The sequence below is a fragment of the Pseudophryne corroboree genome (genome assembly GCF_028390025.1).
Source record: "Pseudophryne corroboree isolate aPseCor3 chromosome 3 unlocalized genomic scaffold, aPseCor3.hap2 SUPER_3_unloc_13, whole genome shotgun sequence".
NCBI classification, from domain to species: domain Eukaryota; kingdom Metazoa; phylum Chordata; class Amphibia; order Anura; family Myobatrachidae; genus Pseudophryne; species Pseudophryne corroboree.
In genome coordinates, this window is record NW_026967501.1 from 202317 (window position 1) to 346495 (window position 144179).

Sequence of the window (144179 nt, forward strand, 5' to 3'; positions counted from 1 at the left end):
AGGTAATGACTGGAGAGGTGACTGCTGGGAATGGGGCATTATACAGTAACACCAGGGAATGTGTCTGGGTGATGACTGGAGATGTGACTGCTGGGAATGGGACATTATACAGTAACACCAGGGGATGTGTCTGGGTGATGACTGGAGATGTGACTGCTGGGAATGGGACATTATACAGTAACACCAGGGGATGTGTCTGGGTGATGACTGGAGAGGTGACTGCTGGGAATGGGACATTATACAGTAACACCAGGGGACGTGTCTGGGTGATGACTGGAGAGGTGACTGCTGGGAATGGGACATTATACAGTAACACCAGGGGACGTGTCTGGGTGATGACTGGAGAGGTGACTGCTGGGAATGGGACATTATACAGTAACACCAGGGGATGTGTCTGGGTGAGGACTGGAGAGGTGACTGCTGGGAATGGGGCATTATACAGTAACACCAGGGAACATGTCTGGGTGATGACAGGAGAGGTGACTGCTGGGAATGGGGCATTATACAGTAACACCGGGGGATGTTCTGGGTGATGACTGGAGATGTGACTGCCGGAAATGGGGCATTATACAGAAACACCAGGGTACGTGTCTGGGTGATGACTGGAGAGGTGACTGCTGGGAATGGAGCATTAGACAGTAACATCAGGGGATGTGTCTGGGTGATGATTGGAGAGGTGACTGCTGGGAATGGGGCATTATACAGTAACACCAGGGAACATGTCTGGGTGATGACAGGAGAGGTGACTGCTGGGAATGGGGCATTATACAGTAACACCAGGGGATGTGTCTGGGTGATGACTGGAGAGGTGATTGCTGGGAATGGGACATTATACAGTAACACCAGGGGACGTGTCTGGGTGATGACTGGAGAGGTGATTGCTGGGAATGGGACATTATACAGTAACACCGGGGGACGTGTCTGTGTGATGACTGGAGAGGTGGCTGCTGGGAATGGGACATTATACAGTAACACCAGGGGACGTGTCTGGGTGATGACTGGAGAGGTGACTGCTGGGAATGGGACATTATACAGTAACACCAAAGGATGTGTCTGGGTGATGACTGGAGAGGTGACAGCTGGGAATGGGACATTATACAGTAACACCAGGGGATGTGTCTGGGTGATGACTGGAGATGTGACTGCTGGGAATGGGGCATTATACAGTAACACCAGGGGATGTGTCTAGGTAATGACTGGAGAGGTGACTGCTGGGAATGGGGCATTATACAGTAACACTAGGGGATGTGTCTGGGTGATGACTGGAGATGTGACTGCTGGGAATGGGACATTATACAGTAACACCAGTGGATGTGTCTGGGTGATGACTGGAGAGGTGACTGCTGGGAATGGGACATTATACAGTAACACCAGGGGACGTGTCTGGGTGATGACTGGAGAGGTGACTGCTGGGAATGGGACATTACACAGTAACACCAGGGGACGTGTCTGGGTGATGACTGGAGAGGTGACTGCTGGGAATGGGGTATTATACAGTAACACCAGGGGATGTGTCTGGGTGATGACTGGAGAGGTGACTGCTGGGAATGGGACATTATACAGTAACACCAGGGGATGTGTCTGGGTGAAGACTGGAGAGGTGACTGCTGGGAATGGGGCATTATACAGTAACACCAGGGGATGTGTCTGGGTGATGACTGGAGAGGTGACTGCCGGGAATGGAGCATTATACAATAACACCAGGGACGTGTCTGGGTGAGGACTGGAGAGGTGACTTCTGGGAATGGGACATTATACAGTAACACCAGGGGATGTGTCTGGGTGATGACTGGAGAGGTGACTGCTGGGAATGGGACATTATACAGAAACACCAGGGAACGTGTCTGGGTGATGACTGGAGATGTGACTGCCGGGAATGGGGCATTATACAGTAACACCAGGGGACGTGTCTGGGTGATGACTGGAGAGGTGACTGCTGGGAATGGGACATTATACAGTAACACCGGGGGATGTGTCTGGGTAATGACTGGAAAGGTGACTGCTGGGAATGGGACATTATACAGTAACACCAGGGGAAGTGTCTGGGTGATGACTGGAGAGGTGACTGCTGGGAATGGGACATTATACAGTAACACCAGGGGACGTGTCTGGGTGATGACTGGAGAGGTGACTGCTGGGAATGGGGCATTATACAGTAACACCAGGGGATGTGTCTGGGTGATGACTGGAGAGGTGACTGCTGGGAATGGGACATTATACAGTAACACCGGGGGATGTGTCTGGGCGATGACTGGAGAGGTAACTGCTGGGAATGGGACATTATACAGTAACACCAGGGAATGTGTCTGGGTGGGTGATAACTGGAGAGGTGACTGCTGGGAATGGGACATTATACAGTAACACCAGGGGACGTGTCTGGGCGATGACTGGAGAGGTGACTGCTGGGAATGGGACATTATACAGTAACATCGGGGGATGTGTCTGGGTAATGACTGGAAAGGTGACTGCTGGGAATGGGGCATTATACAGTAACACCAGGGGATGTGTCTGGGCGATGACTGGAGAGGTGACTGCTGGGAATGGGACATTATACAGTAACACCAGGGGATGTGTCTGGGTGATGACTGGAGAGGTAACTGCTGGGAATGGGGCATTATACAGTAACACCAGGGGATGTGTCTGGGTGATGACTGGAGAGGTGACTGCTGGGAATGGGACATTATACAGTAACACCAGGGGATGTGTCTGGGTGATGACTGGAGAGGTGACTGCTGGGAAGGGGGCATTATACAGTAACACCAGGGGATGTGTCTGGTGATGACTGTATCACTGTGTGTGTCAGGTTCCTATAAGGTGTCAGGATGTCACTGTCTATGTCTCCATGCAGGAGGGGGAGTATATAGAGGAACACAGGGGTCTGTACAAGGACGTGATGATGGAGAATCACCGGCCCCTCACATCACTGGGTAAGAGGAGACTGTCATGTATTGTACAGGGGAGAGCAGGTATGGGGCCCCCTATAAACACACACCTGATAATCACATCACTATGTGTCTCCTACAGATGGGCCCAGTAACAGAGATACCACAGAGAGATGTCCCCGTCCTCTGTATTCCCAGGATTGTACAGAGGAGAATCACAGAATCCCACAGGAGGATCAGGTAGGTGGGATTTAGGGTCTCCCCAATATACCAAAGTGACTGTCACTATATGATCTGTAGAGAAGCTGTGTATTATACACTGATATTATACTGTTTCACCCTTAGTTTAAGCTAACACTATGCAAATGCCATTGTATTATTTTCTCATACGTCCTAGAGGATGCTGGGGTCACATCAAGAACCTTGGGGTATAGATGGGATCCACAGGAAACATGGGCACTTTAAGACTTTCAAAGGTGTGTGAACTGGCTCCTCCCTCTATGCCCCTCCTCCAGACTCCAGTTTAGAATCTGTGCCCAGGCAGACTGGATGCACACTGAGGAGCTCTACTGAGTTTCTCTGAAAATACTTTATGTTAGGTTTTTTATTTTCAGGGAGCACTGCTGGCAGCAGTCTCCCTGCTTCGTGGGACTGAGGAGAGAGAAGTCAGATCTACTTCTGTGAGTTTAAAGGCTCTGCTTCTTTGGCTACAGGACATCATTAGCTCCTGAGAGTCTGATCGCTAGGTACGCCTAGATGCTCGTTCCCAGAGCCCGCCGTCACCCCCCTTGCAGAGTCAGAAGACAGGCGAGTAGAAGAAGATCAGAAGACTTCAGTGATGGCTTTGAGGTAGCGCACAGCGGCCGCGCTGCGCGCCATGCTCCCACACTCAGGGGCACTGCAAGCTGCAGGGTGCGGGGAAGGGGGGGGCAGCAATTTAACCACAAAATAACTGACTGGCAGGAGCGGACATAGTGCCAGGGCACTGTCCGGACCCCCGCCAGTATAAAAAGTTTAAAAAAAGAGCGGGTCTGAAGCGCGCCATTATGGGGGCGGGGCTTAGCCCTCACAGCACACAGCCCAGCGCCATTTTCTCTACACAGGCTGCAGAGACGTTGGTCCTTCCTCACACTGCTGTACAAGTAACAGGGTGCAAAACGGGGAGGGGGGGGGCACAGTGATTTTGATGCATTGTATGTAATTTATAAAAGCGCTGCAGGCCTGTGACATTTTCTGTAGTATTTTCAGACCGGGTTTGGGCGCTGGTGTGTGAGTTGGCAATATCTCCCTCTGTGTCTCTCTGACACGCTTTACTGTGGGTCTGTCCCCTATATGCCCGGTGTGTCTGTGGGCGGCGGGTGCACGTGTGTCGGTATGTCTGAGGCGGAGTGCTCTTCCCAGGAGGAGACTATGTTAGGGACACAAACGGCTGTGGGAGTGACCCTATCGGCGCCGCCGACACCTGATTGGGTGAATGTTTTGAGTGCTTTAAATGATAAATAAAAGATTGGATAAATCTGAGTCCCAGAACCAGTCTTGGAAGAAATCCGTAGAGGATGTGTTGTTTCAAGTCCAGACCCCCTCGGGGTCACAAAAACGTTCATTTGCCCAGCTGGCAGACAGGGATACCGACACGGACACTGACTCAAGTGTCGACTATAGTGATGCCAGATTAGATCCAAAACTGGTAAAGAGCATTCAGTACATGGTTGTGGCTATAAAAGACTTATTACATATCACTGAGGACCCTACAGTTCCTGATACTAGGGTCACACGCTTTGTGAAAAGGTTTGGGAAAGTCCTGACAACAAGTTTCAGATTCCCAAAAGGATTGTAGTGGCGTATCCGTTTCCCTCTGGGGATAGGGAAAAATGGGAGTCACCCCCCATTGTGGACAGAGCTCTGTCAAGAGCATTGTGGATTCATCAATGGAATGCTGATGCTGACTCTAAGAAAGCTATGGAGTCTCTACCGTATAAAGGTGGTGTATTGTTTGATGATGGCTGAGTTGGTATCTACGGCTACCGCGGGTAAGTCATCATTTTAAACTTATGTGCCTGCACCACAAAAGAAAGCACACCACTATCAGATGCAGTCCTTTCAGCCCAATAAATACAGAAAGGGCCTAGGGCCTTCCTTCCTTGCTACTAGAGGAAAGGGAAAAGGTAAACGATCACCGGCCGTGACCGGTTCCCAGGAGCAGAAGTCCTCCCCGGCTTTTGCCAAGTCCCCGCATGACGCTGGGGCTCCTCTGCGAGATTCTGCACCGGTGGGGGCACGTCTCAAGCTCTTCAGTCAGTTCTGGGCTCGTTCGGCCCTGGACCCATGGGTTTTAGAAATAGTGTCCCAAGGGTGCAAACTGGAGTATGAAGACGTACCCCCTCACTGATTTTTCAAATCAGCCTTACCTGCTTCTGTTCCAGACAGGGAGGTGGTATGCGCCGCAATACAAAAATTGTGTCACACTCAAGTCATTGTCAGGGTTCCCCCGTCACAACAGGGAGAAGGTTTTTATTCGAGCCTGTTCATGGTCCCGAAGCCAGACGACTCAGTCAGACCAATCCTGAACTCGGTTGCTGGGAAAGATGGTGGCTGCCTACGAGGCCATTCAGTTTGGCAGATTCCATGCCAGAGTGTTTCATTGTGACCTGTTGGACAAGTGGTCCGGGTCCCATCTGCACATGCACCGATGGATAAACCTGTCTTCCAAGACCAGAATCTAACTCCTGTGGTGGCTGCACAGCTCTCACCTCCTAGAGGGACGCATATTCGGGATCCAGGACTGGATCTTAGTGACCACGGATGTGAGTCTCCGAGGCTGGGGAGAAGTCACGCAGGGGAAAAGCTTCCAGGGAAGATGGTCAAACTGGAAATGTGTCTACACATAAACGTTCTGGAGTTAAGGGCCATTCACAGCGGCCTTCTGCAAGCGGAACATTTTGCAATCGGCCCGTCTTGATTCAGTCGGACAACATAACAGCAGTAGCGTATTTAAACCACCAGGGCGGAATAAAGAGCAGAGCGGCAATGACAGAGGCCACAAAGGTGCTCCGTTGGCCGGAAAGTTATACAAGCGCTCTGTCAGCGATCTTCATTCCAGGAGTGGACAACTGGGAAGCAGACTTCCTCATCCATCCAGGAGAGTGGGGTCTTCATCAGGAGGTCTTTGCAGAAGTGACAAGTCTTTGGGGAATTCCTCAAATAGACATGATGGCGTCTCGCCTCAACAAGAAACTTCAGGATATTGTTCCAGGTCGGATGACCCTCAAGCAATAGCAGTGGACGCCCTAGTGACACTGTGGGTGTTTCAGTCGGTGTACGTGTTTCCTCCGCTTCCACTCATTCCAAAAGTGATAAAGATCATAAGAAGAACAAAGGTGTAACGACACAGCCGGCGCGTCGTGTCGCACAGTTGTAAAATACCCGCGGTTACTTTCCTAGCCCTGGTCCTCCCCATGGACTCCACTAATTGCCGATATGTTATTAGTTATATGCTAGGCAATATTGTATTGTAGTTATTATATTGTACAGTTATATTTATCTGTTATAATTGGAACATGTATTTTATTTGGTTATACTGTGTGCAATGTGCGTAATTATTAACAGGAATTAGTCTATGCCAGAGTGTTATTTAACATGGTAAACACTTCATTGTAATGTAAGTCCCCTAGCTGTACAATCAGATGTGATTAGGAGGAGTAGGTTCAGTAGTAAACAGGTTATGTATGGAGCTGCAGGTAATCTGATCCTATACACCCCATTGTGTACAGGAGCCCAGATACCTCGTCTCCTCTGACCTCCTGACTGACCAGCTTGTGTGATGAATAGACAGGGGAGGGTATAACAAGAGTGAGCTCTTCTGGTGAGGGAGAGAGATCTGGACAGAAGGTCAGAGAGTGAATGTACCTCTGAAGTACAGGCGCTGACGAGGCATTGCGGTGCCGTAGGTGGTGAGAATCCGTGACGCAGGACGCTGTGTGAGCTGGTATCCTAGACCAGGGGACACAGAACCACGGCCAGTGTGTAACAGCAGGAGATCGCAGGGATCTGTAATTCTAAACTACTGTGGGGACTTAGTAAGTAAGATACCATCCTGGCTTACAATTGTTAATGTTATTGGGTACTGTGTGTTTATATTTACAATAAAGGGCATTTGCCACTTTACTAAACTGTTTACCTGAGTGATCAGAGAATCTGTATCCTCATAAAAGGTTCAAGCGATCCTCATTGTTTCAGACAGGCCAAGAAGGGCTTTGTATCCAGATCTTCAGGAATTACTCATAGGAGATCCCTGGCCTCTTTCTCTGAGGGAGGATCTGTTACAGCAGGGGCCGTGCGTGTTCCAAGACTTACCGCAACTTCGTTTGACGGCCTAGAGGTTGAACGCCGGATCCTAGCCCGAAAGGGTATTCCCGAGGAAGTGATCCTCACTCTTATTCAGGCCAGGAAGGGAGTAATGTCTAAACATTACCACCGTATTTGGAGAAAATACGTGTCTTGGTGTGAATCCAAGAAGGCTCCTATGGAAGATTTTCAGTTAGGACGTTTTCTCCATTTTCTACAAGCCGATGTGGTTTCGGGCCTAAAGTTGGGCTCAATTAAAGTTCAAATTTCAGCTTTTTCAGTTTTCTGCCAAAAACAATTGGCCTCCCTTCCAGAAGTTCAGACCTTCGTGAAAGGCGCGTTGCACATCCAACCTCCATTTGTGCCCCTGTAGCACCATGGGATCTTAACGTGGTGTTGCAATTCCTTCAATCTCATTTGTTTGAACCTTTACAGAAGGTAGAGTTGAAATTCCTTACTTGGAAAGTGGTCATGCTGATGGCCTTGGCATCCGCCAGGCGGGTGTCTGAATTAGCGGCCTTGCCTCACAAGAGCCCTTATTTGATCTTCCATGAAGATAGAGCAGAGTTGAGGACTCGTCAGCAGTTTCTGCCAAAAGTGGTTTCGTCGTTACACTTGAACCAACCTATTGTGGTGCCAGTGGCTACTGACGCCTTGCTGGAATCGAAGTTTCTCGATGTAGTAAGAGCTTTGAAAATTTATGTCGCCAGAGCGGTTCAGTTTAGGAAACAGAGGCTCTGTTTGTCCTGTATGCTCACAATAAAATTGGGGCTCCTGCTTCCAAGCAGACTATTGTGCTCTGGATCTGTCATACGATTCAGCAGGCTCATGCTACGGCTGGATTGCCGTTACCGAAATCGGTGAAGGCCCAGTCTACCAGAAAGGTGGGTTCGTCCTGGGCGGCTGCCCGGGGGGTCTCGGCATTACAACTCTGCCAAGCAGCTACTTGGTCGGGTTCAAACACCTTTGCGAAGTTCTACAAGTTAGATACCCTGGCTAATGAGGACCTCATATTTGGTCAAACAGTGCTGCAGAGTCATCCACACTCTCCCGCCCATTCTAGAACTTTGGTTCTTGATGTGACCCCAGCATCCTCTAGGACGTATGAGAAAATAGGATTTTAATATCTATCGGTAAATCCTTTTCTCTTAGTCCATAGAGGATGCTGGGCGCCCGTCCCAGTGCATACTGTATCTGCAGTTATTAGTTATGGTTACATACATACTGTGTTACGTTTATAGTCAGTCTGTTGGTGATGTTGTTCATGCCGTTGACTTGCGTTGTATTAAAAGCCATGTTGTACGGCGTGCTTGAGGTTTGAGCTGGTATGTATCTCACCTTAGTTTAACTATAAATCCTTTTCCTCGAAATGTCCGTCTCCCTGGGCACAGTTCCTATAACTGAAGTCTGGAGGAGGGGCATAGAGGGAGGAGCCAGTTCACACCCCTTTGAAAGTCTTAAAGTGCCCATGTCTCCTGTGGATCCCGTCTATTCCCCATGGTTCTTGATGTGACCCCAGCATCCTCTACAGACTAAGAGAAAAAGATTTACCGGTAGGTATTAAAATCCTTTTTATAGTGTTGTTGTTTTTTTTTAGGTAGAACGTCTGTCTGATATTAAAACAGAAGATATAGAGGGAGAAGGAGAGACGTATGTGACTGATATGAAGGCAGCAGATACAGAAGGAGAAGAAGAGACGTATGTGACTGATATGAAGGCAGAAGATATAGAGAAAGAAGAAGAGACGTGTGTGACTGATATAAAGGCAGAATATACAGAGGGAGAAGAAGAGACGTATGTGACTGATATGAAGGCAGAAGATATAGAGGGAGAAGAAGAGACGTATGTGACTGATATAAAGGCAGAAGATCTAGAGGGAGAAGAAGAGACGTATGTGACTGATATGAAGGCAGAAGATATAGAGAAAGAAGAAGAGACGTATGTGACTGATATAAAGGCAGAAGATATAGGGGGAGAAGAAGAGACGTATGTGACTGATATAGAGGGAAAAGAAGAGACGTACGTGACTGATCTAAATGCAGAAGATAGAGAGGGAGAAGAAGAGACGTATGTAACTGATATGAAGGCAGAATATATAGAGGGAGAAGAAGAGACATATGTGACTGATATAACGGCAGAAGATACAGAGAGAGAAGAAGAGACGTATGTGACTGATATAACGGCAGAAGATACAGAGGGAGAAGAAGAGACGTATGTGACTGATATAAAGACAGAAGATACAGAGGGAGAAGAAGAGACGTATGTGGGTGATATAAAGGCAGAAGATATAAAGGGAGAAGAAGAGACGTATGTGACTGATATAAAAGCAGAAGATCTAGAGGGAGAAGAAGAGACGTATGTGACTGATATAAAGGCAGAAGATATAGAGGAAGAAGAAGAGACGTATGTGACTGATATAAAGGCAGAAGATACAGAGGGAGAAGAAGAGACGTATGTGACTGATATAAAGGCAGAAGATATAGAGGGAGAAGAAGAGACTTATGTGACTGATATAAAGGCAGAAGATATAGAGGAAGAAGAAGAGACGTATGTGACTGATATAAAGGCAGAAGATATAGAGGGAGAAGTAGAGACGTATGTGACTGATATAAAGGCAGAAGATATAAAGGGAGAAGAAGAGACGTATGTGACTGATATAAAGGCAGAAGATATAGAGGGAGAAGAAGAGACGTATGTGACTGATATAAAGGCAGAAGATATAGATGGAGAAGAAGAGACGTATGTGACTGATATAAAGGCAGAAGATACAGAGGGAGAAGAAGAGACGTATGTGACTGATATAAAGGCAGAAGTTATAGAGGGAGAAGTAGAGACGTATGTGACTGATATAAAGGCAGAAGATATAGAGGGAGAAGAGACGTATGTGACTGATATAAAGGCAGAAGATATAGATGGAGAAGAAGAGACGTATGTGACTGATATAAAGGCAGAAGATACAGAGGGAGAAGAAGAGACGTATGTGACTGATATAAAGGCAGAAGATACAGAGGGAGAAGAAGAGACGGATGTGAGGGGTGATCAGCAGTGTAAGGAGGAGGAGATCCCTACAGATATCAGCACAGGTGAGTAATAAACACTTATTACAGAAGTCACATATTCTCATTGCTCAGTCACTACAGCAATCTCTTATCCTACACCCTCCTCCGCCATCAGCCCTGTTCTCAGTTGGGTGTTTATAACAGAAGTTTATCCATGACAAATATCACATGGAGAGTTATTACAAACAACACTATAATGTTATTAAAAATAACAAGCAGAAGTTTATTATTATTATTAAGGATTATATATAGCAGTGGATGCAGAGGTGCATAGGTAACTGTGTAACACACGTGTAGAGAAATATATATAAGAAGACAATCTCTTATAATAATGGCTATATGACACTCATTTCGTATGTGAATCGCAGCTTCTTAGTCAGTGATCACATGAAACAATATAGGTAGTGGAGAGGAACAGAGCGCTGTGACCAGACGCTTCCTAAGGCCGCGCGTCCCACGGTCACGGAATGGATTTCGGTCACATGGGACCTGGCCAATTAGAGGATTCATGGTTACAATCGCCTGTTACTGACTCCACACACTGGACAGTGGGCGGGAACAATGCTGCCACCACCAGACTCCTGGTTCCCGTGGCTCGGTTCTGCTCCGTATACGTTGAAACGCTGTCTTACCACACCTGTGTGGTGATGACTGATCCCCACTGGTCACCTGACCAGGGCTCTTCATGGTAGCTGGCTGAAGGCGGAGCTTGGAGATGCCAGGGTTACCCTGGACAGCAGAACGGGGCTACGTTTGGCATACCCCTGCTGGTCACAAGATGAAGTGGTTGTCTTGAGGAAAAAGATGTTTATTCGCTGAAATCAAGTCCTGAAAAGGCCCCTCCCTTTTCCCAGGGGATATCATACAGCCAGATGTTTACACAGAAAGAAGATGGTATAAAACCTACACAGGGCTCACAGCACTCTATACAGTAATAACACTATCTCCGGGGGTAAGCCCTCCATGTCTTTTCTATCCCGTCTGGATAATAAATAAATGACATTGTAAAAGGAGATAACTGCATGAATCAGTTTGTTTTGTGCAGCTTGTTACATTCCACCTACCTCAGTTTCTGGGTACCAGCCAGCTCCTTCAGTCTCTGGGCAGGAACCCCCATGGGCTTCCTTTTTCTCAGTTACTGGGTCATATAACTGACCACCTGGCTGCTGCTACAGTTATTCCCCCTGTGGGAGTTCCTCAGCAGGTATATACTGCTATATCAGTCCCCAATGTCTCTGGCTATGCCAGTCACAGCCATTAATCCCCTTCGGTGGACGTGCTCTCTACCTCAGTACAGAGCCTGACACAAACCTATGTGGCCTTCCAGCAGATGTTACTGAATGACAGGCCTTTACCCTCTAGGGCCACTAGGCGTACTGTCTCATCCTCTCATCTGCACAAATTACATATTCAGAGGCATCATCTGGTGAAGAAGAAGAGGCAGATTTCTCTCTCAAATGGTCCCCCTCAGAAGGGTAGGAGGTTCACTTGCCCTGGATGTGGCTGCACTGAGTACTGGTCAAATCCATCCTGAAAGTGGAGGATGATGAGCCTGCTCCTGAACCGAAAAACTTGCACCGTTTTATGCTCCAAGGAGGAGTTTCCTCAGCCTGAACACCTTATGGAACTGCCTAAGCAATTAACTTCTTTCTACACTGTTCCAGCTACTGACTGTACAAAGTGAGAGATTCTCCCACTGGTGGATTCTCATTGTGCACGTTTGGTGAAATCACCCACCTTGCCTATTCCTTCAACGTCTTCCTTAAAGAAAACTGTGGATAGCAGAATGGCCTCCAAAGCGTCGGCTACCTCTGTCCTTGCTAGACGCATCTCCTCACTCTGCTTAAGGAAAGAGGATATGGATTCTAAGAAGGCATTGGGATTCTTACCCTTCATGGGGGATATCTTATATGGAGCGGAATTGGATAAAATAATGGCTACACTAGCGGCTGCCAAGACGGCTTTCCTGCCCTTGGCTCATTCGCCAAGGGCTCGGACATCCACTTTTCGTGCCTTTTGCCCACAAGGGAAAGCCAGACCTTCCTTGGACAAAAAAGTCTACTGAGACTACAAACCTAGGTCCAAGCAGGCCACCAGCCAAATGTGATGACAGGCTTGTAGCATGACAGGGTGGGCTTCCTCCTGAGGGACCCCAGGGTGGTAGGCCAATTTCTTTTGTTTGTGCACGCCTGGTGCCTAACTACAACAGACGCCTGAGTGCAAGAAGTGGTCTCTCATGGGTACGCTGGCTACTTCAAGAGACGACCCCCTCAACAGTTCTTTTGTACAGGCCTCCCTTCAGACCCCAGCAAGGTTTTGGCCCTACAAAAGGTTATTCAATCCCTCCTGCAATCAGGAGTGAAGATACCAGTCCCTTGCTCCACGGGACCGGGTTTTATTCAACACTATTCCTGATGCAGAAACCGAATGGATCTCATCGACCTATGGTAAACCTTAGTCTCTCAAATTTGTCAGAGTACCCAAGTTCCATATGGAAACGCTATGCTCCATTGTTCTAGCAATGGATCGGGGGATTTCATGGTGACTAGACATATAGGATGTTTACTTGCATGTTTCTATAGTACCTTCCCACCAATAATTCCTACGGTTTGCTATTATTCACCAAAATTACCAATTTCAGGCATTGCCTTTTTGGACTCTCCACTGCGCCCAGGGTCTTCAAGAAAATTATGGCAGTACATATACGTTGTCAGGGAGTCAGAATTCTTCTTTATCTGGATGACCTGGAGGTACTAAACAACTGTCTCCAGCTGACTATTTCCTTCCTACAACAAATATGGCTCATCAACTGGAAGAAGTCATCCCTCACGCCTTCACAGTGTATGATACATCAGAGAGAACTTTTGTAATCTCGAGTCCAGAGGCTCTTCCTGACCACTTTTTCCGAGGGGTCTTTGGAAGTTCAAACAAGAAGGAGGTACCATCAAAGTGGTAGTCCCGACATGGCCCATATGTCATTGGTTCTTCGATCTACAGAACCTATCCATAGACGCTCCCTTTCCACTTCCCCAGCTACCAGACTTGTAGTCTGAGGGTCCCTGTCTACCTCCAGACCTAGCTCATCTAAATTTGATGGCGTGGCTCTTGAGTCATCCATCCTAAGAGCAAAAGGATTCTCAGTCGGTTGTCCAAACCATGCTTAAAGCGAGAAAGCTGGAATTTGCCCGTATCTATTATCGGGTGTGGCATATATACCTTCAGTGGTGCGCTACAATGTGCTATAACCAACAGTTTTATAGAGTATCTAGGATTCTCACCTTCCTCCAAGCTGGACTTCGCTTAACAACGTTGAAAGTGCACATCTCGGCGCTTTCCATCTGGTTCCAACAGTAAATTACTTCACTACCGGATGTTCGTACCTTTCTCCAAGGTGTACTCCATGTTCAACCTCCATATGTAACTCAGGTAGTGCCATGGGATTTATCAGTGGTCCTCAAAGCTTTTCAGAAGCCTCCGTTTGAACCTCTGGAATCAGTGGATCTACAGTGGTTAACGAAAACAAAAGCCGTATTCCTGCTAGCTTTTGCTTCCGCAGGGTATCAGATTTGGGAGTGCTGTCCTCTCGCTCCCCCTTTCTTATTTTTCATAGGGACAGGATTCTACGTACCAGGCCCAATTTCCTTCCTAAGGTAATGTCCCAGTCACATATTAATGAGGTAATTGTGGTAGTGGCCTTCCTCTCTCCAAACTTTTGACTGGGGAGCCCTCCCTTGATGTGGTCATTGCTCTAAGGAGTTATGTGGATCGTTCCAGTTCCCTTTGGAAATCAGACTCCCTCTTTGTCCTTTGTGGCCTCAACAAGAGGGGGTGACCAGCAGACAAACAGACTCTGACCAGATGGATTTGTATGACTATATCAGAAGTGTAGAGTCAGGCTGACCTTCCTGTACCCGATACAGTTTCAGCTTATTCTATTCACTCTGTGGGTCCCTTGTGGGCAGCACACCGTGGCGTGTCTGCAGGACAATTGTGCAAGGTGGGTACATGGTCTTCTATCATTTCTTAGGTTGTATGCCTTTGATACATTCACTTCCCAAGATGCTTCATTTGGATGCTGGATTCTTTTATCCACTCAAGAGCATCCCTTCCCTTAAATAACTGCTTTGGGATATCCCCATGATAATCCCTGTGGAGCCATATGGAACCCAAAGAAGAAAATGAGAGTTATGGTAAAACTTTCTATGACCGGAAGGTCCCGTATGACAGCCCTCTCCGCTTTGTGTCCCGTCCCCAGTCACAGAATGGAGTTTTAGGTCACACGGGACCTGGCCACATAGGGGATTCCCACTTATCGTCAGTAGCCGCCTGTTACTGACTCCACCCACTGCGCAGTGGGCCGATACTATGCTGCCACCACCAGACTCATCATAGCCATGGTGTCTGGAACCACGGTTCTGCTCTGTATGCGTCAACACACTGTCTTACCACACCTGTGTGGTGTTGACGAATCCTCACTAGTCACTTGACTAGGCCTCTAACCGGTAGCTGGCTGGAAGCAGAGATGAAGACACTGGGTGCTCCCAGGACAGACGCAAAATGGAGCTAGGTTTGGCCTAGCTCTGCAGGTCACAAGATGAAGCAGTCATCTTGAGCCAGATGTTTATTTACTCAAATAGCCTTCAAAAAGACTTCCCTATTGCTAGGGGCAACAGCAATACAGCAAGATGTTACAGCAGAAAGTAGTTGTTATAATAGAGCTCACAGGCCTCCTCGTTTTATACAGTGAAACCACACTGCATCTCAGGAGTAGCCCCCCCCCCCCCCGAGTCCTTTCCATCCAATCAGGATATCTTACAAAATATTAATAAATTAAATTTTAAAAGGATGTATGTACATGAAGCAATTTCCTCCTTTCTGTCACACACACAGTTTGGTGTCCTTTAAAGTCCAGTCCTTACCACCAGGGAGTTTACAATTCGCCTATGATACATTTATCACATAGCTTCAAGATACGGTTTGTATTTGATTTCCCAAACAAATGTTCCTCATCCTTCCTGCATATACCATTCAGGATTCATATATCAATCAAACCAGCTACATAAATAAATACAGGTTCCAAACCCATACCAATCCATACCACTTTACATATTCACACAGTCTCAGCATTTACCTGCCGGGCACTGTCCAACATCAAAAAGGTTTTTCTGCTGCGGGGTACACTGGGCTCCACAAGGATAGACATTGGGGTGTAGAGTAGGATCTTGATCCGAAGCACCAACAGGCTCAAAAGCTTTGACCTTCTTCCCATGATGCATAGCGCCGCCTCCTATATCACCCCGCCTCCATGCACAGGAGCTCAGTTTGTAGTTGGTGCTTGCAGTGCAAGCATGTAACAGGAGGGGCTGCTCAGCAGCTCTAGAAAAAGCTTTTTCTGAGGAAAAAAGAAGACTACAAGGGCTGCAGCAGAGGCACAGATTGTGCTGGATGTCAGTAGACATTGCCTGCTGCAGCTCCATCTCTCCCCCAGCGGCGCTGTACACTCCCGAGCCCTGGTGGCCGGGTACCTACAGCGGAGGCTCCGGTTTTCTTCACGTTAGACACACACGGCTGGGGCTCTCCGGGATCGCGTGGCCGCGCTTCGGGAGGTGGTAAGTGGGTCCCACTTGCGGGACCCGGTCTTTATCGCGATCTGGCGCGGTCAGTGGGAGGCGGGCCGCGCGCGCACGCTGGCGGTGGACACTGTGGCAGTACAGGCGATCCCACTAGATCACCAGGGCATGGGCGCAGGTCAGGTTTTCTCTCTAAACCAATTCTTATATCGCCCACAGTACCCAGTGGTTTTGCCAGCAGGGGGATAGAGCTTAGACCTGAAGCCCCTCCCCCAGCCCCAGGGCGCCATTTCCAGCAAGTGTTCCCGCCCTGGAGCTGCATATCTGTCTCTCCCTCACTCCCTGGCAGTGTCTGTGGCGCCATTATCCCTCAGCTCACTGTTCCTGGTACTGCTTGGGCAAATCCTCCTATGTGAAGCCGCCTGGTTGTCAGCGCTGTGACCTTTACATGACACTTAAGTATTCTACCTGCCTTTTTAGTCAGTGTTAGTAAGAAAGTGTGCATTTAGTCAGGGTTTTATAGTACAATTACCCTGTGATATACATCCAGTTCTTACTGTGTACTGTTATATCTATTGTTATATAGCTGTGTAAGCTAGTCCAGTGCAGTATTATTGTCAGTAATAACCTCTGCATTGTACAGACTGTGACTATCTGTGTGTGCATTTGATAGCTGAGTGGTGTTCATTTTGTGTCTTTCACTCAACCTGCTATCCCTATATTCTATAACCTGAGGGGGCTTGGTGCGTCAGGTGTTATCTAATATAGGATTTTCACAAAGATATACTGTATTACATATTTTCTCTGTGATTTAGTCACCATATCTCTCCTTTATCTCTGCTGGTGCTGACTACACTGCGCAGGGGTTTGGGTTTAGAGGTATAGTGCTGCTGATAATTGTACTGTGTTACCTGATACTGCAAGTTATATCATGTCTGCTTCTGAGGGTAACGGTTCTGGGGCTGAACACACTGCTGGTGTTGCTGAAGCCACAGGGCCATATGAGGAGAATATAGCAGCTGTGGGCTCTGGTTCTGGGGGCTCCTTGCCCCCCAGTGGGACTGTGGCAGCGGAGGCACATACTGACCCACCGTGGGCCGCTTTTTCCACGCTTCTGCATATGCTAGTTCATAAACTAACTCCCCCTAGGGGACCCCCAATGCTGGTACAACCGTATGTGGTCCCTGCAGCTAACCCGCCGTGGGCGGACGATTTATCTGCTCATTTAAAGAAGTTGAACCAGTCCTTGACTACTAAAAAGTCTGACCAACGCTCGCCTAAGTCCAAGAGGTCCTCTAAGCGAGCGCTTATCTCCTCACAATCCACTGCTGTCACTGACACCTCGTCTGATGAAGACGGCACATATACTGACCCCTCAGGTTCTGACTCAGATATGGCTATCCCCTCGCGCCAGAGCTGTCTAAAAATTGGGAAACACCTCCAGTGGACTCACATGTGGCTAGGATGGGGGTTTCCTTAGCTCTACCTGTCACTACCGTCACGTCTCTAAAAGAGCCTACGGATAAACGTGTGGAGGGTTGTCTGAAAGCAATTTACACCCTCACGGATGCTGCACAAAGGCCCACTATTGCAGTTACATGGGCTGCAGAGGCTATTGAAGCATGGGCCTTGGAGTTAGAAGCTGAAATCTCTTCTGACCATGCTAGACAATGTTATATATTGTCACAGCTTCTTGATATATTAAAGAGGCGGCTTCTGATGCCGGTGTTCTGGCAGCCATGGCTTCTACTACGTCAGTCCTGGCTCGCCGACTATTGTGGCTGAGATCCTGGTCTGTGGATCTGGATTCTAGAAAAACCCTGGAGGTACTCCCTTTCAAGGGAGATATTCTGTTTGGGGAGGACTTAAATAAGATAGTGGCTGACTTGGCTACTACCAAAACTGTCTGTCTGCCTAATACCGCTCCTTCTGTGTCGAAGGCTAAAGGTACGTCCTTTCGCCCCTTTCGTCCTTCAGGTAAAGCAAAAGGTCAGGCGTACCATAAGCAGGCCCGCACTTCCAAACCTGGTAAGCCGAAGCCCAAAAGAGCCTGGGCTGCCCGTCAGCCAGTCACCAAGACCGATAAGCCTGCCGCATGACGGGGCGGGCCTCCCCCTGGGGATCCCAGGGTGGGGGGCCGGCTTCTAGGGTATACCCAGGAATGGTTGAAGACCACTTCAGATGCCTGGGTACGGGAAGTCGTCACTCGGGGTTACACCATAGCCTTCAAATACCGACCCCCTCATCGATTTTTCCAGACAGACGTCCGTTTGGACCAGACAAAGGCAAAAACTCTACACTTGGTGGTACAGACCCTCCTGGATACAGGAGTCGTAGTATAGGTGCCTCTTGCTCAGAGGGGCCGGGGGTACTATTCTCTGCTGTTTCTAGTCCCGAAACAGAATGGGTCCTCCCGGCCCATTCTCAACCTCAAGGCATTGAACAGGTTTGTGAAGGTTTCCAATTTCCGTATGGAAACCCTTCACTCTATAGTTCTGGCCTTGGAACCTGGGGACTACATGGTCTCCCTGGACATACAGGATGCTTACCTGCATATTCCTATAGCAGTGTCACATCAACAATACCTGAGGTTCGCTATTGGCAACCTCCATACCAGTTTCGGGCGTTACCTTTTGGTTTAACAACGGCTCCGCGAGTCTTCACCAAAGTCATGGCGGTGATGACGGTGGTACTCCGCCGTCAAGGGGTCAGGATACTGCCGTATCTGGACGACTTGTTAATCCTGGCAAATTCCCCAGATCTTCTCCTACGTCATCTGGATATGCCGGTCCGGTTTCTACAAGCCCACGGGTGGCTCATCAACTGGAAGAAATCCTCCCTGGTCCCTGCTCAGAGCATGATGCACCTGGGAGCGTTATTGGACAGTCACAACCAGAGGTTTTTCTTGTCTCAGGAGAAAGTCCTGAAGCTTCAGGACAGGATTTGTTGCTTCCTTTCTCGTCCGAAAGTGTCGATACATTCGGCAAGGCGGGTGCTGAACCTAATGGTATCCGCATTTGACATGGTGGAGTATGCTCGATTCCATTCTCGCCCCAACCAGAGGCTGATTCTAGCCAAGTGGGACGGCCTGCCTCACCAGATCAGATCTCAAATGATCTTATTGACTCTGGAGGTCCGTCTGTCGCTACACTGGTGGCTCCGGGACCTACAATTGTGCAGGGGTCGTCCCTTCTGGATATCCAACTGGGTCCTGTTGACGACAGATGCCAGTCTAAGAGGTTGGAGCATGGTGCTGGAGCAACACTCCCTTCAGGGTCGGTGGACCAAGGAGGAATCTCTCCTCTCGATCAACATTCTGGAATTGCAGGTGGTCTTCAATGCGTTGAACCTGGCCCAGCATTTAATTCAGAACCATCCTGTTCAAGTACAGTCGGACAATGCCACCACGGTGGCTTACATAAATCATCAAGGCGGCACTCAAAGCCGTTTGGCAATGAAGGAAGTCTCACGGATTCTACGTTGGGCGGAACCCCATTTACCGGCCATATCGGCAATCTTCATTCCGGGAGTCCTGAATTGGGAAGTGGACTTTCTCAGTCGTCAGGACGTGCATGCCGGCGAGTGGGGCCTCCATCCAGAAGTGTTTCAACTCCTCGTGGAAAAGTGGGGTCTTCCAGACATGGATCTGATGGCGTCTCAACACTATCACAAGGTTCCGGTCTTCGGAGCAAGGACATGGGATCCTCAAGCAGCATTCCTGGATGCGCCTGCGGTGCCGTGGAGGTTTCGGCTGCCATATGTGTTCCCTCCGGTGTCACTCCTGCCCAGGGTAATTCGGAAGTTCAAGCAAGAAAAAGGAAATCTGCTTCTCATAGCTCAGGCGTGGCCCAGACAGCACTGGTTCTCAGACCTTCAGGGTCTATCGTCAGAGCGTCCTATTCTACTTCCACAACGCCCAGACCTCCTTGTTCAGGGCCCCTGTGTCTACCAGGACCTAGCCCGGCTGTCTTTGACGGCGTGGCTCTTGAAGCTTCCGTCTTGAGGGCTAAGGGTTTTTCTGAAGAGGTCATTAAAACTATGTTGCGGGCCCGGAAACCAGCTTCTGCTCGGATTTACCATAGGGTCTGGCATTCCTACTTTGGTTCGCATCTAACAATTATGACGCTTCCAAGTTTAGTACAGCCAAGCTTTTGGCTTTTTTTGCAGCAAGGCCTAGAGTTTTGGCCTGCGTCTGGCCTCCCTAAAGGTTCATATTTCTGCCTTGTCGGTGTGGTTTCAGAGAAAAATTGTGACTTTGCCTGATGTTCATACTTTCACTCAGGGTGTGTTGTGTATCCAACCTTCCTATGTCCCGCCTGTGGCTCCTTGGGACTTGTCAGTGGTTTTGGAGGCGTTGCAGGAGCCTCCATTTGAACCTCTTGGTTCAGCTGACCTTAAGTGGCTTTCCCTTAAGGTGGTGTTCTTGCTGGATATTGCCTCTGCTAGAAGAGTGTCGGATTTGGTTGCCTTGTCTTGTAGTTCCCCATATCTGATTTTTCACCGTGACAGGACGGTTCTTAGGATTCGTCCCGGATATTTACCTAAGGTGGTTTCTTCGTTCCACCTTAATCAGGAGATTGAAGTTCCGGCCTTTGTGTCTCCTGATTTGTCTCCCAAAGAGTGGTCTTTGGATGTGGTACGGGCTCTCCGTATCTATGTAAAGAGAACTGCTTCTGTTAGGAAATCTGATTCTCTCTTTATTCTGTTTGTATTTCACAAATGGGGCTGGCCTGCTCACAAGCAGACTTTGGCCAGATGGATTAGAATGGTGATTGCACATGCTTATGTGAGGGCTGGTCTGTCAGCTCCTGCTCACATTACTGCCCATTCTACTCGGTCTGTTGGACCTTCTTGGGCGGCCCGCCGTGGTGCGACCCTTGTACAATTGTGCATGGCGGCTACGTGGTCCTTAGTGAACATGTTCATTAGGTTCTATGCCTTCGATACCACCGCTTTCTAGGATGCTTCCTTTGGACGCCGGGTTCTTGTGCCCGCTACTGTGAGTCCCCTCCCATTTAGGACATCCCCAATGTCTATCCTTGTGGAGCCCAGTGTACCACGCATCAGAAAACGAGTTTTATGGTAAGAACTCACCTTTGTTAAAACTCTTTCTGCGAGGTACACTGGGCTCCACAAGGCGCCCACCCTGACGCACTGAGCTTCTTTGGGTTGGTATGGCATTAGCCGCTGACACTTCTCCTGTTGGGAGAGTGTGTTTGTTGCAATTGGCAGTTGTCGTCTCTTTTACTTGCTACTACATTGGGCTGGTAACAAAACTGAGCTCCTGTGCACGGGGGCGGGGTGATATAGGAGGCGGCGCTATGCATTTTGGGAAGAAGGTCAAAGCTTTTGAGCCTGTTGGTGCTTCAGATCAAGATCCTACTCTACACCCCAATGTCTATCCTTGTGGAGCCCAGTGTACCTCTCAGAAAGAGTTTTAACAAAGGTAAGTTCTTACCATAAAACTCGTTTTTCATTCACAAGATCTGCTAGGAGAGGGCAATTATCAGCCCATTTCCTGGTCACAGAAGGTAGGGGATCATTATTCAGTCCTACATAGTAAGTGCATTTTTCCCTTTAAAATACATGTGACCACATCTTACATATAAATACATGTAAACATGCAATCCTACAGCTGTGCACAGAGCACTACATATAACATGGTAAAACACATCATTAAACATATTTTTAAGCAGTCCGCGCCCGCCGCTCTAAGTACATTTCAAATATGGTGCCTAGCACCAGTTGTCCTTAAAATGGCGCTGGGCACTTAAGGTTTAACCCCTTATGTGCCGTGGCCGCCATTAACCATGTGGCCCCCAGGGTCTCCGGCCACACTTACCTTTTGTTAATTCTTTCTTCGAGGTCGATAGGGTCCACAGGTTGCCCACCCTGACACACCTGGATTCTGTGGGTGACTCTTCGTAGTCACCGGTTCCCTACTCTTATCAGAAAGTGTGTGTTCTTCTGTGTGCCACAATCTCCCTTCTCTCCTGTCCTGCTCCTGCCTTGGGCTTGTTGGCAAAACTGAGCATGCCTGAGTATGGAGGTGTGGTATAGGGGGGAAGGACCAATGCTTCTTGAGATACCAGAAACGTAACTGCTTGTTGCCCAGGTCCTTCACCACCTGCATCCCCCATGGTAATCCCTGTGGACCCTATGGACCTCAAAGAGAGTAAACAAAGGTAAGTTTTACCATCACTCTCGTTTTTCTGTAGCTTACTTGTTGGTTCTCTGCCACATGAAGGCAAACCGAGAACTGAGTTCACTACCAGAGATCACCAGTCCGATCTTTGTATCAGTCCTGGATGTCGCCAATGGTATTCTGCGCATGCATGCACAATGCACCATGGGAGGTCGCTGGCTTCAGGGGACCATGCCGTAGATAGGACCCAGAACTGCTTCATAGTTCCCAATTTCTAAAGCAGAGTAATGGGACCTGTATGTAACATCTGTATACATTAAAGGATGAAGAAATACAAAATTGGTCCGTAAGGTACTGGCATTGCTAGTATAGAGACCTCATAGGTAGAGATTTGCTTCATAATTCATGAGGAAACCAATGATTATGGGGATTCTGTACGGATGTCCTGGAGAAGGTATCCAGACCATCCCTGTGTACAGAGTGGGGATCATGTAAAGAGGGAGAGAATTCCTGTTGGTGGTTTATTTGAGCACCTTGTATTTTCAGGTCTACAGCATCAGCTAGAGTGGCTACTGGAAGGGCCTGGCTATAGGGCCTTGTGCTAGGGGAAGGACCTGGCTATAGGCCTCTGGGCTAGGGGAAGGGACTGGCTATAGGCGTCTGGGCTAGGGGAAGGGACTGGCTATAGGCCTCTGGGCTAGGGGAAGGGCCTGGCTATAGGGCCTTGTGCTAGGGGAAGGACCTGGCTATAGGCCTCTGGGCTAGGGGAAGGGACTGGCTATAGGCGTCTGGGCTAGGGGAAGGGACTGGCTATAGGCCTCTGGGCTAGGGGAAGGGCCTGGCTATAGGCGTCTGGGCTAGGGGAAGGGACTGGCTATAGGCCACTGGGCTAGGGGAATGGCCTGGCTATAGGCCTCTGGGCTAGGGGAAGGGCCTGGCTATAGGCCTCTGGGTTAGGGGAAGGGACTGGCTATAGGCGTCTGGGCTAGGGGAAGGGCCTGGCTATAGGCCACTGGGCTAGGGAAATTAACTGGATATAGGCCCCTGGGCTAGGGGAAGGGCCTGGCTATAAGCCCCTGGGCTAGGGAAAGGGCCTGGCTATAGGCCCTTTGGGCTAGGGAAACAACCTGGATATAGGCACCTGGGCAGCAGATGCTTGGTCAACCATTTATAGGGGCCCTGTCTTCTGGAGACAAATTAGGTGATACTAAACTTCTCTGGCAAAAGTGACGGTGTAATTATTCTTATTCTCCATCACGTCAGCATTCTAAAGACTTAAGAAACTATAGGTCAGTAAGACAATATAGTACGAACTATAGGTCAGTAAGACAATACAGTAGGAAACTATAGGTCAGTAAGACAATACAGAAGGAAACTATAGGTCAGTAAGACAATACAGAAGAAAGCTATAGGTCCGTAAGACAATACAGAAGGAAACTATAGGTCAGTAAGACAATACAGTAAGCAACTATATGTCAGTAAGACAATACAGTATGCAACTATAGGTCAGTAATACTACAGTAGGAAACTATAGGTCAGTAAGACGATACAGTAAGCAACTATAGGTCAGTAAGACAATACAGTAGGAAACTATAGGTCAGTAAGACAATACAGTAGGAAACAATCTAATAAACCCAATATTTGGAAATAAATGAGAGCGCAATTGCAATTAAAAATATAGTAAATACTTTAATACATGCACAACATATATTAGACAAAATTAAAAACAAAGTTATTCTAAAAAGTCAAATTGATTATTGGTGCTTGACACCCCCCCCCCCCAGAGGGTTCCACAACCTGTAACTGATCCGGTAATTGCCTGTAAATCAATCACTGTCTCAAATGTTGGTAGCTTTTTCTACTATGTTTGAATAGAGTTCCACAGAATGATGGTTTTTTAGAAGTAAATCTGATGCTCACCGCTGCTGGAGTTCAATAGCAATAAACTTCCCAATATCTGGTGCAGCAGAGGGAGAAGGAGCATACACCTCTCTGGATCCAAATGCCGTATGAAGAGAGGAAAGAGTGGCTGTCAGCAGCGCCGCTCACAGATTGTTGTAGATAATTGTGGAGTACGGAGCACGGGCTGACAGGGACACTGTGACAGCCACTCTTTCCTCTCTTCATACGGCATTTGGATCCAGAGAGGTGTATGCTCCTTCTCCCTCCGCTGCACCAGATATTGGGAAGTTTATTGCTATTGAACTCCAGCAGCGGTGAGCATCAGATTTACTTCTAAAAAACTATCATTCTGTGGAACTCTATTCAAACATAGTAGAAAAAGCTACCAACATTTGAGACAGTGATTGATTTACAGGCAATTACCGGATCAGTTACAGGTTGTGGAACCCTCTGGGGGGGTGTCAAGCACCAATAATCAATTTGACTTTTTAGAATAACCTTTTAGAATAACTTTGTTTTTAATTTTGTCTAATATATGTTGTGCATGTATTAAAGTATTTACTATATTTTTAATTGCAATTGCGCTCTCATTTATTTCCAAATATTGTCTTTAATTAGGTGATAATCCAAATCACCAGTTGGGAGCAGCAACTACAATTATTTATTTACAAGTGTTCAATTAGACTTAAGGGAAACTTGCGCCTGATAAACAAGTGTTATTGTTTATTATTGTTTTTTATAATCTAATAAACCCTTTCACATGAGTTCTAACACTGCACAACTGCACAGTACTGCGACAATTGCATGAGAAAATTAAACATTTGCACTAAAACCTTTGGCGAATTATCACTTTTTGCGGATAATTGGATAGTGTTAGGATCTCCTGCTCTGTGCTGCCACGTCGCCATGGCAACCGGGAGGCAAGTGTTAGCGAAGTAACCTGAGCGCAGCTGATACTCCGGTCCGGGTTTTTACTGTGTAGTGGTTACAGGCTCCGTGCACGGCAGGGAATCCGGCGCTGGTTTTGTGCTGACTGTGAGGTCTGAGTGGGGTGTGGACAGCATCTGCTATATAAACCATCCTCTCAGGCTAGGCAAATGCTGCTGAATCTTTGTTTGTTAGTCAGTTCCAGAGAGTTAGCTAGTACTGTGTGACTTTGTATTTACTTGTTGCTTACTGCGAATAGGCCTTGGGATTCGGTACTTCATTCTGCCAATCCGGACCTAGCAGTAAGACTGGAGTCAGTTGTTTTACCTGCTGGGGTTCTTTTGCTATTCTGTGAACCCAGCAGGTTTGCGGCTGTACTCTCAGACCTGCCTGCTTAATCCTCCCTCACTGTGCAGGGCGTCCAGGTGTCAGTTTAGTGGCAGTAAGCTGAACCTGTGCCCTGCAAGTGGGGGTTAGGATTGTGGATACTCTCCTTGTGTCTATATTTCTATCTCTGACCAAGGAGTTTATTCCCACACCCGTTGGTAACCCTTTGGGGTTTTTTCTGTTGCTCTTAGCAACATCATTTCGGGTGGTCCACATGTTAAATCACTACATCTCGCTTCATTGTCCGCTCTATTCCATCTGAGCATTCCTGACACTAGGGAGACACCCAGTTCCTGAGCCTTTGGGCTTCTCCATTCACTTTGTGTTTATTAGTTATTCCATCACCTCATGTGTATGTTATGTTATACTGTCTGTGAGTTAGTTTGCTTCGCATCCCTCTCTGTTCATACACCGGTATACTCCTGTTAGCACTGGTGTGCGTAACATATTCAGCAGCCCTACTCCTGTTGAAATTTTGTGAGCATACCCCTCAAAATACTTTGCAACAGGTGGTCGATCAGGTGCAGGTCCTGACTCGACAATTTAATGAGATGTCCATTAAAATGAACACCCCGGACTTCCGGTCCTGCAGCAGCGCGGCTCTCTCTCCCTGCCAGACGCGGACTCTTGGTGAGGTGGCAGTCTCCCCTCCAGTCTCCTCTCTGCAGTCTCCTCTCTATACCCTTCTCCCCCTGACAATATAAGCTGCTGCAGTTAGTGGGGATTGCAGGGATCTGTGCAATTGGGGAGCCCTATACACCCCACAGTTAAAGGGGAGGGCTGGAGGAGATCAACTGGCACACTAACATTACAGACCTACTAAGCCTCACTTCCCTCCATCCCCAGCTGGTCAAATCCTTCCACCGAGCTGGCCAACTTCCAGATTACACTGCGGAGAAAAGGGAATATAACATCACTATTGATTCTCAGAAGCGGTGCTGTTTCTCCAGTCTGCTGCCACAAAGTGAATTACATCCACTACCCCCCTCTTGTCGCCACGTATGTGAGAGGTGAGAACGACTAATCCATTACTTACTGATTACTCTTTCGTGGGCGTGCTCATACGGCGATGCCGCTGGCCGGATTGCCATTATAATTGATATATTACACCACTGAGTATATTTGCCACGCTCTCTAAATCAACCTGCTCGCCCTCCTGCATAGATTGGCGACATCAAATTTATACCCGGTTGACACAATTACATCCCGTTGACAACTTGGCGAACTGCGCCCATCCTCAGTTTGCCTGTAGTCGACACATTTCGCAGCGTTATGTGAACTTGCACCACCAGCAGTTGTGATGTAGAATTCTGCACTCTTGCATGACCAAAGGCATACCATCCCACCTATCCGACCCTCAGGAGCTCATAATTACTACTATGGACAAATTTTTAAGTTCTTCTGCACCAAAACCACAAAGAAATAGAAGTGGAAATAAACGCAGGGAGCCGAGCCCCGTCTCTCCGCCGCTGTCTTTCAACCCTGTCGGTTTCAACCACGAAGTTGAATCATCATCTACCATGGCCCCAAAAGCTCCCCCCCGCCCCTCCTTCATATTTGGAAATGAAAGCAATCAAGGAAACCGTGGAACCGTTACTACAAGCACAGGCGGACAAATTTATGACTGCGGTATCAGACCTTAAATCAGAGCTTGGGTCTATGACTCGCAGAATCTCCGTGAATGAGAATAGGATTGGAGCCAATTTCAAAGAAATCGAAGATCTCAAGGAACAGGTCGTATCTTTAACATCTTCACACCAACATATGATGATGAAGATAGACGACCTGGAAAAGCGCTCGAGTCGTAACAATCTGAGAATTGTGGGCCTTAAAGAGTCACTGAAAGGCCCTGATCTCCTAAAGTTTTTACTCTCCGACCTCCTAGGCATCCCGGAAGACCTGTCTTCGATGGAGATTGAGCGAGCTCATAGACTGGGTCCGCCACGCGACTCTAACCAAACCAGACCCCGCCCGGTTATCTTTAAATGCTTAAACTTTAAACATAAAGAACTGATGTGGTCTGCGGCGCGAAGCCGGGGCCCACTTCACTGGGATGGACAACGGCTGTTTCTCTTCCAGGATTATTCCGCAGAAGTCTCTAGAGCCAGAAGAGAAATGTCTCCATTATGCTCTCACCTAGTGAAAAGCGGTATACGATTTGCCCTACTTTATCCTGCGCGGCTGCGCATTTTCACCCCGCAAGGTCCGAAAGATTTCACTTCAGTGGACTCAGCTAAGGAATTTATGACGGAGCTGGAAGGATCCATGCGGTCACCCTCAGCCTCACACTCGTCTCCTCCAAGCAGAGACGACGATAACAGTTGAACTTGATTTCAGGTCTTAGTTCAAATTATTCGGTAGATCGATATAGTTGATGTTTCTCTTCTATTGCGGGGTGGATTTGATTTGATTTAACTGCTACCGGGTTAATTTAGTTATCACTCCATTCTCTTTATATAAGGGTCATAAAGATGTTTCTAAAGTTCATTCTAGGTATTGCCTGTTGGTTATGCTGTTATTCTCTTTTTTTTTTATTGATGTTCTACATTGCAGCGAGCCCATGCAGACAGTATATACTGATGTATACTGGTGGGAACGCTCCCATATGTTGTTCTTGTCTTAACCTCTATGTTTACTTTCTTCTCTACTTTCTGACTATTTCTTTTTTCTTCTCTGCTCCTCCTTCCCTGAAGATGCTTAGCTGGTGGGGGTGGGAACAGTCTGTGTCCATGATATTCTGGATTACTTATATAAGGAGGCTTATTGTCTCAGGACCTGATAAGGCCCTTATGTGTTCTCCTACTGGTGGTATAAATGTCACAACTTAACATAATATCGTGGAATGTCAGGGGTATTAATTCTCCTATTAAACGGAGACGTATCCTTACCTACTTAAATAAAATAAAAGCGGATGTCTCTATGCTTCAGGAGACACATCTGACCCCCGCTGAACACGCTAAACTCACCATGCTTAGACAAGAAGTCGTAGCTTTTTCTTCATTCACCTCTAAGGCGAGAGGGGTTGCGATCCTCATTCGTAAGGGGGTGGCCTTTGACGTACACCATCAGATTATTGACTCTCTGGGTAGATACATTGTCCTAGATATAACTTTGGAGGGCACCAGACTGACCTTGTGCAACGTTTATGCCCCAGCTGTCTATGATAAATCATTCTATCTAGATATAACAAATATTCTACGCCCATATTCGCATACCTCCCTTATTATTGGAGGAGATATGAATATGGTGTCCTCTCTGGTCTTGGACAAGAAGAGTGCCTCGTCTCAGAGGACCCGACTTCCCAAGATCAACCTAAGTTACATGTCTGCACAACTGGGACTGATTGATATATGGCGTCTTCATAATCCCGTAGAATTGGAATATACTTACTACTCTTCAACCCATAATTCCTTTTCACGTATTGATTATTTTTTCATTTCCACTGATCTGTCCACCAGGATCATTGAGGCAACTATCAAGCCCATATCCATCTCAGACCATGCCCCTATATCGATAGTACTACAGGGTAGACTCACTTTAGGTACTAATTCCCATTGGAGATTCCCTGCTAAGATGGCGGCTTCTCCAGACTTTAAAACTATGCTGACGACATCCTGGGAATCTTACGCACTTAATAACTCAACCCACGCGTCTGATCCTGCATTGTTTTGGCAGACAGCCAAAGCTGTCTTACGAGGAGACATAATAGCATACATGGCGAAATATAGACGAGAACAAGACGCCGCATACAGGACGGCACAGTCCGAACTCACTTCCTCATTTCAAAAGTTTAAATCCTCACCCACGCTATCTAACAAACAGAAATATAGAGACGCTAAGACTCAATTTGATCACACTCTGACACAAATGGATAATAAATTCCTTATTGCAGGGAAATATACATTTTTTCAATATGGAGATAAGCCTAGCCGAATGCTTTCCAATCTGCTTAAATCTGATAAGGGGCCCAAACATGTAACTGCTCTGAAAGACCCATCCTCTGGTATACAATCTGAAGGAAAGGCGATCACAGATATTTTTCACTCCTTTTATACCGATCTCTACTCACACAGTGACATCGAACAACCTACTAAAAACTCCTTTTGGGAAAAAATACAACTGCCTCAGATCTCCCCAGATCAGTCAGACTCTCTCATGGCCCCTGTCACTGTCACTGAAGTGACAGAGGCTATTAAAAACCTTAAACCACTGAAAACCCCGGGCCCAGATGGTTTATCCGGAGAATTCTTTAAATTGCTCTCTCCTAAAATAGTGGACTCTCTAACGGCCTTTTTTAATTCTATTTTTTCCAACCTTACTATCCCACAGTATTTCAACTCGGCCTTGCTTCGAGTTATACCCAAACCTGGTAGAGACCCGTTACTCTCGTCCTCTTATCGCCCTATCTCCTTGCTTAATGTAGACTACAAACTGTTTACTAAACTGTTGGCAGATCGCCTAAAATTTATCCTGCCTGAAATGATTCATGAAGACCAAACCGGTTTTATCTCAGGCAGACATTCTGTAACCAATATCCGTAAGGTTCTGACAGTTATACAGTCCCTGAGCGAGGTGGAGACGGGTGATCCCAACTTCCTATTGTCTTTAGACGCCGAAAAGGCGTTTGATCTGGCGTGGGACCATCTGTTTGAGACACTCCAACGCTTCGGATTTCCTGACAGATTTATAGCCGTTATACGCACTATCTATCATAATGCATCTACACAAATTTTCACAAACAGATATCTATCACGGCCCCTAATGATCCATAGGGGGACTAGACAGGGATGCCCCTTATCCCCTCTGCTTTTTGTGGCTGCATTGGAACCACTGGCCATAGCACTGAGACAATTACCAACCTTTTCGGGGATCTCGGTAGGAGAAAGAGAAGTTAAACTTGGATTATTTGCAGATGATATGATTTTATTTGTTTCCAACCCCCGTACTTCGATACCAGCTATTTTCGACACCATACACTGTTTTAGTACCTTTGCTGGCTACCGTATAAACACACATAAATCTGAATTACTCCCACTGACTAACATAAAAGACCCCCACATCTATACTGATTTCGCTTCTCAATTTACGCTGACCCCTACTAAACTAAAATACTTGGGTATTTATATCCCTTCAGAACTCTCCCGGCTGTATACATTCAATTACACTCCCATTATCCAACAAATCAAAACACGACTAGAAACCTGGAAAGATCTTAAACTTTCTCTACTAGGCAGAATAGTCGTGATAAAATCCGTTATATTCCCTAAACTGGCATATTTGCTCCAAATGCTCCCTGTCACGATTACTAAACAAGACTCCCTACTCTGCTCGCAAATATTTTCAAAATTTATATGGAAAAACGCTAAGCCTCGCATGCCCAAAGCCCGAACTTATATTAACAAACGTAAAGGTGGTCTGAGTATGCCCAATGTGACGATGTTTGCTAGAGCAGCACTATTTAAATTTGCCTCAGACTGGCTGCTCCGATCAGCTCTATCTACGAACCTGGAATTGGAAGAAGCATTGTTTTTCCCTTACTCCCCAGCAGCGTTGCTTCACACACCACTCTCCAAAATACCCCAAAAACTAAAGACTAATATTCTGTTTTGGGACACTTATAGGGCCTGGATCTCCATTCATAAATTGTTCCATACTAACCCCTTTGAGTCACCGTATATTCCCTTATGGGGCAACCCTAATTTCCCCTCTTCCTTAGACAATCGACACTTTTACACGTGGAAAGGTAAAGGAATTTGTTCTATCAGGGATGTCTTTGATCCTGGTGGCCAGATGCTCTCCTTTCAGCAACTACGTGACAGATTTTCTTTGCCCCACACTAATTTCTTTATGTATCTCCAAGCGCGCCACTACATTACCTCCCTAGGTGACCCCCTGGGTAAAAAGGCCTCTCCTCAAACAATACTCGATACTCTCACGTTTTGTAGACATAACCCATTCAAAATTCGCTATCTATATAGTGACCTGATTGAGGTGTCAGCCCCCTCTTGGTCCCCTCTCTCTGCTTCATGGCGGCGGGAACTCCCGGAGGCACCCGCGATGGACGAGATGTCTAAGAACACTGAACTGGTCCTCAAAGCTCTAAAATCCGCCACACTACAGGAAATACATTTAAGAACTTTAAACAGGATGTATATAGCCCCCTCTCAAAGACAACACTTCCGCCCTGGTGAGACGGGTAGTTGCCCTAAATGTGGAGAGAGTGGAGCATCCCTCACGCACAATTTTTGGTTATGTAGGAAAATCAAACGGTTCTGGCGTAAGTTTCTCCAATATCTATCCCGTTTACTTAAATTACCCCTTCCAGAAGAGGTGGGCCCGTTGCTGTTCGCGGACTCCTCATCCTGGTTGTCGCAGTTTGACCTTGCCTCTATGATCCCGCTACTGACTGTGATGGTCACGGTGGCGAGACAGGTGATACTGAGACACTGGATATATAAAACTGCTCCATCAATGGGAGAATGGGAATCTGCCTTACTAGATATACTGTTTTGTGAGAGGCGAATGGCCACTTTTCAAATTGAAAATGGAGTGAAGCTTTTCCACAAAAAATGGGGAACCTATATAGAGACTTTGCCCCTAGACAGGCGTGAATGTATCTGGAAGGTATTCCGCGACACTACATGGTATTGGACTAGTCGGATAGTGGGAACCATTACTTGACCACAGGTGGGATGAAAGATGAATTTAAATGAGATGCCTAGTTTACAGCGTAGACACTCCTCATTAGGGATTAACATGGTATAATATTCACTCCAAACCCATGAGCTACTCTCCTTGCCCAGAATAAGGATTTGACCCCCCCCCCCCCACCCGGCAACGAACGCTAACCATTTATGGTACCTCGGTACTAATGCTTTCTCTTTGCTCTCTAACATATCCTTTTCTCCTTTATTTCCTTTCTTTTTTCTTTCTTCCTTTCTCTTTCCTATCCCTACTTTCCCTCAACTGATGTGATATTTAACTCATTTGTTTGGTATGTTTCTTATTATTGGAGGAGGGGGTGCACGCGTGTTAAACGCCCTCCCACCCCCCCACCCCCCTCCTGGTACTACTACTACCATTATTACTAGACAGCTGAGTTTGCATTATTTGATGTGAATTGCATCTATTTTTCTTCTCTTACAAAGAAAAACAAAAAACTGTACAGCCTTCAATCCTCTGTATTTTATTCATACTGGAATTTGACTGTATGTCACTGCTGAATAACCTTGTACTTTAAAATCTGACAATGTATGTTGTGACTTTGTGGCTGTCTAATAAAGAAATATATTTAAAAAAAAAAAAAAATGAACACCCCGCAGGCGGAGCTCCCACAGCAACAGCGGCAAGTTCAGGGGTTAAGGAGCCGAAAGTAAATTTCCTGGATTGTTTTTCTGGAGATCGCACGCAGTTCTTCTGTTGCAAGGAGAGCTGTAAGCTATATTTCAGGCTTAGGCCGCAGTCTTCTGGGTCGGAGATTCAGCGGGTGGGCATGGTGATTTCCTTGCTACAAGGAGACCCACAGGTCTGGGCATATGGGTTGCAGCCTGACTGTCCGTCGCTTAAAAATGTGGATGCTTTTTTTACGGCACTGGGCATTTTGTATGATGACCCTGACAAGATGGCTTCAGCCGAGGCTCAGATTACGGTCCTTAAGCAAGGGCGACGGCCAGCTGAGGTTTATAGTACGGAGTTTCGGAGGTTGGCTCATGATACCCAGTGGAATGACCCAGCCCTGAGAAACCAGTACCGAAGGGGCCTTTCTGACCAGATAAAGGACCAACTGGTACAATATCCCTCGCCTGATAGCTTGGATCAGCTCATGCAGTTATCCATCCGGGTGGATAGACGGCTGAGAGAGCATAGGCTTGAAAGGGAGACGTCAGTTTCCTTTTTTCCCAAGGGAACCTCAGACTCTGAGGAATATTCCGAGGAGCCTATGCAGATTGGGGCGTGAGAAGACGCGGAGGAGACAGCAGGGTTTGTGTTTGTACTGTGGGAATAAAGGTCATGTTGTAGTATCATGCCCAGAAAAGCCGGAAAACTTCAGGGCCTGAGGGTGATGGGAAATATCCTGTCAGGCCAGAAGTCAGAATTTCCCAAAAAGACTTTTCTCATTCCGGTGACTTTGGAGATCCTCGGTCAAACTGTCAAGACTGAGGCCTTTGTTGACAGTGGGGCCGATGGGGTTTTCATGGACCGTCAATTCGCCCTGGAACACTCTGTTCCCTCAGTACCTTTGGCATCAGAGATTGAGATCTGTGGGTTAAACGGGGAACCATTATCCCAGGGTAAAATTACCTCCTGCACCAGCCAAATTCCTTTGTTTATTGGAGCCACACACTCTGAAAAATTGTCTTTCTATGTGACTGTCTGTTCTTTTGCCCCATTGGTTTTGGGGTTACCCTGGTTAAGGGCCCATAACCCTCAATTTGACTGGGTCTCTGGGGAGATTCTTAGTTGGGGTAGTGATTGTTTCAGGAGTTGCTCGAGCCTTCCAATCAGGCTCTCGCAGCTAAGATTGCCAGGATGTTATGCAGATTTTGCGGATGTGTTCTCCAAAAAAGTTGCGGAGGTACTACCTCCCCATCGCCCCTATGACTGTGCCATTGCTTTATTGCCGGATGCTAAGCTTCCCAAGAGCAGGTTGTACTCCCTGTCACGTCCTGAGACTCAGGCTATGGCAGAGTAATTTCAGGAGAACCTGGCTAAGGGATTTATCAGACCCTCACAGTCCCCAGTTGGGTCGGGGTTCTTCTTTGTGGGTAAAAAGGACGGTTCATTGCGACCCTGCATCGACTTCAGGGAATTGAACCGTATTACGATTAAAAACTCGTACCCACTGCCTCTCATTTCGGTTTTGTTTGACCAGCTTCGTACTGCCACCATTTTTTCTAAGATTGACCTATGCGGTGCTTACAATCTAATCCGAATAAGAGAGGGGGATGAATGGAAGACTGCCTTTAATACCCACTCAGGGCATTATGAATATTTGGTGATGCCTTTTGGGCTCTCTAATGCCCCGGCAGTCTTCCAGGAATTCATGAACGATGTGCTCAGGGAATATTTGGATAGATTCTTAGTTGCTTATCTAGATGACATCCTAATCTTCTCCCATTCCCTGGAGGAACATTGGAAGCATGTACGCTTAGTCGTCCAGAAACTCAGAGACCACCAGCTTGGGGCGAAGCTGGAGAAGTGCGAATTTGAAGTCCAGCAAATCGCATTTCTAGGGTATATTATCTCCTCAGAAGGTTTCCAAATGGAGGGTTCTAAGGTATAGGCAGTCCTGGATTGGGTCAGCCCACTAGTTTGAAGGCGCTTCAGCGTTTTCTGGGCTTTGCGAATTTTTATAGACGGTTTATCGCTGGATTTTCGTCTATACTGGCCCCCTTGGTGGCACTCACTAAGAAAGGGGCGTATGTTGCTCACTGGTCTTGTGAGGCCAAAGCGGCCTTTGCCCGTCTCAAAAGGGCATTTCTCTCGGCCAAGGTGCTGCGACACCCAGATCCAGAGCATCCTTTTGTGGTGGAAGTGGATGCCTCTGAGATAGGTATTGGGGCAGTGCTCTCTCAGATGGGGGTGTCTGATAATCACCTTCATCCCTGTGCTTACTTTTCCCGTAAATTTTCGTCTGCCGAGATCAATTATGATGTGGGTAACCGGGAATTGTTGGCTATAAAGGATGCACTCGGGGAGTGGAGACACTGACTTGAGGGGGCTAAGTTTATGGTCTCAATTCTCACCGACCATAAGAATCTGGCATATTTAGAGTCAGCGAAGCGGCTCAATGCCAGGCAGGCACGATGGGCTTTGTTTTTTGCTTGCTTTAATTTTTTTATAACATATCGCCCTGGGTCAAAAAACATCAAGACTGATGCGCTCTCGCAGAGTTTTGCTCCATTCCAAGAGACCACCGAGGAGCCATTGCCCATTGTGTCTCCATCATGTATTAAAGTGGGTATTACCCAGGACCTCTTGTCATTAGTCCTTAGAGCACAGGAGCAGGCTCCTCCAGACCTTCCGGTAGGTCTCTTGTTTGTGCCTCCTAGGTTAAGACAGCGAGTGTTCCTGGAATTCCATGCCAAGAGGTCGGCAGGGCATCCGGGTATTGCCAGAACTCGGGAGTTGCTGTCTAGGGCGGTGTGGTGGCCCTCGGTGGCTAGGGATGTGGATCAGTGGGTTCGGGCATGTGACGTTTGTGCCCGAAATAAAACTCCTAGAGGGGTTCCTGTCGGCCCATTACATCCACTCTCTATTCCATCTAAGCCATGGACCCACATTTCCATGGATTTTGTGGTGGACTTGCCCAAATCCTCGGGGATGACAGCCATTTGGGTTGTCGCTGACAGGTTTTCGAAGATGGCGCATTTCGTTCTACTGGTTGGGTTGCCATCGGCCAGACGCCTGTCTGAGTTATTTATGCAGCATGTTGTGCGCCTCCACGGGTTGCCACTTGATGTGGTCTCTGACCGTGGATCCCAGTTTGTGGCAAAATTCTGGAGGACATTTTGTTCTGATCTCCAGATTTCTGTGAGCTTGTCGTCAGGCTACCATCCACCGTCTAATGGGCAGACTGAGAGGGTGAACCAGTCCTTGGATCAGTTCCTCAGATGTTATGTCTCCAAGTGTCATACTGACTGGGTTGCTCATCTGTCCATGGCGGAGTTTGCCTATAACAACGCGGCTCACTCTGCTACAGGGATCTCTCCCTTCCTTTGTGTGTGGGCATCATCCTAAGGCCAATTCTTTTGACCCCCTGGATTCCACGCCTGGTGGTTCCTCTGTGGTTTCGGCCCTTAGGGTTATTTGGAGGAAAGTGAAGAAAGCCCTTGTGTCTGTGTCATTAGTGACCAAAAGGGTTTTTTGATAAGCGGAGAAGACCCTGGAGCTTCAAATTAGGAGACTTCGTCTGGTTGTCCACCAAGAATTTGAAGTTAAGACAGCCATCTCGTAAGTTAGGCCCCCGGTTCATCGGCCCTTATAAGATCACCAGGGTTATCAATCCGGTGGCATTTCAGTTAGATCTGCCCCGTTCATTGGGTATCAATAAAACATTTCATTGTTCCCTTTTAAAACTGGCGGTTAGTAATCCTTCTTCCAGTGGAAGACCTTCTCCTCTTCTGATACGGGGTCAGAGGGAGTTTGTGGTTGAAAGGGTTCTTGACTCCAAGATGGTTCGGGGTCGGCTGTCATTTTTGGTGCACTGGAAGGGGTATGGCCCGGAGGAGCGGTCGTGGGTGCGCAGTTGTGATCTTCATGCCCCCAGACTGATACGCTCTTTCTTCTCGCAGTTCCCCGATAAACCTGGTGGTAGGTGTTCTTTGACCCCTCGTCAGAGGGGGGGTACTGTTAGGATCTCCTGCTCTGTGCTGCCACGTCGCCATGGCAACCGGGAGGCAAGTGTTAGCGAAGTAACCTGAGCGCACCTGATACTCTGGTCCGGGTTTTTACTGTGTAGTGGTTACAGGCTCTGTGCACGGCAGGGAATCCGGCGCTGGTTTTGTGCTCACAGTCTGTGAGGTCTGAGTGGGGCGTGGACAGCACCTGCTATATAAACCATCCTCTCAGGCTAGGCAAATGCTGCTGAATCTTTGTTTGTTAGTCAGTTCCAGAGAGTTAGCTAGTACTGTGTGACTTTGTATTTACTTGTTGCTTACTGCGAATAGGCCTTGGGATTCGGTACTTCATTCTGCCAATCCGGACCTAACAGTAAGACTGGAGTCAGTTGTTTAACCTGCTGGGGTTCTCTTGCTATTCTGTGAACCTAGCAGGTTTGCGGCTGTACTCTCAGACCTGCTTGCTTAATCCTCCCTCACTGTGCAGGGCGTCCAGGTGTCAGCTTAGTGGCAGTAAGCTGAACCTGTGCCCTGCAAGTGGGGGTTAGGATTGTGGATACTCTCATTGTGTCTATATTTCTATCTCTGACCAAGGAGTTTATTCCCACACCCGTTGGTAACCCTTTGGGGTTTTTTCTGTTGCTCTTAGCAACATCATTTCGGGTGCTCCACATGTTAAATCACTACATCTCGCTTCATTGTCCGCTCTATTCCATCTGAGCATTCCTGACACTAGGGAGACACCCAGTTCCTGAGCCTTTGGGCTTCTCCATTCACTTTGTGTTTATTAGTTATTCCATCACCTCCTGTGTATGTTATGTTATACTGTCTGTGAGTTCGTTTGCTTCGCATCCCTCTCTGTTCATACACCGGTATACTCCTGTTAGCACTGGTGTGCGTAACAGATAGGGAGTTTTTATGATCAACTGAAATCCCCCCATGAAGTGTTTATACATATGACGTTACATTGCGATTACAGCTGGAGGAAACTCTGCCACAATAGAATATAACGTGTAATTTAGCCAGCCCTGGTATGAATAAGATTTATTGAGTGTAATTTATTACTGAACAGGATTACCAACACTGAATCAATTAACACCCAATATAATATACATGCTGATTTCTAACAACAAACACACTTGGATTTTTTTTTATTACTTTATTCACCTCTTTATATACTTATCTTTCTGTTTAATGTATCACTGATTTATCTTACATACTTTACTGTACTAAATAAAGGTTATATATTATTTATTAGTGCGCAAACAGCAGAACACTTTCTCTTTGGTGTTTTATTATAGCAATGTCCATGTCACCTCTAGTAATTCCACATGAGCGTCCATGTCACCACTAGTAATCCCACATGAGCGCTCATGTCACCTCTAGTAATCCCACATGAGCGCCCATGTCACCTCTAGTAATCCCACATGAGCATCCATGTCACCTCTAGTAATCCCACATGAGCATCCGTGTCACCTCTAGTAATCCCACACGAGCATCCGTGTCACCTCTAGTAATCCCACATGAGCATCCGTGTCACCTCTAGTAATCCCACATGAGCATCCGTGTCACCTCTAGTAATCCCACACGAGCGTCCATGTCACCTCTAGTAATTCCACATGAAAGTCCGTGTCACCTCTAGTAATCCCACATGAGCGTCCGTGTCACCTCTAGTAATCCCACATGAGCGTCCATGTCACCTCTAGTAATCCCACATGAGCGTCCATTTCACCTCTAGTAATCCCACATCAGCGTCCATGTCACCTCTAGTAATCCCACATGAGCGTCCATGTCACCTCTAGTAATCCCACATGAGCTTTCAGCGTTGATCAAGCTCCAGTCCAAGCATTTTAGTCTTTTTTTTTTTTTAAACATTAAAGCAAACCCAGCACTATAGTACGAGTTACAGTGTTATCAATTGTACCCTATGACATCCTGGGTCTTGTCTACTCATTTTATAATTATTTGCCAATTTGAGTTTCCATAATGTATTTTATTTCCAGCAGATGGACACACAAGCAGGAATATCTCAGAAGGACATCTAATGTTATCCCCGGATTGTGACATAAAAGATAATGACAGAATACAGGATTCTCCAGGAGATAACCCCTTTACCCCAATTATACATCCAGCTCTATCAGCTGGTCCCTCTGATCCTGGGAAATGTTCTCCTGATCACTCTGATGTTGGTGCATCTGTTACAGCTCTGACAGTAGATTCAGTATTTACCTGTTCAATAGATTCCAAATGTTTTACGCAGCCCACAAAGCTTATTACCCATCAGCCTGCTAAGACAGGTGAGAGGCAATTTCCATGTTCTGAGTGTGAGAAATGTTTTACATGCAAATCAGCTCTTGTTTCACATCAGAGAAGTCACACAGGTGAGAAGCCATTTCCATGTTCTGAGTGTGGCAAATTTTTTACACGGAAATCAAATCTTGTTACACATCAGAGAAGTCACACAGGTGAGAAGCCATTTCCATGTTCTGAGTGTGAGGAATGTTTTACATGCAAATCAGCTCTTGTTTCACATCAGAGAAGTCACACAGGTGAGAAGCCATTTCCATGTTCTGAGTGTGGCAAATTTTTTACACGGAAATCAAATCTTGTTACACATCAGAGAAGTCACACAGGTGAGAAGCCATTTCCATGTTCTGAGTGTGAGGAATGTTTTACACTGAAATCAAATCTTGTTAAACATCAGAGAAGTCACACAGGTGAGAGACCATTTGCATGCTCAGAGTGTGGGAAATGTTTTTTAAATAAATCAAATCTTGTTGCGCATCAGAGAACTCACACAGGTGAGAGGCCATTTGCATGCTCAGAGTGTGAGAAATGTTTTTCAAGTAAATCACATCTTGTTAGACATCAGAGAACTCACACAGTTGAGATGCCATTTGCATGCTCAGAGTGTGGGAAATGTTTTACACAGAGCTCAAATATGATTAAACATCAGAGAACTCATACAGGTGAGAAGCCATTTTCCTGTTCTGAGTGTGGAAAATGTTTTTTACGTAAAGTCTGTTTTGTTAAACATCAGAGAAGTCACACAGGTGAAAAGCTGTTTTCATGCACTGAATGTGGGAAATGTTTTTTAAATAAATCGAATCTTATTACACATCAGAGAAGTCACACAGGTGAGAAGCCATTTTCCTGTTCTGAGTGTGGGAAATATTTTTTTAGTAAAGCACATCTAGTTTCACATCAGAGAAGTCACACAGGTGAGAAGCCATTTTTCTGTTCTGAGTGTGGGAAATATTTTTTTCGTAAAGCACATCTAGTTACACATCAGAGAAGTCACACAGGTGAGAAGCCATTTTCATGTTCTGAGTGTGAGAAATGTTTTACACTGAAATCAAATCTTGTTAAACATCAGAGAAGTCACACAGGTGAGAAGCCATTTCCATGTTCGGAGTGTCAGAAATGTTTTACACAGAAATCACAACTTGTTACACACCAGAGAAGACACACAGGTGAGAAGCCATTTTAATCTTCTGGAGTATACTTATCATTGCCATGCATTGTTTTTCAAGGTTCTTATCCTAGTGTGGGAAATGTTTTTTAAATAAATTAAATCTTGTTACACATCAGAGAACTCACACAGGTGAGAGGCCTTTTGCATGCTCAGAGTGTGGGAAATGTTTTTCAAGTAAATCACATCTTGTTAGACATCAGAGAACTCACACAGTTTAAATGCCATTTGCATGCTCATGAGTGTGGGAAATGTTTTACACAGAGCTCAAATATGATTAAAAATCAGAGAACTCATACAGGTGAGAAGCCATTTCCATGTTCTGAGTGTGGGAAATGTTTTTTAAGTAAAGCCCATCTTGTTAAACATCAGAGAACTCACAGGTGAGAAGCCGTTTCCATTCCCTGAGTGTGGGAAATAAATCAGATCTTGTTAAACACATTAGACATTACCCAAGTGAGGAACCATTTTAATCTTCTTGAGTATAATCATCATTGCCATGCATTGTTCCTCAAGGATCAATCCTATCTCCTATACTTTTTGCAATATACATGCTACCACTTGTAGAAATAATCAGACGTCATGACCTGGCCTACCACTTCTATGCAGATGACTTGTCTTTTGCTCCATGTACTGAGAACCCAACACCAATACTAAATGGGATGGTAATGCTATCCCGGTGGACAGAATGCTGGCTGTCAATATACCAACAGTGGAATACCAGCAGTTGGGTGAGTGCAAAGAGTTCCCTTGCGGGCTCCCTGTTCTCGCTATGCTGCAGGCGCAGTGGCTCATTGTGTTCACCACAGGTATTATTCCCACTCTATGGGTGTCATAGACACCCACGAGTGAGAATAGCTGTGGTGAGTGCTGTTGGCATTCCCGGCTGTCGGGAATTCTGAATGTCGGGATATTAACTACATCCCATCCTAAATGGTTGTCTAGCTGAGCTCCAGGGGTGGATGATGCCAGTTGGCTGTGACTCAGTCTTAGTGATACGTAATAGAAGTTCACAAACAAAGGACAAGACTACAGCTTTACCAACCATCATGACTTATGCTTTGGGGTTCAGAGTGACAAAATGCTGACTGCGGAAACTTTGTGTGGTCCTGGATTGTGGCTGACACAGACATCGGGTATCCGCCACATTCAAATCTTCGTTCTTCCATCTGAGGACCATAGCCAGAATCGAGCTCTTGATTCCCTCAGAAGACCTGCCTACAGCCATACATGCATTTGTATCCTCTCACACAGACTACTGCAATGTCCTCTACCTGGGTCTCCCAGCAAAAGAATTACACCGCTTGTAGCTTGTACAGAATGCAGCAGCCAGTCTGTTACCTAACACCCATTCTCTACTCCCTCCACCGGCTGCCTGTAAGATGGAAAATCTATTTAATAATCGGCTAACTGACCTTCCCAGCCCAACATTACATGGTCCAAGGTACCAGAACCTCCTTACTGCCTCACTTGTTTATTTCTGCAGAGAAAGGACTGTTACCAGCAGTACCAGGAAACTCCCATAATGCATTTGGGGGTCAAAATTTTATCTTTGTAGCCCTGGCCATGGAACTTGCTGCCTCGCACAGTCCAAGAGGCCTCCACCCTAGAGCCCTTCACAAGCAGGCTGATGACTGACCTGTTACTCATTTCATTAATGCTCCTGTAGTTCTTACATATATCCCACATGCTTAGTTCTTTGTTCTGTTGTTTATTTTGTAACTTGTGCTTTGTGTGATTGTGTAATGCCAGTTTGTGCTATCTATATTGCTGCACGACAATATGGCGGCCATAGGAATGTGTTTCCACTTCTAGTTTCCCATTCTTATCTCATCTGATCATCTTAATCAGGAGTGTTGTGGGATACAAGATCCTATATATATATATGTATATATATATACATTACCATGTGCATTAGAGTCACCCGGGTTCCATCTGCGGTGGTTTGTTGTATGTTACATCTATATGGTGCGGATACTCTGTATGATTTCATAATAAAAGCTTTTGTTTGCAGCTAATTATTGCATTATAGCTTTTTTTGTCTGTTTTATATTCCCGTTTGAGTAATTCCGCCCTTATATGTCTAATCCCGGAGTGGACCCCAGAAGATTATAAGTAACATCTATGAGTTTCCATCATTCTGTTTTGTATAAGCATACGTGTAAGAGCTTGTATGGCGGTCACTGTCCGTCACATTCAGGTGGTAGAATGGAAGTGGGACTATCTGGACTGTGAGAGGGACGTGGACACTATCCTGCTATTACTGTTTGGACACGTGGGGTGTGAATCCTCCCTACAATATTACACTATTGTGTTCTTTATCTGTGTATGAAATACAAATTGCTCCCACGTCTGCATCTTGCAGGCTATTATATAAGCCCCTATAGCTGTTATAGATACATATAATTATGTGTAAGACTGAATACTGTATCTGCACTGTGTGTGACGCCCAAGCTATACGCCATATGTAATTATGGAAAGATAATAATCATTAGAGGCTATTACAGATGTGTTCTCATACAGCCAGCCTCAATATACCACACAGTGGGAGAAGCCTGGCGTGAGTGAGATGACAGGTCTCGTACAACTCTGCTGGTATCAGGTGACTTATGCAGAGTAGAGCCGCACCAGGAGACTCTGCTGAGTAATGTGACACTTGTATATCTGTGTGCGACTGAGTCTCTAGGGGAATCAGATTAGCTGCAGGATGGATTTGCTCTGTGACTCCGCTGCACTTTATGGAGGCGGGGATCTTGCTGAAAAAAAGTGCTCTCTGGCCGACAGGTATTGGGCACTTTTAGGCGAATTCGGCATGCCGGGTGAAGGGGGTGAATCAGGCTAATTGGATCCCCCTATATACGTAGCACAGCAGAAGTCGCACACAGATATACATGTCAGCACAGTCCCCTATGGGGTCCTGGCCGCGTCACGTTCATGTTGGTGCAGCAATCGGATATAAGAGGTGCACAATCCTCTCAGGTGTAAAGAACTCAGAGACCGGCTTCACTCTCACTTCCAAATAAAGCTACAAAGTCTAAATCCCCAAATCCCAGTATATAGAAAGGACAGTTCTATAATCTAGTATGTGTATCAGCCACAGTCACTATAATATGGTCGGTACACGGGGGCTTATTGGGATAATCATTACACCCACTTACATATCACATGACCTACTGCTTACATGTCACATGACCTACTGCTTACATGGCTGCTGCTGATGTGTACTAGAGATGGAGCCTCCATTATCTTGGCTCTTTGTGTGACTAAGCGCACCTAGTCACTGTGAGCGTCTCCGTCTGGATGGGATATGCACCTGGACGGAGATGCGCCACATTCACTTGAATGGAGAGTGCCTCCATCCGCGCTCCTGGGCAGAGTCAGTCTGAATGGGAGCGTCTCTGTGTACTCCTGGCGTGACTAGGTGGATGGATCGCGTAGTCACGCCTGGGCCAGCTAAGATAACACTGGCTCCATCTGTATGTTACTATTCTAACCCAGGATATCTAATTCCTAATTTGGGTTTAGATTTGTTTTCCTTTCCAGGAAGGGAGATTCAAAAATATTGCAGTGTTTAAATATTGCAACTTCTTTACACTCTAAGCCTAAAGAACTACTTTTATCTCAAAATAACCATGTACCAAAAATTGATTTTCTTCATTGCACTCCATAGTTATTTCACTAAAACAATAACATCCTTCATTCTCCCTGAAAATTAGCCCTCTGAACACATTGCCACCTCAATTATCCACTCCCCTCATATTAACACTCCTGAGATTTTAACTTATCTTTCTACTTTGACAACAACATCCACAACCGGTCACCATAAAAAAAAATCATAAATCTCCAACAACTGTATTTATCTCTCCTACTTCTTTTAGCTGGTGACATTTTACCAAATCTGGGACCCAACCACTTGTCCCACTCTCATTCACCTGATTCACAGCAATTTGCAAACCCAGCCAACCTCATAAACACATGTCTCCCAATACCCTCCAAATCACTAAAATGTGCCTTATGGAATGCCTGCTCTGTAAGTAACATTAACATCCATACATGACCATTTCATAATTTATCAATTTCAACCTGATGGCTATAACAGAAACGTGGCTTATACAATCAGACATGGCCTCCCCTGCAGCACTGTCACATGGTGGTCTCTACTTCACACACCTCCAGGCCTGATAACAGTAAAGGAGGCGGGGATGGATTATTACTTTCCCAATCTTTCACATACACAGTTCTATCACAGGTTCCATCACTCACTTTCACATCATTTGAAGTGCATTCCTTCAAAATTTACACTCCTTTTTCTCTGTATGATGCAGCTATCTGTCATCCACCTGGGCAGCCCAAACTATTTCTGTAAGATTTTTCTGCCTGGCCCCCTCACTTCCTATCCTCTAACATCTCCACTATCATCATGGGTGATTTCAATATTGCTATTGATAATATGAAATCTGCCTCTCATGCCTCCAAACTACTCTCTAACCTCCTCTCTTGGCTCTTCCCAATGGACTGACTCCACTACTCATCAGAAGGGCATTGTCTTGATCCAGTATTCACCAGACTGCTCACTTTCTGAATTCACCAACACTCCTTTCCCTCTCTCAGATTACATCCCTGGGCCTGAGTCAGATCCTGATGCAGATGTACTAAAATCGCTATGAAGTGATATTAGTACATCTGCGCATGCGCCAGTACACGCAATTGTAAAGTCCTTAATGGCTTTCTCTTCAGAATGCAGTTTAATACCTGGAGGGGGTGAGAATAGGGCATTGACACCCCATTTAAGAGGGTGCAGTCCAGATAACGGAGGCATTTCTGGACCATTGCTGGGGCGGGTCGCGGTGGTAGCGTGACATCACGCAGCAGCTGTGACCCTTAACATGGCAGGTAGCCATCTGCCTTTGCAGCTAGGCTGCATAGGCAGAGGGCTACTTGAAACACGCAAAAACACTGCCACCATGCAATGCTTTCGCATGTCTGCGGGGGGGGGGGGGGGTGCTAGATCTGGCATGTGTGGCAAGAACTGTCCACCTCTCTGCAACAACTGCTCTCACTTTTTTCTGTATTTACTTCTCCTGAGACTGCTGTATCACACCTGAACCAGACTCTAGAAATAGCCCTTAGCCAAGTGGCTCCAGCAACCCATCACACTGCACATAGGCCTAGATGTCGATTGTGGCACTCTAAATTAACAAGACACCTACAAAAACTCTCACGGAAAGCTGAACGTCAGTGGTGTAAATATCGTATTCCTAGCGACTTTCTCACATAGAAGACTGTCTACCACTCTTATCGTAAGTGCCCTGGACTCTGCCAAACAAACATATTTCCAAACTTTCATCTCTGCTCAAGCCTCTAACCCCAAATGACTTTTAAAAACAATTATATCACTTCTGAAACCTCCCTCACTCAACCCACCAGACACTATCAAGGTGCAAGATCTTGCTCCTACTTCAAGGACTAGATTGATAAGATCCAATATGAAATGGTATGCTTTTCCTAATACAGTGACCTGCTCAATTCTCTATCTGGCAACTCTGGCACTCTCCTTATTTGATCCCACAAATGAAGGTGAAGTGTTAACACTCTTCTCATCCTGCTTCTCTACTACCTCTCCTCTTGAGCCTATACCCTAACAAGTAAGTAAATCTCTGTCTCCTGTTCTCATCCCAACCTTAACTAACATCTGTAATCTCTCTCTCTCTCTCTCTCTCTACTGGTATCTTTCATTCACTGTTCAAGCATGCACTGATTACTCCCATTCTAAAAAAACAAAATTCTGACCCTAACTCTCTCTCAAACTACCGTCCCATCTCTCAGCTCCCATGCCTCTCTCTACTTGAGAGACTTGCCTACACTCGCCTCACACTTTCTTAAATCACACAATTTATTTGACCCACTTCAGTCAGGCTTTCGTTCCCAACACTCCACAGAGACAGCACTGAGGAAAGTAGTGAATGATCTGGTCACTGCGAAGTCCAAAGGTCATTACTCACTTCTTATTCTTCTAGATCTCTCTGCTGTTTTTGACACTGTTGACCATTTTTTTCTCATACAAACACTACAATCCCTAGGTCTTCAAGACACTCTCCTCTTTTGGTTCCTATCCTACCTATTTAATCGCTTCTTCAGTGTTTGCTTCTCTGAATCCACCATCTCTTTGTTACCTCTTTCAGTTGGAGTACCAACTGAATCTCAATCTATACCTCATCTCTTGGGAAACTAATCAGCTCTTTTGAATTTCAGTATCATCTGTATGCAGGTGATACTCAAATCTACCTATCCTCCCCAGATTTGTCACCATCTGTATTGGGCCGTGTCACTGAGTGCCTTTCTGCTGTTTCATCTTGGATGTAATCTCGCACCTCAAACTTAATATTTCCAAAACAGAATTACTTTTACTTCCACCGGCCAATAGTATTTACCAACCTGATATCTTTTTTTTTTTTATAAACTTTTTATTGAGACATCATTGAAATCGCATTATACATTGTAGATGTACAAAGTGTGCACAATACAATATTATAAGAGGATTACAGTTAGAGGTTATATAGCAATTTCACATATAGCATACCACAGGGACTTTTGCATTAAAAGCAAGTGATCTGTATCTATAGGGGGAGCCGCCACAGTTGTCCATTCCTAAACCAAAGATAGAGGCTGATCCTGCGCAGCCATTCTAGTTAAATACCACGTAGTGTTCTTGAGGCTGTTATGAACGTGTAGCCGTGTAGTGGGGGGCAGAGTGGATATATAAGATTCCCAGAGATTGAAGAACTTGGCTACCTGGTTACCTCTGTCAACAATAGGCTCCACCCAGTCCATCCTGAATATATGGTGAAGTTTACTCAAAAATAATGGTATCTGTGGTGGCGTGCTATCCAACCACCCTTGTAAAATAGTTTTTTTCCTGGCCGCACTAAGGGCTATCAGTAGTTTTTTACATTCCGGTGGCATGCGAAGAGTGGGATCAATGATACCCAGAACTGCCCATTCAGGAGTAAAGGGCACATAGGTTATTAAATTAGCCTCCGCATACCTCCTAATGAGATGCCAAAAATATTGTACAATCCCACAAACAATGATATGTGTCAGCCTCGCTCTGGTGGCATCTTGGGCAAGAGTGTGTTTCCGACGTTCCCATATGGTAACGACGTAGCAGGGATAGATAAGTGTTATGATACACATTAAGAAATAATTCAGTGTACATGCTTGCTGGGAGGACCTTTAGGGAGTATAGTAGTGCTTTTTCCATTGTTGGTATGGTCAATCCAGGAAAATGAGCCAACAATTTGGACATGCCACCCGTCACAGTAGCGTGATCTAATATTGTCCTCAAAAAAGTGTAATGTATTGATATGGACTTGTGTTTCAGTACTGGGTGCTGTAGGCGGCTGTCTAGAGGGTTAGTCGAATCCCCCTCCGCAAAATGTGTAAGGATATGCCTAACGTAAAATTGTGTTTGCATAAATGGAAGGGGGGACGAGACCACCACATCATGTTTCGTTGAAACCTCTGAGAAGGTGAGCAGACGGTGGTCCTCCACCGATACCAATGACCGAATCGATATTATACCAGCCTCCCCCCATGTTATAAAGGGCTGGGCAGCCATGCCATCCAGAAACTCTGGGTTTTTAATTACGGCAAGTGTAGGGAGTAGTATTGATTCAATTTCGCGTTGTGGCGCAATATATGCCACATTTTCCTAGTAGACCACAGAAGTGGGTTAGACAGTCCGGGATCTCCCAATCGTGTTGATGAAGAAAACAAGTCAGACCCACATGTGCCAAAAAATTCTGTTCGAAGGATGTGTTTGTATATACAGAGCTATTTTGCAGCCAATCTCTCAAGTGTCTCAGAAGCGCAGCATGGTTATAAACAACAACATCCTTTAAAGTTAATACCGCCATTGGATTTGGGTTGAGCAAGTTTATGCAAAGCAATACGTGCCCGGCCACCCTTCCAAATAAAGGTTCTGATTAGCTTGTTAATCGTTTGGACGTCCAGTTTGGTCAGCAGTACGGGAAGTGTTTGCAGTGGATATAATATGCGCGGTATAGCCATTTTTACCAGGTTAGCCCTGCCTAGATATGACAGTGGAAGACGTTCCCATCCCTTGATATCGTCAGTTAGAGTATGTATGGCCTTACTGACATTGAGTTTGTAAAGTTCAGACAGATAGCGTGGCACCATAACCCCCAAATATTTAATATGAGTGGACACCCAATGCAAGGGAAAGTGTGAGGACCAACTCGGACATGTCACTACCATATAACAATAGCGCTTTAGATTTGTCCATATTGATACTAAAACCTGAAATGCGGCCAAATGATTGGATCATGTCAAGGATCAAGTCAAGGGAAGGCTCAGGGTCAGATATATACAGAAGGATATCGTCCGCAAAAGTGGACAGCCTAATTTCCTGTCCACCCACCTTTATACCCCGAAAATCTGACCAATATTGCAGTGTCCTAAGCAATGGATCGAGGGCCAGATTAAATAGCAGCGGCAACAGAGGGCATCCCTGACGGGTACCCCTTTCCAACAGGAACCGTTGGCCCCTGATTCCATTTATCAATAAAGAGGCAGATGGTCTGTCGTAGATGTATAGTACATAATTAATAAAGCCCGTATCAAAGCCTCTTTTCTCCAACACAGTAAACAAATGGGGCCACAAGACCATGTCAAAGGCCTTATTGGCATCAAGGCTAAAGAGCATGTTCGAGTCTGCACATGGAAACTGGGATGCCGCCGCCAGCGCAATACGTATTGCTTTAACCGCATGTATACCAGTTACAAAACCCATTTGTGTTGTGGTGAGTATATCAGGAAGAATGGACTGGAGCCGCGTCACCATTATCTTGGCCAGTAGTTTGTAATCAACATTTAATAGACTGATTGGTCTGTATGAGGAGAGAAAATTGGTGTCCCTAGCCGGTTTGGGGATAAGTGTAATAAATGCCTCATTAAATAAAGGTCCTTTCATGTATAGCTTAAAACAATTCCAATAGGGCAGGGACAATCTGGGCCTGTAACATGCGGTAGTAATCTCCCGACAGACCATCTGGACCCGGAGATTTACCATGAGGTAACTTGGAGATAACAGTGTTCATTTCCTCCGTCGTTATTTTTCCTACAAGAGCTTCTCTCTGGTCTCGAGTAAGAGGGGGCAATTCCTCATCTGTTAGCAGCTGGGATTGTATATCAGTATCTGTTTGTGTCGAGCTAAACAAGGATTGGAAATAGGATTGAAATTGTTCCACTATTTCCTGAGATTTGGTGATAATACAACCAGACCTGGGGTGGTGTATAGTGGTAATAACATGTCGTTTTTTGGGAGGCCAGGAAATGACCGCCAGTAATCTACCAGCCTTATTGCCCCATCTATAAAATGTATTCTTGGTAAAGTCTAAGGAGTGTTTTGCCTGGGTGGCTAAATAAGCTTCAAGCATGCACCTAGCCTGCTTGTACTCAGTAAGAGTAAGCCCTGTTGGAGTGGAAGTGTATGTTTGAAAAGCCGTGGACATTGCCTCTTTTAACGCAGTGTATTCCAATTTGGATTCCCTTTTTTTCCAGGAGACATAACTAATAATATGACCCCTTATCACTTCCTTAGAGGCGTTCCAAAAGGTATCAGGTCTAACCCAGTAATCTATATTTTCATCTACATAATTAGTCCAATGGTAGGTGAGGTACAATTTAAAATCCTCCGAGTCTGCCAAGTATTGTGGGTATCTCCAAATACGATCAGTCGAGTGCATATGGGGGGGGGGGGGTTAATGCCAGCGTGACAGGGGCATGATCAGAGATCAATATGTCAAGTATATCCACCACAGCAACCTGGGATATTAAGTTATCAGCAATTAAGAACCTGTCAATACGAGACAACGGTCCATGTGCCAGTGACAAATGGGTATGTGTTTTGTCGGTTGGATGTAACAATTGACCGAAAGTGACCTCACCGCTGAGCAGAAAGTTCCCACCATTGGTTACAATGGAGCGCATAGGCGCTACATTGTAACACTGCCGCGTGCTGCCTGTCAGTCAGTACAGGAGAACACAGCCGATCAGAAGGGTGCCACAACGTGGCGCTCCCTGATTGGCTGATGGAACCCACTTAGACAGAAGTCAGAGTGGGTTTCTGGCAGTCGGGGAAAGGGGACCCATGTGAAAACATGGGTCCCCTTTCAGTGCGTGGCTCGGGTCTCCGTTTTTTAATTTTAATCAAGTACCTGGATTACAAATGGATTCTACGAGGAGCCTGGTACCCTGGATCTGGTGAGTATAATTTATTCAACAGGTACCCCAAGGATTCTACTGGACAAGAGGACCGACCTGCGTGGGGGCATAGGTAAGTATGTATGTATGTTTGTGTGGATGTATGTAATAAAACTTTACTTTCAAGGTGTGTGTGTCTTGTCTTTTTTGGGGTATTTTTTTAGTAATAGTACTACAGGTACCAGCGGGCCCGTTTTTCCGCCGCATGCTGGTACTTGTGGTTCTCCAAGTACCAGCATGTGGGGGAGGCTTGCTGGGACTTGTAGTACTGCTACTAAAAACAATATCTTTACATTTTAAACAAAGGCTATCAGCCCCCCATCCGCAGCCCATTGGATGGGGGGCACAGCCTCGGGCTTCACCCCTGGCCCTTGGGTGGCTGGGGGGGACGCCTTGATTGAAGGGGTCCCCACTCCCCCAGGGTACCCCGGCCAGGGGTGACTAGTTGGGTAGTTAATGCCATGGCCGCAGGGCACTATATAAAAGTGACCCCCGGCTGTGGCATTATCTGTCCAGCTAGTGGAGCCCGGTGCTGGTTTTAAAAATACGGGGGACCCCTACTCTTTTTGTCCCCTGTATTTTTGAAACCAGGACCAGGCGCAGAGCCCGATGCTGGTTGCTTAAATATGGGGGAACCCCTGTAATTTCCCCCCCCATATTTCTGCAACCGGGATCGGTTCAAAGAGCCCGAGGCTGGTTATGCTTAGGAGGGGGGACCCTACGCAATTTTTAAAAAAAAAATTAACAGTTTCCCACCCCTTCCCACTGATATACAGGCACGGATCTCATGGATCCGTGCATGCCTATCCAATCACGGCTCAAAAAAGCAGGTTTGTTTTTTTTAGCACTTTTTTACGAGTTGTAATTTTTCACGGCAGTGTTTTTTTTTTTTTTGCTTTGCACTTCTTAGTAAATGACCGAGATTCATACTTAAACAGCCGCGTTTTGACCGATGGTGTATTCATTCGTAATTTTTTTCTTGGACTTCCCAAAAAATACGAATGCCCTCATCACTGCCGTGATTTGAGTTTAGTAAATTACCGAGATGACACTTTGAAGAAAAAACGGCATCTCGGTTAAAAATCGGGACCTTAGTAAATATACCCCCCTGTTTCCATAGCCTCTGTTCTCCTCAAACCTTTGTCTGTCCTACCATAAGGCGACACCTTCTGGCTCTGTATTGGGTGGGTTACATTAAAGGGGCTGACTACAGAACACTTTCAGATAGACCTACTTTAACATGTCCAGGCATGTCCTCTAGCACACAATAGATGTTAACTAAATGAACCTTAATTAATCTGATTGTGTGGCCTGGAATCCATTGTGTGGGGAAGAATGAGGGGGGTGTATGGACTGACATCTGAGAATGGCTGTATCTCCAACAGCAAACAAACAGGTTATCAAAGCAGTCACATGGGGGGGGGGACGACGACATTATTTTACAAACTATAATACAATAACCAGTACATTCATATATACAGGTATACATCTTCATATGCATTCTGAACAAAACATCAGGCTAGACATATTATTCCCTGATAAACACAAACACATATAACAGAGGGATAATGTTTCACAATAGTATGTGATGTCCAGTTCTATTGGGAATCCAGGCAGCATGCTGTATAGGTGATAACCAAGTTCTGTCTTGTCTCTTTACACTAACGCACTGAATCCAGAAACAGGCTGGCAAAAAGTACTCAAGAGCCAGCTGGGGCTGCGTACGTTACACTGTCTTCCATCCTCTTGGAATGCCGGAACTTCGGGACTCAGGACTGGATCCTCCTCACAACAGATACGAGTCTACGAGGATGGGGAGCTCTCACCCAAGGTGCGCAGTTCCAGGGAAGGTGGTCTGCCCAGGAGGCCCTTCTTCCATTCAACATTCTGGAACTTCGGGCTATCCACAATGCTCTGCTTCAGGCGTCTCCTCTACTAAGGGATCGGGCAATTCAGGTGCAGTCAGACAATGCCACGGCGGTGGCATATATCAATCGACAAAGAGGGACAAAAAGCAGGGCCTGCATGCGAGAAGTGTCAAGAATACTCCTTTGGGCAGAAAAGCGTTGTCCACAATCTTCATTCCGGGAGTGGACAACTGAGAGGTGATCCTCCTAAGCCGCCACGACCTCCACCCGGGGGAGTGGGGATTATACCCTCAGATGTTCCAACTGATCGACAGGTCGGATTGCCCACAGATCGACTTGATGGCCTCTCATCTCAACAATATAGCAATTAATGTTCTATTAAAAAACATTAAAGGAGCGCTGTTTACTGATCAAAAATCATTTAATAATACATAATAAAAATTATTTTTTATCTGTAAACAGCGCTCCTTTAATGTTTTTTAATAGAACATTAATTGCTATATTCTTGTATCAGGCATCCAGGTGCCCTTTAGGAGCTGCTATTATATTGCTTAATTGTCAATCAGGTGTGCTTTTTAAAGTTTACATTTTTTAAAAATTCCAGCGCCCGATATAAAGGAGTATATACTCCTTATCCTTTTCTTTCTCATCTCAACAAGAAGCTTCGCTGCTATTGCGCACGGAGTAGGGACCCTCAGGCGAACGCAGTGGATGGACTGACTTATCTTTGGCCTTACCAGCTGGTCTACCCGTTTTCTCCGATCCCTCTGATCCCGAGGGTGCTCAAGCGGATCAGACATCAAAGAGTGGAAGCAATCTTGATTGATCTGGATTGGCCCCGAAGGGCGTGGTACACGGCTATTCTGGACATGACTGTACAGGACCCTTGGCCTCTACCACTAAGGGATCTTCTTCAATAAGGACCCTTCGTCTACCTGGACTTACGGCTGCTTAGTTTGATGAAATGGAAGTTGAGCGGAACAGCCTAGCTCACAAAGGGCTTTCCAAAAAGGTCATTGCCACTATGGTACAAGCCAGAAAACCTGTGACGTCAAAACACTATCATAATATCTTGCGGAGATATGTCTCTTGGTGCGAAGAACGCACATATCCCTCTTCGAAATTCCACTTAGGAAGGTTCCTGTTTCCTGCAGCCTGGAGTAGATAAGGGCTTACGTCTGGGATCCATTAAGGTCCAGATTTCAGCTCTTTCCATCTTCTTCCAGAAGAAGTTGTCTCTCTTGACGGAAGTTCAGACCTTCTTGCAAGGGGTGCTTTATATACAACCTCCCTTTGTGCCCCCTATGACACCTTGGGATCTAGATGTTATGTTACGTTTTCTACAGTCTTCCAGGTTTGAACCTCTGGTGATGGTAGAAGACAAGTACCTCACGTGGAAGACGGTGATGTTACTGGCCCTGGCTTCTGCTAAGCATGTCTCAGAATTGGGGGCCTTGTCGTGCAAAAGTCCATACTCATACTCGACAGCAGTTCAACCTATTGTGATTCTGTCAAGTTCTGGCACTGCTTCTATTCCAGATGCATTGGATGCTGTATGAGCCTTACAGGTCTATGTCAAAAGGACGGCTCACATCAGAAAGATGGATTCCTTGTTGTTGCTGTATGATGCACGTAAAATGGGTTGCCCTGCTTCAAAGCAGGCCATTGCTCATTGGATTAACTTACTATCCAACAGGTTTATGTGTCGGCAGCCTTACCGGTTCCACAGTCTCTGAAGGCCCACTCTAATAGATTGGTGGGTTCTTCCTGGGCGGCTGCCCGTGGAGTCTCGGCCCTACAACTATGCCGAGCTGCTACCTGGTCGGGGACTAACACCTTTGTGAAGTTCTACAAATTTGATACCCCGACCAAAGAGGATACCCAGTTTGGGCAGGCGGTGTTGCAGTTGTCTCTGCACGTTCCCGCCCGTTCTGGAAACTTTGGGACATTCCCATCATACTAATTCTGTCCACAATATCCCTTATGGACTACAAGAAAAGGATTTACCGTTAGGTATATTAAAATCCTATTTACTCCCTTGGTCTGCGCGATACTGCCCTATCCTGGCTGTCCTCCTACGTTTCTGACGGTTCCTTCCGTCCCCCCGTCCCCCACTTCCTCTAGCAGTCAGTGTCCCCAAGGTTCTGTTCTGGGCCTCTCCTTTTCTCTATCTAAACATCCTCTTTATCTCTTCCTGAATGTCCCAGCGCTTTCTTAAACTTATGTGTAACGCTGAGCTGATCATCTTCCCTGCCTCCCGCATAAATTCTCCTCCCATAATTATCTATTGATGGCACTACTATCGCCTCTAGCCCCCAAGTGCGCTGTCTTGGAGTAATCCTCGTCTCCTACATCTCCTTCACACCACACATTCAGCACCTTTCACAGTACTGTCATTTCCATCTCAAAAATATTTCAGACCCATTCTCATCCAGAATGCTACTAAAACCCTCATCCACTCACTGGTCATCTCCAGATTGGACGACTGTAATCTCCTTTATGGCATCTCTGACATACGCCTCTCTCCACTCCAATCTATCCTCAGTGCTGCCGCCCATCTCATCTTCCTCACCAAACGTACAACATCCACCTCCCCTCTCATGCAGGACCTTCACTGGCTCCCCTTCCCTTTCAGAATACAAATCAAGCTTCTCACATTCAAAGTCCTCACCCACTCTTCTCCCTCTTGCATGTGACCTCATCTCTCTGTACACTACCACCCATCCTCTTCTCTCTGCTAATGCTCGCCGCCTCTCCTGCCAACTGATTACCTCCTCCCAGTCCTACCTATTTTGCACGTGCTCTCCCCATCTCACTCTTCACAAAACTTCAAATGGGCTCTCAAGGCCCACTTCTATACCAAACCCAGCCAATTGTCCTCCTAACCCTCTTATCCACGCTCAGTCTTCCGTTTCTATGTCACCCTGGTGTGTTAGCCCTATCTACAGTAATAATACAGGGACATGACTGGGGAGGTGAGGGGATCTGGGAGTGTCACAGTGACATCACTTATATCTATAGTAATAATACAGGGCATGACTGGAGAGGTGAGAGAATCTGGCAGTGTTTACAGTGATATTGATGTCTCCCCCATTTTGCAGGGTTGCAAAGTAGTGAAGAAGACATCTGTTGAGTGTGAGACACCCAGCAGCCATCCCCGTATGTCAGGTGGACTGAGCAGAACTAAGAGCCCCATCACGGTGCCTCCACCTCACTCACTGATACACGAGAGGCACAGTGATCAGAAGATCCTGGAACTCACCAAGATCAATCAGCTACTGACTGGAGAAGTGACTGCTGGGAATGGGACATTATACAGTAACACTGGGGGACGTGTCTGTGTGATGACTGGAGAGGTGACTGCTGGGAATGGGGCATTATCCAGTAACACCAGGGGACGTGTCTGGGTGATGACTGGAGAGGTGACTACTGGAAATGGGACATTATACAGTAACACCAGGGGATGTGTCTGGGTGATGACTGGAGAGGTAACTGCTGGGAATGGGACATTATACAGTAATACCAGGGGACGTGTCTGGGCGATGACTGGAGAGGTAACTGCTGGGAATGGGACATTCTACAGTAACACCAGGGGACGTGTCTGGGTGATGACTGGAGAGGTGACTACTGGGAATGGGACGTTATACAGTAACATCAGGGGACTTGTCTGGGTGATGACTGAAGAGGTGACTGCTGGGAATGGGACATTATACAGTAATACCAGGGGACGTGTCTGGGTGATGACTTCTGTAATAAGTGTTTATTACTCACCTGTGCTGATATCTGTTGGGATCTCCTCCTCCTTACACTGCTAATCACCCCTCACATACGTCTCTACTTCTCCCTCTATATCTTCTGCCTTCATATCAGTCACATACGTCTCTTCTTCTCCCTCTATATCTTCTGCGTATATGGAACGTATGGTGTAACTAGATCTGACTCCTGTCACTCTCGCCAGTAATAATGTTACTTATACATTTCCTTTTCTGTATATGTAACGTATGGTGTAACTAGATTGGACTCCTGTCATTTTCACCAGTAATAATGTTACTTATATAATTCCCCTTCTGTATATGGAACGTATGGTGTAACTAGATCTGACGCCTGTCACTCTCACCAGTAATGTTACTTATACATTTCCCCTCCTGCATATGCAAAGTATGGTGTAACTAGATTGACTCCTGTCATTCTCACCAGTAATAATGTTGCTTATACATTTCCCCTTCTGCATATGTAATGTATGGTGTAACTAAATCTGACTCCTGTCATTCTCACCAGTAATAATGTTACTTATACATTTCCCCTTATGTATATGTAACGTATGGTGTAACTAGATCTGACTCCTGTCATTCTCACCAGTAATAATGTTACTTATACATTTCCCCTTCTGTATATGTAATGTATGGTGTAACTAGATCTGACTCCTGTCATTCTCACCAGTAATAATGTTACTTATACATCACTTTCCTCCCAATAGAACTCACAGAACTTTACACTCACATTTACACAGAGCACAAGATACACAATAAGTAGAACAGAATAAAGACCTCAGCATGTGGGATGTATATTTAGGAAGTGAAGGAACATTAATGAAACATGTGAGTAACAGTCATCAGTCTGTTTGTGGTCTCCAGGGTGGAGGTCTCTTGGACTGTGCGAGGCAGCAGGTTCCATGGTCAGGGCTGCATAGCTAACAGATCAACCACAAATGAAATACGGCAGATTCTTGGTACTGCTGGTAACAGTCTGAGGGGGAGAGGTAGGGAATTCCAGAGAAAGGGAGCAGCACGTGAAAAATCTTGGATAGGAGTGGGAGGAAGTAATCAGAAGACAGGCGGGTCGGCGTGCATTAGCATATGGACCTGTTTCGCTAGGACCGAGTCACAGCCAACTGGCATCACCGACACCTGGAGCTCAGCTAGACATTTAGTATTGGTATTGTTTTCAGTACCCGGAGCAAAGACAGGTTATCTGCATAGTAGAGGTAAAGGAGGACATGACGTCTTATTATTTCACCAGTAGCAGCATGTATATTGTAAAAAAAAAAAAAACACAGGACATAGGATAAAACCTGAAGGAACAATGCAGGGAAATGGTGAAGATGAGTATACTCCAGATTAAAATGGTTCCCCAGCTGTGTGATGTCTACTGTGTCCAACAAGAGCTGATTTATTAATCACTCAGAGCATGCAAATGGCTTCACACCTCTGTGAGTTCTCTCATGTTGAACAAGATGTGATTTCCGTATAAACCCTTTCCCACACTCCGAACATGAAAATGGCCTCTTACCTGTGTGATTTCTCTCATGTCTAACAAGATGTGATTTCTGTATAAACCCTTTCCCACACTCAGAACATGAAAATGGCTTCTCTCCAGTGTGACTTCTCTCATGTGTAACAAGATATGACTTGAGTGAAAAACCTTTTCCACACTCAGAACATGAAAATGGCTTCTCTCCAGTGTGACTTCTCTCATGTTGAACAAGATTCCATTTCAGTAAAAAACATTTCCCACACTCAGAACATGTAAATGGCTTCACTCCGGTGTGACTTCTCTCATGTATAACAAGATATGACTTGTGTGAAAAACCTTTTCCACACTCAGAACAAGAAAATGGCTTCTCTCCAGTGTGACTTCTCTCATGTTGAACAAGATTCGATTTCAGTGAAAAACATTTCCCACACTCAGAACATGTAAATGGCTTCTCTCCGGTGTGACTTCTCTCATGTCTGACAAGAGTTGATTTCTGTGCAAAACATTTCCCACACTCAGAACATGAAAATGGCCCCTCTCCGGTGTGATTTCTCGCATGTTGAACAAGACATGATTTGTGTGAAAAACGTTTTCCACAATCAGAACATGAAAATGGCTTCTCTCCGGTGTGACTTCTCTCATGTTGAACAAGATTCGATTTCAGTGAAAAACATTTCCCACATTCAGAACATGTAAATGGCTTCACTTCAGTGTGACTTCTCTCATGTATAACAAGAAATGACTTGTATGAAAAACCTTTTCCACACTCAGAACAAGAAAATGGCTTCTCTCCGGTGTGACTTCTCTCATGTATAACAAGAAATGATTTCCGTGTAAAACATTTCCCACACTCACAACATGTAAATGGCTTCTCTCCGGTGTGACTTCTCTCATGTCTAATAAGAGTTGATTTCAGTGCAAAACATTTCCCACACTCAGAACATGATAATGGCTTCTCTCCGGTGTGACTTCTCTCATGTCTGATAAGAGTTGATTTCACTGCAAAACATTTCCCACACTCAGAACATGAAAATGGCTTCTCTCCGGTGTGACTTCTCTCATGTTGAACAAGATGTGATTTCCGTGTAAAACATTTCCCACACTCAGAACATGAAAATGGCTTCTCTCCGGTGTGACTTCTCTCATGTTGAACAAGATGTAATTTCCGTGTAAAACATTTCCCACACTCAGAACATGTAAATGGACTGTCACCTATGTGAGTTTTCTGATGTATGACATAATTTGATTTGGATGTAAAACATTTCCCACACTCAGAACATGAAAATGGCTTCTCTCCGGTGTGACTTCTCTCATGTTGAACAAGATGTGATTTCCGTGTAAAACATTTCCCACACTCAGAACATGAAAATGGCTTCTCTCCGGTGTGACTTCTCTTATGTTGAACAAGATGTGATTTCCGTGTAAAACATTTCCCACACTCAGAACATGAAAATGGCTTCTCTCCGGTGTGACTTCTCTCATGTTGAACAAGATGTAATTTCCGTGTAAAACATTTCCCACACTCAGAACATGTAAATGGACTGTCACCTATGTGAGTTTTCTGATGTATGACATAATTTGATTTGGATGTAAAACATTTCCCACACTCAGAACATGAAAATAGCTTCTCACCGGTGTGACTTCTCTCATGTATAACAAGAAATGATTTCGGTGCAAAACATTTCCCACACTCAGAACATGGAAATTGCCTCTCACCTGCCTTAGCTGGCTGATGTGCAATACGCTTTGTGTTCTGTGTAAAACATGGTGCAGCTATAGAACAGGGAAACACTGTATCTACTGTCAGAGCTGTAACAGATGCACCAATATCAGAGTGATCAGGAGAACATTTCCCAGGATCAGAGGGATCAGCTGATAGAGCTGGATGTACAATTGGGGTAATGAGATTAGTTCCTGGAGAATCCTGTCTACTGTCATCTTTTATTTCACAATCCGGGGATGATATTAGATGTCCTTCTGAGATATTCCTGCTTGTGTGCCCATCTGCTGGAAATAAAATACATTTTGGAAATGTGAATTTTCATAAAACAATTAAAATCTGGTAAAGATCATGATCAAAACTGGAAAATTACTATAAAATGAGTAGACAAGACCCAGGGTGTTACATGGTACAATATATAATTCTCTAACAGACACTGTATCCAGTACTGTATTTCTGGCATTGCTTTTATATTTATCTTGAAAATAATACTAGGAAGCTTGGACAGGAGTGTTACTAACACTGAGAGAACATGTGGTATTACTAGAGGTGGCATAGGCTGTGCAGTAATATAACATCACCTGTGCATACATTTAGGTAACACTGAGATCATGTGGGATTACTAGAGGTGACATGGGTTGTGCAGTAATATAACATCACCTGTGCATACATTTAGGTAACACTGAGATCATGTGGGATTACTAGAGGTGACATGGGCTGTGCAGTAATATAACATCACCTGTGCATACATTTAGGCAACACTGAGAGATAATATGGGATTACTAGAGGTGACATGGACTGTGCAGTAATATAACATCTCCTGTGCGTACATTTAGGTAACACTGAGATCATGTGGGATTACTAGAGGTGACATGGGCTGTGCAGTAATATAACATCACCTGTGCATACATTTAGGCAACACTGAGAGATAATATGGGATTACTAGAGGTGACATGGGCAGTGCAGTAATATAACATCGCCTGTGCATACATTTAGGCAACACTGAGATCATGTGGGATTACTAGAGGTGACATGGGCAGTGCAGTAATATAACATCGCCTATGCATACATTTAGGTAACACTGAGATCATGTGGGATTACTAGAGGTGACACGGGCTGTGCAGTAATATAACATCGCCTGTGCATACATTTAGGTAACACTGAGATCATGTGGGATTACTAGAGGTGACACGGGCTGTGCAGTAATATAACATCGCCTGTGCATACATTTAGGTAACACTGAGATCATGTGGGATTACTAGAAGTGACATGGGCTGTGCAGTAATATAACATCGCCTGTGCATACATTTAGGTAACACTGAGAGATCATGTGGGATTACTAGAGGTGACATGGGCTGTTCAGTAATATAACATCTCCTGTGCGTACATTTAGGTAACACTGAGATCATGTGGGATTACTAGAGGTGACATGGGCTGTGCAGTAATATAACATCACCTGTGCATACATTTAGGCAACACTGAGAGATAATATGGGATTACTAGAGGTGACATGGGCAGTGCAGTAATATAACATCGCCTGTGCATACATTTAGGCAACACTGAGATCATGTGGGATTACTAGAGGTGACACGGGCTGTGCAGTAATATAACATCGCCTGTGCATACATTTAGATAACACTGAGAGATCATGTGGGATTACTAGAGGTGACATGGGCTGTGCAGTAATATAACAGCGCCATGTGCATACATTTAGGCAACACTGAGAGATAATATGGGATTACTAGAGGTGACATGGGCAGTGCAGTAATATAACATCGCCTGTGCATACATTTAGGTAACACTGAGATCATGTGGGATTACTAGAGGTGACATGGGCTGTGCAGTAATATAACATCGCCAGTGCATACATTTAGGTAACACTGAGATCATGTGGGATTACTAGAGGTGACATGGGCTGTGCAGTAATATAACATCGCCAGTGCATACATTTAGGTAACACTGAGATCATGTGGAATTACTAGAGGTGACATGGGCTGTGCAGTAATATAACATCTCCTGTGCGTACATTTAGGTAACACTGAGAGATCATGTGGGATTACTAGAGGTGACATGGGCTGTGCAGTAATATAACATCTCCTGTGCGTACATTTAGGTAACACAGAGATCATGTGGGATTTACTAGAGGTGACATGGGCTGTGCAGTAATATAACATCGCCTGTGCATACATTTAGGTAACACTGAGATCATGTGGGATTACTAGAGGTGACATGGGCTGTGCAGTAATATAACATTTCCTGTGCATACATTTAGGTAACACTGAGAGATCATGTGGGATTACTAGAGGTGACATGGGCTGTGCAGTAATATAACATCACCTGTGCATACATTTAGGCAACACTGAGAGATAATATGGGATTACTAGAGGTGACATGGGCAGTGCAGTAATATAACATCGCCTGTGCATACATTTAGGCAACACTGAGATCATGTGGGATTACTAGAGGTGACATGGGCAGTGCAGTAATATAACATCGCCTATGCATACATTTAGGTAACACTGAGATCATGTGGGATTACTAGAGGTGACACGGGCTGTGCAGTAATATAACATCGCCTGTGCATACATTTAGGTAACACTGAGATCATGTGGGATTACTAGAGGTGACACGGGCTGTGCAGTAATATAACATCGCCTGTGCATACATTTAGGTAACACTGAGATCATGTGGGATTACTAGAAGTGACATGGGCTGTGCAGTAATATAACATCGCCTGTGCATACATTTAGGTAACACTGAGAGATCATGTGGGATTACTAGAGGTGACATGGGCTGTTCAGTAATATAACATCTCCTGTGCGTACATTTAGGTAACACTGAGATCATGTGGGATTACTAGAGGTGACATGGGCTGTGCAGTAATATAACATCACCTGTGCATACATTTAGGCAACACTGAGAGATAATATGGGATTACTAGAGGTGACATGGGCAGTGCAGTAATATAACATCGCCTGTGCATACATTTAGGCAACACTGAGATCATGTGGGATTACTAGAGGTGACACGGGCTGTGCAGTAATATAACATCGCCTGTGCATACATTTAGATAACACTGAGAGATCATGTGGGATTACTAGAGGTGACATGGGCTGTGCAGTAATATAACAGCGCCATGTGCATACATTTAGGCAACACTGAGAGATAATATGGGATTACTAGAGGTGACATGGGCAGTGCAGTAATATAACATCGCCTGTGCATACATTTAGGTAACACTGAGATCATGTGGGATTACTAGAGGTGACATGGGCTGTGCAGTAATATAACATCGCCAGTGCATACATTTAGGTAACACTGAGATCATGTGGGATTACTAGAGGTGACATGGGCTGTGCAGTAATATAACATCGCCAGTGCATACATTTAGGTAACACTGAGATCATGTGGAATTACTAGAGGTGACATGGGCTGTGCAGTAATATAACATCTCCTGTGCGTACATTTAGGTAACACTGAGAGATCATGTGGGATTACTAGAGGTGACATGGGCTGTGCAGTAATATAACATCTCCTGTGCGTACATTTAGGTAACACAGAGATCATGTGGGATTTACTAGAGGTGACATGGGCTGTGCAGTAATATAACATCGCCTGTGCATACATTTAGGTAACACTGAGATCATGTGGGATTACTAGAGGTGACATGGGCTGTGCAGTAATATAACATTTCCTGTGCATACATTTAGGTAACACTGAGAGATCATGTGGGATTACTAGAGGTGACATGGGCTGTGCAGTAATATAACATCGCCTGTGCATACATTTAGGTAGCACTGAGAGATCATGTGGGATTACTAGAGGTGACATGGACTGTGCAGTAATATAACATCTCCTGTGCGTACATTTAGGTAACACTGAGAGATCATGTGGGATTACTAGAGGTGACATGGGCTGTGCAGTAATATAACATCGCCTGTGCGTACATTTAGATAACACAGAGATCATGTGGGATTACTAGAGGAGACATGGGATGTGCAGTAATATAACATCGCCTGTGCATACATTTAGGTAACACTGAGAGATCATGTGGGATTACTAGAGGTGACATGGGCTGTTCAGTAATATAACATCTCCTGTGCGTACATTTAGGTAACACTGAGATCATGTGGGATTACTAGAGGTGACATGGGCTGTGCAGTAATATAACATCACCTGTGCATACATTTAGGCAACACTGAGAGATAATATGGGATTACTAGAGGTGACATGGGCAGTGCAGTAATATAACATCGCCTGTGCATACATTTAGGCAACACTGAGATCATGTGGGATTACTAGAGGTGACACGGGCTGTGCAGTAATATAACATCGCCTGTGCATACATTTAGATAACACTGAGAGATCATGTGGGATTACTAGAGGTGACATGGGCTGTGCAGTAATATAACAGCGCCATGTGCATACATTTAGGCAACACTGAGAGATAATATGGGATTACTAGAGGTGACATGGGCAGTGCAGTAATATAACATCGCCTGTGCATACATTTAGGTAACACTGAGATCATGTGGGATTACTAGAGGTGACATGGGCTGTGCAGTAATATAACATCGCCAGTGCATACATTTAGGTAGCACTGAGATCATGTGGGATTACTAGAGGTGACATGGACTGTGCAGTAATATAACATCTCCTGTGCGTATATTTAGGTAACACTGAGAGATCATGTGGGATTACTAGAGGTGACATGGGCTGTGCAGTAATATAACATCGCCTGTGCGTACATTTAGATAACACAGAGATCATGTGGGATTACTAGAGGTGACATGGGCAGTGCAGTAATATAACATCGCCTGTGCATACAGTTAGGTAACACTGAGATCATGTGGGATTACTAGAGATGACATGGGCTGTGCAGTAATATAACATCACCTGTGCATACATTTAGGTAACACTGAGATCATGTGGGATTTCCAGAGGTGACATGGGCTGTGCAGTAATATAACATTGCCTGTGCATACATTTAGGTAACACTGAGAGATCATGTGGGATTACTAGAGGTGACATGGGCTGTGCAGTAATATAACATCGCCTGTGCGTACATTTAGGTAACACAGAGATCATGTGGGATTACTAGAGGTGACACGGGCTGTGCAGTAATATAACACCGCCTGTGCATACATTTAGGTAACACTGAGAGATCATGTGGGATTACTAGAGGTGACATGGGCTGTGCAGTAATATAACATCGCCTGTGCGTACATTTAGGTAACACAGAGATCATGTGGGATTACTAGAGGTGACACGGGCTGTGCAGTAATATAACACCGCCTGTGCATACATTTAGGTAACACTGAGAGAACATGTGGGATTACTAGAGGTGACATGGGCTGTGCAGTAATATAACATCGCCTGTGCATACATTTAGGTAACACTGAGAGATCATGTGGGATTACTAGAGGTGACATGGGCTGTGCAGTAATATAACATCGCATGTGCATACATTTAGGTAACACTGAGATCATGTGGGATTACTAGAGGTGACATGGGCTGTGCAGTAATATAACATCGCCTGTGCATACATTTAGGTAACACTGAGATCATGTGGGATTACTAGAGGTGACATGGGCTGAGCAGTAATATAACATCTCCTGTGCATACATTTAGGTAACACTGAGAGATCATGTGGGATTACTAGAGGTGACATGGGCTGTGCAGTAATTTAACATCTCATGTGCGTACATTTAGGTAACACTGAGAGATCATGTGGGATTACTAGAGGTGACATGGACTGTGCAGTAATATAACATCGCCTGTGCATACATTTAGGTAACACTGAGATCATGTGGGATAACTAGAGGTGACATGGGCTGTGCAGTAATATAACATCGCATGTGCATACATTTAGGTAACACTGAGATCATGTGGGATTACTAGAGGTGACATGGGCTGTGCAGTAATATAACATCGCCTGTGCATACATTTAGGTAACACTGAGATCATGTGGGATTACTAGAGGTGACATGGACTGTGCAGTAATATAACATCGCCTGTGCATACATTTAGGTAACACCGAGATCATGTGGGATTACTAGAGGTGACATGGGCTGTGCAGTAATATAACATCTCCTGTGCATACATTTAGGTAACACTGAGAGATCATGTGGGATTACTAGAGGTGACATGGGCTGTGCAGTAATATAACATCTCCTGTGCGTACATTTAGGTAACACTGAGAGATCATGTGGGATTACTAGAGGTGACATGGGCTGTGCAGTAATATAACATCGCCTGTGCGTACATTTAGGTAACACAGAGATCATGTGGAATTACTAGAGGTGACATGGGCTGTGCAGTGATATAACATCGCCTGTGCATACATTTAGGTAACACTGAGATCATGTGGTATTACCATAGGTGACATGGGCTGTGCAGTAATATAACATCGCCTGTGCATACATTTAGGTAACACTGAGATCATGTGGGATTACTAGAGGTGACATGGGCTGTGCAGTAATATAACATCACCTGTGCATACATTTAGGTAACACTGAGATCATGTGGGATTACCATAGGTGACATGGGCTGTGCAGTAATATAACATCGCCTGTGCATACATTTAGGTAACACTGAGAGATCATGTGGGATTACTAGAGATGACATGGGCTGTGTAGTAATATAACATCGCCTGTGTATAGATTTAGGTAACACTGAGAGATCATGTGGGATTACTAGAGGTGACATGGGCTCTGCAGTAATATAACATATCCTGTGCATACATTTAGGTAACACTGAGAGATCATGTGACATTACTAGAGATGACATGGGCTGTGTAGTAATATAACATCGCCTGTGCATACATTTAGGTAACACTGAGAGATCATGTGGGATTACTAGAGATGACATGGGCTGTGTAGTAATATAACATCGCCTGTGCATACATTTAGGTAACACTGAGAGATCATGTGGGATTACTAGAGATGACATGGGCTGTGCAGTAATATAACATCGCCTGTGCACACATTTAGGTAACACAGAGAACATGTGGGATTACTAGAGGTGACATGGGCTGTGCAGTGATATAACATCGCCTGTGCATACATTTAGGTAACACTGAGATCATGTGGTATTACCATAGGTGACATGGGCTGTGCAGTAATATAACATCGCCTGTGCATACATTTAGGTAACACTGAGATCATGTGGGATTACTAGAGGTGACATGGGCTGTGCAGTAATATAACATCACCTGTGCATACATTTAGGTAACACTGAGATCATGTGGGATTACTAGAGGTGACATGGGCTGTGCAGTAATATAACATCGCCTGTGCATACATTTAGGTAACACTGAAATCATGTGGGATTACTAGAGGTGACATGGGCTGTGCAGTAATATAACATCGCCTGTGCATACATTTAGGTAACACTGAGAGATCATGTGGTATTACTAGAGGTGACATGGGCAGTGCAGTAATATAACATCACCTGTGCATACATTTAGATAACACTGAGATCATGTGGGATTACTAGAGGTGACATGGGCTGTGCAGTAATATAACATCGCCTGTGCATACATTTAGGTAACACTGAGATCATGTGGGATTACTAGAGGTGACATGGGCTGTGCAGTAATATAACATCGCCTGTGCATACATTTAGGTAACACTGAGATCATGTGGGATTACTAGAGGTGACATGGGCTGTGCAGTAATATAACATCGCCTGTGCATACATTTAGGTAACACTGAGAGATCATGTGGGATTACTAGAGGTGACATGGGCTGTGCAGTAATATAACATTTCCTGTGCATACATTTAGGTAACACTGAGAGATCATGTGGGATTACTAGAGGTGACATGGGCTGTGCAGTAATATAGCATCGCCTGTGCATACATTTAGGTAGCACTGAGAGATCATGTGGGATTACTAGAGGTGACATGGACTGTGCAGTAATATAACATCTCCTGTGCGTATATTTAGGTAACACTGAGAGATCATGTGGGATTACTAGAGGTGACATGGGCTGTGCAGTAATATAACATCGCCTGTGCGTACATTTAGATAACACAGAGATCATGTGGGATTACTAGAGGTGACATGGGCAGTGCAGTAATATAACATCGCCTGTGCATACAGTTAGGTAACACTGAGATCATGTGGGATTACTAGAGATGACATGGGCTGTGCAGTAATATAACATCACCTGTGCATACATTTAGGTAACACTGAGATCATGTGGGATTTCCAGAGGTGACATGGGCTGTGCAGTAATATAACATTGCCTGTGCATACATTTAGGTAACACTGAGAGATCATGTGGGATTACTAGAGGTGACATGGGCTGTGCAGTAATATAACATCGCCTGTGCGTACATTTAGGTAACACAGAGATCATGTGGGATTACTAGAGGTGACACGGGCTGTGCAGTAATATAACACCGCCTGTGCATACATTTAGGTAACACTGAGAGATCATGTGGGATTACTAGAGGTGACATGGGCTGTGCAGTAATATAACATCGCCTGTGCGTACATTTAGGTAACACAGAGATCATGTGGGATTACTAGAGGTGACACGGGCTGTGCAGTAATATAACACCGCCTGTGCATACATTTAGGTAACACTGAGATCATGTGGGATTACTAGAGGTGACATGGGCTGTGCAGTAATATAACATCGCCTGTGCATACATTTAGGTAACACTGAGAGATCATGTGGGATTACTAGAGGTGACATGGGCTGTGCAGTAATATAACATCGCATGTGCATACATTTAGGTAACACTGAGATCATGTGGGATTACTAGAGGTGACATGGGCTGTGCAGTAATATAACATCGCCTGTGCATACATTTAGGTAACACTGAGATCATGTGGGATTACTAGAGGTGACATGGGCTGAGCAGTAATATAACATCTCCTGTGCATACATTTAGGTAACACTGAGAGATCATGTGGGATTACTAGAGGTGACATGGGCTGTGCAGTAATTTAACATCTCATGTGCGTACATTTAGGTAACACTGAGAGATCATGTGGGATTACTAGAGGTGACATGGACTGTGCAGTAATATAACATCGCCTGTGCATACATTTAGGTAACACTGAGATCATGTGGGATAACTAGAGGTGACATGGGCTGTGCAGTAATATAACATCGCATGTGCATACATTTAGGTAACACTGAGATCATGTGGGATTACTAGAGGTGACATGGGCTGTGCAGTAATATAACATCGCCTGTGCATACATTTAGGTAACACTGAGATCATGTGGGATTACTAGAGGTGACATGGACTGTGCAGTAATATAACATCGCCTGTGCATACATTTAGGTAACACCGAGATCATGTGGGATTACTAGAGGTGACATGGGCTGTGCAGTAATATAACATCTCCTGTGCATACATTTAGGTAACACTGAGAGATCATGTGGGATTACTAGAGGTGACATGGGCTGTGCAGTAATATAACATCTCCTGTGCGTACATTTAGGTAACACTGAGAGATCATGTGGGATTACTAGAGGTGACATGGGCTGTGCAGTAATATAACATCGCCTGTGCGTACATTTAGGTAACACAGAGATCATGTGGAATTACTAGAGGTGACATGGGCTGTGCAGTAATATAACATCGCCTGTGCATACATTTAGGTAACACTGAGAGATCATGTGGGATTACTAGAGATGACATGGGCTGTGTAGTAATATAACATCGCCTGTGTATAGATTTAGGTAACACTGAGAGATCATGTGGGATTACTAGAGGTGACATGGGCTCTGCAGTAATATAACATATCCTGTGCATACATTTAGGTAACACTGAGAGATCATGTGACATTACTAGAGATGACATGGGCTGTGTAGTAATATAACATCGCCTGTGCATACATTTAGGTAACACTGAGAGATCATGTGGGATTACTAGAGATGACATGGGCTGTGTAGTAATATAACATCGCCTGTGCATACATTTAGGTAACACTGAGAGATCATGTGGGATTACTAGAGATGACATGGGCTGTGCAGTAATATAACATCGCCTGTGCACACATTTAGGTAACACAGAGAACATGTGGGATTACTAGAGGTGACATGGGCTGTGCAGTAATATAACATCGCCTGTGCATACATTTAGGTAACACTGAGATCATGTGGTATTACCATAGGTGACATGGGCTGTGCAGTAATATAACATCGCCTGTGCATACATTTAGGTAACACTGAGATCATGTGGGATTACTAGAGGTGACATGGGCTGTGCAGTAATATAACATCACCTGTGCATACATTTAGGTAACACTGAGATCATGTGGGATTACTAGAGGTGACATGGGCTGTGCAGTAATATAACATCGCCTGTGCATACATTTAGGTAACACTGAAATCATGTGGGATTACTAGAGGTGACATGGGCTGTGCAGTAATATAACATCGCCTGTGCATACATTTAGGTAACACTGAGAGATCATGTGGTATTACTAGAGGTGACATGGGCAGTGCAGTAATATAACATCACCTGTGCATACATTTAGATAACACTGAGATCATGTGGGATTACTAGAGGTGACATGGGCTGTGCAGTAATATAACATCGCCTGTGCATACATTTAGGTAACACTGAGATCATGTGGGATTACTAGAGGTGACATGGGCTGTGCAGTAATATAACATCGCCTGTGCATACATTTAGGTAACACTGAGATCATGTGGGATTACTAGAGGTGACATGGGCTGTGCAGTAATATAACATCGCCTGTGCATACATTTAGGTAACACTGAGAGATCATGTGGGATTACTAGAGGTGACATGGGCTGTGCAGTAATATAACATCGCCTGTGCATACATTTAGGTAACACTGAGAGATCATGTGGGATTACTTAAGTGACATGGGCTGTGCAGTAATATAACATCACCTGTGCATACATTTAGGTAACACAGAGATCATGTGGGATTACTAGAGGTGACATGGGCTGTGCAGTAATATAACATCGCCTGTGCATACATTTAGGTAACACTGAGATCATGTGGGATTACTAGAGGCGACATGGGCTGTGCAGTAATATAACATCGCCTGTGCATACGTTTAGGTAACACTGAGATCATATGGGATTACTAGAGGTGACATGGGCAGTGCAGTAATATAACATCGCCTGTGCATACATTTAGGTAACACGGAGATCATGTGAGATTACTACAGGTGACATGGGCAGTGCAGTAATAGAACATCGCCTGTGCATACAGTTAGGTAACACTGAGATCATGTGGGATTACTAGAGATGACATGGGCTGTGCAGTAATATAACATCACCTGTGCATACATTTAGGTAACACTGAGATCATGTGGGATTTCCAGAGGTGACATGGGCTGTGCAGTAATATAACTTTGCCTGTGCATACATTTAGGTAACACTGAGAGATCATGTGGGATTACTAGAGGTGACATGGGCTGTGCAGTAATATAACATCGCCTGTGCGTACATTTAGGTAACACAGAGATCATGTGGGATTACTAGAGGTGACACGGGCTGTGCAGTAATATAACACCGCCTGTGCATACATTTAGGTAACACTGAGAGATCATGTGGGATTACTAGAGATGACATGGGCTGTGTAGTAATATAACATCGCCTGTGCATAGATTTAGGTAACACTGAGAGATCATGTGGGATTACTAGAGGTGACATGGGCTGTGCAGTAATATAACATATCCTGTGCATACATTTAGGTAACAATGAGAGATCATGTGAGATTACTAGAGGTGACATGGGCTGTGCAGTAATATAACATCGCCTGTGCACACATTTAGGTAACACAGAGAACATGTGGGATTACTAGAGGTGACATGGGCTGTGTAGTAATATAACATCGCCTGTGCATACATTTAGGTAACACTGAGATCATGTGGGATTACTAGAGGTGACATGGGCTGTGCAGTAATATAACATCGCCTGTGCACACATTTAGGTAACACAGAGAACATGTGGGATTACTAGAGGTGATATGGGCTGTGTAGTAATATAACATCGCCTGTGCATACATTTAGGTAACACTGAGAGATCATGTGGGATTACTAGAGGTGACATGGGCTGTGCAGTAATATAACATCACCTGTGCATACATTTAGGTAACACTGAGATCATGTGGGATTACTAGAGGTGACATGGGCTGTGCAGTAATATAACATTGCCTGTGCATACATTTAGGTAACACTGAGAGATCATGTGGGATTACTAGAGGTGACATGGGCAGTGCAGTAATATAACATCGCCTGTGCATATATTTAGGTAACACGGAGATCATGTGAGATTACTACAGGTGACATGGGCAGTGCAGTAATATAACATCACCTGTGCATACAGTTAGGTAACACTGAGATCATGTGGGATTACTAGAGGTGACATGGGCTGTGCAGTAATATAACATCGCCTGTGCGTACATTTAGGTAACACAGAGATCATGTGGAATTACTAGAGGTGACATGGGCTGTGCAGTAATATAACATCGCCTGTGCATACATTTAGGTAACACTGAGAGATCATGTGGGATTACTAGAGATGACATGGGCTGTGTAGTAATATAACATCGCCTGTGCATAGATTTAGGTAACACTGAGAGATCATGTGGGATTACTAGAGGTGACATGGGCTGTGCAGTAATATAACATATCCTGTGCATACATTTAGGTAACACTGAGAGATCATGTGAGATTACTAGAGGTGACATGGGCTGTGCAGTAATATAACATCGCCTGTGCACACATTTAGGTAACACAGAGAACATGTGGGATTACTAGAGGTGACATGGGCTGTGTAGTAATATAACATCGCCTGTGCATACATTTAGGTAACACTGAGATCATGTGGGAATACTAGAGGTGACATGGGCTGTGCAGTAATATAACATCGCCTGTGCACACATTTAGGTAACACAGAGAACATGTGGGATTACTAGAGGTGATATGGGCTGTGTAGTAATATAACATCGCCTGTGCATACATTTAGGTAACACTGAGAGATCATGTGGGATTACTAGAGGTGACATGGGCTGTGCAGTAATATAACATCACCTGTGCATACATTTAGGTAACACTGAGATCATGTGGGATTACTAGAGGTGACATGGGCTGTGCAGTAATATAACATTGCCTGTGCATACATTTAGGTAACACTGAGAGATCATGTGGGATTACTAGAGGTGACATGGGCAGTGCAGTAATATAACATCGCCTGTGCATATATTTAGGTAACACGGAGATCATGTGAGATTACTACAGGTGACATGGGCAGTGCAGTAATATAACATCGCCTGTGCATACATTTAGGTAACATTGAGATCATGTGGGATTACTAGAGGTGACATGGGCTGTGCAGTAATATAACATCACCTGTGCATACATTTAGGTAACACTGAGATTATGTGGGATTTCCAGAGGTGACATGGGCTGTGCAGTAATATAACATTGCCTGTGCATACATTTAGGTAACACTGAGAGATCATGTGGGATTACTAGAGGTGACATGGGCTGTGCAGTAATTTAACATCTCATGTGCGTACATTTAGGTAACACTGAGAGATCATGTGGGATTACTAGAGGTGACATGGGCTGTGCAGTAATATAACATTGCCTGTCCATACATTTAGGTAACACTGAGATCATGTGGGATTACTAGAGGTGACATGGGCTGTGCAGTAATATAACATCGCCTGTGCATACATTTAGGTAACACTGAGATCATGTGGGATTACTAGAGGTGACATGGGCTGTGCAGTAATATAACATCGCCTGTGCATACATTTAGGTAACACTGAGATCATGTGGGATTACTAGAGGTGACATGGGCTGTGCAGTAATATAACATCTCCTGTGCATACATTTAGGTAACACTGAGAGATCATGTGGGATTACTAGAGGTGACATGGGCTGTGCAGTAATATAACATCTCCTGTGCGTACATTTAGGTAACACTGAGAGATCATGTGGGATTACTAGAGGTGACATGGGCTGTGCAGTAATATAACATCGCCTGTGCGTACATTTAGGTAACACAGAGATCATGTGGAATTACTAGAGGTGACATGGGCTGTGCAGTAATATAACATCGCCTGTGCATACATTTAGGTAACACTGAGAGATCATGTGGGATTACTAGAGATGACATGGGCTGTGTAGTAATATAACATCCCCTGTGCATAGATTTAGGTAACACTGAGAGATCATGTGGGATTACTAGAGGTGACATGGGCTGTGCAGTAATATAACATATCCTGTGCATACATTTAGGTAACACTGAGATCATGTGGGATTACTAGAGGTGACATGAGCTGTGCAGTAATATAACATCGCCTGTGCATACATTTAGGTAACACTGAGATCATGTGGGATTACTAGAGGTGACATGGGCTGTGCAGTAATATAACATCGCCTGTGCATACATTTAGGTAACACTGAGAGATCATGTGGGATTACTTAAGTGACATGGGCTGTGCAGTAATATAACATCACCTGTGCATACATTTAGGTAACACAGAGATCATGTGGGATTACTAGAGGTGACATGGGCTGTGCAGTAATATAACATCGCCTGTGCATACATTTAGGTAACACTGAGATCATGTGGTATTACTAGAGGTGACATGGACTGTGCAGTAATATAACATCACCTGTGCATACATTTAGGTAACACTGAGATTATGTGGGATTTCCAGAGGTGACATGGGCTGTGCAGTAATATAACATTGCCTGTGCATACATTTAGGTAACACTGAGAGATCATGTGGGATTACTAGAGGTGACATGGGCTGTGCAGTAATTTAACATCTCCTGTGCATACATTTAGGTAACACTGAGAGATCATGTGGGATTACTAGAGGTGACATGGGCTGTGCAGTAATATAACATCTCCTGTGCGTACATTTAGGTAACACTGAGAGATCATGTGGGATTACTAGAGGTGACATGGGCTGTGCAGTAATATAACATCGCCTGTGCGTACATTTAGGTAACACAGAGATCATGTGGAATTACTAGAGGTGACATGGGCTGTGCAGTAATATAACATCGCCTGTGCATACATTTAGGTAACACTGAGAGATCATGTGGGATTACTAGAGATGACATGGGCTGTGTAGTAATATAACATCCCCTGTGCATAGATTTAGGTAACACTGAGAGATCATGTGGGATTACTAGAGGTGACATGGGCTGTGCAGTAATATAACATATCCTGTGCATACATTTAGGTAACACTGAGAGATCATGTGAGATTACTAGAGGTGACATGGGCTGTGCAGTAATATAACATCGCCTGTGCACACATTTAGGTAACCCAGAGAACATGTGGGATTACTAGAGGTGACATGGGCTGTGCAGTAATATAACATCGCCTGTGCATACATTTAGGTAACACTGAGATCATGTGGGATTACTAGAGGTGACATGGGCTGTGCAGTAATATAACATCGCCTGTGCACACATTTAGGTAACACAGAGAACATGTGGGATTACTAGAGGTGACATGGGCTGTGCAGTAATATAACATCGCCTGTTCATACATTTAGGTAACACTGAGATCATGTGGGATTACTAGAGGTGACATGGGCTGTGCAGTAATATAACATCGCCTGTGCACACATTTAGGTAACACAGAGAACATGTGGGATTACTAGAGGTGACATGGGCTGTGCAGTAATATAACATTGCCTGTGCATACATTTAGGTAACACTGAGAGATCATGTGGGATTACTAGAGGTGACATGGGCAGTGCAGTAATATAACATCGCCTGTGCATATATTTAGGTAACACGGAGATCATGTGAGATTACTACAGGTGACATGGGCAGTGCAGTAATATAACATCGCCTGTGCATACAGTTAGGTAACACTGAGATCATCTGGGATTACTAGAGGTGACATGGGCTGTGCAGTAATATAACATCGCCTGTGCGTACATTTAGGTAACACAGAGATCATGTGGAATTACTAGAGGTGACATGGGCTGTGCAGTAATATAACATCGCCTGTGCATACATTTAGGTAACACTGAGAGATCATGTGGGATTACTAGAGATGACATGGGCTGTGTAGTAATATAACATCGCCTGTGCATAGATTTAGGTAACACTGAGAGATCATGTGGGATTACTAGAGGTGACATGGGCTGTGCAGTAATATAACATATCCTGTACATACATTTAGGTAACACTGAGAGATCATGTGAGATTACTAGAGGTGACATGGGCTGTGCAGTAATATAACATCGCCTGTGCACACATTTAGGTAACACAGAGAACATGTGGGATTACTAGAGGTGACATGGGCTGTGCAGTAATATAACATATCCTGTGCATACATTTAGGTAACACAGAGAACATGTGGGATTACTAGAGGTGACATGGGCTGTGTAGTAATATAACATCGCCTGTGCATACATTTAGGTAACACTGAGAGATCATGTGGGATTACTAGAGGTGACATGGGCTGTGCAGTAATATAACATCACCTGTGCATACATTTAGGTAACACTGAGATCATGTGGGATTACTAGAGGTGACATGGGCTGTGCAGTAATATAACATTGCCTGTGCATACATTTAGGTAACACTGAGAGATCATGTGGGATTACTAGAGGTGACATGGGCAGTGCAGTAATATAACATCGCCTGTGCATATATTTAGGTAACACGGAGATCATGTGAGATTACTACAGGTGACATGGGCAGTGCAGTAATATAACATCGCCTGTGCATACATTTAGGTAACATTGAGATCATGTGGGATTACTAGAGGTGACATGGGCTGTGCAGTAATATAACATCACCTGTGCATACATTTAGGTAACACTGAGATTATGTGGGATTTCCAGAGGTGACATGGGCTGTGCAGTAATATAACATTGCCTATGCATACATTTAGGTAACACTGAGAGATCATGTGGGATTACTAGAGGTGACATGGGCTGTGCAGTAATTTAACATCTCATGTGCGTACATTTAGGTAACACTGAGAGATCATGTGGGATTACTAGAGGTGACATGGGCTGTGCAGTAATATAACATCGCCTGTGCATACATTTAGGTAACACTGAGATCATGTGGGATTACTAGAGGTGACATGGGCTGTGCAGTAATATAACATCGCCTGTGCATACATTTAGGTAACACTGAGATCATGTGGGATTACTAGAGGTGACATGGGCTGTGCAGTAATATAACATCGCCTGTGCATACATTTAGGTAACACTGAGATCATGTGGGATTACTAGAGGTGACATGGGCTGTGCAGTAATATAACATCTCCTGTGCATACATTTAGGTAACACTGAGAGATCATGTGGGATTACTAGAGGTGACATGGGCTGTGCAGTAATATAACATCTCCTGTGCGTACATTTAGGTAACACTGAGAGATCATGTGGGATTACTAGAGGTGACATGGGCTGTGCAGTAATATAACATCGCCTGTGCGTACATTTAGGTAACACAGAGATCATGTGGAATTACTAGAGGTGACATGGGCTGTGCAGTAATATAACATCGCCTGTGCATACATTTAGGTAACACTGAGAGATCATGTGGGATTATTAGAGATGACATGGGCTGTGTAGTAATATAACATCCCCTGTGCATAGATTTAGGTAACACTGAGAGATCATGTGGGATTACTAGAGGTGACATGGGCTGTGCAGTAATATAACATATCCTGTGCATACATTTAGGTAACACTGAGAGATCATGTGAGATTACTAGAGGTGACATGGGCTGTGCAGTAATATAACATCGCCTGTGCACACATTTAGGTAACCCAGAGAACATGTGGGATTACTAGAGGTGACATGGGCTGTGCAGTAATATAACATCGCCTGTGCATACATTTAGGTAACACTGAGATCATGTGGGATTACTAGAGGTGACATGGGCTGTGCAGTAATATAACATCGCCTGTGCACACATTTAGGTAACACAGAGAACATGTGGGATTACTAGAGGTGACATGGGCTGTGCAGTAATATAACATCGCCTGTGCATACATTTAGGTAACACTGAGAGATCATGTGGGATTACTAGAGGTGACTTGGGCTGTGTAGTAATATAACATCGCCTGTGCATACATTTAGGTAACACTGAGAACATGTGGGATTACTAGAGGTGACATGGGCTGTGCAGTAATATAACATCGCCTGTGCATACATTTAGGTAACACTGAGATCATGTGGGATTACTAGAGGTGACATGGGCTGTGCAGTAATATAACATCGCCTGTGCACACATTTAGGTAACACAGAGAACATGTGGGATTACTAGAGGTGACATGGGCTGTGCAGTAATATAACATCGCCTGTGCATACATTTAGGTAACACTGAGATCATGTGGGATTACTAGAGGTGACATGGGCTGTGCAGTAATATAACATCGCCTGTGCATACATTTAGGTAACACTGAGATCATGTGGGATTACTAGAGGTGACATGGGCTGTGCAGTATTATAACATCGCCTGTGCATACATTTAGGTAACACTGAGAGATCATGTGGGATTACTTAAGTGACATGGGCTGTGCAGTAATATAACATCACCTGTGCATACATTTAGGTAACACAGAGATCATGTGGGATTACTAGAGGTGACATGGGCTGTGCAGTAATATAACATCGCCTGTGCATACATTTAGGTAACACTGAGATCATGTGGTATTACTAGAGGTGACATGGACTGTGCAGTAATATAACATCACCTGTGCATACATTTAGGTAACACTGAGATCATGTGGGATTACTAGAGGTGACATGGGCTGTGCAGTAATATAACATCGCCTGTGCGTACATTTAGGTAACACAGATCATGTGGGATTATATAGAGGTGACATGGGCTGTGCAGTAATATAACATCGCCTGTGCATACATTTAGATAACACTGAGATCATGTGGTATTACTATAGGTGACATGGGCTGTGCAGTAGTATAACATCGCCTGTGCATACATTTAGGTAACACTGAGAGATCATGTGGGATAACTAGAGGTGACATAGGCTGTGCAGTAATATAACATCACCTGTGCATACATTTAGGTAACACTGAGAGATCATGTGGGATTATTAGAGGTGACATGGGCTGTGCAGTAATATAACATCGCCTGTGCGTACATTTAGATAACACTGAGATCATGTGGGATTACTAGAGGTGACAAGGGCTGTGCAGTAATATAACATCGCCTGTGCATGCATTTAGGTAACACTGAGATCATGTGGGATTACTAGAGATGACATGGGCTGTGTAGTAATATAACATCCCCTGTGCATAGATTTAGGTAACACTGAGAGATCATGTGGGATTACTAGAGGTGACATGGGCTGTGCAGTAATATAACATATCCTGTGCATACATTTAGGTAACACTGAGAGATCATGTGAGATTACTAGAGGTGACATGGGCTGTGCAGTAATATAACATCGCCTGTGCACACATTTAGGTAACCCAGAGAACATGTGGGATTACTAGAGGTGACATGGGCTGTGCAGTAATATAACATCGCCTGTGCATACATTTAGGTAACACTGAGATCATGTGGGATTACTAGAGGTGACATGGGCTGTGCAGTAATATAACATCGCCTGTGCACACATTTAGGTAACACAGAGAACATGTGGGATTACTAGAGGTGACATGGGCTGTGCAGTAATATAACATCGCCTGTGCATACATTTAGGTAACACTGAGAGATCATGTGGGATTACTAGAGGTGACTTGGGCTGTGTAGTAATATAACATCACCTGTGCATACATTTAGGTAACACTGAGAGATCATGTGGGATTACTAGAGGTGACATGGGCTGTGCAGTAATATAACGTCGCCTGTGCATACATTTAGGTAACACTGAGATCATGTGGTATTACCATATGTGACATGGGCTGTGCAGTAATATAACATCGCCTGTGCATACATTTAGGTAACACTGAGATCATGTGGGATTACTAGAGGTGACATGGGCTGTGCAGTAATATAACATCACCTGTGCATACATTTAGGTAACACTGAGATCATGTGGGATTACTAGAGGTGACATGGGCTGTGCAGTAATATAACATCGCCTGTGCATACATTTAGGTAACACTGAGAGATCATGTGGGATTACTTAAGTGACATGGGCTGTGCAGTAATATAACATCACCTGTGCATACATTTAGGTAACACAGAGATCATGTGGGATTACTAGAGGTGACATGGGCTGTGCAGTAATATAACATCGCCTGTGCATACATTTAGGTAACACTGAGATCATGTGGTATTACTAGAGGTGACATGGACTGTGCAGTAATATAACATCACCTGTGCATACATTTAGGTAACACTGAGATCATGTGGGATTACTAGAGGTGACATGGGCTGTGCAGTAATATAACATCGCCTGTGCGTACATTTAGGTAACACAGATCATGTGGGATTATATAGAGGTGACATGGGCTGTGCAGTAATATAACATCTCCTGTGCATACATTTAGGTAACACTGAGAGATCATGTGAGATTACTAGAGGTGACATGGGCTGTGCAGTAATATAACATCGCCTGTGCACACATTTAGGTAACCCAGAGAACATGTGGGATTACTAGAGGTGACATGGGCTGTGCAGTAATATAACATCGCCTGTGCATACATTTAGGTAACACTGAGATCATGTGGGATTACTAGAGGTGACATGGGCTGTGCAGTAATATAACATCGCCTGTGCACACATTTAGGTAACACAGAGAACATGTGGGATTACTAGAGGTGACATGGGCTGTGCAGTAATATAACATCGCCTGTGCATACATTTAGGTAACACTGAGATCATGTGGGATTACTAGAGGTGACATGGGCTGTGCAGTAATATAACATCACCTGTGCATACATTTAGGTAACACTGAGATCATGTGGGATTACTAGAGGTGACATGGGCTGTGCAGTAATATAACATCGCCTGTGCATACATTTAGGTAACACTGAGATCATGTGGGATTACTAGAGGTGACATGGGCTGTGCAGTAATATAACATCGCCTGTGCATACATTTAGGTAACACTGAGAGATCATGTGGGATTACTTAAGTGACATGGGCTGTGCAGTAATATAACATCACCTGTGCATACATTTAGGTAACACAGAGATCATGTGGGATTACTAGAGGTGACATGGGCTGTGCAGTAATATAACATCGCCTGTGCATACATTTAGGTAACACTGAGATCATGTGGTATTACTAGAGGTGACATGGACTGTGCAGTAATATAACATCACCTGTGCATACATTTAGGTAACACTGAGATCATGTGGGATTACTAGAGGTGACATGGGCTGTGCAGTAATATAACATCGCCTGTGCGTACATTTAGGTAACACAGATCATGTGGGATTATATAGAGGTGACATGGGCTGTGCAGTAATATAACATCGCCTGTGCATACATTTAGATAACACTGAGATCATGTGGTATTACTATAGGTGACATGGGCTGTGCAGTAGTATAACATCGCCTGTGCATACATTTAGGTAACACTGAGAGATCATGTGGGATAACTAGAGGTGACATAGGCTGTGCAGTAATATAACATCACCTGTGCATACATTTAGGTAACACTGAGAGATCATGTGGGATTATTAGAGGTGACATGGGCTGTGCAGTAATATAACATCGCCTGTGCGTACATTTAGATAACACTGAGATCATGTGGGATTACTAGAGGTGTCAAGGGCTGTGCAGTAATATAACATCGCCTGTGCATGCATTTAGGTAACACTGAGATCATGTGGGATTACTAGAGATGACATGGGCTGTGCAGTAATATAACATCGCGTGCATACATTTAGGTAACACTGAGAGACCATGTGGGATTACTAGAGGTGATATGGGCTGTGCAGTAATATAACATCGCCTGTGCATACATTTAGGTAACACTAAGAGATCATGTGGGATTACTAGAGGTGACATGGGCTGTGCAGTAATATAACATCACCTGTGCATACATTTAGGTAACACTGAGGTAACATGTGGGATTACTAGAGGTGACATGGGCTGTGCAGTAATATAACATTGCCTGTGCATACATTTAGGTAACACTGAGATCATGTGGGATTACTAGAGGTGACATGGGCTGTGCAGTAATATAACATCGCCTGTGCATACATTTAGGTAACACTGAGATCATGTGGGATTACTAGAGGTGACATGGGCTGTGCAGTAATATAACATTGCCTGTGCATACATTTAGATAACACAGAGATCATGTGGGATTACTAGAGGTGACATGGGCTGTGCAGTAATATAACATTGCCTGTGCATACATTTAGGTAACACTGAGATCATGTGGGATTACTAGAGGTGACATGGGCTGTGCAGTAATATAACATCGCCTGTGCATACATTTAGGTAACACTGAGATCATGTGGGATTACTAGAGGTGACATGGGCTGTGCAGTATTATAACATCGCCTGTGCATACATTTAGGCAACACTGAGAGATCATGTGGTATTACTAGAAGTGACATGGGCTATGCAGTAATATAACATCGCCTGTGCATACATTTAGGTAACACTGAGAGATCATGTGGTATTACTAGAGGTGACATGGGCTGTGCAGTAATATAACATCACCTGTGCATACATTTAGGTAACACTGAGAGATCATGTGGTATTACTAGAGGTGACATGGGCTGTGCAGTAATATAACATCACCTGTGCATACATTTAGGTAACACTGAGAGATCATAGAGATGACATGGGCTGTGCAGTAATATAACATCGCCTGTGCATACATTTAGATAACACTGAGATCATGTGGGATTACTAGAGATGACATAGGCTGTGCAGTAATAGGATTTTGGTACTTACCAGGTAAATCCTTTTCTTTGAATCCATAGGGGACACTGGAGTACTCTTGGGATATGGACGGCTTTATCAAGAACAGGGCACTGAATATTTAAGTTTAGAACTCCCCTCCATATCCCAGAGTACCTCAGTGTTTTTTACTGAGCCGAACAGGAGTGATAGAGAGGTTGACAATGGAGAATTACATATAACATAACGGACAACAATAAAGTTGACATATAACGTTACTGACAACTAAACAGTTGACACCATAACTGATAGAACTTTAAACTTTGAACCAGTCGGTGAGAATGTGTTACCATAATATCCCCTGAATTTACCACAAACCAGGTAACACTGCTCTGGGTGGGCGTCCAGTGCCCCCTATGGATTCAAAGAAAAGGATTTACCTGGTAAGTGCCAAAATCCTATTTTCTTTTTCATCCACTAGGGGTCACTGGAGTACTCTTGGGACGTACTAAAGCTTCCCACGTGGGCGGGAGAGCTGTTTGGCACCTGTGACACTAGACGGCCAAAGCTAGATGCTGATGCCGCAAACGTATCAAACTTGTAAAAATGCACAAACGTGTGCACTGATGACCATGTAGCCGCACGGCAAAGCTGCGTCGTAGAAGCCCCATGACCAGCTGCCCATGAATTCCCACAGAACGTCTGGAATGAGCTGTTACTGATGTAGGTGGCTGTAACCTAGCATGAAGGCAAGCCTGACGTATGGTCAGTTTAATCCATCTGGATAAGGTCTGCTTAGAAGCTGGCCAACCCATCTTGGCAGCATCATAGAGAACAAACAACGTATCCGTTTTACGAACTGTAGACGTTCGGGATACATAAACGCGTAGTGCGCGTACCACATCCAAAGTTCCAGAATCTTCTGTTAACACAGGAACTACTATTGGTTGATTGATGTGAAAAGATGACACTACCTTTGGCAAGAAAGTGGGATTCGTCCGAAGTTCCGCTCTGTCATCATGAAACACCAAAAACGGTGGCTTGCATGACAAAGCACCCAAATCTGAAACACGCCTCGCCAAAGCTAAGGCTAGGAGAAAAATTGTTTTCCAAGTGAGAAACTTAATATCCACTTGTTGTAAGGGCTCAAAATATGAAGACTGTAAGATATCTAAAACCAGATTCAAGTCCCATGGCGCTGTAGGTGGAATGAATGGAGGCTGTACTCTGAGGACACCTTGCAGAAAGATGTACAGACGGCAATAGAGAGAATCATCTTTGAAAGTAAATTGACAAAGCAGATACCTGCACCTTTAGTGTAGATAAACGCAGTCCTCCATCTAACCCCGTTTGTAGAAATAACAAAAGACGGGATTACGTGAAAGATAATGTCGGAAACTTCCGAGCTTCACACCAACCTATATAGGCACGCCAAATTCTGTAATAATGAGCTGCCGTAACTGGCTTCCTAGCACGTAACATGGTTGGTATAACCGATTCTGGAATGCCCTCTCTTCTTAAGAGGGCGGTCTCAACAGCCACACCCCGTCAAACGCAGCCGCGCTAAATCGGGGTAAAGGAACGGACACTGTTGTAGCAGGTCCGGACGTAGTGGGAGCGGCCAAGGATCGTCTGCGAGTAGTCCGCGGTGATCCGAGAACCAAGCTCTCTGAGGCCAATGAGGTGCCACTAGTATGACTGTGGCGGACTCTCTTTTGATACGTTTTAGCAACAGAGGGAGCAGCGGAAACGGTGGAAACAGATACACGAGGCTGTACGGCCACGCGATTGTGAGAGCATCCACCGCCACTGCCTTTGGATCTCGCGTTCTGGACACATACTGGGGAATTGCGATTGTGGCGAGATGCCATCAGGTCCACCTGAGGGTAACCCCACCTCTGGACCAACATATGAAACACTTCTGGATTTAATGCCCAGTCTCCTGAATGAAAATCCCGACGACTGAGATAATCTGCCTCCCAGTTGTCCACTCCCGGAATAAACACCGCCGACAATATCACTTGGTGATATTCGTCCCAATTGAGGATTCAAGCTACTTCCTGCATTGCCATGCGGCTTCTCGTTCCTCCTTGTTTGTTGATGTACGCGACCGCCGTCGCATTGTCTGACTGCACCTGGACAGTCAGAGACCAAAGCATGTGCACTGCTTGTCGTAGCGCATTGTAAATTGCCCGGAGTTCCAGGACATTTATAGACAGCAATCTTTCGTGATCCGCCCAGAGACCCTGGAGCTGACGATTTTGAACTACAGCTCCCAAACCTCAGACTCACGTCCGTTGTTAGAATTATCCAATTCCAGGCGCCGAACCATTTCCCTGCAGTTAGATTGTGTACTTTGAGCCACCAGAGTAGAGATACCCTGGCCTATGGCGACAACCTCACCCTGTGGTGAATCTGCAGATGCGATCCTGACCACTGTGCGAGCACATCCAGTTGAAAAGGACGTGAGTGAAATTTTCCAAACTGAAGCGCTTCGAAAGCCGCCACCATTGTGCCTAAGAGATGAATGCACAAATGTACCGAGACTGTGCGTGGATTGAGCACTAATTGTACCAGATGACGAATAATCTGTACTTTCTGTTCTGGTAGGTAAATTCTTAGATTTACCGTATCGAGAATCATACCTAGTAATTGAAGTCGTTGAGACGGAATTAGATGTGATTTCTTGAAGTTGACAATACAACCGTGCTAAACTAGTACATTGTATGTTAGCAACGCATGTTGGAGGAGCATCTGTTGAGACGGAGCTTTGATGAGCAGATCGTCCAAGTACGGAACTATTATCACTCCCAGGGATCTGAGATGAGCTATCATCACAGACATCACTTTGGTGAATACCCGAGGAGCTGATGAGAAGCCAAACGGTAGAGCCTGAAACTGGTTATGGTTCTGCCGTATTGCAAAACGCAAGAACCTCTGATGAGGTGGCCAAATCGGAATGTGTAAGTACGCATCCTTGAGATCTAGCGTAATCATGAATTCCTGTGGCTCTAAACCTGCAATTACTGACCGCAGAGATTCCATCTTGAATCTGTAGTAAGTGACGTACTGATTGAGACCCTTTAAGTTCAATATTGGCCTGACTGAGCCATCCGGCTTTGGTACCACAAACAGACTGGAATAATAACCCTGACCTTGTTGTTGTACAGGGACCGGAATCAAAACTGCTGAATCCAGCAGGGATTGAATGGCAATTTGCAGAACCGCCCTCTTGTCGTCCGACAGAGGCAGTCCTGTCTTGAAAAACCGCAGTGGCGGGAGACAGTCGAACTCTATTTTGTAACCTTTTAACACTAAATTGCGGATCCACCCATCTGTGGATGTCTGGAATCACGCCATATGGAACGTCTGAAGGCGTGCTCCCAAAATTGGAGATCAAAGATGGGTTGGGAGCCCGTCATGCCACTGGCTTGTCGGTGACCTTAACGTCCTGACAACTGGTGTTGGTTTGTTGGAAACTACGTCCTTGAGCTCGTCTACCAGTCATGGCTGTTCCTTTACCACGGCCTCGAAAGGGCTGAGGTCTAAAGGATTTGAACGCCGGGCCAGAGTATTTCCGTCTAGGTACCGTTGGAGGCAATGGTAGGAAAACAGACTTTCCTCCCGTGGCCTCAGAAATCTATTTGTCCAATTCAGGACCAAACAACTTCTCGTCACCATAAGGTAACGCCTCTATACCTCTTTTGACCTCTGCCTCCGCTTGCCAAGAACGCAGCCAGAGTGCTCGTCGTGCTGTAACTAGCGATGATGAAAGGCGAGAAGTGAGCTGACAGACGTCAGTAGAAGCTGTACATAGATACTCAGCAGCTTCACAGACTTGGTCAGCGAGAAGTATAAGGTGATCGTCATGTAGGGCAGACTTGAGTTCTGTTATCCATACCATTAGCGCCTTAGTTACCCAGGTCTAAGCAACACACAGGCTGCTATATACATGGATTTTAGCATAGCTTCTATTTTACGGTCTGAAGGGTCTTTAAGCGTAGTAGCCGTTGGTACTGGTATAGTTAATTTCTTTGTAAGTTTAGACACAGACGAATCCACCAATGGCGGATTCTCCCATGTAGATGTCACAGAATCTGGAAAAGGGTAACTGTATTTAAATCTGCGAGGTATAGAAAACCGTTTATCCGGATTCTTTTGTGTTTCTACTAACATCTTATTAAGAGATTCCGAAACAGGAAAACACATTGGAGATCTCTGTCGTTTAGTAAAGACGACTTCATCATTTGTCAGAGGCTCCTCAGTTTCTGTAAACTTCAGAGACTGACGTACCGCTCTGATGAGATTATCAATGCCCGGACTGTCAATATCCTTACTATCTGACTGCTGGTCCAATTCGCCTTCCTCATGCTCATCTTGCGCAGTGAGGTCTGGCATAGAATCCTCAGACTGTAACATAGCAGAAACTGGTAAATCATAAGACAAATTAAATTTATTCCTTCTACCCAAAATGGACTTTGACCTTTGGCAAGGCTGAGACCCCTCCGGTAGTTCTACGCAGTCTCACCCTAGACTCAGATCTTGCCGCTTCCCGCTCTTGTCGAGCGGCAGCCAATTGTGATTGCAATCCAGCAATGACATCTGTTAGCATAGCCCATGGAGTGTTCGGAAATGAAACCGGCTTTGAAACCAGAGCGGAAATCGTATTCGTAGCTGAATTCACAAAACATACTGTACATGTGGTAGACCCATCCGGTAACACACTCTTACAGACATTGCAGTGAAACTGCTTTTTAGTTTTTGCTGGTGCCTTACTCATTATGCAGACAGACAATACAATATACAAAGACAGACAACTTGCACGACTCAGTAAAATAGTACTAAGGTGTGTCTATATATATATCTGGCCAAGTGCAGTGCACGTGGCCAGTATTATATGAAATCTGATCCCAAATTCCCACTAACACCCCTGCGCCTCCGGTGGAGAAGTGTTGTAGGACAGGATCTTCCAAACTGAAAGAGAAACAGGATTGAACAGGAAGCATGGTTAAAATGGCCCCCATGCCATGCTTACACTAATGATCACATGTCAGGTTATAACACACATTTAAAGTCTACAACCTGTAACCAACTGCATTAAAAAGCAACCCTGTTAATATAGGCTTAAAAGCCTATGTAATTATATCACAACCCCTACAGCCTTGCCTTTCCATGCAAACATACTCTCTCCCCCCCTTTGCAGCCGCGCTGTTGTGAGAAGACTCGTCCCCCCCTCCCCACTGTACTCCGAGTATCGTCGTGAACCGGAGATCTTGCAGGGAGCCTGTATAGCGGCGGGACGCGGCGGTGGACTTCCAGCGGGGAGTGGGTGCCTGGGAGCGGGTGCCGGGCGGATCTGCGGCCGGCACTGTGCACAGCGTGTGGAACTGTGAGTGGCTTTGAGCGGCGGGCGGCAACAAGCAGGGAGCACTGGCGCGCACTAAACAACGTTCCCCACACAGCGGGGCGGCAGCGTGAGCTGACCGTCCCCAGCATACCTGAACTCCTGTGGTGAGGGGCTTCCTGCAGGATGTCTGCTCTTGGCTGTGAGGGTGCTCTTTTAGTGAGGACCGACATGCCAGTAGCTGCTTGTAGCAGCTTCCACTATCCCAGACCCACGCCTTTTGGAAGGGGGGGAAGGGATGTGAATAAAGTGTAGTAAAAATAAAAAAATAAAAAAAATATTCAAAATAAGTGTGGGCGCGCCACACAATCTCTGTTAGTGCTTGAGCACAGAAAAAACACTGAGGTACTCTGGGATATGGAGGGGAGGAGAGTTCTAAATTTAAATATTCAGTGCGTTCTTGCTAAAGCCGTCCATATCCCAAGAGTACTCCAGTGACCCCTAGTGGATGAAAAAGAAACTTCTTTTCAGGGTTTGGCCAAACTCCCTCAAAAAGAGTATTTTGTTTGTGAGGAGGGAAAGTTACATTTTATTTATTTTCCTTATAAAAAATAAGCCTTCTCCTGAGGTAAAGGAGAGGCTTCCGTAACTTCCAAGACCTCCTTTATAGCAACAATCATGTATTAAATGGTTTTTCAATTTGGGTTCTATTCCCCTGGAATCACTAGTGTCGACACAGGAATCAGATTCCGTGTCGGTATCAATTTTTACTATTTGTGCAAATGGTCCCCTGTGGATGAAAAGGCAGAACTATGAAAAATCACATCTTCCACTGATTTTCTCCAGGTTTCTGCATGAGACTCAGACTTATCCAATCTCTTACTGATATGATTCACACTATCACGTAATTCTTTCACCCATTCAGGCTAGTGGTGTGCCGGCAGCGCCACCACATTACAACTCTGGGTCCCTAAAATGGCTCCCTCAGAGGAAGAGCTCCCTGCCTCAGACATGTCACACACGTGTACAACCACACCACAGACACTCCGGGACTTATAGGGGACAGACCCACAGTAAAATCTGTCAGAAGGACACAGATAGGATTTGCCAGTTCACAACCCAGCACTAGTGATAATAACCCTGTGTAACACAAAATGTCCACAGAGACCTGTAGCGCTTTTATAATGATAAATTCACAATAAGGCACCAAATTACACTGTGCCCCCCCCCCCCCCACCCCCCCGTTTTGCACCCTGATACTTGGGTCAGAAGTGTAGGAGGACCAGCGTTCTTCTCTGTAGCTTGCTAGGAGTGAAAATGGCGCTGAGCAGTGTGCTGGCTGACTGAGGAGGAAGCCCTGCCCCCTGTAATGGCGCGTTTCTCCTCAGAGATTCCAATTCTAATTTTTATACTGGCGGGGGTAGTACTGTACCTCAGTAACTTATGTCCCCTTATTAGGATTCATGTTGCCCAGGGCGCGCCTCCCCTCGCACCCTGCAGTGCCTGTGTGTGAATGGTAGCACGGCGCGCAGCGTTCCCGCCAGCTGCGCGGTACCTGTTAGCCGTCACGATGTTTGAAGATTCTTTTTCTTCTTACACTCACCTGTCTTCTGGCTCTGTGAGGGGGGTGACGGCGTGCTGCGGGAGTGAGCACATAGCCGCAGCTAGCATTCAGTACCCTTCAGGAGCAAATGGTGTCCTGTCAGCCAGAAGCAGAGCCATGAAACTCTTCAGGAAGTTGGTTCCTACTTCTGCCCCCTCAGTCCCACGAAGCAGGGAGACTGTTGCCAGCAGCCTCCATGAAAATAAAAACCCTAACATAAGTCTTTTCAGAGAAACTCAGTAGAGCTCCCCTGTGGTGCATCCAGTCTGCCTGGGCACATTTTCTAAACTGAGGTCTGGAGGAGGGGCATAGAGGGAGGAGCCAGTTCACACCCTTAAAAAGTCTTAAAGTGCCCATGGCTCCTGCGGAACCGTCTATACCCCATGGTACTAAAGGGGACCCCAGCATCCTCTAGGACGTATGAGAAAAGGCCTCCTCGGCTTGCTCAGGGGTTGTGTCAGCAACATTCAACACATCTCTCATGGCCTCAATCATCAACTGCACCCCCTTAGCAAGTGATGCCGTCCCCCTCCACACATCCCCATCACCATCTGCAGTGTCAGAATCGGTATCCGTGTCATCCTGCGTAATGTGGGCAAGATCCCGTTTGTGAGAATGTACCGCAGGGGACCCCGAGGGAACAGGACCGGGACATACAGCCATAGAGGACTGTAATACCTGAGTGGCAGTATCACTCCGGTTCCCTAGCCGGGATCTGCGCTACAACAGTGCAATCCTGATTACATGGGATGGGATCTTCCTGAGAAGAGATATCCTCTGCAGCATATGAGACAGAGTCTCTAGACATGTTTGCTTGTACACCCCACATACACACAGGGTAAAGGGTAGACAGAGTTCCCCCCCTCCCCCTCAAGAATGGCAGAGAGACCAGAGATTGGAGCCAACCCACACACAGCGCTATTACAGGTATAGGGAGACCCCAAACCAGCGCTGACGGTGTCCATTAATAGGTGACCCTGTCTATATACAGCCTCCCTTCTACCGTACAGATAGCTGGAGGTGCTCTTCACAGGCAGCGTGGATGCAGACAGGAAAATGGCGCTGAACGCTGCTGGGTCCGCTCTGAGGAGAAGCTCCGCCCCCATAATGGCGTTGTCTTCCCGCTCTTGAAGATTATACTGGCCTAAGGATTTTTGGTGCTGGCTGAGATCCAGGGACCCCGACAGGCTGTGTGGTCAGTATAGGGTGACAAACAAAGAGGAAGGGGGGTGCAAATCCCCACCCCCAAATTCCCTTCCGCACACTGAAAATTACCTGTAACCATCCCTGAATCTATCTGGTAATAAAATTCAGAGAATTTGTGCATGAGGCATTGAATGGGAGCAGCATTTGGAAGGCATGCTGTTCCTTGTAGTGCCAATGGGAGATCCTGGGGGTGGCTCCCTGGTAAGTTAGCTCTCTGTCTGGAAATGTTTTAGTAATGACCTTTATCATGAGGCGTACTGTGACAAATTACATGGCCCTATGTGGGCACTGCTATTATGTAGGTTAGGACTGCTGTATCAGAGAAGCCGTGAAGTGGCTCAGCAGCTTAAACATGTGTTTGCAAACAATTGTGACAAATTCTCTGAATTTTATTACCAGATAGATTCAGGGATGGTCACAGGTAATTTTCAGTGTGCGGAAGGGAATTTGGGGGTGGGGATTTGCACCCCCCTTCCTCTTTGTTTGTCTGTCTATGACCCCTCCCCCTTCCAGCACCTGATATATAATAATCTCCAGGTATGATTGAGCAGCTTCCAAATTGTTTGTCTGGTCAGTATTGGGCGTCGGCTCAGGGTGTCCCACACAGCGCCGCACCAAGTGCTGCTGAGCCCCGGAGCGCAGTTATCACTGCGCTCCCGACCCTGTTGCCGCCATCTTCACATCGGCTCCACGCTTGCCAGGGGCTGAAGACTCTTCAGCTCTGCAAGGGGTTGGCGGCATGCTGCTGGGGTGAGTGTTCCCCTGCGGCTGGGAGCGATCTATCCCCTCTGGAGCTCAGTGTCCAGTCAGCGGAGATAGTGGCTCAGACCCCGCAGGGCGGACACTGCTCCCCCAATCAGTCCCTCGATGCAGGGAGGATGTTGCCAGCAGTCTCCCTGTAAAAAAACCAACTCTAATTTTTTTTTTACTAAAGTAGCTCAGTAGAGCTCCCCTAGCTGTGACCGGCTCATCCGGGCACATTTTCTAAACTGGGTCTGGAGGGGCGGTCATGGAGGGAGGAGCCAGCCCACACTGTTGGACTCTTGGGGTGCCGGTGGCTCTTGGTGGGCCCGTCTATGCCCCATGGTACTAATATGGAACCCAGCATCCTCTAGAACGTAAGAGAAAAGTGCTTTATATACAGACCGGCGTGTGCTAATAGTGACACTCTCAGGGCATGTAATACCATAGGCAGAGGTACTGCTAACACACAGTATGGCTTCTGGAGACACACAGTGACATGATGTGAGGGGGAGAGCAGGAGTATAATAGTGGCTGATGTCTCCTGATGTATGAGATACACCAGAGAGTGTGGGGAGGAGACTGGTCAGATCTCTGGGCTGGTAACACACAGTGACATGATGTGAGGGGGAGAGCAGGAGTATAATAGGGGCTGATGTCTCCTGATGTATGAGATACACCAGAGAGTGTGGAGAGGAGACTGGTCAGATCTCTGGGCTGGTAACACATGGTGACATGATGTGAGGGGGAGAGCAGGAGTATAATAGGGGCTGATGCCTCCTGATGTATGAGATACACCAGAGAGTGGGGGGAGGAGACTGGTCAGATCTCTGGGCTGGTAACACACAGTGGCATGGTGTGAGGGGGAGAGCAGGAGTATAATAGGGGCTGATGTCTCCTGATGTATGAGATACACCAGAGAGTGTGGGGAGGAGACTGGTCAGATCTCTGGGCTGATAACACACAGTGACATGATGTGAGGGGAGAGCAGGAGTATAATAGGGGCTGATGGCTCCTGATGTATGATATACACCAGAGAGTGTGGGGAGGAGACTGGTCAGATCTCTGGGCTGGTAACACAGTGACATGATGTGAGGGGGAGAGCAGGAGTATAATAGGGGTTGATGGCTCCTGATGTATGAGATACACCAGAGAGTGTGGGGAGGAGACTGGTCAGATCTCTGGGCTGATAACACACAGTGACATGATGTGAGGGGAGAGCAGGAGTATAAAAGGGGCTGATGGCTCCTGACTTCCCCACTGGGAAAATACATATTCCTCATTAGTTTGTACTGACAGAGGAGGGTGTAGGATAAGAGATTGTTGTAGTGACTGAGCAAGGAGAATATGTGACTCTTTTCTGTAATAAGTGTTTATTACTCACCTGTGCTGATATCTGTAGGGATCTCCTTCTCCTTACACTGCTGATCTCCCCTCACATACGTCTCTTCTTCTCCCTCTATATCTTCTGCCTTCATATCAGTCACATACGTCTCTTCTTCTCCCTCCATATCTTCTGCCTTCATATCAGTCACATACGTCTCGTCTTCTCCCTCTGTATCTTCTGCCTTTATATCAGTCACATATGTCTCTTCTTCTCCCTCTATATCTTCTGCCTTTATATCAGTCACATACGTCTCTTCTTCTCCCTCTATATCTTCTGTCTTTATATTAGTCACATACGTCTCTTCTTCTCCCTCTATATCTTCTGCCTTTATATCAGTCACATATGTCTCTTCTTCTCCCTCTATATCTTCTGCCTTTATATCAGTCACATACGTCTCTTCTTCTCCCTCTGTATCTTCTGTCTTTATATCAGTCACATACGTCTCTTCTTCTCCCTCTATATCTTCTGCCTTTATATCAGTCACATATGTCTCTTCTTCTCCCTCTATATCTTCTGCCTTTATATCAGTCACATACGTCTCTTCTTCTCCCTCTATATCTTCTGCCTTTATATCAGTCACATATGTCTCTTCTTCTCCCTCTATATCTTCTGCCTTTATATCAGTCACATACGTCTCTTCTTCTCCCTCTGTATCTTCTGTCTTTATATCAGTCACATACGTCTCTTCTTCTCCCTCTATATCTTCTGCCTTTATATCAGTCACATACGTCTCTTTTTCTCCTTCTATATCTTCTGCCTTTATATCAGTCACATACGTCTCTTCTTCTCCCTCTATATCTTCTATTTTAATATCAGACAGACGTTCTACCTAAAAAAAACAAAAGACACTATAATGACATTTGCATACAGTCTAATTAAACTGAGGTAAAAATAGGATTTTGGTACTTACCAGGTAAATCCTTTTCTTTGAATCCATAGGGGGCACTGGAGTACTCTTGGGATATGGACGGCTTCCACCGGAAGAAGGCACTGAATAAATTAATTTTGAGACTACTCCTCCCCTCCATATCCTCGAGCACCTCAGTGTTTTTTACTGAGCCGAACAGGATCGATAGAGAGATTGACAAAAGGAGAATTACATATAACATCACGGACAACAATAAAGTTGACACATAACGTAACTGACAACTAAACAGTTGACACCATAACCGATTAACATTTGTTAAATTTAAACCAGTCGTGAAAGTGTGTTACCATAAGAACCACTGAACTTACTCTAAAACAGGTAAACTGCTCTGGGTGGGCGTCCAATGCCCCCTATGGATTCAAAGAAAAGGATTTACCTGGTAAGTACCAAAATCCTATTTTCTTTTTCATCCACTAGGGGTCACTGGAGTACTCTTGGGATGTACCAAAGTTTCCCCTGTGGGCGGGAGAGCTGTTTGGCACCTGTAACACCAGGCGGCCAAAGCTAGATGCTGGTGCCGCAAACGTATCAAACTTGTAAAAGCGCACAAACGTGTGCACTGAAGACCAAGTAGCCCCACGGCAAAGCTGTGTCGTAGAAGCCCCACGACTCGCTGCCCATGACGTTCCCACAGAACGTGTGGAATGAGCTGTTACTGATGTAGGTGGCTGTAACCTAGCATGAAGGTAAGCCTGACGTATGGTCAGTTTAATCCATCTGGATAAGGTCTGCTTAGAGGCTGGCCAACCCCTCTTGGCCGCATCATAGAGAACAAACAACGTATCCGTCTTACGAACTGTAGACGTTCGGGATACATAAACGCGTAATGCGCGAACCACATCCAACGTTCCAGAATTTTCTGTTAATACCGGAACTTCTATTGGTTGATTGATGTGAAAAGACGACACTACCTTTGGTAGGAAAGCGGGATTCGTCCGAAGTTCCGCTCTGTCATCATGAAAAATTAAATACGGTGACTTGCACGACAAGGCACCCAAATCTGAAACACGCTTAGCCGAAGCTAAGGCTAAAAGAAAAATCGTTTTCCAAGTGAGAAATTTAATATCCACTTGTTGTAAGGGTTCAAAGTAAAAGGACTGTAAGAAATCTAAAACCAGATTCAAGTCCCATGGCGCTGTAGGTGGAATGAATGGAGGCTGTACTCTCAGTACACCCTGCAGAAACGTATGTACCGACGGCAACAAAGCCAATTTCCTTTGAAAGTAAATTGACAATGCAGATACCTGCACCTTTAGTGTGGATAGACATAGTCCTCCATCTAACCCCATCTGTAGAAATAACAAAAGACGGGATAATTTAAAAGATGTCGGAAACTTCCGAGCTTCACACCAACCTATATAAGTACGCCAGATTCTGTAATAATGAGCTGCCGTAACCGGCTTCCTAGCTCGTACCATGGTTGGTATAACAGACTCAGGAATGCCCTCTCTTCTTAAGATGGCCTTTTCAACAGCCACCCCGTCAAACGCAGCCGCGCTAAATCGGGGTAAAGGAACGGACCCTGTTGTAACAGGTCCGGACGTAGTGGGAGTGGCCAAGGATCGTCTGCGAGTAGTCCGAGGAGATCCGAGAACCAAGTTCTCCGAGGCCAATGAGGCGCTATTAGTATGACTGTGACGGACCCTCTCTTGATCCGTTTTAGCAACAGCGGGAGCAGCGGAAACGGTGGAAACAGATACACGAGGCTGTACGGCCATGCGGCTGTGAGAGCATCCACCGCCACTGCCTTTGGATCTCTCGTTCTGGACACATATCGTGACACTTGATGATTGTGGCGGGATGCCATCAGATCCACCTGAGGGTAACCCCACCTCTGGACCAACATCTGAAACACTTCTGGATTTAATGCCCACTCTCCTGGATGAAAATCCCGACGACTGAGAAAATCTGCCTCCCAGTTGTCCACTCCCGGAATGAACACTGCCGACAATATCATCTGGTGATATTCGGCCCACCTGAGGATCCGAGCTACTTCCCGCATTGCCATGCGGCTTCTCGTTCCTCCTTGTTTGTTTATGTATGCGACCGCCGTCGCATTGTCTGACTGCACCTGAACAGTCTGAAAACGAAACATGTGCACTGCTTGTCTTAGCGCATTGTAAATCGCCCGGAGTTCCAGGACATTTATAGATAGCAATCTTTCGTGATCTGCCCAGAGGCCCTGGAGCCGATAGCTCTGAACTACAGCTCCCCAACCTCTGAGACTCGCGTCTGTTGAAAGAATTATCCAATTCAAGACGCCGAACTGTCTCCCTGCAGATAGATTGTGTATCTTTAGCCACCAGAGAAGAGACACCCTGTCCTGTGGCGACAATCTCACCCTGTGGTGAATCTGCAGATGTGAGCCCGACCACTGTGCTAGCACCTCCAGTTGAAACGGACGTGAGTGAAATCTTCCGAACTGAAGCGCTTCGAAAGCCGCCACCATTGTGCCTAAAAGGCGAATGCACAAATGTACTGAGACTGTGCGTGGCTTGAGCACTAATTGCACCAGATGACGAATGACCTGTACTCTCTGTTGTGGTAGGTAAATTTTTTGATTTACTGTATCGAAAATCATCCCTAGGAATTGAAGTCGTTGAGACGGAATTAGATGTGATTTCTTGAAACTGACTATCCAACCGTGCTGAACTAGTACATTGTACGTTAGCAACGCATGCTGGAGAAGCATCTGTTGAGACGGAGCCTTGATGAGTAGATCGTCCAAATACGGAACAATTATTACTCCTAGGGATCTGAGATGAGCTATCATCACGGACATCACCTTGGTGAATACCCGAGGCGCTGATGAGAGGCCAAACGGCAGAGCCTGAAACTGGTAGTGGTCTCGCCTTATTGCAAACCTTAAGAAACTCTGGTGAGGTGGCCAAATCGGAATGTGTAAGTACGCATCTTTGAGATCCAGTGCAATCATGAATTCCTGTGGCTCTAAACCTGCAATTACTGACCTGAGAGATTCCATCTTGAATCTGTAGTAAGTGACGTATTGATTGAGACCCTTTAGGTTCAATATTGGCCTGACTGAGCCATCTGGCTTTGGTACCACAAACAGACTGGAATAATAACCCTGCCCCTGTTCTTGCACAGGGACCGGAATCACAACTGCAGCATTCAGCAGAGACTGAATGGCAACCTGCAGAACTGCCTTCTTGTCGTCCGACACAGGCAGTCCTGTCTTGAAAAACCTCCTTGACGGAAGACAATCGAACTCTATTTTGTAACCCTCTAACACTAAATTGCGAATCCACCCATCTGTGGACGTCTGAAGCCACGCCCCCTGAAAGCTCTGAAGGCGTGCTCCCACAATTGGAGATCCGAGATGGGCTGGGAGCCCGTCATGCCACTGGCTTGTTAGTGGTCTTAGCGTCTTGACGACGTGCATTGGATTGTTGGGCACCACGTCCCCGACCTCTTCTACCAAGCGTGACCGCTCCTGTGCCCCGCCCACGAAAGGGCTGAGTTCTAAAGGATTTGAACGCCGGACCAGAATATTTCCGTTTAGGTACAGTTGTAGGCGATGGAAGAAACACAGACTTTCCTCCCGTAGCCTCAGAAATCCATCTGTCCAATTCAGGACCGAAAAGCTTCTCGCCACCGTAAGGTAATGCCTCTATACCTTTTTTAACCTCCGCCTCCGCTTGCCAAGAACGTAGCCAAAGTGCTCGTCGTGCTGTGACTAGCGATGAAGAAAGGCGAGAAGTAAGCTGACAGACGTCAGTAGAAGCTGTACATAGATATTCAGCAGCTTCCCAGATTTGATCCGCGAGAAGTATAAGATGATCATCCTGTAGAGCCGACTTGAGCTCTTTTATCCATACCATTAATGCTTTAGTAACCCAAATGCCAACCAACCCAGGTCTCAGCAGCACTCCTGCTGCTGTATACATGGACTTTAGCATAGATTCTATTTTACGATCTGCCGGGTCTTTAAGCGTAGTAGCAGTTGGTACTGGTATGGTTAACTTCCTTGTAAGTTTAGATACGGACGAATCCACCAATGGCGGATTCTCCCATGTAGCTGTCATGGACTCTGGAAACGGGTAACTCGATTTAAATCTACGAGGTATAGAAAACCGTTTATCCGGATTCTTCCGTGTTTCCAGTAACATTTTATTAAGAGATTCCGAAACAGGAAAACACATTGGAGATCTCTGTCGTTTAGTAAAGACTACTTCATCATTCGTCAGAGGCTCCTCAGTTTCCGTAAACTCCAGCGACTGACGTACTGCTCTGATGAGATTATCAATGCCTGGGCTGTCAAAATCGTCATTATCTGACTGTTGGTCTATTTCGCCCTCCTCATACTCATGTTCAGTGAGGTCTAGCATCCCAGAAACTGGCAAATTATTAGGAAAAGGAAACTTATCTTTTCCACCCAAGGTGGACCTTTGACCAGATTGAGACTCCTCTGGTAACTCAAGCGGTCTCATCTTAAACTCAGATCTTGCCGCCTCCCGCTCTTCACGAGAGGCGGCCAGCTCTGATTGCAAACCAACTAATACATTTGCAAGCATAGCCCATGGAGGGTCCGGAGATGAACCTGGCTTTACTTCTGGAGTGGAAATCGTATTTGTAGCTGTATTAATAACACATACTGTACATGTGGTGGATCCATCAGGCAACACACTTTTACAGACATGACAAGAAAATTGTTTCTTAGATTTTGCTGGTGTCTTACTCATTATGAAGACAGACAATACAAACTACACACAGACAGTCTGCACGACTCAGTAATAACACCAAGGTTCTTTGTATATATCAGGCAAGTGCAGTGCCTGCCAGCAATAAGAAAACTGATCCCCAAATTCCCCTAATACCACTCTTAAGTAGAGATGTAATATAGGAATCCTGGAACAGACAGGAGAAACATGAAGTATGTTAAATACCAAGTTTTCCGTATAATACACAGTCAAAGCTAAATACTGCTAATGTGTCTCCCCCCACCCCCACGAACTCCGTGTACAGCACCGGGTCGGAGGCACCGTGGAACACACCGCATAGGGCCGTGGAGTGGCCTATACCTGTGTAGCCAGGCAGCGGGGAACTCATCGGCTGCTGCGGCGCTGGGAGCGGTGGTCAGCGGGAGCAGAGAGCGTACTGCATAGAGCCGTGGAGCGGCCTATGCACACGCGCTCCGGGTCGCGGGAGAACACACAGCATAGAGCCGTGGAGTGGCCTATACCTGTGTAGCTAGGCAGCGGGGAACTCATCGGCTGCTGCGGCGCTGGGAGCGGCGGTCAGCGGGAGCAGAGAGCGTACTGCATAGAGCCGTGGAGCGGCCTATGCACACGCGCTCCGGGCCGCGGGAGAACACACAGCATAGAGCCGTAGAGCGGCCTATACCTGTGTAGCCAGGCAGCGGGGAACTCATCGGCTGCTGAGGTGCTGGGAGCGGCGGTCAACGGGAGCAGAGAGCGCACTGCATAGAGCCGTGAAGCGGCCTATGCACACGTGCTCCGGGCAGTGGGCAATGTATCTAGAATGCGGCGCTGGAGCGGCGGCTAGCGGGAGCCGGAGAACGTCTCTGGATAATGTGCTCAGGCTGTCCCCAATACATTCCCTCAACAGTGGGGCGGCAGCGTAAGCTGACCGCCCCTACCCAACATACCTGGACAGTAACGAGGTCTATGACGGGGCTTCTTATTCAAGCTCCGTCCAGCTTCTTGCAGGCAGCCTGCACGTGGTGTGAGGGAGCTCTTTACAGAGAGGTCCGACACTCACAGCTGCTCTCAGCAGCTTCCACTATCCCTGACCCACACCTCTCAGAAGGGGGGAAAGGATGTGGCAATCATTGAAAGAAAAAACAAAACTTAGAAAAAATAAATTCCAATACTTGTGGACAAACTCCACTAGCCTTCTAACTGTGTCGAGCACAGAAAAAACACTGAGGTGCTCGAGGATATGGAGGGGAGGAGTAGTCTCAAAATTAATTTATTCAGTGCCTTCTTCCGGTGGAAGCCGTCCATATCCCAAGAGTACTCCAGTGACCCCTAGTGGATGAAAAAGAAACAGTATAATATCAGTGTATAAGACACACAGCTCCTCTACAGATCATATAGTGATGGTCACTTTGGTATATTGGGGAGACCCTAAATCCCACCTACCTGATCCTCCTGTGGGATCCTGTGATTCTCCTCTGTACAATCCTGGGAATACAGAGGATGGGGACATCTCTCTGGGGTATCTCTGTTACTGGGTCCATCTGTAGGAGACACACAGTGACTGACTACAGTGTATATATGTGATTATCAGATGATGTGTGTATATAGGGGCCCCCATACCTGCTATCCCCTGTACAATACATGACAGACTCCTCTTACCCGGTGATGTGAGGGGCCGGTGATTCTCCATCATCATGTCCTTGTACAAGCCCCTGTGTTCCTCTATATACTCCCCCTCCTGCATGGAGACATAGACAGTGACATCCTGACACCTTATAGGAACCTGATCGCAGACTGCTAAATAAACTTGAAAGTTTGGGATTGGATATTAGGATTATTGAATGGATAAGATCTTGGTTGAAGGATAGAAAACAGAGAGTTGTGGTAAATGGAGTGCATTCACAGGAGGGAAATGTTACCAGTGGAGTACCCCAGGGATCTGTACTTGGACCAGTGCTTTTCAATATCTTTATTGGTGACATTGCAAATGGGATTAAAGGGAAAGTATGCCTTTTTGCAGATGACACAAAGGTATGCAACAGGGTAGACACACCAGGTGGGGTAAAACAAATGATTGAGGATCTAGGTAGACTAGAGGAATGGTCAAGAGTCTGGCAATTACAGTTTAATGCCAAAAAATGCAAAATCATGCACTTGGGTCTCAAAAATCCTAAAGCTAAATACAGTATTAATGGCACTATACTGGAAACTACTGAGGAGGAAAGGGATCTAGGAGTCACTATTTCAGATGACTTAAAGGCAGGTAAGCAATGTAACAAGGCAATGAGGAAGGCTAGTCAGATGCTTGGCTGCATTGGGAGAGGAATCAGCAGCAGAAAGAAAGAAGTAATAATGCCACTGTATAGGTCATTGGTACGGCCTCATCTAGAATACTGTATTCAGTTCTGGAGGCCATATCTTCAAAAGGATATTAATACATTAGAAACTGTACAAAGGAGGGCAACTAAAATGGTGCATGGCCTACATCACAAAACATACCCAGAAAGACTAAGAAATCTCAATATGTATAGTTTGGAGCAGAGAAGAGAAAGGGGGGACATGATAGAAACTTTCAAATATATGAAGGGTTTTAACAAAGTCCAGGAGGGAAACATTCTCCAAATGAAGAGAAGCAATAGGACACGAGGACATGCACTGAGACTGGAGGGGGGGAGGTTCAGGGGAAATTTGCGGAAAAATTATTTCACAGAAAGGGTAGTGGACAAGTGGAATAGCCTCCCATCAGAGGTGGTAGAGGCTAAGACAGTAGAGCAATTTAAACATGCATGGGATAGACATAAGGATATCCTTACAAAGAAATAAGGATCAAATAAGGTTAGTGATAAAAAAAAATAATATATAAAAAAAAAAAAAAGGGGCAGACTAGATGGGCCAAGTGGTTCTTATCTGCCGACAAATTCTATGTTTCTATGACGCAAACAATGATGCAGTCATTACCAATACACATCTCATGGTGTTACTGTATAATGTCCCATTCCCAGCAGTCACCTCTCCAGTAATTACCCAGACACGTCCCCCGGTGTTATTGTATAATGCCCCATTCCCAGCAGTCACCTCTCCAGTCATCACCCAGATACCCCCCCTGGTGTTACTGTATAATGCCCTATTCCCGGCAGTCACTTCTCCAGTCAGCAGCTGAATGATCTTGTTGGTGAGTTCCAGGATCTTCTGGTCACTGTGTCTCTCATGTATTAGTGAGTGAGGTGCAGGCACCGTGATGGGGCTCTGGGTTCTGCTTAGTCCTCCTGACACACGGGGATGGCTGCTGGGTGTCTCACACTCACCAGATGTCTTCTTCACTACTGTGCAACCCTGCGAAATGGGGGAGGCATCAATATCACTGTAAATACTGCCAGATACCTTCACCCCCCCAGTCATGTTCCTGTATCATTACTATAGATATAAGTGATGTCACTGTGACACTCCCAGATCCCCTCACCTCCCCAGTCATGTCCTTGTATTATTACTATAGATAGGGCTAACAGACCAGGGTGACATAGAAGCTGAAGACTGAGGTCAGATAAGAGGGTTAGGAGGACAATTGGCTGGGGTTGGTGAAGAAGTGGGCCTTGAGAGCCCATTTTTAAGTTTTGTAGAGAGGTGGAGAGTGAGATGGGGAGAGCACGTGCAAAATAGGTAGGACTGGGAGGAGGTAACCAGTTGGCAGGAGAGGCAGCGTGGGAGTGTAGGAGAGATGTGGTCAGAGATGCAACAGGGAGAAGAGTGGGTGAGGGCTTTCAATGTGAGAAGCTTGAATTGTATTCTGAATGGGAAGGGGAGCAGGTGAAGGTCCTGCATGAGAGGGGAGGTGGATGTAGTACATTTGGTGAGGAAGATGAGATGGGCAGCAGCACTGAGGATAGATTGGAGTGGAGAGAGGTGTATGTCAGAGATGCCAGAAAGGTGATTACAGTAGTCCAATCTGGAGATGACCAGTGAGTGGATGAGGATCTAAGTAGCATTCTGGGTTAGAAAGTGTCTGAGCCTTAAAATGTTTTTGAGATGGAAATGGCAGTACTGTGAGAGGTGCTGAATGTGTGGTGTGAAGGAGAGGGAGGAGGGAAGGATTACTCCAAGACATCACACTTGGGGGTTATAGGAGATAGTAGTGTCATCAATAGATAATTAAATTGTGGGAGAAGTTATGCGGGAGGGAGGAAAGATGATCAGCTCAGCGTTAGACATAAGTTTAAGAAAGCGTTGGGACATTCAGGAAGAGATAGCAGAGTGACAGTTGGAGTTATGAGGACAGCGGGGGAGAGGTCCAGGGAGGAAAGGTAGATTTGAGAATCATTAGCGTAGAGATGATACTGTAAGTGAAGAGCTAAAGAGCTCACCTAAAGAGGATGTGTAGCGAGAAAAGGAGAGGTCCAGAACAGAACCTTGGGAGAAACTGAATGCTAGAGGAAGTGGGGGGAGGGAGACAGAAGGAACCGTCAGAAACGTAGGAGGACAGCCAGGAGAGGGCAGTATCACGCAAGGGAGTAAATAGGATTTTACTATACCTGCTGGTAAATCCTTTTCTCGTAGTCCTTAAGGGATATTGGGGACAGAATTAGTACGATGGGGTATAGACAGGTACAAAGGAGCAAGTGCACTTTAAATTCTTCACTGGGTGTGCTGGCTCCTGCCCTCTATGCCTCCTCCTACAGCTAAGTTATAGGTAAAACAGTGCCGAAGGAGAATTACATACTTGAGAGAAGGAACATAAAAACAACAACAGGTGTGGTGAGATATAAACACCAGCACACCAATACAAAACTAAGCCAGCAAGGTCTGGTAACATTAACAGCAACAGATGAACAGGTAACACATAACAGAGAACCTGCAGAAAGTCAGCGCACAATATACCTTATGGAATACGCCCAATATACCTTATGGAATACGACAAAAAGGATTTACCAGTAGGTATATAAAATCCTATTTTGTCTAGCATTCATAAGGGATATTGGGGACAGAATTAGTATGATGGGGATGTCCCAAAGCTTCCACAACTGGTAGAAACATGCAGAGACAACTGCAGCACCGCCTGCCCAAATTGGTTATCCTCTTTGGTCAGGGTATCAAATTTGTAGAACTTCACAAATGTGTTAGTCCCCAACCAGGTAGCAGCTCGGCATAGTTGAAGGGCCGAGACTCCACGGGCAGCCGCCCAGGAAGAAACCACGATCTAGTAGAGTGGTCCTTCAGAGACTGTGGAACCAGTAAGGCTGCCGACACATAAGCCTGTTGGATAGTAAGCTTAATCCAACGAGCAATGGACTTTGAAGCAGGGCAACCTTTTTTACGTGCATCATACAGCACGATCAAGGGATCCGTCTTCCTGATGCGAGCCGTCCTTTTGACATAGACTTGCAAGGCTCGTACAGCATCCAATGCATCTGGAATAGAAGCAGTGCCAGAACTTGACAGAATCACAATAGGGTGATTCAAGTGAAACGTGGAGACCACCTTCGGCAGGAACTGCTGTTGAGTCCTGAACTCCGCTCTGTTCTCGTAAAAAAAACAAGTAAGGACTTTTGCACGACAAGGCCCCCAATTCTGAGACATGCCTAGCAGAAGCCAGGGCCAGTAACATCACCGTTTTCCACAAGAAGTATTTATCCTCTACCATCATCAGGGGTTCGAACCAGGAAAACTGTAGAAAACGTAACCTAACATCTAGATCCCAAGGTGCCGTAGGGGGCACAAAGGGAGGTTGTATATGAAGCACCCCTTGCAAGAAGGTCTGAACTTCCGGCTAGAGAGACAACTTCTTCTGGAAGAAGATGGAAAGATCTGAAATCTGGACCTTAATGAATCCCAGACGTAAGCCAATGACTTTTTTGGAGCTAGGATGTTCCGCTCAACTTCCATGCCATCAAACGAAGCCGCCGTAAGTCCGGGTAGACGAACGGTCCTTGTTGAAGAAGATCCCTTCTTAGTGGTAGAGGCCAAGGGTCCTGTACGGACATGTCCAGAAGAGCCGTGTTCCACGCCCTTCGGGGCCAATCCAGGGCAATCAATATTGCTACCACTCTTTGATGTCTGATCCACTTGAGCACCCTTGGGATCAGAGACATCGGAGGAAACAGGTAGACCAGCTGGTAAGGCCAAAGCGAAGTCAGTGCATCCACTGTTTTCGCCTGAGGGTCCCTGGTTCGTGAGCAATAGCAGCGAAACTTCTTGTTGAGATAAGAGGCCATCAAGTCGATCTGTGGGCAACCCCACCTGTCGATGATCAGTTGGAACACCTGAGGGTGTAGTCCCCATCCCCCGGGTGGAGGTCGTGGCGGCTTAGGAGGGCCGCCTCCCAGTTGTCCACTCCCGGAATGAAGGTTGCAGACAGCGCTCTTGCATGTTTTTCTGCCCAGAGGAGTATTCTTGACACTTCTCGTATGCAGGGCCTGCTTTTTGTCCCTCTTTGTCGATTGATGTACGCCACCGCCGTGGCATTGTCTGACTGCACCTGAATCGCCCGATGCCTTAGTAGAGGAGATGCCTGAAGCAGAGACGTTGTGGATAGCCCGAAGTTCCAGAATGTTGATTGGAAGCAGGGCCTCCTGTGCAGACCACCTGCCCTGGAACTGCGCCTCTTCGGTGACAGCTCCCTATCCTCGTAGACTCGCATCTGTTGTAGGGGAGGATCCAGTCCTGAATCCTGAAGTTCCGGCCTTCTAAGAGGTTGGAAGACTGTGTCCACCACAGGAGTGAAATCCTGGCCTGGGGTGACAGCCGAATTATCCGGTGCATCTGAAGATGGGAACCGGACCATTTGTTCAGGATATCCAATTGGAAGGGTCTAGCATGGAACCTTCCATACTGTATTGCCTCGTAGGAGGCCACCATCTTTCCCAACAATGTTATGCAAAGATGGACAGAGACTCGAGCAGGTCTGAAGACCATGAGTACCATTTCTTGGAGTGTTCTCGACTTGTCCACTTGGAGGAATACTTTCTGTGCTACAGTTTCCAGAAGCATGCCCAGAAACAGGAGCCGCAGAGACTGTTCCAGGTGGGACTTCTGTAGATTCAGGATCCACCCGTCGTGAGACAGGAGTTGGATAGTGCGATCTATAGAAACATAGAATTTGTCGGCAGATAAGAACCACTTGGCCCATCTAGTCTGCCCCCTTTTTTTTTTTTTTTTACATTATTTTTACCTCTAACCTTATTTGATCCTTATTTCTTTGTAAGGATATCCTTATGTCTCTATCCCATGCATGTTTAAATTGCTCTGTCTTAGCCTCTACCACCTCTGATGGGAGGCTATTCCACTTGTCCACTACCCTTTCTATTTGGAGTAATAGAAGCTCCCTTGATCTTGCTTTTATCAGATCGTCCAGGTATGGGATCACATTGACCCCCTGGACCCTGAGTTGAAACATCATTTCCACCATCACCTTCGTGAACACCCTTGGAGCTGTAGACAATAAGAAGGGTAATACCTAAAATTGGTAGTGATCGTTCAGAATGGGAAAACCTCAGAAAGACCTGATGAGGTGGCCAAATTGGGATATGTAGATAAGCATCCTTGATATCCAGGGATACTAGGAACTCCTGTGGTTCCAGGCCTGCGATCACTGCCCTCAGAGATTCCATCTTGAATTTGAAAACCTTCAGGTAGACTTCAGATTCAGAAAGGATCTCACAGACCCTTCTGGTTTCGGTACTTCAAACAGACTGGAGTAGTAACCCTGACCTTGTTGCAACAGTGGTACTGGGACAATGACCTGGGACTGTACCAACTTCTTTATGGCCAGTAGTAGAGTACCATGCATACTTTCCAAAACTGGTAAGCCTGATTTGAAAACTCGTTCCCTAGCGTGTACCCTCAGAAACGTGCACTTGCCCAGATTACGCAGGATGACACAGATACCGACTCCGACACGGCGGACGGTGATGGGGATGTGCTGAGGGGAGCGGCATCCCTTGCAAAGGGTGTGCAGATGATGATTGAGGCCATTAGAGATGTGTTACACATTACTGAGACACCACCTGTGCAAACTGAGGAGGCTTACTTCACAGACAATAAGAAAGCCTCGCTAACCTTCCTGGCGTCCAAAGAATTAAACGCTATATTTGTTAAATCCTGGAGAGACCCGGAGAAAAAATTCTAGATCCCCAAAAAGATTCTGGTTGCTTTTCCCTTCCCTGAAGAGGATAAGTAAAGTTGGGAGACCCCGCCCATAGTTGACACATCTGTCTCCAGGCTATCAAAAAAGGTGGTTTTACCTGTCCCGGGTTCTACAACATTGAAAGAACTGGCTGATCGTAAGATTGACACTACGCTCAAATCCATATACAATGCGTCAGGGGTGGCGTTAAGGCCTACTATTGCCTGTGCGTGGATCTCTAAAGCTATAGTAAAGTGGTCAGGCTCGGTACTAGAGGGCTTTGATACGATGGATAGGAGTGACATTGAATTGTTTTTACGCAACATCCGTGAAGGATCTGGGTACGCTGAATGCAAGAATATCTTCCATGTCCATCTCAGCTTACGGGGGACTCTGGCTACGCCAATGGTCTGCAGACGTGGACTCCAGGAGAAGTGTGGAGAACCTACCCTACACAGGTCAGGCTCTATTTGGGGAAGCGTTGGATTCGTGGATTTCCACAGAAACCGCGGGTAAGTCACATTTTCTTCCCTCAGCTCCGCCTTCTACAAAGAAACCCTTTTCTTCATCTGCATCGCAGTCCTTTCGAGCCGCTAAGACTAAAAAGTCCAAGCCTCCTACCACCTTCTTTAGAGGAGGTTGTGCAAAATCCAAAAAACCTGCACCTGCAGGTTTCCAGGACCAGAAGCCGGCTTCTGGTACATCAAAATTGTCACAACAGAGGGCTGGTGCTGACCAGAGGAGGCCTCAGTTGTAGAGGCTGAGGTGTATGTGAACCTGGGAGGCAGTACAGGGTTCTTGGAAATGCAGGAACTTTACCACAGATGCCCGAAGGCGTGACCAAGACAACTTGTAAAAGTTTAAGATGTTTATTAAACACAGTTCACTTGCACATTGACAGTTCAAGGAAGACAGTGGTGCTCAGCAATATGGAGTTGTAGCATAACAATAGCAATACAGTTCCTAGCTACAGGAATAATAGGATGCTGTTGAGAATGGTATCACACTCTACCGTCTTAGAAGACCTGGAGATGATAAGTCCAGAAAACAGCTATCCGCTGCATAGATGGTATGCGTAGGAAATGATCAGCAGATGACACACTGGAAGCTGGAGATGCTGATAGAATGCTGAATAAAGTGAACACTTGTGAACTGCCAGGGATGCCGGGTGGAACCGACACAGGTGGTGAGGGTGCTACTGAACTCACTGATGAGAGTTTGCTGGAAGGAGCACCAACGAGTAGCCCACGGGTGTCAGGGATTCCAGGGTGGACAGCTCCACGTACTACCTTCCTGTTTCAGGTTGTCTAGGAGCGCTACAATTAGATCTTCCATGGAAACCATGCTATTCATTGCCGTAAAGTAGGGATTGCTCAACAATCGTGAGGACAATTGCTCCTAGTGGAGACCCATATAACCCAGAGGACTTCTTATACACAGACACGAAAGGGCCCCAACCGTGCACGATTATAGTAAGAGAACCCGGGTGGTTTATCAAACACAGCCCCACAACTTTCTTGTGGAATCGTATGTTCTGTATTGTATGCATTACCTTATGTATAGGTGGGGTATATTATTATGTATAGGTGGGGTATATTATTATGTATAGGTGGGGTATATTATTATGTATAGGTGGGGTGTATTATTATGTATAGGTGGAGTGTATTATTATGTATAGGTGGGGTGTATTATTATGTATAGGTCGGGTATATTATTATGTATAGGTGGGGTATATTATTATGTATAGGTGGGGTATATTATTATGTATAGGTGGGGTATATTATTATGTATAGGTGGGGTATATTATTATGTATAGGTGGGGTATATTATTATGTATAGGTGGGGTATATTATTATGTATAGGTGGGGTATATTATTAGAATGGTTCATGGTTTGAGTATTATATGATATAACTGTATAAGGTGGCCTATAACTTCTTACATATTAAAACTAGTATACTTACCGGTGGAACTGTCTCCGTATCTGTGGAAGAGCCTGAAAATCACAAAGAAAAGGTACGATAGGTAAATGTGCATAGTCCTATCTGGTTACATCACATACTAATTATATTATTATTATAGGCGACCACTACAGGGGTAGGGTATTTCTTAAGCGATTAGAGTATTGGGCTCTAAATAGCTTGGGTGGAGGTACATGGCACACGTACACTGTACCCCCAGGTAAAAGAGGGGTTACATTACTAAAGATATGTGAGGTCACTGTAATGCTCCCAGATCCCCTCACCTCCCCAGTCATGTCCCTGAATTATTACTAGAGATATAAGTGACGTCACTGTAACACTCCCAGTACCCCTCACTTTGCCAGTCATGTCCCTATATTATTACTAGAGATATAAGTGACGTCACTGTGAAGCTCTCAGATCCCGTCACCACTCCAGTCATGTCCCTGTATTATTACTATGGATATAAGTGACGTCACTGTGACACTACCAGATCCCCTCACCTCCCCAGTCATATCCCTGTATTATTACTAGAGATATAAGTGACGTTACTGTGACGCTCCCAGATCCCGTCACCTCCCCAGTCATGTTCCTGTATTATTACTAGAGATATAAGTGATGTCACTGTAACACTCCCAGATCCCCTCACCTCCCCAGTCATGTCCCTGTATTATTACTTAAGATATAAGTGACAGCACTGTGACACTCCCAGTTCCCCTCACCTCCGCAGTCATGTTTCTGTATTATTACTATAGATATAAGTGACGTCACTGTAACACTCCCAGTACCCCTCACCTTGCCAGTCATGTCCCTATATTATTACTAGAGATATAAGTGATGCCACTGTGACACTCCCAGATCCCCTCACCTCCCCAGTCATGTCCCTGTATTGTTACTATAGATATGTGATGTCACTGTGACACTCCCAGGTGTGTGATATACATTTGCTTCATACTGAGCAATATTTTCAGTCCCCACAATTACATATAATAAAATTAATAATAACGACACTAAAGGCTGCACCCAGTATAAAAATAATAACTGATGTCTTTAAAAGCAGGACACCTCAGACCATTCCTCCAGTATTGTAGGACATCACCACCACTCCCAATGTATAATAATAATACCAGGACACCACAAGCTGCTGTACATGTATAATAATAACAACCGTACACAGAAACCTGCTCCCCCTGTATAACACTAATAACAGGACACCACAGGCAGCTCCCTCTGTATAATAATAATAACAGGACACCACAGGCAGCTCCCTCTGTATAATACCTGTATAATACAGACCCACCAACATGACCCGCCCCACAAGGTACAAAATGCTCTGTTTCTAGACTTCCCTCTTAATTTATGATTTCCATCACCTGTGTTGAACTAGTTAAATGATAAGAAAGCTGTTTCTTCACAGGTGATGGCAATAATAAATTAAGAAGAAAGTCCAGAAACAGAGCATTTTGTACCTAGTGGGGCGGGTCATATTGGAGGGTTTGATAATAATAACCGTACACAAAAACCTACTCCCCCTGTATAACACTAATAACAACAGGACACCACAGGCCGCTCCCCCTGTATAATAATAATAACGACAGGACACCACAGGCCGCTCCCACTGTATGATAATAACAGGACACCACAGGCCGCTCCCCCTGTATAATAATACTAATAACAACAACAGGACACCACAGAGCGCTACCCCTGTATGATAACAACAGGACACTACAGGCTGCTCCCCCTGTATAGTATTAATAACAGGACACCACAGGCTGCTCCCCCTTTATAATAACAATAACAGGACACCACAGGCTGCTCCCCTGTATAATAACAGGACACCACAGGCTGCTCCCCCTGTATAACAACAATAACAGGACACCACAGGCTGCTTCCCCTGTATAATATTCATAACAGGTCACCACAGACTGCACCCCCTGTATATTAATAATAACAGGGCACCACAGGCCGCTCCCCCTGTATAATAATACTAATAACAACAGGACACCACAGAGCGCTACCCCTGTATGATAACAACAGGACACTACAGGCTGCTCCCCCTGTATAATAATAATAACAGGACAACACAGGCTGCTCCCCCTGTATAGTATTAATAACAGGACACCACAGGCTGCTCCCCCTTTATAATAACAAAAACAGGACACCACAGGCTGCTCCCCCTGTATAATAACAATAACAGAACACCACAGGCTGCTCCCCCTGTATAACAACAATAACAGGACACCACAGGCTGCTCCTCCTGTATAATATTCATAACAGGTCACCACAGGCTGCACCCCCTGTATATTAATAATAACAGGGCACCACAGGCTGCTCCCCATGTATAGTAAGACGCCATTACCTGATCTCCACGGACACTGGGAGGCTGCAGCAGTCGATGAAAACTCACTTCCTGTATGTGGAACGCACATTACGGAAGTAAGGTGGAACGCACAGGCAGGAAGTAGGGCATGATTGGCAAAGTCGGCTTACTGGTTACTGGCCCCTCCCCTCCTTCACCCCGCCCACAGCCTCGCCCTCTGTATTTACTATTGCCATACATGTCCTCAGTGCAGGAGGCCGGCGGCCATTTTCTTGTAGACCAGCTCGGCAGCAGCTGCAGCAGCAATAGGTTCTTAGGTCGAGTAGTGACGTCATGAACGGCGGCCATTTTCCCCTGGTCTGAGCTCCGCCTTCCTTCTATCATTCCCACAAGGCAGCAGGAGCAGAGAGCAGCCATTGCTGTGTCTGGCAGCAGGTAATGATATTATTATTATTATTCTATAGGCTGAGCAGCTCTGGTGTCAGGTATTGTACTACAGGGGGAGCAGCCTCTGGTGCCTTGTTATAGTGCAGCTGGAGCAGCCTCTGGTGCTGCATTATCCCTGTACAGGTGTCTGACACTCTAGTGTCCTATTACTGTAATACAGGTGGTGCAGACCCCGCCGTTACCGTAATACAGGCGGCGCAGACCCCGTCGTTACCGTAATACAGGTGGCGCAGACCCCGGCGTTACCGTAATACATGTGGTGCAGACCCCGCCGTTACCATAATACAGGTGGCGCAAACCCCGCCATTACCGTAATACAGGTGGTGCAGACCCCGCCGTTACCGTAATACAGGTGGTGCAGACCCCGCCGTTACCGTTATTCTATACCATACCCTCCATACCTTTTTAATAGCCTTTTTTTCATGGTCTGTACCGATTTTAGGCTCTCCAAACTTCCATTGAAAGTATAGGAAAAGGGACGTAACCACACCCCCTTTTCCCGCGGCCACGCCCCTTTCCGGGTTTGTACCGATTTTTCTGTGTAAAATGTTGGAGGGTATGCTATACATATAATGGCATTGTACTATACAGGGGAGCGCTATGTGTAGTCCTACTCTACAGGGGGAGCAGCCTGTGTTGCCCTTTTATACAGAGGGAGGTGCCTGTGGCGTCTTGTTACTATTATTATATCGGGTGAGCAGCATGTATTGTCTTTCTATACAGAAGGAGTGGCCTGTGTTGTCATAATATACAGGGATAGCATCGTTTGCTGTCTTAGAATACAGGGGTAGCAGCCTATGTTGTCATAATATACAGGAGGAGCATCCTGTGCTGTCTTAGTATACAGGTAGAGCGGCCTGTATTGTCATAATATACAGGGGTAGCTTCCTGTACTGTCATAGTATACAGGAGGAGTGGCCTGTGTTTTCATAATATACAAGAGTAGCATCCTGTGCTGTCTAAGTATACAATGGGAGTGGCCTGTGTTGTTATAATATACAGGAGGAGTGGCCTGTGTTGTCATACTATACAGGGGTAGCATCCTATGTTGTCATAGTATACGGGGGGAGCTGCTTGTGTTGTCATAGTATACAGGGGGAGCAGCCTGTGTTGCCATAAAATACAGGAGGGGCAGCCTGTGTTGTCATAAAATACAGGAGGAGCAGCCTGTGTTGTCATAAAATACAGGGTGTAGCATCCTGTGCTTTTATAGTGTACAGGAGGAGCGGCCTGTGTTGTCATAATATACAGGGGTAGCATCCCGTGTTGTCATAATATACAGGGGAGTGGCCTGTGTTGTCATTATATACAGGGGTAGCATCCTGTGCTGTTATAGTATACAGGGGGAGCGGTCTGTATTGTTATATATAGGGGTAGCATCCTGTGTTGTCATAATATACAGGGGTAGCATCCTGCGCTGTCATAGTATACAGGGGGAGCGGCCTGTGTTGTCATAATATACAGGAGGAGCAACCTGTGCTATCATAATATACAGGGGTAGCATCCTGCGCTGTCATAGTATACAGGGGGAGCGGCCTGTATTGTCATAATATGCAGGGGGAGTGGCCTGTGTTGTTATAGTATACAGGGTAGCATCCAGTGCTGTTATAGTATACAGGAGGAGCGGCCTGTTTTGTCATAATATACAGGGGTAGCATCAGTGGTCGAAGTGGAAATTTTAAAGTGGGGGTAAGCAAAAGTCAAGGACTCAATCATGTGCATGCGCTCCAGAAAAGGGGGCGTGATCACTTAAAAGGGGGCGTGTCTAGTGTAGTAGAACCCCTTATACTATCTAGTACTGGTGCCCCTTTCACATTTAAGGACACGGTACGATCCTAAATTCACATTGGTTGGTGACTGCTGGGAGTGGGACATTTTACAGTAACACAGGGGGACATGTCTGGGTGATGACTGGAGAGGTGACTGCCGGGAATGGGGCATTATACAGTAACACCAGGGGATGTGTCTGGGTGATGACTGGAGAGGTGACTGCTGGGAATGGGGCATTGTACAGTAACACCTGGGTATGTGTCTGGGTGATGACTGGAGAGGTGACTGCTGGGAATGGGGCATTATACAGTAACACCAGGGAATGTGTCTGGGTGGTGACTGGAGAGGTGACTGCTGGGAATGGGGCATTATACAGTAACACCAGGTGACGTGTCTGGGTGATGACTGGAGAGGTGACTGCTGGGAATGGGGCATTATACAGTAACACCAGGGAATGTGTCTGGGTGGTGACTGGAGAGGTGACTGCTGGGAATGGGGCATTATACAGTAACACCAGGTGACGTGTCTGGGTGATGACTGGAGAGGTGACCGCTGGGAATGGGGCATTATACAGTGACACTGGGGTACGTGTCTGGGTGATGACTGGAGAGGTGACTGCTGGGAATGGGATATTATACAGTAACACCAGGGGATGTATCTGGGTAATGACTGGAGAGGTGGCAGCTGGGAATGGGTCATTATATAGTAACACCAGGGGACGTGTCTGGGTGATGATTGAAGAGGTGACTGCTGGGAATGGGACATTATACAGTAACACCAGGGGATGTGTCTGGGTGATGACTGGAGAGGTGACTGCTGGGAATGGGACATTATACAGTAACACCAGGGGATATGTCTGGGTGATGACTGGAGAGGTGACTGCTGGGAATGGGACATTATACAGTAACACAGGGGGACGTGTCTGGGTGATGATTGAAGAGGTGACTGCTGGGAATGGGACATTATACAGTAACACTGGGGGATGTGTCTGGGTGATGACTGGAGAGGTGACTGCTGGGAATGGGGCATTGTACAGTAACACCAGGGTATGTGTCTGGGTGATGACTGGAGAGGTGACTGCTGGGAATGGGGCATTATACAGTAACACCGGGGGACGTGTCTGGGTGATGACTGGAGAGGTGACTGCTGGGAATGGGGCATTATACAGTAACACCAGGGGATGTGTCTGGGTGATGACTGGAGAGGTGACTGCTGGGAATGGGGCATTATACAGTAACACCGGGGGATGTGTCTGGGTGATAACTGGAGAGGTGACTGCTGGGAATGGGACATTATACAGTAACACCAGGGGATGTGTCTGGGTGATGACTGGAGAGGTGACTGCTGGGAATGGGACATTATACAGTAACACCAGGGGACGTGTCTGGGTGATGACTGGAGAGGTGACTGCTGGGAATGGGACATTATACAGTAACACCAGGGGATGTGTCTGGGTGATGACTGGAGAGGTGACTGCTGGGAATGGGGCATTATACAGTAACACCGGGGGATGTGTCTGGGTGATGACTGGAGAGGTGACTGCTGGGAATGGGGCATTATACAGTAACACCAGGGGATGTGTCTGGGTGATGACTGAAGAGGTGACTGCTGGGAATGGGGCATTATACAGTAACACCAGGGGATGTGTCTGGGTGATGACTGTATCACTGTGTGTGTCAGGTGCCTATAAGGTGTCAGGATGTCACTGTCTATGTCTCCATGCAGAAGGGGGAGTATATAGAGGAACACAGGGGTCTGTACAAGGACGTGATGATGGAGAATCACCGGCCCCTCACATCACTGGGTAAGAGGAGACTGTCATGTATTGTACAGGGGAGAGCAGGTATGGGGGCCCCTATATACACACATCATCTGATAATCACATATATACACTGTACTCAGTCACTGTGTGTCTCCTATAGATGGGCCCAGTAACAGAGATACCCCAGAGAGATGTCCCCGTCCTCTGTATTCCCAGGACTGTACAGAGGAGAATCACAGGATCCCACAGGAGGATCAGGTAGGTAGGATTTAGGGTCTCCCCAATATACCAAAGTGACTGTCAGTATATGATCTGTAGAGCAGCTGTGTGTCTTATACACTGATATTATACTGTTTCACCTCAGTTTAATCTGACTGTATGCAAATGTCATTATAGTCTTTGTTTTTTTGTTTTTTTTTCTCTTGTGTCCTAGAGGATGCTTGGGTCCATATTAGTACCGTGGGGTATAGACGGGTCCACCAGGAGCCATTGGCACTTTAAGAGTTTGAGAGTGTGGGCTGGCTCCTCCCTCTATGCCCCACCTACCAGACTCAGTTTAGAGTTTATTTTTTTATAGGGAGACTGCTGGCGACAGTTTTCTTCGCACTCTGCCCGTACTGATCCAATCGGACAATGTCACAGCAGTAGCGTACATAAACCGCCAGGGCAGAACAAAAAGCAGAGCAGCGATGGCAGAAGCCACAAAGATTCTCCGCTGGCCAGAAAAGCATACAAGCGCTCTATCAGCGATATTCATTCCAGGAGTGGACAGCTGGGAAGCAGACTTCCTCAGCAGACACTATCTCCATCCAGGAGAGTGGGGCCTCCATCAAAAGGTCTTCACAGAAGTGACAAGTCTTTGGTGGGTTCCCCATATAGACATGATGGCGTCTCGTCTCAACTAGAAGCTTCAGAGGTATTGGTCCAGGGACCCTCAAGCAACGGCAGTGGATGCACTGGTGACACCGTGGGTGTTTCAGTCGGTGTATGTATTCCCTCCACTTCCTCTCATTCCAAAAGTTCTAAAGATCTTGTGAAGAACAAAAGTTCGAGCAGTCCTCGTGGTCCCAGACTGGCCAAGGAGGATTTTGTACCCGGATCTTCGGGCATTACTCGTAGAAGATCCCTGGCCTCTTCCTCTCCGCGAGGACCTGTTGCAGCAAGGGCCATGCGTGTATCATGACTTACAGCGGCTACGTTTGACGGCATTGCGGTTGAACGCCTGATCCTAGCTCGCAAGGGTATTCCCAGCGAGGTTATTCCCACTCTTATTCAGGCCAGAAAAGAAGTTACGTTGAAACATTACCACTGTATTTGGAGAAAATATGTTTCTTGGTGTGAATCCAAGAAGGCTCCTACGGAGGAATTTCAGCAGGGGCGTTTTTTCCATTTTCTGCAAGCAGGTGTGGATGCGGACCTAAAATTGGGCTCGATTAAGGTTCAGATTTCAGCCTTATCGGTTTTCTTTCAAAAACAATTGGCCTCCCTTCCGGAAGTTCAGACTTTCGTGAAGGGTGTGTTACACATCCAACCTCCATTTGTGGCACCATGGGACCTTAATGTGGTGTTGCAGTTCCTTCAATCACGTTGGTTTGAACCCTTAGGGAAGGTGGAATTGAAATTCCTCACTTGGAAAGTGGTCATCCTGTTAACCTTGGCATCCGCAAGGCGGGTGTCTGAGTTAGCGGCCTTGTCTCACAAGAGCCCTTATTTGATCTTTCATGAAGATAGAGCAGAGTTGAAAACTCGTCAACATTTTCTGCCGAAAGTGGTTTCATCTTTCCACATGAACCAACCGGCCAAGGTATCAAACTTGTAAAACTTAGCAAACGTGTTTGATACCTTGGCCGATGATGACCTCAAGTTTGGTCAATTGGTGCTGCAGAGTCGTCCGCACTCTCCCGCCCGGTTTTAGAGCTTTGGTATAACCCCATGGTTCTTTTGGTGACCCCAGCAACCTCTAGGATGTATGAGAAAATAGGATTTTGATACTTACCGGTAAATTCTTTTCTCGTAGTCCGTAGAGGATGCTGGGCGCCTGTCCCAGTGCGTACTGTATCTGCGGTATTAGTTGTGGTTACACACTAGTTGTGTTTCACTTCTGTTCAGCATGTTGCTGAATTTTGTTCATGTCCGTTGACGTGTTCAGTTGAATGTCATGTTGTACGGCATGCTTAAGGCGTGAGCTGGTATGATGCTCACCATGGTTTAATCATTCTTTTCCTCGAAATGTCCGTCTCTCTGGGCACAGTTCCTATACTGAGTCTGGAGGAGGGATATAGAGGGAGGAGCCAGGTCACGCCCCTTAAAAGTCTTAAAGTGCCCATGTCTCCTGCGGATCCCGTCTATACCCCATGGTTCTTTTGGTGACCTCAGCATCGTCTACGGACTAAGAGAAAAGGATTTACCGGCAGGTATCAAAATCCTATTTTTACATCTACCAGGTCACAGTCCTTTTGGCCTGCGAGGCCTAGAAAGAATAAGCCTTCGAACACCTTCTTCAGAGGTGGTCGTGCCAAAGGAAAGAAACCTGCTCCCGCAGGTTCCCAGACCTAGAAGCCCGCTTCTGATATCCCTAGGTCCTCCGCATGACGGTGGACAGCTAGGCCTGGAGGAAGGTCAGGTGGGGGCTAGACTCTGGCAGTTCAGCCACGTCTGGGTGTCGTCTGGCCTGGACCCCAGGGTCCTGAATATAGTGTCCAGAGGGTACAGACTGGAGTTTCAAGATCCCCCGCCTCACCTTTTCTTCAGGTTGGGTTTGCCAGCCCTGCTGGCAGACAAGACCATTCTTTTGGAGGCCATCAGAAAATTGGTGGTGTCAGAGGTCCTTGTTCCGGTCCCACTTCAGCAGTGGAACAAGGGTTATTATTTGAACCTTTTTGTGGTACCGAAACCGGATGGTTCGGTACGGACTATTCTAAACTTAAAATCTTTGAACCCTTATCTCAGGGAGTTCAAATTCAAGATGGCATCTGAGAGCTGTCATCTCAGGACTGTCGGAGGGGGAGTTCCTGGTGTCCCTGGACATCAAGGATGCTTACCTCCACATTCCCATTTGGACGCCGCATCAAGCATATCTCAGGTTTGCGCTGATGGACGATCATTATCAGTTCCAGGCGCTGCCGTTTGGCCTCTCCACAGCACTGAGGATCTTCACCAAGGTGATGGCGGAGATGATTGTTCTCCTCCGCAAACAGGGGGTGAACATAATTCCATATCTGGACGATCTCCTGATCAAGGCGTTGTCCAGGGTGAGGTTGTTGCATTCCATCGCGCTCACGACACGGCTACTCTGGAGGCACGGAGGATACGCCTGTTTCCGAAAGCCAGCATTTCACTACTCTGGTGGCTGCAACTTCCGCACCTTCTGGAAGGGAGAAGGTTCGGAATTCAAGACTGGATCCTTTTAACCACAGATGCAAGTCTAAGAGGTTGGGAAGCAGTCGCTCTGGGGGAAACCTTTCAGGGACGATGGTCGGATCAAGAGTCACTTCTTAATAAACATCCTGGAACTCAGGGCCGTTTACAACGCCCTTCTGCAAGCAGCACACCTTTTACGGGATCGGGCTGTTCAGGTGCAGACGGACTATGTGACCACAGTGGCCTACATAAACCGACAAGGCGGAATGAAGAGCAGCGCTGCCATGTCAGAGGTGTCAAAAATCCTCATCTGGGCAATAAGGCACGCAGTGGCGATATCGGAAATCTTCATTCCGGGCGTAGACAACTGGGAAGCAGACTTCCTCAGCAGACACGATCTCCATCCAGGGGAGTGGGGCGTCCATCCGAAGGTGTTCGAGGAGGTAACCGGTTGGTGGGGGGTTCCCCACATATACATGATGGCCTCACGCCTCAACAAGAAGCTTCGGAGGTACTGTTCCAGGTCAAGAGACCGACAGGCAGTGGTGGTGGACGCACTGGTAACACCGTGGGTGTTTAAGTCAGTGTATGTTTTCCCTCCACTTCCTCTGATACCAAAGGTTCTTCAGTTTCGTGAGAAGAACAAAGGTTCAGGCTATCCTCATTGCTCTGGACTGGCCAAGGAGGGCTTGGTACGCGGATCTGCTGGATCTTCTGCTGGAAGATCCACGGCCTTTACCTCTTCGGGAGGATCTGCTTCTGCAGGGGCCGTTCGCTTATCAAGACTTACCGCGGCTACGTTTGACTGCATGGCAGTTGAACGCCAGATCTTAGCTCGGAAAGGTATCCCGAGTGAGGTCATTCCTACCCTGATACAGGCCAGGAAGGGGGTAACGTCTAAACATTACCATCGCATTTGGAAGAAATATATTTCTTGGTGTGAGGCCAAGAAGTTTCCGGCGGTGGAGTTTTAACTTGGACGTTTTCTCCTTTTCCTGCAAGCAGGGGTGGATATGGGACTGAGCCTGGGCTCCATCAAGGTCCAGATCTCTGCTTTGTCCATCTTCTTCCAAAAACAATTGGCTGTTCTTCCTGAGGTTCAGACCTTTTTGAAAGGGTTTCTGCACATCCAGCATCCCTTAGTGGCCCCTACGGCTCCATGGGATCTTGATGTGGTGTGGCAGTGCCTGCAATCTGCTTGGTTTGAGCCTCTACAGGAGGCTGACCTTAAGTTTCTCACATGGAAGGCGGTCACCTTGTTGGCCTTGGCTTCTGCACAACTCGTGTCGGAATTGGGGGCTTTATCTTGTAAAAGCCCCTATCTGATCTTCCATGAAGACAGGGCGGAACTTAGGACTCATGCACAGTTCCACCAAAGGTTGTGTCGGCTTTCCACATCAACCAACCTATTGTGGTGCCAGTGGCTACTGACTCAATTACTTCAAAGGCCTTGGATGTATGGAGGACTTTGAAGATTTACGTGAAGAGGACGGCTCGTCATAGGAAAAGTGACTCTCTGTTTGTCCTCTATGATCCAAAAAAAATTCGATTTCCTGCTGGATCAGGTTCACTATCCAGTATGCTTATTCCACGGCAGGATTGCCGTGTCCGAGATCTGTAAAGGCCCACTCTACTCGTAAAGTCGGATCTTCCTGGGCGGCTGCCCGGGGTGTCTCGGCGGTACAACTCTGCCAAGCAGCTACTTGGTCTGGGTCGAACACGTTTTGCCAAGTTTTACAAGTCCGATACTTTGGCCTCTGATGACCTCAAGTTTGGTCAAGCAGTGTTGCAGGAGCCTCCGCTCTCCCTCCCATACTGGGAGCTTTGGTACATCCCCATGCTACTATTATGGACCCCAGCATCCTCTAGGACGTAAGAGAAAATAGGATTTTGGTTACCTACCGGTAAATCCTTTTCTCGTAGTCCGTAGAAGATGCTGGGCATTGGTTTTATGGTTCAGTGTTACCTGGTTCCTAGGTAAATTCTGCGTTGTTTATTATTTCAGCTGTTGCTGAAGTTGTTCCGGCATGTTGTCCGGATTATCCTGTTTGTGTGAGCTGGTATAAATCTCGCTACTATCTGTGTAATGGCCTTCTCTCTAAGTATGTTGTCTCCTCGGGCACAGTTTCTAGACTGAGTCTGGTAGGAGGGGCATAGAGGGAGGAGCCAGCCCACACTCTTAAACTCGTAAAGTGCCAATGGCTCCTGGTGGACCCGTCTATACCCCTTGGTACCAATATGGACCCCAGCATCCTCTATGGACTACGAGAAAAGGATTTACCGGTAGGTAACCAAAATCCTATTTTTTAGGTAGAACATCTGTCTAATATTAAAACAGAAGATACAGAGGGAGAAGAAGAGACGTATGTGACTGTTATAAAAGAAGAAGATATAGACGGAGAAGAGGAGACATATGTGACTGATATAAAGGCAGAAGATATAGAGGGAGAAGAGGAGACGTATGTGACTGATATAAAGACAGAAGATATAGAGGGAGAAGAAGAGACGTATGTGACTGATATAAAGGCAGAAGATATAGAGGGAGAAGAAGAGACGTATGTGACTGACATAAAGGCAGAAGATATAGAGGGAGAAGAAGAGACATATGTGACTGATATGAAGGAAGAAGATACAGAGGGAGAAGAAGACACGTATGTGAGGGGTAATCAGCAGTGTAAGGAGGAGGAGATCCCTACAGATATCAGCACAGGTGAGTAATAAACACTTATTACAGAAGTCAAATATTCTCATTGCTGTCACTACAGCAATCTCTTATCCTACACCCTCCTCCGCCATCAGCCCTGTTCTCAGTTGGGTGTTTCTAACACAAGGCTATCCATGACAACTATCACATGTAGAGAGTTATTACACACAGCACTATAATGTTATTAAAAGTAACAAGCAGAAGTTTATTAGTGATTATATATAAATGTGTATATACGTATGTATATAATATAATTTAGTATTGTTTTTTGTGGAGTGCCTAATTTATATGCATTTTGTTAGATGATGCAGGTATGAAATATTTCCTGCTATACAGTAGACCTGAGCTCACCAAATACAATTCGTACATTCATTAAAACTGAATTCCTCTTTCTTCAGTGTATCGTTCTCAGTCATTGTCCTCATTGCCTACCCCTCTACATCTTCGGGCCTAAGTGTTCAATCCATGATTAAGAACTACATTCAGCCACCTCGTTTCCTTCCTTTGCCGATAGCTGCTCCCTCAGTCAATTATCAGTCATCAGATCCCCAACTCAGGCCAAGCGTGACATGGAAGAAGGGGAATTCCTGGTTTCTTTGGATATTAAGGATGCGTATCTTCACATCTCAATATGGCCACCTCTTCAGGCTTACCTCAGGTTTGCACTGCAGCACAGTCACTACCAGGTCGGTCCAGGCCTTGCCTTTTGGTCTCTCAACTGCACTGAGGGTATTATCAGGGGTGATGGCAGAGATGTTGCTACAACTCCACAAGCAGGAAGTGAACATCGTTCCATACTTGGACGATCTCCTCATAATGGCTATATTCAGAGCACAGTTGATGGAAAAGATCAGCCTTCCAACACGACTACTCACGGATCATGGGTGGATTCTCAATCTGCAGAAATCTCACCTAGAACCTATGCAGAGGCTTCAGTTCCTGGTAATGATACTGGACACAGTGTCTCAGAAGGTGTTCTTTCCTATGGACAAGGCAAAGATAATTCAGACGATGGTACGTTCCATTTTGAAGCTGAACAAAATCTCGGTACATCTTTGCATACGCTTACTGGGAAAGATGCTGGCCTCATATGACGCAATTCAGTACGGAAGATTCCATGCATGACCATTCCAGCTGGATCTGCTGGACAAATGGTCTGGGTCACATCTGCACATGCGCCAGATGATATGCCTTTCACCAAACGCCAGGATTTCCCACTTATGGTGGTTATTGATCTCCCTCCTGGAGGGTCGACACTTCGGAATTCAGGATTGGATTCTGTTGACAACGGATGCAAGCCTCCATTGTTGGGGTGCAGTGACCCTAGGGGCTCGGTTCCAATGAAGGTGGTCTGATCAAGAGGCTTCCTTTCCGATAAATGTTTTGGAACTCAGGGTGATTTACATTGCCCTTCTGCTGACCTCTTTATGTCCTACAGTATCAGGCCATACAGGTATGGTCAGAAAACACACCAACTGTTGTGTATATAAACCAACAAGGAGGTCCAAACAGCAGAGCTGCAATGAGGGAGGTGTCACAGATACTCCTCTGGGTGGAGCGGAATCCCAAGGCAATTTCCGCCGTATTAATTCCGTGAGTAGACAATTGGGGAGCAGACTTCCTTAGTAGACACGATCTGCACCTGGGGGAATGGGTTCTCTACCCGCAAGTGTTACAGCAGATATTTCATTGGTGGGGCTACCTGCAAATCTACTTGTTGGTTTCTCAGCTCACCAAGAAGCTTCTGCGCTACTGTTCTGGAATGAGGGATCCACAGGCCGTAGCAGTGGATGCTCTGGCGACACCGTGGATTTACCGGTTGGTGTACTTGTTCCCTCCAGTTCCTCTAATTCCAAGAGTTCTCAAAGGATTTAAAGGGACAGGGTTCAGGCAATTCTGATTGCCCCCGACTGGCCCCGCAGGGCCTGGTAAGTAGACATTCTAGCCTTATTACTCGTAGGCCCCTGGCCTCTGCCAATTCAGGATGATCGTCTTACACAAGGGCCGTTAGTCTATCCAGACTTACCACGGCTACGTTTGATGCAATGGAAGTATATAGGGAGAATTTTTGCCAGGAAAATAATTCCGGGCAAGGTTATCTCGACTGTGCTCCAAGCCGGCCAGATGGTCGCATTGAAACATAACCATCACAAATGGAAGAAATGTGTCTCTTGGTGTGAGGGTCAACAGTATTCTGCTGTGGATTTTCATCTGGGACATTTCTTGCACTTCCTGCAGGCTGTTGTGGATGTGGACCTACATTTAGGCTCCATAAAAGTTAAAATCTCAGACTTGTCTTTTTCTTCCAGGGAACAATTGGCTGTTCTCCCAGTGGTCCAGATGTTCTTGACAGGTGTCCTTTATATTCGACCACCCTTTGTGCCTCCCACAGCGCCGTGAGTTCTCAATTTGGTTCTGGCCTTTCTCCAATCGGTTTGATTGAACCTTTCCACAAGGTGGACATGGAGTATTTGACATGGCAGGCTATCATGTTATTGGAAAGAAATCTACCAAGCAAATGGAAGATCGGGCGCTTTCAGGTGCTGTGTCTCTAATGCTGCTGCTATAACAACTTGGAGGTAGTCACACCCCAACCATATATCAAAAGAAACCAAGAAAATAAAAATAGCAGCGCTAATGGAAATATTAGATAGTAATTCTAATACGAAGGATTGAGTGAAAAACGTTCGTTAATTTAATAAAACATAAATTTAGGCCTCAATAAAAATTGGATACACGATCCAAGGACCTTTGAAAAAGCTGCATTGCTCGCAGCGAAACGCGTCAGGAGGAGGCTACCTGGGTAGTCAATCGTGACATTTGCTGCTGCCGTAACATATCCGGACCAAACTGGACTTTGCCATCTGCAGAAAAAACGGGACAAATATCCAACAACCAGGAACACTATTTACACCCATCTCTATGAGGAAGACACCGCACTAAATGAGGACCCCAAACCTGGCTGGTTTTGAGTAAAAATAGCAGAGACACTCTTAAGGGACTACACCTCTAGCGGTCTTCGGGTAATGTGTACTGGTGTGACTGCATTGTCAGTCTATTTTTATCTGCTATATATTCCAGTTTTATTAATAGGAACGGATATTAATGCGACGGGCAGCTACAATTCAATTGACCCATACATGTTAATTTTATCATTTCTCATTGTTTTAAATTGTTATGTTTGGATCGTGTATCCAATTTTTATTGAGGCCTAAATTTATGTTTTATTAAATTAACGAACGTTTTTCACTCAATCCTTCGTATTAGAATTACTATCTAATATTTCCATTAGCGCTGCTATTTTTATTTTCTTGGTTTCTTTTGATATCATGTTATTGGCATTGGCCTCGGTGAGGCGTGTTTTGGAATTAGGGGCCTTATGCTGTAAGAGTCCTTCTCTGGTGTTTCATGAGGATAGAGCTGTGCTCAAAACTCGCTAGACATTCTTGCCTAAGGTGCTGTCAGCATTTCATATCAATTGGCCGATGGTGGTTCTGGTTGTCACTGGGACGTCTGTTACACCAATGTCCTTGGACGTGGTTCGGGCTTTGGAGATTTATGTCAAGAGGCCAGCTCGTCTCAGAAAATCAGACTTGCTTTTTGTTCTCTATGATGCTTCAAAGACTGGTTGTCCTCCTTCGAAGCAGTCTATTGCGTGTTGGATCAGGCTTACGATCCAACAGGCTCACTCTTTGGCGGCTTAGCCGCTGCCTAGGTCTGTTCAGGCCCACTCCACATGGTTAGTGGGTTCTTCCTAGGTGGCTGCCCGGGGTGTCTCAGCTTTGCAGTTATGCTGGGCAGCTACTTGGTTGGGTTCGAATGCTCTGTTAAGTTTTAAAGGTTCAACACCTTGGCAACTGAGGACCTTCAGTTTGGTCAATCAGTTTTGATTGGGTCTCGGCACTCTCCCACCCGTTTTGGAGTTTTGGAACTTCCCCATGGTACTAAGACCAACCCAGTATCCCCTTGGACATTAGAGAAAATAGGATTTTAATACCTACCGGTAAACCCTTTTTTTCATAGTCCATAGGGGATACTGGGCGCCTGCCTCTGTGCTTTGATATTTTCCAGCAAGAGTTATTCTTGTGTGTTGTATTTTTGGTCTGCTTTTGCTGTCCCTATTTTCAAGTTGTGGTTAGTGTTGCTATCCTCTTGTTATGTTGTGTGCTGGTTCGTTCTCTCACCACTTTCTTGTCTCTTTTCCTTCTTTCAAAGTATGTCCGTCTCCTTGGGCACCGTTTTCCTAGAAAGAGTCTACAGGAGGGGCATAGAGGGGGGGAGCCAGCATACTCTCTGAAGAAGTTTTAAAGTGCCAGTCTCCAATGAACCCCATCTATACCCCATGGTACTAAGACCATCCCAGTATCCCCTACAGACTACGAGAAAAGGATTTACCGGTAGGTATTAATATCCTATGTTTTCAGAATAGCAGGGCCATCCTCGGTTGAAGGTATCACTGCGAAGGCGCCGTTTCGCATTACAATAACCTTAGTAGGAAATACCCATTTGTATTGTACATTTCCTTGGGTGGAATAGATGCCTTTTGGCCAGCGTCTCCCGAGAAATATCAGGAAATATCTGCAGATTATCAGGCACTCAGCTGTGGATGAGGAAGGCAAAGCAGCCTGGTGAATGCATTCTTTAATATGGAAAAACGAGATTTATGGTAAGAACTTACCTTTGTTAAATCTCTTTCTGCGAGGTACACTGGGATCCACAAGGATTGGACAATGGGGTGTAGAGTAGGATCTTGATCCAAAGCACCAACAGGCTCAAAGCTTGACTGTTCCCAAGATGCACAGCGCCGCCTCCTCTATAACCCGGCCCCTCCACACAGGAGCTTAGTTTTCAGTTAACCAGCCCAATGCAGTAGCATGATAAGAGACGACAACATTTAGTAGCCACATACACCACACTCTCACGACAGGAGAAGTGTCAGCAGCTAATGCCATACCAACCCAAAGAAGCTAAGTGCGTCAGGGTGGGCGCCTTGTGGAGCCCAGTGTACCTCGCAGAGAGATTTAACAAAGGTAAGTTCTTACCATAAATCTCGTTTTCTGCTGTGACAGACAGACATCCGGAGTCAAGGAGATCATGTGAGATCTGATCCAGTGAGGCAGGCCGTCCCACTTGGCCAGAATCAGCCTCTGGAGGGGGCGAGAATGGAACTGAGCAGACTCCACCATGTCGAATGCTGACACCATGAGGCCCAACACCTGCATTGCCGAATGAATCGACAATTGCGGATGAGAGAGGAAGCAACGAATCCTGTCCTGAAGTTTCAGGACCTTCTCCTGAGACACGAACAACCGCTGGTTGTGAGTGTCCAATAGCGCTCCCAGATGCACTGAGCAGGGATCAGGGAGGATTTCTTCCAGTTGATGAGCCACCCGTGGGCTTGTAGAAACCGGATCGTCAAATCTAGGTGACGTAGGAGAATGTCTGGGGAATTTGCCAGGATCAACAGGTCGTCTAGATACGGTAGGATCCTGACCCCTTGACGACGAAGTACCGCCGTCATGGCCACCATAACCTTGGTGAAGACTCGTGGAGCCGTTGTTGAACCAAAGGGTAATGCCCGAAACTGGTAGTGGAGGTTGCCAACCGCAAACCTCGGGTATTGTTGATGTGACACTGCTATAGGAACATACAGGTAAGCATCCTGTATATCCAGGGAAACCATATAATCCCCAGGCTCCAAGGCCAGAACTATAGAGCGAAGTGTTTCCATACGGAACTTGGAGACTCTCACAAACTTGTTCAGGGCCTTGAGGTTGAGAATGGGCCGAGAGGACCCATTCGGTTTCGGAACTAGGAATAGCGGAGAATAGTACCCCTGACCTCTCTGAGCAAGAGGCACCTGTACTACGACTCCTGAGTCCAGGAGGGTCTCTACCACCGAATGTAGGGTCTTTGCCTTTACTTGGTCCGAAGGGACGTCTGTCAGGCAAAATCGATGAGGGGAGCGGTTTTTGAAGGCTATGGCGTAACCATGAGTAACGACTTTCCGTACCCAGGCATCTGAAGTGGTCCTCAACCACTCCCTGGTATACCCTAGAAGCCAGCCCCCCACCCTGGGATCCCCCAGAGGGAGGCCTGCCCCGTCATGCGGCAGGCTTATCAGTCTTGGAAGCTGGCTGAAGGGCAGCCCAGGCTCTTTTGGGCTTTGGCTTACCGGGTTTGTAAGTGCGGGCCTGCTTGTGGTGCGCCTGACCTTTTGCTATACCTGAAGGACAGAAGGGATGATATGAAGTACTCTTAGCCTTCGGCACAGAAAGAGCAGTACTAGGCAGACACGCAGTTTTTGGCAGTAGCCAACTCAGCCACTATCTTGTGTAAGTCCTCTCCGAATAGGATATCTCCCTTGAAAGGGAGTACCTGCAGGGTTTTTCTAGAATCCAGATCCGCAGACCAGGATCTCAGCCACAAATCCGGAATGCCAGGACAGACGTAGTAGAAGCCTTGGCTGCCAGAATGCCGGCATCAGAAGCCGCCTCTTTAATATACAGAGAAGCTGTGACAATATACGACAAGCATTGTCTAGCATGGTCAGAAGAGATTTCAGCTTCCAACTCCTGGGCCCACGCAATAATAGCTTCTGCAGCCCATGTTGCTGCAATAGTGGGCTGCTGTGCAGCACCCGTGAGGGTGTTAATCGCTTTTAGACAACCCTCCACACGTTTGTCTGTAGGCTCCTTAAGAGACGTGATGGTAGTGACCGGTAGAGCTGAGGAGACCACCATCCGCGTCACATGTGAGTCCACTGGAGGAGGGTTCTCCCAATTTTTTGTCCGCTCTTGAGCGAGGGAATAGCGAGCAAGAAGCTTCTTGTGAGGTACAAACTTCTTTCCTGGGTTCTCCCAGGATTCCTGACGTATATCAACCAGGTGATCAGAGTGAGGTAAAACTTGTTTAACCACCTTCTGACACTTGAATCTATCTGGTTTCTTAGGAGGGCCAGATGGCTCGAGATCATCTGTAATCTGTAAAATTACTCTAATGGCCTCCAAGAGATCAGGAACATCCACTTGTGAGCCAGTATAACAAGCAGTATTATCAGAATCTGTGGGGTCTGTGTTAACGCCATCTTCATCAGACGAGGTGTCAGGGACAGCAGTGGATTGTGAGGGAGTAATGGCCCGCTTAGAGGACACTTTTGTCTTAGGCGGGCGAGGGACAGACTTAGTAGTCAGTGACTGGTTCAATTTCTGTAACTGCGTGGACAAGGTATCTGCCCACGGAGAATTAGCTGCAGGGACTATATATGGTTTTACCGGCATAGGACCCATAGGGGGCATTAGTTTAGTAACTAGCCAAGACTGCAATGTTTAGAATGTAGCCCACGGCGGGTCATTGTGTACCACCGTTGCCATAGTACCACTTACCTATGTTCACACGAGGCTCAGTCCACTTCTCCCTGTAGAATCCTCTGGGTGCCTGTGAAAAAATGTATACTCACATAATCCAGTGTAGCTTCTGTTCTTTGTATGATCCACGTACTTGGCAAAACAAAAAAACAGAAACCCGACCACGCACTGAAAGGGGTCCCATGTTTACACATGGGACCCCTTTCCCCGACTGCCAGGACCCCCCCCTGACTCCTGTCAAAGAGGGTCCCTTCAGCCAATCAGTAAGCGCCACGTCGGGGCACTCTCCTGATTGGCTGTGTGCTCCTGTAGTGTCTGTGAGACAGCACACGGCAGAGATACAATGTAGCGCCTATGCGCTCCATTGTATCCAATGGTGGGAACTTTGTGGTCAGCGGCGAGGTTACTTTCGGTCAACCACTGACCGCAAAGTTCCCACCATTGGATACAATGGAGCGCATAGGCGCTACATTGTATCTCTGCCGTGTGCAGCCTCACTGACACTACAACTACATGAACCACCAGCGGGAGAAGGCGGCCCAAACGGCCCGCAAGCAATTTAGCAAAGAGTTTAATTTCGCAATTGAGGAGGGAAATCGGTCGGTAGCTCGAGCACTGGGTGGGGGGTCCTTACCCTCTTTTGGGATTACAGTTATATGTGCTTCCAAGGTCTGCGGAGAAAAGCCTTTCTCGGCAGAGATGGAATTGCACGCCTTCAAGAAGAGGGATTGTTTAAAGGCTTTATAGTATCCGACTGGGAAACCATCCGGGCCCGGACTCTTCCCAGTTGGTGTAGCCGCCAAGGCTGTTTCCTGCTCTTCTATGGTGAAGGGTTGTTCCAGAGCATCCAGGTCTGACTCAGGAAGTTTTGGAAATTCAACTTCCGCCAGGTATCTCTGTATCAATACCCTCAGATCAGAGGCAGCCTGAGGGGTTTGATCCTTTCTAAGATTATAGAGGGACTCATAATAAGTTTGGAAGGAATGAGCAATCTGAGGCAGTGTATATGCAGCACGTCCCCCGGCTCATGGACAGAGCGATTCACAAAAAAATAGACCACTCAGAGACTAACACCCAGATACGAATGAATAGTGAATCCCCGTGTTGTATGAAATAACAGCCGCGTTTGACTGATGGTCTATTCATTCGTAATTCATAACTTTGCCAATCAAACAATTACGAATAGACCAGACACTGCCGAGATTTGTGCTTAGTGAATTCCAGGATTGAGACTTTGAAGAAAAAAAAACACAAATCGGGCAAACTCGGATTATTAGTAAATACTGGCCCATGCCTTCCTGAAGGGTGTCATGCGCTGAAATCAGATCTTTGTGAGACACAACAATCTCTTTCATCTTAGTCTGTACGAGTGCCAATCTCACTGATACCGGACCTCAAAGCTTGAATGTTAGAGTTAAATTCTGAGATTATTTCCGTCCTTAAATGCAGATAACATAGAATGTATAGAGCGTAGAGTAACAGGATCATCTAGAGTGTCTTAAGACGTCTTCAGCCATTACAGCTGGGCTGTGCGTCTGACAAGAAGAAGCAGATGATGTTGTAGCGGTCTCAGAAGGACCACCTGAATTCGAGGTACCAAAGAGATGGACAGGTGGGGCCAATTTGGTAACCTTTTAACCTTTTTTGGAGACATGATAAGCCGGCTACAAAGAGACTGACCTCTCAGAGATAGGAAAATACAAACAATCTGTAAATAAAAGGAGCAGTAGTACGCTGTCAGCAGGTTACATCAAGATGACTGTTCACAATGACATTTTTGGGGAGACGGGGGGGTTTTGAGCCAAAATTTCAGGTAAACCTGATGTAATGCAACTCAAATAACACAGTAATGAGCGAGATATTCCACTAGAGGTCAGCGTGATCACAGACGTGAAGTACTCAGCACAGAGACACACAAATGGCAAAATATATTCAGTGAATAAATCCACAAAATAATATACTGTGAGGTTGTAATCAGAGTGTAATGAGCTGTACTCAGACGATACGTGATACTGGGCTCTGCATGTAGACTGAGAGGAAGTAGATTATAGTGGTACCATATAAATAGAAGGTATTTTCACCTCCAGGCAAATGCCTCAATTTAGTGTAGTGACCCCGGTCCAGCCGTCAGGACGCTTATTTATATTAAACCTTATTGAAGGCAGAAGGCAAAGCATGTGATGGCCGGGCACCAGGATCCAAAATGGCAGCCATCTCACTTCCCAATTTCACTGCCGGGCTCCGGTGACTGTGGGCAGCCCGTTCTATCCCCAGCAGTAGTGGGACCTGCGCACCCGTGTTATCTGGAGAGCAAGTACTCCCGCCTGAGCCAAAAACGCCTCTAAGTCAGGTGTCTGGAGCGTGCAGGAAAGACCAGGCGTGCACAGCCCCAGAATACAGCCCATGGCTTCATAGGCGTCACTAGGCTGCGGCAGTGAACAGTGCTCGGAGTGAGCGGAGCGAGCCAGAGGCAGAACTCTGGGAGGCAATGGAGTCATCTGCCGCCGGGCTCCTGCTCTGAAGGGGGGCCCCTCTCCTCCCATTCTGTGACACCAGTGAATTAAGTTAATTGATAGCTGTCGCTGTCTTTTCAGTGGCCGACTTCCTCACTGGTCCTTGCACCTTACAAATCACACCCTCTTTATTATACACATTTTACAAGTGTCACACCCAGGATTAGAAACCACAACCTATTACACTGGAAGCAGACACCTTACTGATGAAGCTGTTTGCGCCTGTATAGGAAATATGAGAATTTTAACTATATGAAGATACTTCTCTGACAATTACACGTAACTTCATATAGTTAGCATTCTCATGCTTCCTCTACAGGAGCAAATTCCTCCATCGGTAAAGTGTCTGCTGTTACACACACACACACACACACACACACACACACACACACACACACACACACTTATCTTGATATAGGAAAAAGGGGGGCACCAATATTTATCTTGCCTCCGGGCAACTGGGACGAACTTACGCCACTGGAGCGAGCGGCTGTAGGGCAGTAGGAGTGGGGGACTTAATAAATTGGGTCTTGTTCCCAGTGGTGGCTGAGAGCTATCAGGTAGGGTAGATAAGAAGCCACTTAGTGAGGAGAGCTCTAGAAAGCACGTCTGGATGGACCACGCTCCTCTTATTTATTATTTTATATACTAACAGGGGTGACAGGTGTGGTACATCTCTGCAAAGGCAGATCCAATCTCTTTCTCATCAGACTCTGCTGTCTTCCCTGCACTCTCACTAAGATGTTCACTGCTGCCAGTAGCACACGTATGAGAAGCAGAAGTATGGCGGCAGCTGTATAGATTCTGATATATAATTCTCTGTATTATACTTACCATACACACATCATCCTTATTACTATTGAGAGAATAGAGGTAAGACACTGATGATGGGGGTGTAAAAATAGGATTTTAATTACCTACCGGTAAATCCTTTTCTCTGACGTCCTAAGTGGATGCTGGGACTCCGTAAGGACCATGGGGAATAGCGGCTCCGCAGGAGACTGGGCACAACTAAAGAAAGCTTTATGACTTCCTGGTGTGCACTGGCTCCTCCCACTATGACCCTCCTCAGACCTTAGTTAGAATCTTGTGCCCGGCTGAGCTGGATGCACACTAGGGGCTATCCTGAGCCTCCTAGAAAAGAAAGTATTATTTAGGGTTTTTTTTTCAGTGAGATCTGCTGGCAACAGACTCACTGCTACGAGGGACTAAGGGGAGAAGAAGCGAACCTACCTGCTTGCAGCTAGCTTGGGCTTATTAGGCTACTGGACACCGTTAGCTCCAGAGGGATCGAACACAGGGCCCGACCTCGATCGTCCGGTCCCGGAGCCGCGCCGCCGTCCCCCTTACAGAGCCAGAAGCAAGAAGACGGTCCGGAAAATCGGCGGCAGAAGACTTCGGTCTTCACCAAGGTAGCGCACAGCACTGCAGCTGTGCGCCATTGCTCCTCATGCACACCTCACACTCCGGTCACTGATGGGTGCAGGGCACTGGGGGGGGCGCCCTGAGCAGCAATATTAAACACCATGGCTGGCAAATCTACACAATATATAGTTATACAGGCTATATATGTGTAAAATACCCCTGCCAGAGATCCATAAAAAAGCGGGAGAAGTGCGCCGAAAAAGGGGCGGGGCTATCTCCCTCAGCACACTGGCGCCATTTTCTCTTCACAGTGCAGCTGGAAGACAGCTCCCCAGGCTCTCCCCTGTAGTTTTCAGGCTCAAAGGGTTAAAAAGAGAGGGGGGGCACTAAATTTAGGCGCAATATTGTGTATACAAGCAGCTATTGGGAAAATCACTCAGTTATAGTGTTAATCCCTGCATTATATAGCACTCTGGTGTGTGCTGGCATACTCTCTCTCTCTCTGTCTCCCCAAAGGACTTTGTGGGGTCCTGTCCTCAGTCAGAGCATTCCCTGTGTGTGTGCGGTGTGTCGGTACGGCTGTGTCAACATGTTTGAGGAGGAAGGTTATGTGGAGGCGGAGCAGATGCCGATAAATGTGATGTCGCCCCCTGTGGGGCCGACACCAGAGTAGATGGATAGGTGGAAGGTATTAACCGACAGTGTCAACTCCTTACATAAAAGGCTGGATGATGTAACAGCTGTGGGACAGACGGCTTCTCAGCTCGTGCCTGCCCAGGCATCTCAAAAGTCATCAGGGGCTCAAAAACGCCCCGCTACCTCAGATGGCAGACACAGATGTCGACACGGAGTCTGACTCCAGTGTCGACGAGGTTGAGACATATACACAATCCACTAGGAACATCCGTAGCATGATCTCAGCAATGAAAAATGTGTTACACTCTGACATTAACCCAAGTACCACTAAAACAAAAGGGTTTTTATGTTTGGGGAGAAAAAGCAGCCAGTGTTTTGTTCCCCCAGCAGATGAGTGAATGAAGTGTGTGAAGAAGTGTGGGTTCCCCCGATAAGAAACTGGTAATTCCTAAAAAGTTACTGATGGCGTACCCTTTCCCGCCAGAGGATAGGTCACGTTGGGAGATATCCCCTAGGGTGGATAAGGCGCTCGCACGTTTGTCAAAAAAGGTGGCACTGCTGTCTTAGGATACGGCCACTTTGAAGGAGCCTGCAGGAGGCTATCCTAAAGTCTGTATATACACACTCAGGTACTATACTGAGACCTGCAATTGCCTCAGCATGGATAGTGCTGCTGCAGCGTGGTCTGTTACCCTGTCAGGACAGGGATACTATTTTGCTAACCATAGAGCATATTAAAGACGCCATCTTATATATGAGGGATGCACAGAGGGATATTTTCCGGCTGGCATCCAGAATTAATGTAATGTCCATTCTGCCAGGAGGGTATTAGGGACCCAGCAGTGGACAGGTGATGCTGGCTTTAAAAGGCACATAGAGATTCTGCCTTACAAGGGTGAGGAATTGTTTGGGGATGGTCTCTGGGACCTCGTATCCACAGCAACTGCTGGGAAGAAAATTTTTTACCTCAGGTTTCCTCACAGCCTAAGAAAGCACCGTATTATCAGGTACAGTCCTTTCGGCTTCAGAAAAGCAAGCGGGTCGAAGGCGCTTCCTTTCTGCACAGAGACAAGGGAAGAGGGAAAAAGCTGCACCAGACAGCCAGTTCCCAGGATCAAAGATCTTCCCCCGCTTCCTCTGAGTCCACCGCATGACGCTGGGGATCCACAGGTGGAGCCAGGTGCGGTGGGGGCGCGTCTCGGGAACTTCAGCGACCAGTGGGCTCGCTCACAGGTGGATTCCTGGGTTCTGCAAGTAGTATCACAGGGATACAAGCTGGAGTTCGAGGCGACTCCCTCTCGCCGTTACCTCAAATCAGCCTTGCCTGCTGCCCTCGGAGAAAGGGGAGGTAGTACTGAGGGAAATTCACAAACTGTACTTCCAGCAGGTGTTAATCAAGGTACCCCTCCTTCAACAAGGTCGGGGTTACTGTTCCACAATGTTTGTGGTACCGAAACCAGACGGTTCGGTGAGACCCATTCTAAAATTGAAATCCTTGAACACTTATATACGAAGGTTCAAGTTCAAAATGGAATCGCTCAGGGCGATAATTGCAAGCCTGGATGAAGGGGTTACATGGTATCACTGGACATCAAGGATGCTTACCTGCATGTCCCCATTTACCCTCCTCACCAGGAGTACCTCAAAATTGTGGTACAGGACTGTCATTACCAATTCCAGACGTTGCCGTTGGTCTGTCCCCGGCACCGAGTGTATTTACCAAGGTAATGGCCGAAATGATGATACTCCTTCGAAAAAAGGGAGTTATAGTAATCCCGTACTTGGACGATCTCCTTATAAAGGCGAGGTCCAGGGAACAGTTGTTGGTCAGAGTAGCACTATCTCGGGAAGGGCTACAACAGCACGGCTGGATTCTGAATATTCCGAAGTCGCAGCTGGTTCCTACGACACGTCTACTGATCCTGGGTATGGTTCTGTACACAGAACAGGAAAAAGTGTTTCTCCCGGAGGAGAAGGCCAAGGAGTTGTCATCTCTAGTCAGAGACCTCCTAAAACAAATACAGGTGTCGGTGCATCAATGCACGCGAGTCCTGGGAAAGATGCAAGGATCTTCCAGTGGGATCTTTGGACAAGAGGTCCGGATTGCATTTTCAGATGCATCAGCTGATAACCCTGTCTCCAAGGGCCAGGGTGTCGCTGTGGTGGTGGCTGCAGAGTGCTCATCTTCTAGAGGGTCGCAGATTCGGCATACAGGACTGGGTCCTGGTGACCACGGATGCCAGCCTTCGAGGCTGGGGGGCAGTCACACAGGGAAGAAACTTCCAAGGACTATGGTCGAGTCAGGAGACTTCCCTACACATAAATATTCTGGAACTGAGGGCCATTTACAATGCCCTAAGTCAGGCAAGACCCCTGCTTCAACATCAGCCGGTGCTGATCCAGTCAGACAACATCATGGCGGTCGCCCATGTAAACCAACATGGCGGCACAAGAAGCAGGATGGCGATGGCAGAAGCCACAAGGATTTTCCGATGGGCGGAATATCATGTGTTAGCACTGTCAGCAGTGTTCATTCCCGGAGCGACCTCTAACCGGGAGAGTGGGGTCTTTATCCAGAAGTCTTCCAAATGATTGTACACCATTGGGATAGGCCACAGGTAGACATGATGGTGTCCCACCTCAACAAAAAGCTAAAAAGATATTGCGCCAGGTCAAGGGACCCTCAGGCGATAGCTGTGGACGCTCTGGTAACACAGAGGGTGTACCAGTCGGTGTATGTGTTCCTTCCTCTGCCTCTCATACCAAGGTACTGAGAATAATAAGAAGGAGAAGAGTAAGAACTATACTCGTGGTTCCGGATTGGCCAAGAAGGGCTTTGCACCCAGAACTTCAAGAAATTATTTCAGAGGACCCATGGCCTCTGCCGTTCAGACAGGACCTGCTGCAGCAGGGGCCCTGTCTGTTCCAAGACTTACCTTGCTTTGACGGCATGGCGGTTGAACACCGGATCCTAAAGGAAAAAGGCATTCCGGGGGAAGTCATTCCTATGCTGATTAAGGCTAGAAAAGAGGTGACCGCAAAACATTATCACCGCATATGGCGAAAATATGTTGCTTGGTGTGAGGCCAGGAAGGCCCCAACGGAGGAATTTCAGCTGGGTTGATTTCTGCACTTCCTACAGTCAGGAGTGACTATGGGCCTAAAATTGGGTTTCATTAAGGTTCAGATTTCGGCTCTGTCGATTTTCTTCCAGAAAGAACTGGCTTCACTGCCTGAAGTTCAGACTTTTGTTAAGGGAGTGCTGCATATTCAGCCCCTTTTGTGCCTCCAGTGGCACCTTGGGATCTCAACGTGGTGTTGAGTTTCCTAAAGTCACATTGGTTTGAACCACTTAAGACCGTGGATTTGAAATATCTCACGTGGAAAGTGGTCATGCTGTTGGCCTTGGCTTCGGCCAGGCGTGTGTCAGAATTGGCGGCTTTGTCATGTAAAAGCCCTTATCTGATTTTCCATATGGATAGGGCAGAATTGAGGACTCGTCCCCAGTTTCTCCCCAAGGTGGTATCAGCTTTTCACGTGAACCAACCTATTGTGGTGCCTGCGGCTACTAGGGACTTGGAGGACTCCAAGTTACTGGACGTAGTCAGGGCCTTGAAAATATATGTTTCCAGGACGGCTGGAGTCAGGAAAACTGACTCGCTATTTATCCTGTATGCACCCAACAAGCTGGGTGCTCCTGCTTCGAAGCAGACTATTGCTCGCTGGATATGTAGAACAATTCAGCTTGCGCATTCTGCGGCTGGACTGCCGCATCCTAAATCTGTAAAAGCCCATTCCACGAGGAAGGTGGGCTCTTCTTGGACGGCTGCCCGAGGGGTCTCGGCTTTACAACTTTGCCGAACTGCTACTTGGTCAGGGTCTAACACTTTTGCAAAATTCTACAAATTTGATACCCTGGCTAAGGAGGACCTTGAGTTTGCTCATTCAGTGCTGCAGAGTCATCCGCACTCTCCCGCCCGTTTGGGAGCTTTGGTATAATCCCCATGGTCCTTACGGAGTCCCAGCATCCACTTAGGACGTCAGAGAAAATATGATTTTACTCACCGGTAAATCTATTTCTCGTAGTCCGTAGTGGATGCTGGGCGCCCATCCCAAGTGCGGATTGTCTGCAATACTTGTATATAGTTATTGTTAAACTAACTGGTTATTGTTGAGAGCCATCTGTTGAGAGGCTCCATTGTATTTCATACTGTTAACTGGGTATAGTATCACGAGTTGTACGGTGTGATTGGTGTGGCTGGTGTTAGCGTATGTTAACCTATTCAGGTCTGATTATGAATTCTCTTCAGTCATCAGTCAGAATGCTGTTTCCCTTAGCAACCGGTTGGAGATCAGTGAATGAATAAGTGACACCGGATCATTGTGTAACCTAAGCAGTTCATAGTTGATCTGTTAGGGGGCCATCATGGCTTTATTTTTATAGCAGAAGAACAAAGGATTCATGTGTGCCAATACAATTAGCCAATCAGTATGCACCATGTATGTCTTGAAAACTGAAACACGTCATCTGTCAAACAATATTATAAATTGCAATTAAAACATATTTATTGCTTTGCGATTATCAGCTTTCCCCCGGAACATCCCTTCTGGAGGTCAGGACAGGTCAAAATCCTCCCCAATGTTCATAACTTTTGGCGATATGCTTGACTGGCCTTGGAATACATCTGGCGTTATAACAATGAGTAATTCATGCTTTGAAATACAATGTTGCTTATAATATATCTGTGAAGCTTCTTAAGGAAACACTAACCTAAAGAAGTGAGGAGCAGTAAATATCTTTGTTAAATGTGAAAAAGCTTGAATCAATATATATATGCCATTTAAAGGAAGCTCATACACTATCATTTCCCCTCTTTTTGATTCCACTTTTTCTCCCTAATATCTACCTACACTATCTAGGCCTGAACTATTTTCTTTCAGTAAACCAGTCCCCTGGACTTATAGTCCAAACCTTGGGGATTACCCCTAACAACAATCAAAGGATAAGCAACTTCATTCTTCTGGCTGGAGAGTCACTGTCAACTTCTTCAAGTGGGATGCATGTAATCAAGTATCACGACCTTTCATCTTAATTTAAGGTAGACATGGTTAGCAGCACTTGATATGGACCATCATATCTTGGTTCAAAGGTCTTCCTCACATGTCTCTTTAAATAGGCCCAATCTCCTGGATTTAGCTTATGCGTAGCTGATCCTTCTGGGTCTGGAATGGAAGAAAACACTCGGCCATGGAGGTTAGTCAATGTTTTACAGACCTCCTGTACATAACCTGTTAAATCACCATGATTATGTTGTAACTGTAGTGGATAATAACAACCTGTTCTTAGAGCTGACCCAAACAATATCTCATATGGAGTCAGCTTACTAGGTTTCATGGGTGTGGTCCTAATATTAAACAAGACTATAGGTAGGCATTCTGGACAAGTTCTTTTGGTTTCTGTCATTTTCTGTAGTTTTAGCTTAAGGTCAAAGTTCAGATGTTCCCCCTCCCACTCGCCTGGGGCTGGTAAGGCACATGGAAGGCCTGCTGTACCCCCAAATCTTTCATTATATGCTGCATGACTTCTCTTGTGAAATGTGTACCTCTATCTGATTCTATAACCTCAGGTATCCCAAATCTACATACTACTTCTGCTATCAGTTTCTTTGCAGTGGTTTTTGCTGTGGCTTTGCTTACTGGCCAGGCTTCGGCCCAGTGACTAAACATGTCCGTTGCTACTAGTACATATTCATATGGACCGCTTCGTCGCCACTGTATATAGTCAATTTGTAGTCTTTCAAATGGGTAAGAGGCTTTGGGTATAGTTCCTAGAGGTGTCTTGGTTCTTTTTCCTGGATTGCTGATTTCACAGATCCAGCATCCTGCTACAAAGTTTGTTGCAGCTTTATTGAAGCCTGGAGCTATCTAATGCTCTTGTACTCTATTCACCGTGGCTTCCTTTGAATGGTGTACTTGTCCATGAGCTACTTGTAATATAGGTGGAAATAGAGCTTCTGGTAGACAGTACTTCAATTCTCTTGACTTCCAAAGTCCATGTTCATCTTCTTCTGCCCCCAATCGTCTCCATTTCTCCTTTTCTCCTTGTGATGCTTGTTGTTGAATTTTGATCAGCTTCTGTTCACTAGGCATTTGCTTCACATCTTGAGCTACGAAGACTTGCTCAAGTTCTTTTGATTGTAAGGCAATTCTCTTGGCTTCTGCATCTGCAAATGCATTTCCTTTAGCTTCCATGGTTTGGCTCTTAGTATGTGCTTGTACCTTGATTATTCCAATTCTTTTAGGTAGTTCCAATACTCTGAAGAGTTCCATAATCAAACTGGCTTGTTTGATGGGTTTTCCGTTTGCACTTTTGAAGTCCCTACTTTTCCATATAACAGCGTAATCCTGGGACTAGATGTTAGCTGTCATGTTTTCAGCATGTATGCAGGCTTTTGTCATTGCTATGAGTTCTGCTTCTTGTGCTGACATGCTTGGTAGCAATGCTCCAGAGTCTATGACTTCAGTTTCAGTTGTTACTGCATATCCTGTCTTTGGGGATCCATTATCATAATATCTTGATCCATCGACGAACAGGTTCATGTCTGGATTGTCCAATGGTGTATCTTGGACATTAGGAAGAGGTAAAGTCTCTAATTCCATGAAGGCTAGGCAATCACTTCATATTTGGTAAGTCTGGCTGCAGAAAGATGCTTGCTATTTTCTTGACTTAATATTTCTGTTACAGCGTGCGGTACTTGTATACACAGTGGATGATCAAACACAATGATGTCTGTCACCTTTTCCTTCATTATTGCTGCTGCTGCCACTGCTCGGACACAGGATGGTGCTCCTCTGATAATCGGATCCAGCTGGGCTGAATAGTATGCCACTGGTCTTTGTTTTGGTCCGTATTTCTGGGTGAGCACCCCTAAAGAATGCCCTCTGTTTTCATGGCAGAATAGGTTAAAAGGCTTTTTGTAATCAGGCAATCCCAATGCTGGGGCTGTGATTATGGCTTGCTTTAGTTGTCTTACTGCTTCTTCAATGGTGTCCCTGTTTTCTGCTGACGCCTCCTTTTTTATTAATTCATATAGGGGCTGCATCAGTAATGAGGCCGAGGGAATCCATTCTCTGCAATAACCAATAAGAAAAGCTCTGATTTCATTTAATGTTCTTGGGGTTTTTTCTTGAGTTATTGCCTTTGTTCTTTCATCAGTAAGATGCCTTGTTCCTTGAGATATGCAGTGTCCTAAGAAGACAACTTTTTTCTGTACTAGCTGAAGCTTGTCTTTTGACACTCTGCAATCTTCTTCTGCCAAAAAGATGAGTAGTGATACTGTTTCCTTTTTGCACTTCTCTTCTGTCTGTGCAGCAATAAGCAGATCATCGACATATTGAACTAACTGGGTGTCTGTAAAGTGTGGTCTCCATTTCTGCAGGATTAATGCCATTGCCTCTGAGAAATCTGATAGACTAGTGGCTCCTGCCTTGGGGTAATTGTCCCTCCTTTTGAATCTTGAGATTCAACACCTTTATTGATTAATGTTGGAAAAGGGTTGCTGCGTTGAGGGTAATACATCTTCTGATGGTTACTTGTCGCATTTTGGCAGTGCTACTTCATACATGGTCAGCCTTGCCACTGACAGGTGTTTGGTTCTTGCTTGTTGAAGCTTCTCTGTACCTGCATGTGGACCCTGGATGATAAGTTCATGATTCAGCACTATGCCTGTGCTCTTGTCCTCTTCTAGGACTTCTGATTCATCACTGTGTCTGTGCTCTTATACTCTTCTAGGGCTGTTGCTGCTATCACTGCTCTGATGCCGGTAGGTGCTCTTTGATTACCGCTGTCAAGCTTGCTTAAGTTGTAGGCCACTGGTTTTCATCCCAGTCCATAATTTTGCATAAGGACTTCTATGTATGGCCTCCTTCTTTAATAGTCAGGTAGTTCTAGGGCTTGAGATGAGGCAACTGCTGTTTCCAACTGTTCAATAGCCTAATTCATCTGTTGCTGTATGTAGGATGCGGACCCTCCTCCCTTTCAGTGTTGTCATACAATGCTTGCATGTAGACTGGTGCTAGAGGTATCCGTGTTCTGTAGTATCCTACTAGGCCCAGGAATGATCATCTGACTTGCTTGACACTAGTTGGCATCTTAGCTTGCAGTCTGAATCTTTTCCTTTTCACTTTTGTTAGATGTCTGGTACCTTGAGTGTCCTAGGAAGATTAACTCTTGCTTGACTAGCTGCAATTTCTCCTTCTGAGGCTCTGCAGTCTTGTTCTTCCAGAAACTTCACTAAGGACACTGCCCCTTCTTGGTGCTTCTTTTAGTAGTGGTGGCAATCAGCAGTTCATTCACATCCTGTATTTAGCTGTGTGTTTTGTGGATAAATCACTTGGTGATATAGCCCCTCCACAGGGCTATTCTGGTCCAGTAGTATTGCTTCCTTTCTTCTACAACTGGTACTGCGGGAATGAGCCAATACTGAACTTCTGTTTTAACTTGCTTCTAAATGGCTTTTTGTTCTTTCCTTTGATAAGTTGCTGGAAAGTTAAACTTCTGCTGGTGTGTACTGTATTCTTCTTAGATAAGCTTTAGTACATTGTGCTTCAGCAAAGTCACTCCAAGAGCTTCTTCAATCCGTCTGTGGACAAATGACTGGGGTTGTAGTGTTGCCTGTGTTGGTGGAGACTGCTCCCCAAGTGAGACCTGCATAATAGATTATTTCTTCTGGATCACTGAGATGCGTCCCTAATATTATTGTTAAGTTACTCCAAGGGTCTATCCCCCTGCCTATATGGACTCCTGCTTGTATCAGTATCCCTGTTGTAGTTTAATGCTTGTTTTTCTTCAGAAAGTAACAGCTAACACCGGGAATGCTTGGATGTGAGAAATACCTATCAGTGTGTGTAGGAGAATCTAGTTTCATTATTCAGCAGACAACCCGACTCCCCCCCACCTTTTCAAAAGCATGTTGACAGAGTACATATAACAGTGCAAGGATACAAAAACAAAGATGACCGTAAATTCTATATCTGTTATCTGTGTGCACGGCAGCTGTTTGAGACTGCACGGCACATGGGTCTTAGACCTGGAATTATGTGGTTCCTAGGCCAATAGGTTATGATGTTAAATCAATCATTCTTAATGTAATGTTCCAACAATTCTCTTTTTAAAATGACACCCTTTTGTACAATAAAATTCATCATCATTTTCCACATAACCAAATGAGACTTCAGTGCTTGTAATTGCCAGCAATCTTGGTGCTACAGACCCTTCGTATTTTCTTAACACAACAACACAGGTACAAGATTTGCATATACCTCTTTGGTTATTTATCAATTCAAACTGGTTATCAGTATTAGAACATATCTTGGCCATGCGCCACTTTTATAAAACGGCTCTATTTTCTCAACAAACACGCATCAGTATTTGCACAATTTAAAAGTTTTCTGCATACTTGATTAATTCCCCCTGTGCACTTGTGACAAATTATCTGAAATTATTTACCCACAATTCAACAATATAACACAATTCAACAATATAACACAATTCAACAATATAACACAATTCAACAATATAACATACATGTATGGTACCTTAAAAAAATTTCTTCTGACTGACGCTGGGCTCTTTAAGATATTCTCTGACCTTCCCGACTGGTCTTCCTCTTGATTTACACAGGAAGCGCTGAGTTCAAGTGAGCAGGTAGAAATCTACACAATAAATCTCACTTACCGGTTTTTTTTTGTTATCAGCGGTTCCTGAAAGATCAGAGGATTTATTGCCAGTGGGGGAGATGCTGGAATACCCCGGACGATGCTCCCAAAATGTTAGCGTATGTTAACCTATTCAGGTCTGATTATGAATTCTCTTCAGTCATCAGTCAGAATGCTGTTTCCCTTAGCAACCGGTTGGAGATCAGTGAATGAATAAGTGACACCGGATCATTGTGTAACCTAAGCAGTTCATAGTTGATCTGTTAGGGGGCCATCATGGCTTTATTTTTATAGCAGAAGAACAAAGGATTCATGTGTGCCAATACAATTAGCCAATCAGTATGCACCATGTATGTCTTGAAAACTGAAACACGTCATCTGTCAAACAATATTATAAATTGCAATTAAAACATATTTATTGCTTTGCGATTATCAGCTTTCCCCCGGAACATCCCTTCTGGAGGTCAGGACAGGTCAAAATCCTCCCCAATGTTCATAACTTTTGGCGATATGCTTGACTGGCCTTGGAATACATCTGGCGTTATAACAATGAGTAATTCATGCTTTGAAATACAATGTTGCTTATAATATATCTGTGAAGCTTCTTAAGGAAACACTAACCTAAAGAAGTGAGGAGCAGTAAATATCTTTGTTAAATGTGAAAAAGCTTGAATCAATATATATATGCCATTTAAAGGAAGCTCATACACTATCACTGGTATGAGTCTTACCCGGGATTCAAAAATCCTTCCTAATTGTGTCAGCTCTTCCGGGCACGGTATCCTAACTGAGGTCTGGAGGAGGGTCATAGTGGGAGGAGCCAGTGCACACCAGGTAGTCCTAAAGCTTTCTTTAGTTGTGCCCAGTCTCCTGCGGAGCCGCGATTCCCCATGGTCCTTACGGAGTCCCAGCATCCACTACGGACTACGAGAAATAGATTTACCGGTGAGTAAAATCCTATTTTCTCGTAGTCTGTAGAGAATGCTGGGGTCCATTTAGTAACATGGGGTATAGACGGGTCCGTTGGGAGCCACTGGCACTTTAAGAGTTTAATAGTGTGGGCTAGTTTCCCTCTATGCCCCTCCTACCAGACTCAGTCTAGAAACTGTGCCCGAGGAGACGGATATACTTCGAGAGAAGGAAATACACAGATAGTGGTGAAATTCACACCAGCTCACACCTAACAAAAAAGCCAAACTCACCAACATGGAACACTTCAGCAACGGCTAAACCAACAATTCTGAACCAAGTAACAATGCAGTAATACGAAGCACAGGACGGGGGCGCCCAACATCCTCTACGGACTACGAGAAAAGGATTAACCAGTAGGTAATTAAAATCCTATTTTCTCTTACATCCTAGAGGATGCTGGGGTCCATTTAGTACCATGGAGATGTACCAAAGCTCTGTGTCGAGTATCATCCCCAGGAAGGGCAGTCTCCTTGTCTGTTCCAAATGTGACGTTGGAAGGTTCAGGATCCACCCATGATCCCAGAGTAGTTGAGTTGAGAGCGCAATACTCTGCAACAGCTTCTCCTTGGAAGATGCCTCTATCAGCAGATAATCCAGATATGGAATTATGTTCACTCCCTGTTTGCGTAGGAGTAGCATCATCTCTACCATGACCATGGTGAACACCCTCGGTCCTGTGGAGAGGCCAGATGGCAACGTCTGGAACTGATAGTGACAGTACTGTAGTGCAAACCGTAGATAGGCCTGGTGAGGCGGCCAGATCAGAATGTGAAGGTACGCATCCTTGATATCCAGGGATACTAGGATTTCCCCCTCCTCCAGACCTGAGATCACCACTCTCAGAGACTCCATCTTGAATTGGAAAACCCTCAAGTAGGGGTTCAACGTCTTCAGGTTCAATATAGGCCTTACCGAACCGCCCGGTTTTGGTACCACAAACAGGATTGAGTAATAACCCTTGGTTTTTGGGTGAGGTGGAACTGGAACAATGACATTTGTTTGTACCAATTTTTGAATGGCTTCCTGTAGAATAGCACTTTCTGTCAGCGAAGCTGGTAAGCCTGATTTGAAGAATCTGTGAGGTGGGAGTTCCTGAAACTCCAGTCTGTACCCCTGGTTAACAATATCCATCACCCAGGGGTCTAAGCATGATGACGCCCAGACGTGACTGAAATCTTTTAGTCTCGCTCCCACCTGCCTGATGTCCAGGCTGATAGGTCCATCGTCATGCTGAATATTTGGAGGAAGCTGAACCTGGTTTCTGTTCCTGGGAACCTGTTGGTGCAGGTTTTTGGGATCTTCCCTGACCTCCTCTAAAGAAGGTGTGAGAGGGTTTGGATTTTTT

The 144179-nt window shown here is 45.9% G+C and overlaps 2 protein-coding genes across 2 annotated transcripts; one reads left to right on the forward strand and one right to left on the reverse strand.

Annotated features, from left to right (window-relative positions):
• Positions 1–2867: 2867 nt before the first annotated feature.
• LOC134983331 (zinc finger protein 23-like) lies at positions 2868–42032 on the forward strand. The gene is made up of 4 exons (XM_063949040.1): positions 2868–2927; positions 3025–3122; positions 8824–10309; positions 38562–42032. The coding sequence occupies exons 1-4, from the start codon at positions 2894–2896 to the stop codon at positions 40043–40045; spliced, it is 3102 nt and encodes a 1033-aa protein (XP_063805110.1). The 5' UTR covers positions 2868–2893; the 3' UTR covers positions 40046–42032.
• Positions 42033–56719: 14687 nt separating this feature from the next.
• On the reverse strand, positions 56720–93018 carry LOC134983332 (oocyte zinc finger protein XlCOF6-like). The gene is made up of 2 exons (XM_063949041.1): positions 92214–93018; positions 56720–59439 (listed from the first exon to the last, which is right to left on the reverse strand). Exons 1-2 carry the CDS (start codon positions 92353–92355, stop codon positions 57356–57358), a joined length of 2226 nt encoding a protein of 741 aa, XP_063805111.1. The 5' UTR covers positions 92356–93018; the 3' UTR covers positions 56720–57355.
• Positions 93019–144179: the final 51161 nt, after the last annotated feature.

Bases quoted from the DNA above. Each gene is read 5' to 3' on its own strand.
- LOC134983332 (XM_063949041.1), bottom strand. From the start codon at position 92,355: ATGAAGGCAGAAGATATGGAGGGAGAAGAAGAGACGTATGTGACTGAT. The intron at 59,440-92,213 runs GTGAGTAATAAA...TTTTATTTCCAG, and splicing joins CCCTACAGATATCAGCACAG to CAGATGGGCACACAAGCAGG.
- LOC134983331 (XM_063949040.1), top strand. From the start codon at position 2,894: ATGATGGAGAATCACCGGCCCCTCACATCACTGG. The intron at 2,928-3,024 runs GTAAGAGGAGAC...TGTCTCCTACAG, and splicing joins CCGGCCCCTCACATCACTGG to ATGGGCCCAGTAACAGAGAT. The intron at 3,123-8,823 runs GTAGGTGGGATT...GTTTTTTTTTAG, and splicing joins GAATCCCACAGGAGGATCAG to GTAGAACGTCTGTCTGATAT.